This window comes from Rattus rattus, chromosome 11, assembly GCF_011064425.1.
Source record: "Rattus rattus isolate New Zealand chromosome 11, Rrattus_CSIRO_v1, whole genome shotgun sequence".
Classification (NCBI taxonomy): Eukaryota; Metazoa; Chordata; class Mammalia; order Rodentia; family Muridae; genus Rattus; species Rattus rattus.
The window spans coordinates 5196910-5339320 of NC_046164.1; the positions used below are offsets into that span (position 1 = coordinate 5196910).

At 45.4% G+C, this 142411-nt stretch overlaps 5 protein-coding genes, 1 non-coding gene and 1 pseudogene across 7 annotated transcripts in view; 3 read left to right on the forward strand and 4 right to left on the reverse strand.

The window, feature by feature from the left end:
* Positions 1 to 839: 839 nt before the first annotated feature.
* Positions 840 to 3171, reverse strand: Cxcl10 (C-X-C motif chemokine ligand 10). Its single transcript, XM_032916545.1, has 4 exons — positions 3027 to 3171; positions 2406 to 2532; positions 2122 to 2211; positions 840 to 1614 (listed from the first exon to the last, which is right to left on the reverse strand). The coding sequence occupies exons 1-4, from the start codon at positions 3085 to 3087 to the stop codon at positions 1596 to 1598; spliced, it is 297 nt and encodes a 98-aa protein (XP_032772436.1). The 5' UTR covers positions 3088 to 3171; the 3' UTR covers positions 840 to 1595.
* Positions 3172 to 14995: 11824 nt separating this feature from the next.
* On the reverse strand, positions 14996 to 17937 carry Cxcl11 (C-X-C motif chemokine ligand 11). The gene is made up of 4 exons (XM_032916547.1): positions 17610 to 17937; positions 16206 to 16332; positions 16041 to 16113; positions 14996 to 15786 (listed from the first exon to the last, which is right to left on the reverse strand). Exons 1-4 carry the CDS (start codon positions 17668 to 17670, stop codon positions 15745 to 15747), a joined length of 303 nt encoding a protein of 100 aa, XP_032772438.1. The 5' UTR covers positions 17671 to 17937; the 3' UTR covers positions 14996 to 15744.
* Positions 17938 to 18262: 325 nt separating this feature from the next.
* Positions 18263 to 19899, forward strand: LOC116912650 (annotated as a pseudogene).
* Positions 19900 to 43469: 23570 nt separating this feature from the next.
* Art3 (ADP-ribosyltransferase 3) lies at positions 43470 to 69804 on the forward strand. Its single transcript, XM_032916548.1, has 9 exons — positions 43470 to 43543; positions 47690 to 48398; positions 57918 to 57950; positions 59460 to 59492; positions 60823 to 60852; positions 64220 to 64252; positions 66244 to 66297; positions 67617 to 67649; positions 69422 to 69804. Exons 1-9 carry the CDS (start codon positions 43475 to 43477, stop codon positions 69550 to 69552), a joined length of 1125 nt encoding a protein of 374 aa, XP_032772439.1. The 5' UTR covers positions 43470 to 43474; the 3' UTR covers positions 69553 to 69804.
* Positions 69805 to 70795: 991 nt separating this feature from the next.
* On the reverse strand, positions 70796 to 88738 carry Nup54 (nucleoporin 54). 2 transcript variants are annotated; one of them, XM_032916529.1, is made up of 13 exons: positions 88526 to 88738; positions 87763 to 87924; positions 84695 to 84778; positions 84457 to 84606; positions 81944 to 82170; positions 80020 to 80207; positions 78908 to 79104; positions 77998 to 78052; positions 77516 to 77609; positions 74694 to 74801; positions 73005 to 73124; positions 72630 to 72740; positions 70796 to 71567 (listed from the first exon to the last, which is right to left on the reverse strand). In XM_032916529.1, exons 1-13 carry the CDS (start codon positions 88590 to 88592, stop codon positions 71439 to 71441), a joined length of 1692 nt encoding a protein of 563 aa, XP_032772420.1. In that variant the 5' UTR covers positions 88593 to 88738; the 3' UTR covers positions 70796 to 71438. The 2 variants fall into 2 exon arrangements, with proteins under 2 accessions (XP_032772420.1, XP_032772421.1); XM_032916530.1 differs by lacking the exon at positions 87763 to 87924 and having other exon boundaries at positions 88526 to 88735.
* Positions 83671 to 83800, forward strand: LOC116912962. The gene has a single exon (XR_004389529.1).
* Positions 88739 to 93973: 5235 nt separating the features above from the next.
* Positions 93974 to 142411, reverse strand: part of Scarb2 (scavenger receptor class B member 2) — a 54876-nt gene continuing 6438 nt past the window's right edge. The window contains exons 2-12 of the mRNA XM_032915927.1: positions 127457 to 127614; positions 113829 to 113976; positions 111790 to 111978; positions 111051 to 111142; positions 106745 to 106864; positions 105965 to 106134; positions 103617 to 103735; positions 102359 to 102432; positions 100998 to 101049; positions 98436 to 98594; positions 93974 to 96830 (exon numbers count right to left, since the gene is read on the reverse strand). Coding sequence (XP_032771818.1) covers positions 96792 to 96830; positions 98436 to 98594; positions 100998 to 101049; positions 102359 to 102432; positions 103617 to 103735; positions 105965 to 106134; positions 106745 to 106864; positions 111051 to 111142; positions 111790 to 111978; positions 113829 to 113976; positions 127457 to 127614 — 1320 coding nt within the window. The 3' untranslated portion in view covers positions 93974 to 96791. The remainder of the gene's footprint in view (positions 96831 to 98435; positions 98595 to 100997; positions 101050 to 102358; positions 102433 to 103616; positions 103736 to 105964; positions 106135 to 106744; positions 106865 to 111050; positions 111143 to 111789; positions 111979 to 113828; positions 113977 to 127456; positions 127615 to 142411) is intronic.

Below are 142411 nucleotides of genomic sequence, written 5' to 3' on the forward strand. Positions count from 1 at the left end.
AGAGAGGTGAGGAAGAAGTGGTAATGTGGGTTTCTTGTTGGGGAACTGGGTAGGTGATGGTAGGAGCCAAGTCTCTAGAACAGAGGTGAAGACAGGGCGAGGAGGGAAATGAACTGATTGCCTCCTGGGCAATGTTCTGTGCAATATCGTGACGGAGATGCCTTAGAGAAACTTGCATCTGGGAGTCTGTTCTGGTTTCCTTTCTGTTGCTGTGACCAATGCTCTGACTGGAAGCAACTTAAGGGCTTAATTTAAGCTCATGTTTGTAGGTAACAGTCTGTCACCCATGGAAGGAAGCCGGGCAGGAGGCTGGAGCAGAAACCATGGAAGAAGATGTTCAGCTCCATGAGTTAGTATCACACTGATGCTTACACAAGCCATGACTACCTGCTTTCACTGGCTATGGGGGACTTTGCTCGCGGCTCTGTTGCTGTCAGGGTTATCAAGATGAAGTCTTTAGGGTTCATACTGGCACTCTGGGTTGCTTCCCCTGACTCATGTAAGCCGGGACCACCTGCTCAGGGTGGCGCTGCCCTGAGTGGACTGAGCATAGGTCAAGATCACCCACACATGGCCACAGACGAGTCTGATCTGCACAGCGCCCCCTCTTCCCAGGGACTCTCAACTGTGTGGAGTTGACAGTGAAAACTAACCAGACAGGCTCCACACTCAGGCCTTTTCCTCTCTGCCTCAGCAGTCACGGGAAGCCTACATGATGGGTCTTACCAAGGAGCAGTGTGGTAATTCTCCTGACTTATTTGTCTCCTACCCACCCCAACATCTTGTCCAGGCCACCGAGTCTCTAAACCTCTGAAATAATTCTTAGTCACAGGACACTCTTGGCATTTCATGTCAGTTATTATTACTTTATTACCTTTTTGGTCTCATACTACATTCAATACAGTACATTTTATTTTGAAAACTATCCAACACATCTTGTAATATGTAGCATTCAAAGCATTTGCCTATGTAAACTTTTAACTACCCATTGATACATACTTAATGACACAAGTTCTTCCATATACAATGACAATCGTACAAAAATACATCTAGGAGTTCCACTTTGTACAGTCGGTCATTAAATAATATTTAAACATGCATGTCTAGGTTCCTGTGAGTATTCTGAGTTATGAAGTTCCCTTGGGAAGGTGGTGGTAAGTTTGTTCTGACAAACTTGATTTGCCGTCTTACTTGGACTGCATTTGAAATAAAGGAGCTCAGGTGAACTCAGAACTGATGAGCCTAGAGCTAGGGAGGAGGAGGGTGTGGGGAGCAGGCTGGGGCACGGCACATGCTGAAGAGATTAGTACCTCCACATAGCTTACAGAGCAGAGCTAGGAGAGCCGTCATAGCTGCCTGAGGGAAGATGCGGACCAGCTCTTAGAGAATTGGGAAGCCTTGCTGCTGGAGTTACTTTTGTCTCAGGACCAGGCCTTGTCCATCGCCCTGTAGTGGGAGTAGCAGCTGATGGGACCATGGTCAGGAGAAACAGGGAGAGTTAGGACTAGCCGCACACTGGGTAAAGGGAAGTGGTGGAGAGACCGTCTCTCTGCTGTCCATCGGTCTCAGCACTGTGGCGAGTGGCTTCTCTCGAGTTACGGAGCTCTTTTAGACCTGTAGGAAGAGGAAACTGTACTGAGTGGAGTCGACTCTGCCGTCGGTTTGGGAACCCAAAGACCCTGGGGCAAGAGGCCTGGTGCGTTTTCATCTCTACAATCTCTATGGGTCACGGGGGCTGGGGCTTTTGTTTGTTTTTGTTTTTTTAAGTGAGGAAATGGGGGACCATTTGGCAACATTACCCGGACAGTTATAACTGCTTCACTTCTTTTTTTTTTTTTTTTTTTTTTCTTTTTTTTTTTTTTTTTTTTAGAGCTGGGGACCGAACCCAGGGCCTTGCGCTTTCTAGGCAAGCGCTCTACCACTGAGCTAAATCCCCAACCCCAACTGCTTCACTTCTAGACACTAGGAATGTATGGCCTAAGACGACACCTCAGTGTCTGTGTAAATGAAGGGAAAAGGCACATGCTGGTGCCACGAGTTTAAGGCAGACACCCTCGGCAGGGCCCAGGGAGATGCTGCTTCCCCGTCTGCCATTTCCTGAGAAAGCAACAGCAAACCTACCTTCTTTGGCTCACCGCTTTCAATAAGCTCTTGATGGCCTCAGATTCCGGATTCAGACACCTCTTCTCATTGTTCTTTTTCATTGTGGCACTGTGGACATAAGAGTGAGGTCCTCAGATTAACGTCAGGCCAGCAGAGCTGATGGCCCTGCAGGTCCCTGTCAGAATTCAGGCATGGTGCCTTAGACGTAGAGTCCTCAGGGACCCCGGTCATTCCCGATCTCCCTCTTGGATCTACCCTGTGGTTATGGAAGGGGCGTTATCGGCAGGTGGGATTGTACTTACATGATCTCAACATGCGGACAGGACAGACTTGCAGGAATGATTTCAAGTTTTCCTATGGCCCTGGGTCTCAGCGGCTGTTCATGGAAGTCGATGCAGGTGCAGCGCACCGTTCTTGCGAGAGGGATCCCTGCAGGGAGACAAGCGGTAAAGCCACCGTTTCATTTCAGGCACTTAAAACAGGTGAGGCAGTGCTTAGCAGAACCTGCCCCATATTGTCATGCAATCTGTGGAGAGGTGCATCCCGTGGTCTCATAGGCTGAATGGTCAACTATCTGATCATGGTGAGGAGAGATCTGCAGCTTGTCAGTTAGGAAATCCCGCCCTTAGGTAATATGCATAGTATTGGTTAGGCTCAGGTAAGGAGGCATCTATGTCTTACTCGGTCTCTCTCTTCCAGCTCTCTCCTCTCTTCTCCTCCCTCCCCCTTTCCTCTCTGTCCCCTTTCTCTTACTCTGTTTTTCTCTGACTTCAACCAGCATACGATACATTCTGCAGGCTGAAGGGATTTCTTCCTGCTCCCCTCTTTAGAGTACACACTGAAGCTTAGATACGTACTGTGTCTAGAACTGAGCTCAGTCCTCTTTCTGACTCGGATAATTAAATGGCCTTGGTGGCCCTTACCTTGAGTCCCACTCAGACTCAGCAGCACGAGGCAGAGAAGGACAGCAGCACTCGGGTTCATGGTGCTTCTGGAAGGTGGGCTCGGATGTAGCTGGGCTCGGGATGTAGCTGGGATTGGAATGCAGCTCAGCCGAGAGTGAAGCGCTTCATGAAGTGCAGGCCACTGTTCAGTATTTATGTGCACAGAGTTTCCCTCCCTGAGTCCTGATTGGCTGACTTGGGAGATGAGTCAGCAGGACTCCACAACCTTGGAGGGAAGTTCCCTGATGTTAAACCGAGGACACTGCTTGTGTTTATAGTGACCCATGAGCTTGGAATTTCCCTCTTTCCTGCCTGTGCTCCTTTTTGATTTTTTATGAGTGAGTTAGGTTTCACTTTCCAAAGCGTGAGCTTTTTGAGAAAACAGATGCAATGCTTTGTAGAATATGTTTGAAAATGGCTTTGAGGCTCATCTTTCTTCTCTCATAAATAAAACAGAGCTGATATTTAAGTCCGGTCCTAAACATGGTTTTTATATTTGTTGATTTGCATTGTTTATTTTTGCATTATATCTTTGTGAAATTTGTCTGTTTACCCTACACAGTGCATTATAAAATACTTTTTAAATTTTATTCCATTTATAAAAAAATAAGCACACACCAAATTTAGCCAGATCCAAAGTCTATACAATTGAATAAACTTGCACACAGTTAGAATAGGCATTGGGAACAGAAGCTGGGAAGCAGAAATTTTACACCAAGTGCAGGTACCGGCCATGAGTTACAAAAGGGATTGCAAAGTTAATCATTACTCCAGTTCTGATTCTGCGTCATGGATGTTTGGATTGATTTCTTTGTGAGTGGGCAGTAACGGGGTCAAGGATGAAAGTGAACGTGGGCGTCACTCCGCAGAGCAACCAAGGCAGCAGATAGCTGGAACCCAGAAGAGTATGCAAGACCCCTCACGTGCATAGAGGTTACAGTGATGAAGGGGAATTTCCCTCTTTCCTGCCTGTGACTTGCCCTGGGATGGGAATGGGAGCTTCCTATGGCGTGTACTGGTTCAACACTTAGCATCAGAGGCCAAGAATGAAACCTGTGTCCACAAACTGGGACTGTGACACAGAAACCCTGCCACCAGAACAGGGAGGGAGTTGCCGCTTGGGAAAGATGGAAATTTCTAGAGAGCTAAATCCTACATTGATGTAGTCCCAGGACTAGGACAGAGCTAAACTTTCAAGGGAACAAATCATGGGACAGCTGTGGAATCTGGAAGGACAGACAGTTGGAAGGGAATGGGGCAGGGACAGAAGCCATGAGACTTTGATTTTGCGAACTTCTGATGAGGAATGGCTACTGTGAGAGGGTGCCAAGAGCAGTCTCTCTGAACCTGCTTCTGCAGAATAGACTGCAGTGTAGGAACCTCAGAATGTTAGAGTGGGGAGAGGTGCTGGCAGTTTTACATTAAACAAAAAAGATACATGGTGACAGTGTTATTTTTATATTGTACAAGTTCTCAGTCAAGATGTTAAGGAAAACAGATCTGAGAATGTCAAGGAAAAACAGCAAATGGATAAATAGTCCCTTACTAAGGAGAAAATAGTTTAGTAAATATTACGTAGTGTTAAGCTCTGTTGGTCATGAGTTTTTTCTCATTTAACCCCTTTAAGACTCCAGAACCTCCATTTCTGTGGCCCCTGCTCTCTAACACTTGGTCATGCAGTCTCTCCAAAGAGCAAATCCATGGATCGGGCTCCTGATGTCCCTCTGTCTGTCCACTTGGCCAAAGTCATCGTTGAGGTTTCTTTGGCGTTTCTGGAAATAACACCTAGAAGAGGGTTAAATTGGACTTATTTTATACCAAATTCCATTCTAAAATGAAAGTTACTGCAGCATACATGTATTGCACATACGCGTTGCCCAATAAACAGTCACTTGTACTTGAAAGCAGACCTGTTGACTAGCACAGATCATTTTGCATTGAATTCTGACAGATTATAGCAAGTATGGTATACATATCATGGAATTTTTGTGGATGGGAGAAAAATGTGCATTTCTTCCTATATATTCAAATCTGTAAAAAAAAAATAAAAAACAAACCAATTATATAGTTCATGTCAAATGACTGAAGTGTTATCTAATGTGAAAGTTCCTAAGAGCCAGTTCCCTAAAGGCAGAAGAACTTTGATGACCCTGGAAGAACAGTCAACATCAGGCGAGCCTTAAGAGTAATCTCAGCACTTGGGAGGCAGAGGCAGGCAGATCCCTGAGTTTCAGGCCAGCTTGGTCTACGTAGTGAGTTCCAGGATAGCTAGGGCTACATAGAGAGCCATCTCTCTCTCTCTCTCTCTCTCTCTCTCTCTCTCTCTCTCTCTCTCTCTCTCTCTCTCACACACACACACACACACACACACACACACTCAAGAGTGAAGTGTACTTACAGGATGCCTGTGGTAGTACACACCTTTAATCCTAGCACTTGGGAGGTAGAGTGGATCTCTGAGTTCAAGGCTGGACTTGTCTATAGAGAGTTGCAGAGCAACCAGGACTATGTGAGAGCCCATCTCAAAGAAAAAACAAAACAGAAGAGGGGGTGTGCTTAAACAATGACCAGGAGAGGAGTCATATGCAAGTACAGAAGTCAGAAGTCACACACACACACACACACACACACACACACACACACACACACACACACACACACACACACACACACACAGAAAAACCAACCAGCCAGTCCAGAAGCTTGGAGGAGTGTATGAGGTAGTGGTCCCTGGGCAGGATCTGAAGTTGAGTTTTGCAGGTTCAGAACACCCATTGCCATTGTCCCCATTCTTCCCAGTAAGCACGATTTTGGAGATCTGATTATACTAAACAAATCTGATAAAGACCAAAACGAATTATTTTTATTATTATTACTAGTACTATTTCGGTTTTTCAAGATGGTCTTACTATGTAGTCCTGGCTGCCCTGGAACTATGTAGATCAGGCTAGCCTTGAACTCAAAGATCTCCATCCACCTGCCACCTGCCTCCCAGTGCTTACAATTAAAGGCCTGTGTCACCATGACCACCCTAAGATGCAAACTAAAAAGTTTGTTCTTTGCTGGGGTGGGCCTTGCCACAGCTGGGATGAGTGGCTGAGGTGGCTCTCTGCAGGCCCCACTGGTACCCCAGTGCCTGGGAATGTGAAGTGGCAATCTGTGTTCTGCCTGTGTGAACAGAAACAGGTCAAAGATTTCTTCTCTTGCTTTGCATGGGAGCCTGCTCAGGGTATCAACCTCAGGGATAGAACCAGTGTGGGAAACCATCCCAGAACATCTGTAGCAAACCGCTGTTAATGGTCCCGTCACTGCTATCTAAATGGGTAGTTGAATGGAAAAGAAAAAAAACTGATCACCTTTAAAATACAAATTTTCTCCCAGCTCCAAAAAAAAAAAAAAAAAAAAAAAAAAAAGAATAAATACATAAAACATTTTTAAATTGAAAATGAAAAAAAAAGTGAACATAATGCAAGTCAAGGAAAAAGAGAAACATGAATGTTATTTTAAAAAAAAAAAAAAAGCAAATAATTATTTTAAAATGGGAGGGGAATTTGGTGAACAGGGAGGTTTACATCCAGAAAACCAGAAAAAAAAAAAAACAAAAAAAAAAAAAAAAAAAAAAAAGAAAGAAAGAAAAGAAAGAGAGGGAGAGAGAGAGTGTTAAAGAACTTAGTTTCAGTTTCCAGTTCGTAGATTTGGCCTGTGATTACAGCCCCAGACCAGAGAAATAAAACCCAATAAAAACAACCTGTTCTTAAATGCTTGTGAGCACAGATCCCCCTAAAAAAAAAAAGGACTTTCTGAGAAATGAAAGCACTTAGAAGAAGCTCAGAACCAGAGGCTTCAGAAGCTTGTAGACGGGATTCCCCTTGCTGCAGGGTGCCACTCCGTCCCAAGTCCAGTGTCAGCAACTTCCCCTTTGCAGCTCTGACTTGGCAGTGGCTGGGCAGACTGCTCCAGTGCTTCCTGATGACACGAACACTCTTCATTCCCTGGCAGCCTGAGCCCAGGGCAAAGGAGGTGTCAGCAGAGGGGTGGCAGACACAATCATTTTAGGGAAATCTGAGGATGGCAGATGTGTTGCTCATTCCAGTTGTTCTCAACCTGTGAGTTGCAACCCCCACATCAGTTAGTTACACTAAAATTAATAGCAATAGCAAAATCACAGTGGTGATGTAACAATGAAAACAGTTTCATGGCTGGTGGGCAGTGGAACACGAGAAACTGTATTAAAGGGTCATAGCATTAAGAATGCTGAAAAATTTTTGTTATTCTTCCAGACAGGGTTCCTCTGTGTAGCTTTGGCTGTCCCGGACCTCACTCTGTAGACCAGGTTGGCCTTGAACTCACAGACAGCCACTGTTTTAGACCATGCAGTAACTAGTTTCTATTTTGGTGTGGGGGATCTAAACCAGAACCCTAGACATGTTTGGCAGGTGCTGGACCACTCAGCTATGTCTTAGCCCCAGCTTTTGTTTTGTTGCAGTGGTGGAGTCCTTGAAGGAAGGATACAGTTACTGTTGATGTCTGTTCACTTCTCTACAGAGTTCACAGGCTGTAGATAAGTCCGCACTAGAACTGATGACCTCTAGGAGAGGGCTTTGACTGGTCAGTCTGTTTACCTGATGGATAAATAATTGCACAGAGTGGATGCACAAGCAAGGATACCCCTTTCAGTGTGCTGGGGGACCCCGAAGGTTAAAACAAAGGGGGACAGGAAGACAAATTCTTACAGATGATAAAATCGCAAAGAAAACTCTAAAGTAGCACATTTAAAACCAGTTTAGTCAGATATTACTAACAACAAGTGTCCTGGGGGGTAGGGGAGCATCTACACGAGAGGCGAATAATTTTAAGATGTATAAAAATAGTAGCAATGATGCTTAAACTCAACAGCTGCAAGCAAAACGGGTCTTCGCCAAGTGCAGATTCTATCACCTAAATAATAACATGTTTACTAGCTCATGATTACCCCGTGACAGGGTTCAGCAGCCAAAAGCCAGCCAAATGGCATCTTGTCTGGGCATGTGTATTTGTTCGAGTGGCTGCAGGCATAGCATTGTGTGTGTGCTTCCTGGCACTGGGATGCTGGCAAGTTTTATGCTCATGTTCCAGTCCCTGCCAACCTTGTCTGGGGTATTCAAATGGGGGGGGGGGAAGAAGGAAAATGATAACTTAAAATTTTATTATTTTCTTTCAATAATTCTCAAGGCTTTTGTTGCGATTGCTTTGCTAGTATTTGCTGTTCCGGGCTCACTGTGAAAGAAAATCAGAGTTAAAGAACTTAGTTTCAAGTCAGATGTGGTGGCACACACATTTAATCCCAGCAATCTGGAGGCAGAGGTAGGAGGCTCTGTGTGAGTTTGAGGCCAGCCTGGTCTACAAGAGTGAGTTCCAGGACAGCCAGGGTTGTTATACAGAGAAACGCCATCTTGAAAAACCAAGCCAAACCAAACCAAACAGAACAGCTTAGTGGAGTTTCCATTTCTGTTGATTCAGTCTTCCACATTGAGAACCAGAGCCCAGGATGGGGGTTTTGTTGAATTTGGAAGACAGTGTAGCAAAGAGATAGATGGACACAGGATCTTGATTTGGGTGGAGAGTGCCTAACTCCCCATGTTACAAATGCATGCACACACATGGCTTAGGAGTAGAAGTTTAGTGTCACTAAGTAAAGTGACGATCCAGCCTGCACACCAGAGGGCCATAAAAAATAATGCTGGGTGAGTGGCGCATGCTGTAATTGCAGCACTGGGGAGGCTGAGGAAGGTGGACCACTGTGAGTTTGAAGCCAGCCAAGGCATGTAATGAGTTCTAGGTAAGCCTGGGCTTCAGAAAGATGCCCTGTCTCAAAAATCAGCGGATGATGATGATGATGATGATGATGATGATGATGATGATGATAACAATAATTTGCCACAGAGCTCTTAGGGAAACAGCGAGAGCCATGCTTTATTTAGATTCCTGGTTCTTTCTTTGACGAGAACGCCAAGGAAAATGTATCCTAGTCAATCGGTAGTCATTCATACCTCTAATCCCAGAATTCAGACTGCTAAGGCAGGGGGATTGCCACAAGTTTGAGGCCAGTCTGCCATACCTCATGAGTTCCAGGTTCCAAAGTGAGCCACTTTATTTCTATAAAACAAAGCAAGAAGTGTGTGATAGTGGAACTGTGCCAGCATTTCCCTGAGCTACACATCTTAGGTACTAGGAAGCTCCTGACACTACCTTGGGCATTAAGTGGTTGTGATATTTTGAGTCAGTGACGTGACTGAAGGGCCTCCATCACCATGGTATTGAGAGGGCGTCCATGAACTAACAAGGAGACCCAGAACGCCATGACTGACGTGGTACATGAAATAGCAGAAATGGTAGGAGAAAAAGCCAAGGTTAGGCAGAGAGTAGGAGATGGGGCGAACCACTTTTCTCCCTCTTCTGGCTCTCCTGCCCTCTGGCTTTGTTTCTCTGTCTCTCCTCTTCCACCCCTCCTTTCATGTTCTGAAAGGTGCCAACACGGATAATCTCAGTAATGGATGGTTTGAACTGTAGGGTATGAATGGTGGCGGGCTTTCAGATCAGTTACCCATGCAAACTGCTTAGCGTTAGAATTCATTAAAAAATCGTGAAGTTGAATCAACATTTGCTGCATGTTCTCACCTGGGAGAGGCAGTGCTGTTTTATGTACTCGGTTTACTAAAGGCTTGGACTGTTTTGAGCAGCTCAGTAATGTTCCACAGCAGGACTCCAGCCTGAACCCAGGCAGCGTATGTAACTCCAGAGCCTCTCGGGCACACTGCTATGCTGCCTGTCTGTGTTAGCCTTGCTGTCCCTGTCTGTTGGCAAGGAAAATGAACGACGTGGATCTGTAAATCAGGACATTGGTTTTCTCAACTTGAGAAGCGTGAACTGAGGAAGAAGCCATTCTCTTATACTGGTCAAGGTCAGAGGACGCACATAACCCATAGGGGCTTCAGGAAAAGAGAAGATGGATGCAGCCGTGAATCTGAGGAGATAAAGTTTTGTCTTTCAAGGAGAAATCTTTTACTATAAATGTTAAAGTAACAAATTCATGAGCCTTGTTGTGGAAGTCAAGCTGATAATCCATAACTAATTATATTATAAATGAAAAGTGCTCATAAGCAGGTAGCAGCGAACAAAAAAATACCTTGTGCGAGCCGATGGTTGTGTGCTAAATTAGTTGGTATAAATCCGTAACAGAAACGGAGCCTCCTGGCTTCCTGGTCGTGGCTCTTTGGGGCTCTGTGCTCTGCTTCTACTGTGGATTCTCCCACCCAATATTAACTTAGCTCAAGCCCTTTGTATCCCCCCTTTATTAAAAATACTCATTTATTATAAATAAATCCTGATTACAGTTTCCAATCTCCCCTCTACCCCCTTCCTCTCTCTCCTCCCCTCCTCTCTGGATTGACTCCCTTTCTGTGTTTCATTAGAAAAGAACAACTTCTAAGCAGTAACAACCAAACACGTTGCTCTATGTCTTCTCTGCTTCTTTTCCTTTCAGCTTCTTCAGGCAAGCGAGTCACGCCAGGCAGGAAATCTCACGAAAGGCATTTATTGGAGGACCTAGGGTATGGAAGGACAAACCTGTAGATGGCTGTCCTCTGCTCCTGGGAGCGGGCAGCAGGGAACTGGACAAAACGGCACTGCTTATATCGGAGTTCTGAGGGGGCAGAGTTTCTCAGGACAGAGATTTCCAGAGTGAGGATTGGTGGATTTCAAGACCTGAGCTTGAGGGAGCTCAGGGATTGGTGGCTTTTTCTGTTCAGGGTTTTGGCGGTTTTCTGCTCAGGGATTGGTAGCTTCCCCGAGTTAGGGTGGGGAATCCTGGACTGCTGCTGGCTTTTGCTGAGGCGCCATCGCTGTGGGGCCGCTGGGGGTGGGGGAGGCTGGAGAGAAGGTGCTGCCAGGATGGACAGCTCCTGTGGGACAGCTCCTGCGATGGTGTTTCACAAAAGCTGTAGGGTGAGTCAGGAAAGAAGGTGTCATCACAGTGGACAGCTCCTGAGGGGAGCTCAGCTCCCACTGAGACAGGAAAGGTAGAGCACCACCGTGGACAGCTCCCGCGGCTCCTCTGACAGCTGCAGACTGAGATGTGGCACAGTAATTTTTGACAGGAGCTATAATTTTGGACAGCTCCTGCGGGGCATTTTACTGCCATGGGTGGATAGACTGGGAGGGGAAGAAGGGTTGGCTCCACTTTGATGTGTGTGTGTGTGTCTGTCTGTCTGTCTCTGTGTGTGTGTGTGTTGTGCATGTGTGTGTGTGTGTGTGTATGTGTGTGTGTGTGTGTGTGCGTGCGCGCGCGTCTCTGTGGTGTACTGCTTAGAGACTACATTGACCTATTGTTTTGGTAACAGCCTAGGTTGTTTTGGGGTGGGACTCATTTGGCCAACAACTCAATTGGATGTAACCCAGTCCTGGGTCGTTTGGTGACATGAGATAGCCAGTTGTGACTCTGTCTTCCTCATTACTTGGAGCCTCCATTAGGATCACCTTCAGACACTTTAGGAAGTTTCCACTGCACTCCCTTCATTCCTTCCCTTTACCCTGTCTCTCCTGCCTCTCCTCACCTGACCCTCTCCTCCGTTTTGACTCCCCATCCCCCACCCCACCCATAAAATCTATTCCATTTGTCCCTCCCACAGAGATAGATCCATGTGTCCCCTCCTAGTCCCTTCCTCTACACCTGACCCCTCTGGGTCTAAGGGGGTAGCGTGGTCATCATTTACCCAGTGGCTAATATCCACATATAAGTCATCATTTACCCAGTGGCTAATATCCACATATAAGCCATCATTTACCCAATGGCTAATATCCACATATAAGCCATCATTTACCCAGTGGCTAATATCCACATATAAGCCATCATTTACCCAGTGGCTAATATCCACATATAAGCAAATACGTGTCTTTCTGGGTCTGGGTTACCTCACTCAGGATGATTTTTTTCCAACTTCCACCCATTTGCCTGCACATTTCATGATGCCATGTTTTTGTTTTGTCTTGATTTGCTTTTTAAAACATTTATTCATTTCACACGTGCAGGGAAGGTGAGGACAGGTATCCCACAGTGCACCCTGAGGACAGCTGGTGAAAGTCAGCGCTCTTCTTCCACCGTGTATGTTCTGGGGATCAAACTCAGGCTGTCAGGCTTGGCAGCAGCTCTTTGACCCACAAACCCACCCACCAGGCCCTGTGTATGTGGTAATCCTGAAGAACCATCGGTGCGGTCGGGTTCTTTAAATGAGCACCAGGATGTCTCGTTTTAGCAGCCAAGTAATGCTCTACTGTGTAAATGTACCTCACTTTCTCTATCCATTCTGTTGAAGGACATGGAGGTTTTCTCAGTCTTTGGCTATTATAACAGACAGCAGTGGACACAGTTAAGCAAGTGTCCTTCTGGTAGAACAATTCCTGTCTTCCTGAGGAAGATGTCCACATTGGTTGTATGCGTTTGTACTCCCACCAGCAATGGAAGAGCATTCTTGCTCCACGTCCTGGCCAGCATGAGCTATCACTTGTGTTATTGATCTTCTGATAGGGGTAACGTGGAATCTCAGGGTCATTTGGATTTGCATTTCCCTGCTGGCTAAGGGTGTTGATCATTTCTTTAAGTGCTTCTGAACCATTTGAGTTTCCTCTATGGAGAATTCTCTGCTTAGATCTGCACTCCAGTTTTTATGTACCCCTGTTTTTAAATTGGCTTGTTTTTGTCTGTTGGGGTCTAGTTTCTTGGTTTGTGCATCTGTTGGTTTGCAGAGGTCTTGGGGTTTATTTGTGGATCTTCGAATCCTACTTGTGAGGGCTAAGGACCCCATTCTTCTCAGAAGAAAACTGACCACTGCAACAGTGACACCACCAAACCAAGCAAGCTAAGAAACATGCCGGCAACGACTAACGCCAACAAATACATCACCAGTGATCAGAGAAGTAAGACGTGAAGACAGCACGTACTATGACGTTAAATGCTGTTGGAGGGGAAAACACAGAATAGTGAGTGAATGGAATAAAGAGATGGGGAGGGGAGAGAGTGGAAGAAAGAGCGAGGTTATATCAAAGAAAGGAAGGGAAGGCACAGGGGAGAGAAGAGAGCAAGAGACAAGGAAACGTCTGACTGACAAGAAAGATAAATCTCAACAGCAAAATCAGATGGGCATAGGAAGAGGGAGAGAAATTAACAATCTTTAAAAAAATAGAAAATGAAATACTGCCAGGCATAGAGTCCCACACCGCAACAGCATTGGAGCTGACTTTTGGGGTCTTCAAAGATTGGGGTCTGGGGTGGGGGGCGTGAAACTCTCTTTTTAGGACTTAACACAAAACTGGAGTTGGAAATCACATCATGACTCTAGACTTGCCCAGCTCAGTCACCCCTGTCTTGAAAGTACAATTAGTGACTAAGACAAGAAGCACCTACTGTCCCCCTTCTGAAAAGACACCAGTTTTGTATTATTTAGAATCCAAAGAATGTGCTGACCACATCATAAATATTTAAGTTTATTAGATACATTCTCAGTCCTTTAAGAGCAGTTTTTTTTTTCTTTTTTTCGGAGCTGGGGACCGAACCCAAAGAGCAGTTTTTTTTAATCAAAGATCCTAATACAATTCAACTCAGAATACACTAACTTGATACCTTTACATCCTGAGAGCTGACAGTGGAAAATATGAAAAGGTTTTTGTTCTTAATTAAACAATTATATTTCTGTAAGATCAGGAACCTTTGTATGCCCAGTAAAACAAACAAACAAACAAAAAAATCTTTCAGTTTGTTGCATATGCAGTGGTCTCCAGTGTGCTTCAGACGGGGTTTGTAAATGGCATTTCATGTGTCATGGCGTGCACAGTACAATGTACATGCTATGTGCTCAGAACCCAGGTTGTCCCTATGTCCCGTAACACAGCATGGGCAAGCACAGCTACAAACACCTTGGCCTCCTGTTGATTTTTGAATTGAATTTTGGTTGTGGATTTAGAGATCCTGTACTATTGCCAGGTTGTTTTTTTGTTTGTTTGTTTGTTTGTTTGTTTGTTTTGATGACTCCACATTCAGGTGTACCATGTTTCCTCAGCCATGGGCTGACAGTCACCATCGGAGAATGGACACTCCCGTGAGGGAGCTGGGTAGAGAGGACCATCAGAGTCCAGCCAGGTGTCATGGAGCACTGGCAGGAGTAGCACTGCTGTTTCAGGTTTCTCCCTGACAGTGCTGGTGTGTTGTCACTGAGGTTCAAAGTCCAAGTGCACACAGCCCGGCTGGGTCTTTGCTGTGCTTAGCAGGAAATCTCCTTTTGGTTTTCCATTTGGGCTCAACTCAGAAAGTCACAATATGTGATGTTTAACAAAGGTGAAAGGGGTGGGGTGGGGTGACTAGGAAGAATCCCTTTCACTCCTAAGTAAAGGTGAATAGATTTCCCCCCTAACATTTGAGTATTTCTTTTTATTTTATTAGGGTGTTTTTAGATAGGGCTTTTCTGTGAAGCCCTGGCTGTCCTGGAATACTGTCTGTAGACCAGGCTAGTCTTGAACTCAAGATCCTCCTGCCTCTGCCTTTCAAGTTCTGAAACTAAAGGTGTGTGCAGCACACCTAGGTAATTTCTTTTTATTTATTGAATTTTAAACAGTGCCTTTGATATCATATTTTTTCTCATCCCCCAACTCCTCCTCACTGAAGTATACTTCCTTTTTTTAAGTTTTTCGAGACAGGGTTCTCTTTGTGTAGCCCTGGCTGTTCTGAAAGACGCCTGGACCTCACAGAGATCTGCCTGTCTCTGCCTCCCACGTGCTGGGATTAAAAGCATTTCTAAATATATTTCTAAAGAATTCTACCTGATGAAAAGTACCTGTGTGCCTCTAAAAAGAACAAATCTAAAGGCATCTCAATGTCCAGAAAGCATGTAGTTGTTGATGATTTAATGACTTATAGTGGCTTACTAGAGAAACATAATTTTTATTCTTTTCAAGGACAGTGCCAGCCATCCCACCAGTCACAGTACGACAAAGGAAAGGACCAAGTACACATTTACATATTTTTTTCAAAGGCAGAATAACGGAAAACAGACTGAAAGAGATGAATAGACTTTTTTCCAACATTTTCTTTGGTGAGCAAAAGCAATTTATTTTTAAAATCTATCCAGGTTATTGTCACTGATAAAACAGATAAAGCCAGATGTACAGGAAATACATATCTTTAGCCCTTTCGACTGCCTCAGTGGGAAGCCAGTGTAACTAACTCAGGAAACAGTAGTGTTCTCTTACTCGTTTCTACAGCGTAGAAATGTTTGCAGGGCACCTCATGAATGCTAAATCTTTTTTAAATGTACAAGCAAGACGATATGTGGAAACTTCTTCCTAGATGTTCATGTGCCTCGTGATATTTGGGGAAAGGGATGTTATTTCCATGAAAAATTCCTTGAGTAATGTTTTTCTACACTAGATGCTTCTGAATCCAACCAGCGGGTGGGCGGGATTCCAGTAACAATGTGTCCATTGTAACCATAACTCGGAGTGTGCACACACAGAGATACATGACTCTTCGAGATAAATATTTTCATAGCCAAGCAGAATAGTTTAGAGGTATCCGACCTCCTAGCGAGTTCTGCAATCTGGCAAAACGGATGCATATTCCAAGACAGGAGAGGGTCAGCTTCTTGGCACAGAGCTCGCATTTGAGGGCCCGTCACATGTTCTGGCGCCTTAAAAAATTCTTTTTTTGTATTGTCTGTAATGAGAAAATAAAGAGTTTTACTTGCTGGATTGTTTCGTTTCCTCTGTAATTAAGAGCTGACCTGTACGAACAACGTGGCGGGGGCTGGAGGGATGTTGCCAGGTTTAGCCCAGGACCCCTTAACTAGATGGATGCTTCATGCGGGTTCTGTTAGAATGGTAATGGACTCTTCCCTAGGTCGCCTGTTTTCTGTGTTCCAGAGCTCTCATGGGTAAGGCACGTTCCGACCTGGTGGTCTCGAAACCTACCTGCATTATGAGGCGAGCTTGCTTGGATGTGGGGTCCAGGCACCTTTGTCCTTTATGAGCCTTCAGGGTAACACTGGTAAGGGAGACACAAAATAGTCTTAAACTTTGGTGGAGAAACATCCACAAAACAAAAGCACCCACACCATTGTCATCTCCATCACATACATCACTTCAACTTTGTCACAGCTGTTACTCGGGTAAATTACAGAAACTTCCTTGATCGCTGCCATTTTGACCACTTTCGCTCCGCGGTCGATGCAAAGACAGCGCCCCCCTTTGAACATAACGAAGCCTGGAACAGACCACAGCGTTGGTTAGTCAGGGCTGTGAAGTGGACGGCAGACACATTTCTGTTAATCCCATCTGTGCAGACTGAAATTAAGTTTTTGAATCTCCCTATTATGTTTCTCTCTGCATTAGACTAATTTACTGTAGCTTTGATTATTCCGCTCCTTAACTTTTGTTAATTATTTAATTTAGGTTTTCTCTTTGGATCAGGTTTGCCCCCAACTCACCACAAAGCTCAGGATGACCTTGGACTTGAAGCACTCACTACTACATAGCAGGCCCCAGATTTTGGCATTGCCCAATCTCAGCTCAGCTTCCTAAGTGCTGAAATTGTATTACAGTGTGGGCATGCTACTATCGAGGCACTTTATTGCTTTAAATAACACCTACACAGTATACAGCACCCAGAGAACAAAGTGGCTATTCTGTATTTACCTTTGAATTATTTTATGACTGACTGAATGGGCATACAATATAGTTCACAGTCACTGGTGACCTGTTCTTTATGAAATGAGCAAATAGTTAACAGTTCTTTTGATCTTTGTCTTTCCACGTTCAAATTCTAGATTAAGACTAAGTATCCTAAATCGTATCGTCTTCCCCAGTTGAAACTGTCTTTGAGAGCTTCCAGGGAAACCACAAAGATTTGTTATTTCATCAGAGCAGCAAGTGTTCTAAAAATAGCTTGACTTGTCACATTAGCTTCATATCTTAATTAGCCCAGGTCTCTGTGATAATGGCATAAGAACCATCAGATCCCAGGAGGCGCAGTTCCAAGTTCAGTTACGGGAAATGTTAATATGTTTCTATTTAGAAACAATATCTTTGGGGGAGGCTTATGGAGAGTTGTAATATCCACACTACCCTTAAATCACTCTTGCCCTCGAGTGACATATTGATCAAACACCTATGACATTTCTATGACCATTGCCCCAGAGAAAAATTTTCTTTTCTTTATTCTGAAAGTATCAATCATAATAAATTAGCAGTCTCATGGTTAAAACATTAATTTTTCCAGGATACCAACATAATTTCATATAAGATTCTCCAAAGAGACATTAAGGGCTAAAGGCTCTTGCTAGATAATTGTCAGAAAATTAAGAAATCCATAAAACAATCATTTCCTTTAAAGATTTCCAACATTTGCTGCCATTTCTAGAACTTCTAATATGTGAGAAAATATTATTTAAGTACATTTAAAGAACTGTATATTTTAGAGAAAAGACATATGAAAAATAACCTAGGGCACAGAGAGGTTCAGAAGCAAAAGGTCCCATATACCTGGAACCGTTGTGGCCCAGATGATCACAGCCAGGGCTACGGCCATGCCCGTCCTGTTCATCTCAGCAGCAGCTGCAGCTCTCTGCTGTGGCTCTGGTGATCTTTCTTCGCAGAGAGCAGCAGGAAGGCTGAACCTGAGGAGCCTCACTCAGGAGCATTTATAGACCAGCCATCCTCAGAGTCAGGAATTTCCCCTCTTGACTCATGTAGCTTTCTTGCCTCCTGGAGTTTCTGTTTTGTCCCTAAGTCAGTGCTTGTGCCTGTCCCTGTCTGCTGGTGTTAAGAAAGCCACTGGAATTGGAGCTAGAGTACTGTGCACACGGTTGCTCACCACAGGGGAAGCTGCTGCTGTAGGTGACTTTTCCTAGAAATGCCTTTCACTGAGTAGCGATTTTGGGCAGAGGCCCACAGACTCAGGAAGATCTTCCTGGTTCCAGGCAGCTCCTCCCGCTCCCTCTCATAACCTCACAAAAGGATGTTTGGGTAAGGGATATAGTGTACAAACCAAGTGACCTTCATCTAACTTCACTTTTATTTTTTCTTCCAATTTCATGTCTGAAACACTCTCCCACACCCACACATAAAACAGTGTATTTCTCTTTGACTTTTAAGGCTTTTTCTTTCCTTTTTAGAAAAGGCATCTCTTAGTGCATATGCTTATATACATTCTGTTAAAACACAATCATTGGCGTTACAACCTTGAGTGTTCAGTTCATGTTCCTAGCTTGGGGTGGCTGACCCAGCACAGCTTGTCATTGTCCACGGCACAGAAGCCAGTGCATCTCTTGGCTTGTGGAGATGTTGAAGGAAAGTTCGATGCTTTACGAACAGAGTTCAGACAACTGAGAAGAAAAGTGGGAACTTTGGCCTGCTGTCGTGTGGAGGGAATTGTTTTGACTCTACCAGAGATCCAGAGCAGGAGGGGTTTTAAGACTGGCAGCAAGCAGGCTCCAATTCGGATATCCGTGCTTGGTGCTGAGAACCAAGAAACAGTAAATTATCCCTAAGACGCTGATGGGTGTGAATTACGCTCAAAACATCACTTACCTGGGTCAAAAAGGTGTTATCTTCACTGAAGCTCTGGGCTGCAGATTGTATACCCCAGTAGGACAGAGTCCTTAGCTGAACCAGTCCTAGGGTGCCCTTTTAGTCCCAAGGATGTGCCTTCCCTGAGAACAAGGCTGTGTTCCGAATTCCAGTTTAAGGGTTTTGACATCTTGTTCATGTCTCCGTGACCCAAGTATGGGGGGGGGGGCTTTGGGAATTCCTCTGGAGAAGTAGAGACCAAAAAAAAAAAAAAAAAAAAATGAGGCTGTGCTTTGGTCTCCAGCCTTGCCTCAAGCTTCAAACCAAGGGATCATTTTGCTGCTTTGGAAACTTCGTATAATGGGAGACCTCCATCTCGGAAGCCACGTTTTCTACCAGAAGGTGTGCAGCATGCCATCGCTTCGTAGAGCTGGCCAGTATTGGAAATCCAGAAAAGAAAGGATCTTCGTGCATCCAGTACTAGTCCACGGCTGTAGCAGAGCAGGTAAAGAAAGCAGCCTCTGATGTCACTGAGAATCCTGACCGAGAGTCTGGGAAGCAAGCAGCTATAGGAGAACAGCTACCCCCGAGGAAGAACCAGCCCGTCAATTTGTTCGATTTGAGGGAAAAGCAGGTAAGGAAATAGTCATCCACAGGAAGGAATGACAAGCCCCCTCTGTGACTTTGTTGGTTTTGCCTTGCCAGCTCTGAAGTGGAAAAGCATTTGGTGGTCACCACTGGAACATCTTGCTGCCTGGCCCTGGCCAAAGGAGGCTCCTCTGATGACCGTGTACCCAGCCTGCCCATTGGACACTACCAGTGAGTTTCAGAGCTTCCGGCAGAGGTGGAGAAGACGTGGAGCAGTATAGGGTTACGCTGAAACGCTTCTTCAAAAGTCAGGAAATTATAATTGAAAGAAATTAACAGAGCCATCACCTCCAGCTTCTGGTCATTCTTGTGCCTCTCAGCTGCTGTGTGACAGATGACATTAAAGACAGCCTCATCTCCCCCAGGCCCAGGAGCAACAGGTAGAGCTGTTGAAAAGTGCAGACCTCAGACATCAAACACTGCCCAGCCTGGATGGAGCAGAGTAGTTTTCTGCTGAACTTGACATAGGAGAAAATTTTCCACAAAATTAAAAAGAAGCTTCCTTTGCAAATTGGAAGGGAGTACTGGCCAGTGCAGCTACTCCCAGCATTCCTGTCAGACCAGTAGGGACAACGAGGCCCCGGCTTGCAGCTTCCAGAAAGACTTTGAGCTCTGACTTTGGACGACAAGCCAAAGGGAAGGGCACACCACAGGTCAACTGATGGTACAGGAGATTGCCACCGTGTTCTTAAAGTAAAACTACTGTCTCTCATGGGGGCTGCCCCCCACCTCTCTTCAGGCTATTCCCATGGACCGGCCAGCAGCAGGAGGCCTAGAACTGAGCATTTTATAAGATGTCATTCCGGGGCACAGTGATATGTTAAAAGAACGTCCACTGCGTGCCTCTAAGAACGGCTCTGGGTCCCCACCTCCTCGCCAGCTTTTAACTCTTTGAAACTGGGTGCAATAGCTCATGCCTGTAACCCCAGACACTGGGGAGTTATGGCAGGAGGATTGCTGTCAGTTCAAGGCTAGTCTGGACAGCATAGTGAGTTCCAGGACAGTCTGGGCTATGGTGTGAGACCCCTTTCACCTCCCCATCATCGCCTTCCCCAAAATGCAAAAATAATGTTCCCCAAATCTTGTAATTAATAAAAAAAAGGGACACTTTTCTAAGATTGAAAAGAAAATATTGTCTCTTGTTCCTCTTTTCTGAGTCTGTTTTAGGCGTGTCACTTATACAAAACTAGCGATTTCAAAGCCAGGGCATCTTTAAAGGTACTTTAGGCTGCCGCTGGTGGTTGTGTTGGGTGCACCCCTTCAGTCCCAGCACTCGGGAGGTAGAAGCAGGCAGATGGTGAATTGAAGATCAGCTGGTACAAAGCCAGTTCTATATTCGTAGATCATTTAGGAGATTGCAGGAGCAGACGGAGAAGAAAGGTCCTTCTTCCTCTCTGACGGTGACACAGGTGACCTGTAGGGCAGCTGCTGTTACCCCTTGTCAGCCTAGAAGTGGAGGGGCTGTGCCCACCATTTGCACATGGCCTGTCTGCTTTCCCTTAGAGAGAAAGCACGGGTGTGAACGCCAAGGAAGGCGTCTTTTAACCTTCACTTCAGGTTCTCAGACAACAGAGCAGGGGGAGCTGGGGCAGGGGTTGTCACCTTTCTTACCCGACTTGCAGCAGCTAAGGGAGAGCCCAGCCTAGGGGTAGGCAGGTGTTCTCTCTCCCGCTTCCTGCCAGTTATCCACTTTCCTGGAAAACACCACCCTTTTACCTCAGTTCAACAAATGCTCATTAATATTCAAGTGTGTTGACAACCCTGGCGTTCTTACAAATACGGTCACCCGATTCCTTCTCGTGCACTGCAGTCTCCCCAACCTTTGGCCTTGCGCGCATAGGATTTCTGTTTGCTCTGCAGACACGTGACAGGGGAGGGTTCAGGTAGGAGGGTCTTCAGGATTGGTTCTAAGGTGTTTCCAGCCTTGAAGTCTGATGTCACAGGAGAAAGGCTCACCCACACATCCCCCGTTCTCTCTGTAAAATCAGGCGTGTCTGACTGGGAGTGTCCTGTCCATCTCCTGTTTTGAGCCCTTTAAACCACCATATCTTATCTTCATGATTTTTTTTTTTAATTGCTCTCTTGCTATAGAGTTCAGGTTGGACTAACTTGTGACTATCCTCCTGCCTCATCCTTTCAAATGCCGAGAATATAGGCGTGTGCCAGCATGCTAGGCTTTTACTTTTTTAAAATAACATCTTTTCATATTATATAATTATTTCTTCTAATTTAATAGAACTGACTATCCTTGCCTAACTTATCCAGGAATAATGTAAGCCACATCTGTGGTTTTAAATCTGACGGCTCAGCCGCTAAGAGTGCTGACTGCTCTTCCAGAGGTCCTGAGTTCAATTCCCAGCAACCACATGGTGGCTCGCAACCATCTGTAATGGGATCTGACGCCCTCTTCTGGTGTGTCGGAAGACAGCTACACTGTACTCATACAAACAAAAATAAATAAATCTTTAAAAAAGTAAAAGTAACTGAAAATTTAAGCAATATAATTTATGTAGCTCAAAACATAAGAACTATGGCCTAATGAGCATCAAATGAGATCTTATTTATTTTTATTAAGTGTTAAGATTGAACCAATCACATACCAAATACTCAGTGGTCCTATGCCCTTAGTAACTGCCGTACTGGACAGGAGGACCTACTGTGTGCATTCATCGCGTGTTTCGTGGGCCCTGGCTGCTGTGATGCTCACTCTAAAACAGCTCAAAGTGAAGGACAGTGCGGATGCCATGACTTGGCTTCACGGAAACGTCTGTTTCCCTGAGAGTTTCCTGCTCAGCGTGTGCTGCCTCTCTCTGGGTAAAAGCGAAAAAAGCTTTTTATGGTTTGGTTTTGTTTTTAAAGAATTATCACTTCTAATGACACCTTTGCAAGTGTGTCTGCATGGAGCGTGTACATGTGAGTGCAGATGATTTCAGAGGCTGACGGCTTCAGGGCACCAGGAGCTGGAGCCACAGGTCCCGAGCCACCCGTATGAGTGCTGAGAACTGAACTCAGGTCCTCTCTTAACCACTGAGCCATCCCCCCAGCCTTCTAAACTCCATATCCCGTCCTCCCAGTGCTCTCAGCCTCTTTAGTTATTTCTCAAGTCAGACTGTTTCCTGTGTTATATTCCAGGCCCATCTCCTCAAAGTTCCCATGGAATTTAAAGGAATACCTTAGGAAATGAGTCTAATTTCTATCTTTAAAAAAAAAAGTATCATCTGTGTGGTCTGCTGAACTTCTGTTCCTGCAATAAAACACTATGAACCAGAAGCAACCTGGGAGAAAAGGGCCTTATTTCTGCTTATAGGTCACAGTCTGTCATTGAGGAAGGCCAGGGCAGGAACTCAAGCAGGACCTGAAGCAGAGAGCATAGAAGAATGCTGCTGCTCCTGTGCATGGCTTGCTTCTTGCTCACTTTTTCATATATCCCAAGACTACCTGCCTAAGGAATAGTTCTGCCCACAGTGGGCTGAGCCCTCCTCACACGAATCAGTAATCAAGACAGACAAGCTAGTCTGATAGATGCGGTTCTTCAATTGAGGTTCTCTCTTACCAGGCCACACTAGGTAGTGTTAAATTAACAATAAAAAACTAACCACGTGTGTGATACAGTTGAGCTTTTAGTAATGCTTCTAAAGGATTGTTGACTTTAAAATGCTGGGGCTGAGGGTGTAGCTCAGAGGTAGAGTGCTTGCCTAGTGTATCTGTAGGCTCTATGACCGATTGCTAAAATTCCCAGCATAGTTCTCAAAACCAAAGAAATTGATGCAAGTCATCTAAGTATAATGTCAACTCTTCCATACATTTCAGAAATGCACAGGGACTCCCTCCACCTAACCTTGTTCAGCTGTGTGCAGTGGACTAGAAATGGAAACTCTAACATTTCCCTTTATTAGAAATGAGTGTGACGAAACAGGATCATGTTTGAGGTTATGGAAGGCAGATGACTCACTCCTATGGGAAAGATTGCCAGAAGTCCAAATTGGCATGCGCGGACCGAAGACGGTGATAGCCAAACCCAGATCCTTTAACCTGCGTTAGTTCAACACCTGCTGTTCCTTTATACAACAACACAGTGGTTTTAAAGAGCTGGTGCTGAATTTGTTGTTGTTGTTGTTAAGACATTAACACCGTGGTTTCCTTACATTAAAATACTGACCCCGAAGTCAGAGAAACCCTATACACCATGTTCAAAGTGTCTGTCAGACCCTGAGTAAGACCACAATGAAGGAAACAAATAGAAACTAGAAATAAATCATATAAACCCAAAAGTCCACTAAACATGGAGAAAATGGTGCATTTTCTTGTTGCCAAAAAGAGCCCCAGAGTGTGGGTGATTTTTGGAAAAAGCTGTTTCTGAACTTAATCTCCTGGTAATCTGACGTAAAATGTTTTCAGAAAGGGTATTCTGCTTATGCTGTCTGATATCTGAAATAGATCTATCTGTCATGGTCCATTTCAGAATCACCACTTCATGTTTGATATGTGCTGTCCCAGACGTTGCCCCATTGGGCATATGCACAGAAACGAGGGGCAGTTTCAGTAGTCATCACCGTCTGACTGACCACAGCATGCTTGAGAGAACCATTATGAGTCATGGTCTCCAGCCTTGCCAGCATCTCAGAAGGGATGTAGTCCCAATTTCGGCTCAGCTCACACGAACAGTGCCAGAGTCTGTGCCGAGTCTGGCGCTAAAGGGAGGCACTTTAGAGAGACAGCTTTCGGCTTCCAGTGATCGGAGATTTGAAAAGCTGTTTGTGTGCATGCGAGCTCAGATGTCATTGGATGCACATATGTATGCGTACGGAGGCCTGAAGTTGATGTTGAGTGTCTTCCTGGATTGCTCCATTTTATTGGTTGAGGCAGGCTCTCTTGCTGAACCCAGAGCTTGCCAATTCTGGCTTATTACCCAGAGTGCCCTGGGTCTGCCCAGCGGATGCCCCAGCACTGGGACTAGGGGAGCCCTGTCATGTCTGCCTGGCTTTTATGTGGGTTCTGGGATGTGGAATCCAGTCCTCTTCCTTACCAGGCAAATGTTTGATGCATTGAGCCATGACCTCAGCTCCTGATAAACAGTTATTGAGAGTGGATCAGTCCAGTTCGTGCTGGTCTGGCTGTGTTCAATCTACTGTGTATTTTGCTCTGTTAAGCTATGGTTGTTTTTTAAACTGCATGCTTTCATTGCTTTTGGAAATTGAGTTTGAGCAAAGAGAGTTTGAGCTGAATATTTCTCTACCTTATCTTAGAAGAAAAATTATCAGATAAAATAGTAGTCATTGCTTTAAAAACAAAAAACAAACAAAAAACCTGGGGGAAGCACAGTACATCAACATTGTTTTATGCATGATCTGATTCGTTTGTCTTGGGATGTTACTTTATGAAATTCACTACCAAGCTAATCATATTCACACATGATTAACCCATGCCAAAGCCGTTCACTTATTTTATTTTTAAAATGTATTTTTAAGTAATTGTGAAAGAAAGAAGAGGACATAAGTCTAAAGACTAATTGATTTAGAGCTTCAGGTTAGTTCAAAAGACCATGTGCCAAAACTCAGAACCCAGGGCTGGAGTCATGGAGCAGTGGTTAGGAGCACTGGCTTTTCCTACTGAACCAAGAACTCAGGTCTAGTCCCCAGCACCTCCATGGTGACTCAATCATCTCTGACTCTAGACCAGCGCCCTCTTCTGGTCTCTGAGGGCACCCAGCACATACATAGTACACAGACATACATGCAGGCTAACCACCCATACACATGAAACGAAATGGAGAAACAATTCCAAACACAGGGGGCGCCTTTGTGTTCTCTAGCGTTCCTGGTCAGACCGTCCCTCTTTCCTGTGTCCCTCACACTCTGGGAGTCTGCTGTCTTTTGCATGTATTTGAGCCAGGGACAGTATGTAGTACAAAACAACTTCAGTGTCACCATAAGCTTCAGAGAGAGCATTTTCCACCCAACAAAGGCGTCTCTATGCGTGGCCTTCTGGTGGCCACCCAGATCGGAGCATGACTGCAGGGCACTGTCGATGTTCATGTTAATTTTCCAAGCTGGGAAACAGCATGGCTATTGTTAGCACTCGGGAGAGTAGCAGTGAGCAGCATTGCAAACAAGGCGGGCTCAGTTATGGGGCAGCCCTGGGCAGGAGAGAGGGTCGGGGAAGCAGATGTGGGTGATACCACTGCTGGTCTAGTTGGAGGATCTTGCTTCAAGGGACGAGTTCTGCACGTGAATATGAGAAGAGCCATGCGTGCAAGGTATGATACCGCGTTGGACTTCCTGTGTTTTAATAGGCTCTGATTCAAATAACCAGGTATAGGGAACATTCCGGCACGTGTGGTTTGCCAGTCTGAACTGAAAGTTAACTAGACTTCTGTAACCTAAGAGATCTACTCAGAAATGTAACAAAGGAGTTTAGAAGGACATTGTTGTGATTGCGACATTTTATTATATCCAATTTAACTGACTTTTGCATTCAAGACGAGAATAACTTTTTAAATACTTAGAGAAGCTATGCGTTTAGTGTTTTTTTTAATTGAGTATATTTCTTTTTAAATAAAGTAAACAAAAGAGTCCTGTCATCTCCCTGCTTCCTGTACTGCCTTAGACCCACACTGTGTTTTGCCCCCTGTGGCCCTAGCTTCCTAGCTCCTGGTTTTACTGCCTAGAAAAATGAGTAATGAAAGTGTGGCCAGAGAATGCTCTCCTTCAAGCTTTGTTGCCCACCTCTGACCTGGCGTCTGTACCTGTTGGTGGCTGGGTAGCCACATAATGGCTATTGCTTGCTTGCTGTCTCCAGTGTGCTATCAAGTGCACACCGTATCTCAGTAAGAAAAGCACATCTTCTTCTACTTAAAGAAGAGAACAAGGATTCAAGCATGTGTGCAATGCTATCTTAGCCACTGAAAACAACCCAGGAGAGGCAGGGTCAGTAGCAGAGGTGAATGGCGCTGGAGAATTCCTTCCTTCTCTGTTGTAATAGGCAGGAAGGGAGACCTCAAATGCCAAGGCCTCCCTGACAAAGATCAGAGCAGGAAGCTGAGTGTGGTCTCTGTTGGTTTTATCTACCTTCTGTGTCTCCATCTTGACCAGCGGTGACAAGAACATCAGTGCACGTCCTACAAACAAGGAGAAAGGTGACAGAGCTATTGTTGACCCTTGGTTGAAATGGTCAGGAGCTGATGTTTAACTAAGCATGTCAGCTCCTGACTGTAAGAGACCTTCCATAGCCAGTGGGGGAGAAGCAGACGAGGAACTGGCTCCCTCCTAAGTCCACTGTATTTCCCCACTGGCCACTTTCATTTCAAATCCTTTCTTAGAGCCCCGGCCACCCCAGGTATTCTCTCTCCCTTCATCCCAGGGATGTAGGTTAAACACCCATACACATGAAATGAAGTGGAACCTCTAGAACCTTTAGAGTTTATATTAAAAATATAAAATATAAAATGAGAGGATACCCAGGTAGCACACTGAGTCTGTAAGGCTAACCTAGTAGGGATAGATTTTCACTTGTTGCTGTGGGGTTTTCCCCAAATCTATATAACGTGCAGGGTTCCTCAGTGGAGCCTGGAAAGCCACAAGGCCTATAAACAGGTCCTAAACCCAGAGACTCCAAAATAGTTCTTGAGATGGGAATCGGAGGCTGGAGGAAGAGAAAGGAGTCGCAGGCTTCGGGCAAGCGAAGCATCCAGACTAGGAGGTTGCTAATCATCCAAGTTACTGTTCAACAGGAGCAGAAAATCAATTGAGAGTGGAGGGACCAGGGAAGAGACAAAGGTGGTCTTGCTCATCAAGCTGAGGGGACAGCGAATAAATGCAGCTTCACATCTCAGGTTGAGACCTAGAGGATTTTCTCCTTAGAAAAGTAGATCAACAAGACTATACATGGACTGACCCTGGACTCTGACCTCATAGGTAGCAATGAATAGCCTAGTAAGAGCACCAGTGGAAGGGGAAGCCCTGGGTCCTGCTAAGACTGAACCCCCAGTGAACGTGATTGTTGGGGGAGGCAATGGGGAGGATGAGGAGGGAACACCCATAAAGAAGGGGAGGGGGGGGTTAGGGGATGTTGGCCCGAAACCAGGAAAGGAATAACACTCAAATGTAAATAAGAAATACTTAGGGGGGGTGGGGATTTAGCTCAGTGGTAGAGCCCTTGCCTAGGAAGCGCAAGGCCCTGGGTTCGGTCCCCAGCTCCAAAAAAAAAAAAAAAAAAAAAAAAGAAAAAAGAAATACTTAAGTTAATAAAAAAAGAAAAAGAAAAAAAAGAAAAAAGAAAAAAAGAAAAGTAGATCAGCTTTCTAGGCTAGCCGGCCAGAATAGTTACCTCACGGTGATTTGGAAATAAACATTCTAGTGATCATGAGAAAAATTAGTAGAAAAGACAGAGTTTTCAAATGAAACTTGAATTAGGCACCATTGATAAGTGGGAACCACCTGTTAATTAGACTTAGAAGAAAGGCAGCCACACTTTGGTATCTGATCACAGATGGATATTTGTTAGAAATAGAACTCACATGTGGGGAGATAGCTCAGTGTATAGGGGACCTGGCATATCATGACCCCAGTGCTGGAGCAGTACTGATGAGTCAATCCCTGAGCTCATCGGCTGGCCAGTCCAGGTAAATTGATGAGCTGCTGACCAGATTCAGTGGGAACTCTTGTCTCGGAAAGCGAGATGGAGAGTGAGTGAAGACATTAGACATCACACAAGTGCTCACACATCCACACTCGCATTCATCCACCACGGAAACGCCTGCAGCATGCACACAAAAGATAATTTGTACTCTTAAAGAGTAAAAGGAAGAGAAGGAAGGAAGGAAGACAGACAGACAGACAGACAGGGCCATAGAGTTGGCTCAGTGGGTAAAGCAGTTGGCCTGAGTTTGGATCTCAAGAGCACGAAGCCAGAGGAAGTAGTGCTCCTTTGTAACCTGAGTGCTCCCACGTTGAGATTAGAGGCAGAGGGAGGAGAATCCCGAATCTCACAAACCAGCTAGTCTAGACTACACACTGTGAACAGCAAAGACGTCCTGTTCAAACACAGCGGAGAGCAAGGAGCAGCCCTCGGGGCTGTCCTCCATGTGTATGCTGTGGCATATGTGTGCCTACACTGACATGAACAGGCCTGTGCATGTGTTCATTAATACATACACACCAGGTGCATGCAGACTAAAATGTAGAAATGACGCTTCTAAAGAGTATCAAACAGTGTTTTAGAATGTCCTCCCAGAATACGCTTGTTTTTAACAAGAGAATTATGAAATGACGTTTTCTTCTAAATGTTGTATTGAGCGCTGTGACTTTGAATGACTTACTGATAACACTTTGATCACCTTATTAAGTTCATATCTGTCAGGAAGGATTGTTACACCGAGGAGTCCTGGATCAGATCCTAGAACAAGTACACCAGAGGCACGTTTGGTCTGACGTTTGGTTCGTAGTGGCACTGCTGTTCATTCCCTGCTCTGGGGAATTGCATCATGGTTACAAATGATGTTACCGTTAAGGGAGGAAGTGAGAGGAGTTAGCTCAAAAAGTTTCAAAATTAGATAGCATAGTGCTTGTGATGACCACTAGTTGAAACCTGGAAACCATAGCAAGGACTTTATATGGTGCCTAATGATTGAAATCTGTGGAAATGGGGTCAGATATCTCTGAAAGGGTGATCCAAAGACAATGACACTGTGCATGACTTTATAGGGAAGGGGTGCCGAGGTTAAAGGGAATTCTACAAGTTACCTGAAATAAAGACAGTCAGTGCAGAAACGCTCTCCTGACTGGGAGCTGTGGATCACCAAGCTCGTGTGACCGGTTGCTAGAACCATTCCCAGGTGTTAAGCCAGGGTCCTGTGTGGCAGCTGCTCAGCCATGAGCTCTGTGGCTGTTTGTGGCTGGGCATGCCTTGGTGGGCATGCCTTGGTGCCCAGGTCGAAAGTCAGCACCTTTGTGTCATTTTCTTTTCGAAGGTTTTGCTAATTATTTTTTTACGTGTATGAGTATTTTGCCTGCATGTGTGTCTGTGCACCAAGTGCATGTCCTATGCCTAGAGTCCAGGAGCAGGCATACAGACAGTTGTGAGCCGCCATGTTGGTGCTGGGAGTCAAACCAAGGCGCTCTGCGAGAACAGTAGTGCTTTCCACAGCTGGGCCATCTCTCTAGGCCCCCATGTCACTTCCTAATGTCCACATTAAGAGTTCACTTTCAGGGTTGGGGGATTTAGCTCAGTGGTAGAGTGCTTGCCTAGCAAGCGCAAGGCCCTGGTTGGTCCCCAGCCCCAAAAAAAAAAAAAAACAAAAAAAAAAAAAAAAAAAAAAAGTTCACTTTCCCAGGCACAGAGGCCCCCGTCCTGGTCCTCTGATGCCCTTCTCTGCACTTCAGTTTGAAATGTTCCCAAACCACTTTCTTTTAGCCAGACATTTCTTCTCCTCTTCACATTTACTTTGTGCCCAATATATGCTCACCTCTCCCTCTCCCTCTCCCTTCCTCTTCCTCTCTCTCTCTCTCTCTCTCTCTCTCTCTCTCTCTCTCTCTCTCTCTCTCTCTCTCTCTCATCCATAGTACAGTGAGGGGACCCACTGTCCCCACTTGATGTGTGTGTGTACAGGGAGAAAGACCCATGTACAACACCGCACATGGCTAGAAAACAGCTGGGCTGGAATCTGCACTTGGCCATTTTTGTTTTTTGTTTTTTGTTTGTTTCAGTTTAGTGCTCCAGCTGCTTAGTTTTAAAACACACACAGCGAAACAGGGACATAATAGTAAGTCATAGAGTTGATATACTCTTAAACATTTGAAAATACAGTAAAATCAACACTCGCTGTCACTTTTAAGAGAGCTTCGATGTCCCTGAATGCCTTTTGTCACGTGCGTGTGTATGGTCTAGCTGGTGTGTTACTCTAAGAATTAGGTAGATGGAAAGTTGGTAGAATGCATACATTAGCACTTAGAGACTTGATAACCGTCACAATTTTAGGAATCAGTCACTGCGGATTCATGCATAGGCTCAGACATATTCATCTCGATCTTTCTGTTTTCTTGGGGCAAAAATACCCTAATCACTTAGAAGGTGAGAAAAGTAAAAGAGATTTCCCATCTATTTATACGCAGAGCAGAGCGCGGGACAGTCCCGGCCACTGCAGAACCCGCATGTTGCTATAGTTACGGCTTTTTCTCCCTGGGTGCTGAGTTAAATTTTTAAAGAGAAGCGACTCGTGGCTTTGCTTTGTTTTTTGTTGTTTTTGTGTGTTTTTAGTTTGTGGAGAGGGTGGGGTATCATAGCACACACTTGCTTAAGAACTAACAGAGGTCCTGGCTCTTTTAGTTTGATCCTTCCGTCCCCTCCTCCTTTCTCTCTTTTTCTTATCATAGTCCTGACTGTGCCTCATATTCATAATCCTCCTGCCTCAGCCTCCATGGCTGTCCTGGCTTTCACCAGGCTGGCCTCGAACTCACAGTGACTTGCTGAATGTTGGGATTAACATGCAACCCCACTCCTGGTCTGCAGTTGTTGTTGTTTCTTAATACCTACAAATGTTTTTAAGGTTGTTTCTTGGCCTTAACATTAAAAGAGTATCAGCTGAGCCTTTCTTGTATTTTCTAAGTACAAACCTGGAAGTGGCTTTTTGTCTATCTGTTCTCAGTTTGCTTTCCCATGTGCAGAGATCTCAGAAGAAAAAGATGTGCCGTCCTTTGTCTACCACTGAGCTGTCTAACTGTGTGTTCAGGCCGCTCCAGATTGTATGGGCAGCTAAGTCAAAGAACTAAGTGACTTAACGTAGAAAAGGAAATAGCAACGTTGCATAGTTAAGGGTAGAAGTTTAGTTAAGAGAAAACACAGGCGATTGCGTAAGACTCAGCTCTGAAGTTTGCACTTGCTTGACAAAGAAATGAGGCCTACAGAGCTAATTAGATACATCCCACTAGCACAAAAGGGCGGAGGGACTGTGGGTGCAGTCATGTGCAAGAAATCTTAAGATGGGAGTCAGTCCTTAAGGAATTAGAACTTGGTTTCTAGATGCTAAAATGGTGACAGTTCACTTTGTGAGGTCCTTTAAATCAGGAGCCAAGTCTGTTGTCAGTCCTTCCCCCTCATTTCCCCTGTGTGAAATAAAATGGAAAAGGGAGGCAAAGAAGGAGGGGGGAGAGGGAGGGGCAGGGAGAGGGGAAAGGGGGGGCAGGCAAGTATTGGTCCTAAGCCAATGCTCCCAGACCCAGGCTGGTCACCGTCTGCCACCCTCACACACAGGGATTGTCCCTGCCTGCTAGATTTACTTCCTCTCTTCTAAAAGTTAAGGTTTCCTGTTTCAGAAGGGAACACAGTTCTAAAAAGCAGTAAGTTATCTTTAGTTTTCTTTTAAGTTTGGCCGACGTTCCCACAACAGTTACTTCTTGGGGGTTTCCAGCTTCGGGAACAGAGGCAGTAATTGCCCGTTTGATTACCACATTGCTGAAGCTCAGGGAAGAGCTCAGTCTTTCCTTCAGGCTGTGCAATGGTTCACTTCTTTAATAGTGCCTTAAAGAAGACAGGGTGCTGGCCGAAAGGGAAAGCTGCTTTCTTTGCATGGTCAGCTCTTATCTAGGAGGTACCTAGGATAAATTAGGTCCTGCCTCCCCCTGGCTTTGTCCTCGGTCCCTGTCGTTTTCAGACACCTTACAGCTGAACACAAGTTGCCATTTCTTGTTTTCCACCCCATTTTGTACTCTGTGGAGAAAGAAATGTTTTTTCAGATAAAAATGGTAAAAGTGGAACCCGATACTGTCGTTCACTCCTTCAATCCTAGCGCTCTCTGAACTTGAGGCTAGCCTGGTCTAAAGAGCAAGTTCCAGGACAGCCAGGGCTATACAGAAAAACGATGTCTTAAAAATGAACAAACAAAAAGCAAGAAAAAGGCTGAACTGAAGAAGACAGCAGAAGAGACTGTGGGGATCAAAGAGGAAGGAACCGGCCTGCTTCAGTCTGTGGCCCTGATAGCGCAGGCTTGTGGGGAACCTGCCTCCACATTCTTCCAGTTCGTCCTTCCTTGAGGCATGCGTGGTTATAACTCACCTCTTTCCACGAGATATGGAAGTCTTCATGTGCACAGCGAACCCTGTTGTACATCCATCCACATTTTCCTGTGAGAGACCCACTGGAAGAGTGGTTCAGAATTTCTCTGTGAGCTAAGGAAGTGACTTTCCAGCTCTTCATGGTATGCATATTGTAACTTACAGCCACATGCGGTGGATGGACAAGGGCTTACCGACCTGAGGCTTACCTGGAAGATAGTGTCTAGCAGGGAAGCCTGGACTTCCTGTGGCAGGCCACGCCCAGATGGCATTCCAAAAACGCATAAACGACCCAGGAAGCCCTGGCAGGAACAGGCCTCGGCATCTGACACCTCCTGCACTCCACTCACTGCCTGGCCTGCCCACAGCACTGAATAAAAGAACCATAGTATCCTAGGCAAGGTGAAGCAAGAGGAGTTTCAAACAAACAAACAAACAAACAACAAACCCCAAACAGAAAAGAAGCTAGAAAGGAATCTCAGGTGGGGAAGGGCTTGCCTTGCATAAAGGAATCCCTGGGTTTGATCCACAGGACTGCATAAAGCAGGCTCTGTGGCACATGCCTGCAATCCCAACACTGGAGAGGCAGAGGCTGTGGCAGGGGCAGGGGCAGGAGCAGGGGCGAGGGCGGGGGGGGGCAGAGATGCAGAGGAGGTGAGAATGAGAAATTCAAGCTCATCCTGAGCTATAAGACGAATTGGAAATCAGCGTGGGCTACAAGAGACTCTCAAAAAAAAAACAAACAAACAAACAAACAACAACAAAAACATTAGCTACCTGGATATTTTGAAACTTTCTGAGTCAGGTGGTAGCTCACGCCTACAATCCCAGTACTTGAGTTTAGCTGGAGACTGTCCCAAGAGGCCAACCTGATCTACATAGCAAATTTCACACCAGCCAGGACTACAGAGACCCTATCTCAACAAACCAAAGGAAAAAAATCTGTCCCGGAGCCACATTTGAAGGAGGAGGAAAAGGAAGAGGAGAAAGAGGAGGAAAGAAGTGAAATTAATATTACTAATTTTCTTATTTAAACCATTGAATCTAAAGGGCACATACATTCTTACTGTGTTTGAAATCCTTCAAGATTTTATACTGACAGCTCTTAGCATTTGCATACCAAACTTTTTTTCTTCTTCTTCCCCCGGAGCTGGGGACCGAACCCAGGGCCTTGCGCTTGCTAGGCAAGCTCTACCACTGAGCCAAATCCCAACCTCCATACCAAACTTTCATCACAGATAATTGATCTATATTTAGACGTCATGAAATGTCAAGTTCAAAAATAGATGTAGATACTTCCGTTGTCCCAAGCCTCGAGAGCTTCCCAGTAAACCAATCACAGCACTAAAAATTAAATAAAACTAAAGGTCCTGAAACCTTTCAATTTCCTCTTCACCAGGTCCCGTCAGAGTCCTCTCAGTAGGTGTGTGGTGACCGGGAGTTGGAGAGGTAGTTACAGATCTCCTCTGGATGGAAGTAATTTTCCTCCATGAAACCTCAGCTCCCTCTCTCCCTCCCTCCCTGTCTTCCTCCCTCCCTCCCTCCCTCCCTCCCTCCCTCCATTTGCTTAGATCAGGCCCTTTGGGAAACCTCACTTGACCCACTCTATTTAATACAAAATGCCCTCAGTCCCCACACTGCATACTTCTAATCCTGCTCATCCCACAGTGCTTTTTCTTTATCTCCCCGCTAACTCACTATCTGATTGACTGCTTCCCCTTAGCTCCCTGGAGCAATATCTGTTTCATTTACTGCTACCTCAGCATTCGTGGCTCAGGAATTGGGGATCTGGCTTACTGGTGGAGTGTTTGCTGGCCTTGGGTATGTTCTCCAGCACCAAAACACTGTGGGTCAGGCGTACTGGATTAGCCATTATAAAGGCTTGTTAGGGTGTTAGTACGTACATGCTGCACTTGATAAAACCCAGAAAGATCTAAAAACATGGCTGACTGAAATTCTCTCACGTGCAGCTCGAATGTATTCTTTGTAGCTGGTGCTGGTTAAGCGACAAGCAGTGGGCAAAGAAGTTGGAGAAATTATGATTTAGTTAGGAAGACAAGACTCGAAACTTAGAGTAAGGATGTGAAAAAGCTGAATTCAGTTTCAAAAACTAGAAACTGGACCTAAAATTTGTGTCACAGGTGTTCTGTCGAGTGGGGATTTCTACTGAGGATTTCAGTTACACACTTCTGTGTTGGCAACTGTTTGACATAGAGACATGGAGAGAAGAAATAGGAAAGTAATGTACTATAGAACTCGTGCTTAAAAGTGTCTTTGAAACAGCGATGTTAAGAGAGAAAATAAGTTCCACACATAAGATTGACTTAAATTTTGTAGTGATTCATGTATTGTCCAAGTTTTTGCTGGGGCTGGTGCATACACCTTTAATCCCAACACAAGGCAGGCAAATCTCTGAGTTTGAGGCCAGCCTGGTCTACAGAGTGAGGGGATTTCTGAGTTCGAGGTCAGCCTGATCTATAGAGTGGGTTCCAGGACAGCCAAGGCTGTCTTTGAAAAACACTAAAAAAAAAAAAATTCTTTTATTGAAAATTATTTTGGAACTGGAATTATGTAGAAGGCTTTTAAAATTATTATTATTATTATTATTATTATTATTATTAGTAGTAGTAGTAGTAGTAGTAGTAGTAGTAGTAGTAGTAGTAGTAGTAGTTGTGTGTGTGTGTATTCTCGAGAATTAGCACCATGGCTCTGTGGAGGTCAAAGGACACCCTGCAGGAATTGGCGTCCTCATCATGTGAGTCCTTGAAATTAAACTCAAGTTATCAGGCTTAGCAGAACTACTCAGTCGTCTCGCCAGTTGAGACTGTATACAAAATTTTAAGCATGTTCACATTTCAGTACATTAACAAAGCACCCATATCTTAGATATAATAAGGTAGCATCATTACAGTATACACGGTGTTCATACAGTATACAGTATACACAGGGAGTAATAGTAAAATATTTCGAGTGGATACTCTTTCTCTGCCTTGGTGAAAATCAGCTCTGTTTATAACTATAGCTACATTAAGCTTGAAGATTAAATTGCTAGTGGTTTAGACAGGAGAGAAAAGGTAGAAAATACCAGAACAAGGAAGTTCACCAGAGAGAGGAAGAGGGAATAGCTTGTCCAGCGTGGTGCTAAGAATAAGGAGAAGGCTCTAGGGAAGAGAAAAGGGCCTCCTTTCTCTAGATCAGAGAGAGTTGTTGGAATTGTGAGAAGCCGCCTGGTAACCTCAGGAATTCCTTGGCACCTGGAAGTTTCTGTTTTACTTTTGTTTTTTCTTTTGCCTTTGTTTTTGAGGGGAAAGCTAAACAATCCTCAAGGTCTCTTAGAGGGGAGAAACGATGCTTCTAACACGGGAAATCAGCAGAAGCCAAGGGAGGACAAAGGTTCGCTCCAGCTTTTTTCCTTTTATTGAAAATGAGTTTTTAAAACACAATATATTCTGATTACAGGTTCCCATCCATGTTCCTCCCAGTTCCTCCCCACCTCTGCTCCCATCAGGATCCACACCTTTTTTTTGTCTCTCCTTAGAAAAACAGGGATCTAAAGAATAATGATAAAATAAATCAAAGCCAAACAAGTCGGAATGTAACAAAACTACCAAACAAGAAAAGGGGCCAAAGAAAAAGCGCAAGAAGTGCGCAGGCGCAGAGACGCAGACGCTCGCTCCCACTCGGGAATCCCAAACCGGAAGCCCTTACTCTCTACCTAACTTCTGTGGTTCTCTGGACCTTGGCTTCTCAGCGACCTAACAGCTAACACCCATCTAAGTGAATATGTGCTGTGACTGTCTTTCTGGGTCTACCTTACATCACTCACATTTTTTTTTCTAATTCCATTCGTTTACCTGAAATTTTCATTTTTTATGACTGAGCAATATTGTATTGTCTAAATGTACCGTGTTTTTCTTTATCCATTCATCCACCAATGGACATCGAGGTTGTCTTCAGTTCCCACAGGTGTGTGGATGTATTTCTGCCTCTTCAATTCTGTTCCATTGATCTACATCTCTGTTTTGTGCCAGTAAAATAAAAATAAATTTTAAAACATGCCGTGACTATGACTATGGCTCCGTTGTACAGTTTGAAATGGAGATGATGATGCATCCAGCCGCTCTTTTATCATTTAGGATCGTTTAGCTCTTCTCGCTGTGTGTGTGTGTGTGTGTGTGTGTGTGTGTGTGTGTGTGTGTACCTGTGAGTGCATGCTTTCATATGAAGCTGAAAATTGTCTTTACAAGTGTAAGAATCATGTTGGAATTCTGACGGAGATTGCATTTAATCCGTAGATTGCTTTTTGGTGGGATGGCCATTTTTACAATATTAATCCTACCAATTTGTAAGCATGGCAGATCTTGCCATACTCAGAGATCTTCAATTTCTCTTCTCAGCATCTTAGAGTGATGTTTATCATACACATCTGTCACTTGCTGAGTTACCTACCCCAAGATATATTGTTGAGGCCATCATGAAAGATGACGTCTCTCTGATTTCTTTCTCAGTCTGTTTGCCATTTGTGTGTGGGAAGGCTACTGAGTTTTGTGAGTTAATTTTGTATCTAGCCACTTTAGTAAAAGTGTTTATCAGCTGTAGGAGTTTCCTGGTAGAATCTTTAGGGTCATGTATGTATACTATCATATCATCTGCAAATAAAGATACTTTGAGATTAGAGACTCCTTCGAGAAGTGAGATGTTGTTCTAGAAGGTCTGCCGATAAGTTGCTACTTGGAATTTTGCCCTCGAAGCTTTTAATATTCTTTCTTTGTTCTGTAAGTTTAGTGTTTTGATTGTTATGTGCTGAGGGGACTTTATTTTCTGGCCTAGTCTATTTGGTGCTCTGTAAGCTTCTTGTACCTTGATAGAACTCTCTTATTTAGGTCGGGGAAATTTTCTTCTATTATTTTGTTGAAAATATATTCTTATGCCTCTGACCTGGGTTTCTTCTCATTCATTTATTTCTAGTATCTTTGGATTTGGTCTCTTCATACTTTCCCTGATTTCCTAGATGTTTTGTGCCAGCAGTTTTAAATTTTTTAACATTTTCTTTGACTGAAGTATCCTTTTCTTCTGTCTTGTCTTCAATGCCCAAGGTTCTTTCTTCCATCTCTTGTATTCCATTGGTGAAGCTTGCATCTGAGTTTTCTGTTTGAGTTCCTGAGTGTTTCATTTCTAGTTTCCCAGTTTGAGTTTTCTTTATCAATTCTATTTCTGCTTTCAGGTCTTGAACTGTTTTCTTCATTTTGTGACATTGTTTGTGTTTTCATAGGCTTCTTTAAGGGACTTATTCATTTCCTCATTGAGGACCTCTAACATTCATGAAGGTTATTTTGAAGTCCTTGTCTGGTACTCCGACTACATAACATTTCTCAGGCCCTGCTCTTGTAGGGTTGCTGGGCTTTAGTGGAGACATCCTGGGTGGTGGTGTGTCTTTATCTGGGAGTTTAACTAGGCATCTCAGTCTGCAATGATATTCTAGGTGCTGATATCTGGTCTTGTCTTTGTTGAGTGGGTGCTCTGTCCTTGGTTTCTGTTGCCCCCTCTGGGTCTTAGGAGAGAGCAGTGGCTGTGTGCTGCCTGGAAGTCACTGCAAGTGTGGTCATTGGGAGGTTCTAGTTGGAATGTGTTTCTTGGTCCTGGGAGCCTACACTTGTTCCCTTTCAACTTTATTATCGGGTGGCTGGCTGTCCCATAACCTCTACACAAGTGTCCTTCTCTTCCTGGCTGTCTTCTCATAGAAGACTGGAAGCTGGCTCCCCACCACCTTACCCCCCACCCCCACCTCTGTCACCTTTCCTAAGTTCACTCAAACAGAGAACCCACCAACTATGCCGGCCAGGGAAGCAGGCTGACAATCTTCCCTCTCTCTGCAGTCTGGCAATCTCTGTAACAGATTGTTATAGCCCCTCTTTGAGTAAGACTTTCCAGTTTATTTCAACCAAGAGCAGCCTATGAAATGGAGAGAGCGTGTTCTTTTGCTGCCCCCTGGTGGTCACTGGCATATGTACTTGTCATGGCATAGCCACGTTAGTGCTTTCACACACTAATAGGAAATAAAGTAAATACAAGTTATCTTTGTTTTTGTTTTTTAAACAGCTCCCTTTGAGACAGTATTCACACACTACAACATTTTTCCAATTAAAACATGTAGTTCTTATCTGGGAATAGTGGCATATGTCTGAAAACCCAGCCTGTAAACCCAGCATTCGGGATGGAGGCAGCTTGAACTCCCAGTGCATGTGAGACCATCTTTAGAGCTTCTGACACACAGCACGCAGCACGCATGCAATTTCAGAGCATTAGGAATGCTAGGAAGTCAGTCACCAAAGACAGCTCTGATTCCATGATGATAGTTAAGCGACACAGAGAAAGGCACAGCTATGGGGACTGTAGGTGAGTGAGTGACAGGGTCTCTGGTGAGGGAGGAGGTGGGTGCAGAATTCCCAGGAAAATGTCCTCGATGCCTCGTCCATGGCCCTGGAAAGGAACCACACTCATCAGCAGACTTCCTCAGTCCCTCTTACACCTTTGGAGACACCGTCCTTATGCTCTGTTCCTGCAGATACGTCATGCGATGTAAATACATCATTACTTTTTTTTAAAGATTTATTTATTTATTTATTTATTATTTATATGAATACATTGTCACTGTCTACAGACACACCAGAGGGCATCAGATCTCATTACAGGTGGTTGTGAGCCACCATGTGGTTGCTGGGAATTGAACTTGCGACCTCTGGAAGAGCAGTCAGTGCTCTTAACCGCTGAGCCATCTCTCCAACCCCATTACTTCTTATTTTTAACAGTTGAATAATACTCTGTTTATCCACTTATTAGAGGATGGACATTGGAACCAAAATATAGAATTATAAGTGTTATTATAAATAGCTTTGCTTTTATAAGAAGGGGGAATGAGGGTGAATATGAACAAGGTACATTATCTGCACTTGTGAAAGTGTCATGATGAAGCCAGTTATTTTGTATATGGCTACTGAAATATTGTGAACTTTAAAAGCCTATGTAACTTTTACCACCCCCAGGCACCCAAATTTAGACTAAAGCCCAGGTGGTCATTGGAGGTTCTAGTTAGAATGTTTTTCTTGGTCCTGGGAGCCTACACTTGTTCCCTTTCAATTTTATTATCGGGTGGCTGGCTGTCCCATAACCTCTACGCAAGTGTCCTTCTCTTCCTGGCTGTCTTCTCATGAAAAGCCTGGATGGTTTTGTGCGTGTGTGTGTGTGTGTGTGTGTGTGTGTGTGTGTGTGTGTGAGAGAGAGAGAGAGAGAGAGAGAGAGAGAGAGAGAGACCAATTCTTCAAATAAAAAAAGTAAAATGAATGTTATGATTTATATAAATACTTTATGCATTCTGGGAAGGCTTTATCTTAGACATCGAATAAAGTATATTGCTTATTACAACTAGGATAAGTAAACATGAAGTCAGAACTTCAGCTTCTGCTGAAGCTACCCTGCTGATCTCTGACAGAGACTCTAACTCTGTACCACAAAGTGTGTAAGTGCATTGTTGGTTCTTCTTTTGAAATCAAGACCTTAGTCTGTATAGAATAGTACAGGATGAATCGTTCCACTCTGATAACAGCGGGAGCTATTTTAACATTAACCTTACAGAACACATAGAAATCAAACGTGAAGGAATGGGTTTGGTTAAAGAGTTGGCTCATGAGGTCTCCCTGCAAGCCACAACAGAAAGCAGGCACAGGTTGGAGAAGGCTCCTCCTCAGGACCTCAGTCAGCAGCTGCCCAGCTGTGGAATCTGGGCCCCCTTGCTCTCTGCTCCTGCTGCCTTTGCTAAATCTGCTCCTGGGGCGAGCCTCCTCAGTCTCTGGATGTAAGTGCATGTTTTAATCAGAATATCAATCATACCAATAGACAAAAGAGCCACAGACATCACCTTGATGCCACGGATGAGAATGGCAGTTTGTATGTGGTCACAGGTAACAAATCAGATATAAGAAATTAAGGTAGTTGTATGCCTGCACACATATGAATTAATGCACAGGGGAAAAAGCAAACGCCAGATAAATGAATCATGACGTGCAAACTCAGTGTCATTATACGCTCTTCAGTTTCCCCTTATGTGGGACAGAATTAAGTAGAATACCTATGACAGTAATTTAAAGACCTATAAGTAATTTAAAGACCAGCTTCTGTTTTTTGTTTTTGTAATTTTATGTGTATGAATGTCTGTGCACCATATGCCTGCAGTGCCCTTGGAGGTCAAAAGAGGGCACCAGATCCTCCGGGACTTCTGTAACAAATGGTTGTGAGCAGCTGTCATAGCGATATTTTTACTCAGTAACAAAATACCATGACCAAAGCAATGAATAAGTGAAAACATTGATTTGGGGCTCATGGGTCCAGAGAGTTATCCTCTATGCAGGGATCATGGCGGCAGGCAGCCAGGCATGGTGCTGGAACAGTAACTGAGTGCTCACAATTGATCCACAAGCTTGAAGCAGACAGAGACTAGGCCTGGTGTGTGGGCTTTTGAAATCTCAAAGCTCATCCCCAGTGGCACACCCCGTCCAGTGAGGCTACACCTCCTAGTCTTTCCAGTTCCACCAATTCAGGATTAAACATTCAAATATATGTGCCTATTGGAGCTATTCTCATTCAAACCACTATCAGCTGCCATTTGGGTTCTGGGAACCAAACCCGTTTCCTCCGGAAGAGCAGTCAGTATTCTCAATTGGCGAGGCATCGCTCAGGCCCCAAGACAAATTTCTTGTTTAAAGAAAGATGAGAGGGTAGGAGACACAAAGCACTTGCTGTGTGAGCGTGAAGTTCTGAGTTCAGATCCCCAGCCCACAGAGAGATCAGGAGTGCTGCTGTGCACCTATAATAAATAATAATAATGCACCTATAAATCCCAGCGCTGGGGAGGCAGGGACAGGCAGAGACAGGAGGGTCCTTGGAGCCACCAGCCTAGCAAAGTCGTTTTAGGTTCAGCGAGGAACCCGGTCTCAGAAAATGAAATGAAAAACACACCATGACCAAAAGCAACCTGGGGAGGAAGGAGTTTATCTCATCCTGTCCTTGTCCAGATGTCACTAAGGGAGTTTAGAGCGAGAATTCAAGCAGGGCAGGAACCTGGAGGCAGGAACCGATGCAGAGGCCATGGAGTGGTGCTTACCAGTTTGTTCCGCGCAGCTCGCTCAGTCTGCTTTCTTATAGCACCCGGGACTAGGACAACCCACAGTGAGCCGGGTTGATCCCAGCCAATGAATGAAATGTACTAATGTTGGGGGGGGTCTCAATTGGGGTTCTCTCTAGCCAAATGACTCTAGCTGGAGTCAAGGCGACAGAAAACTAGCCAGCCCTGTGTCTTATCCCAAAGCGCTCTAGATGCCGGCCTCACCAGCTCCCTCCCTACCAGCGTTCCCGTTGGACTTCCGAGGTGTTTGTTTATTCTGAGCAGCTGTCACCTGGCTGTGTCCGGGCACACAGTGGTTCACTAGATTGTGAGCGCTCTTCAGTCAGTTCTCTGCTCTGCTTGTTGGTGTATCTCAAACGCCTGGTGCAGTACCTGAAATGCAGTCAGCTGGTTGAGTGGTGATCTCCATCACTGTTGAACAAATGAAACCCCCTTGCCGTGGGTGTCCTCTCATAGTGGACAGCCCAGCCTTCCCTCTGGCATGTGAGTGGCCAAGGCTCAATTGTTGGGAAGTGACCACTGCCCGCCCCACCCCACCCAAGGGAATTCAGGGCTGAGTTCAGATCCGAGCGTGCTCCGTGGCAGGGGCATTGCCGTGGCTTCACAGACCTCTTGGAGATTTAAAGCGTTAACAGTGGTTAGAGAGTGGGGACCGGATATAAATAGCAGGACAGGTCGGGTAATGGGCCAAGCTACCGCAAGGGGTGTTATAAAAAGAAAGGCATTCCCAGGCAGGCAGCTCTCACTGTCAACAACATCCTGTCCTGAAGGGAAGATCACCCCAGCTGAGAGTGGGAATCGGTTTGAGTCGGGGCATCATTTAAACGTCCTGCAAAGGCACAAACGCCAGGTAAACATCTTGATTTCTTTGTACCCAGACTACAGAAAGGAAGACCAGGGAAACCCTGGCCCACAGCTGGCTTGGCACATGCTGCCCATGTGTATTCCTTAGGTTTTTATGAGCGGGAGGTTTGACACAGTGTAGCATCTTAAGATAACTACAGAGATTTTAATAGGGCTACAGAAAAGGACTGCTCTTGAAGAAAGACAGGAACCTGGTACCAGAATGGATTACAGAAAGACTGTCATTCCTTCCCTCCCTCCCCTGTGCTGTTCAGTGCCTCTTTCAGAATCTAGACTGTGATGTTTGGTAACATAGGAGAAAATAAAGGCTTCGTCTGAGTTACAGCAATGTTAGCTTGGTTGGAGCGTATGTATGTGAGAGACCGGGGGTGTCACTTAATTGAGTTGGTTAATGACTCTGGAAGCTTCAGCCAGCGAGGATTCTTGCCCTCCCGTCTATCCCTTACACTGCCACAAATACCGGAGCGGGGCCAGGAGAATGGTAGAATCTTGTTAGAATCACTGCCTTCGAAGGGCTCTGTTCCTAAGTCAGGACATTCCACACTGGCTTAACCTCTGGCTTGTGTTGACTGTGATGAGCTGGAGGACGGAGGTCACCTCAGGCAATCGGCTTTGTGTTGCTGCTGACCTCATGTCTCTGCTCCCACCCAAATGGGCAGGCTCTAACTTGCAAAGCGAACGGAAGAACCGAAGCTTCGCATGGGAAAGTTTCTAGACGGTTCTCAGAAACTGGGAATCAGTGTAAGAGCATGTTGGTTTTAGTTTGTGCTGTTTCCTGTGTGTGCTCAAGGGACATTTAAAGATGGGGAAAAATATCTCTGGGGGGAGAAATCTGTCTAGAGTTATATGGAGGTAGACAGATCAGATCTTGGAAGCACTAAAGTTCTCCGTAGTTTCACATTGTCATCTCTAGAACAAACCGTTAGACATCCAGGTAAAACCGAATGCCTCTTACACAAATGTACTTGATAATCACTTTGACCATCACAGTAGCTGTCCACAATGAAAAAAATATAACACCACGCTATCTTGCTCTGCTCCCCTAAACCCTCTTCCTTAAGTCTACTGAATTAAAGTTTTTCCTTCTAATCTAGAGGAGAAAAATGAAGATGGGACATTTTGAATTGGTCACCACGTTGCTGGCAGCCATGGTTCTAATGGACGTCTTCCAGGTAATGTGGGAATGGGAAACTCGCGCTCACTGGGATGGGAGCCCTGTAACACCGCGTGAGGCATCTCTGAGGACCGAGAGGATCCAGGACCAGCAAAGTAACTTGTTGAAAGCAGCTTTTCCTCCCTTTTGCAGGTTACACATGGTAAGGGTAGAAAGTTAAAAAATTAAGATTGAGCCAAGAAGCGAGAAAAATTCAACCACAAACTCCCTCACTCAGAGGGAGAGACTCCTGGGGGATCGTGTAGATAGCCTACATGGTTAATAATAATTTAATTAAAAATATATCAATCCTGTGGATGGTATTTTAACCTTGCCTATAACTAAGACTGGCCAGCATTTCCATGTCAATAAATATTCTGGACATATCATGTGTTCTCCAAACAATGCCACAGTGTATGAGTCCAGGCTTGTTATTAAACTGTGTAACAACTATCCCCTTGTCTTTTTACTGACAGAGATTTTATCATTGTGTTGTTGTTCAGTATTAAAAGCTGTAACATATTTTATGTGTGGTATGAAGCTGGTATCTCAGTTCCTTCTTTAAGCTACCTCAAACTGAAAACATTGTATCCATGTTTAGAGTTTGACCCACCTTCTAGACTCTAGAAATCACCATGGCGTACTCTGTTGCCTACACCTGGTGTTATCGGTGTTATTGGTTAAGACATATAGGTATATAGTTGAGACACCCGTAAAACAGTTCACAGCACACGCCTCATTGATGTCCAGCAGTGACTGGAGTCGCAAAGCATTTCACAGTGCTCTGAAGAGCCGCTTTGCATACTGGAGGTCAGCCCCAGTTCCCAGCCCAGTTCCCCTCCCTCCACTTTCTGGCAACCATCGAGACGTGTGCACATTTCAGCCGAGTGGAGTCCTGCAGCATACGGTCTTTTGTGCTTGGTGTCTTTGGCTTAGCATGCTGTTTTCAAAGCTCATCCCAGTTGTGGCATGTCGTAGTATCTCATTCTTTTCATTAATGAACACCAGCGACATCCCAGGGCTGCGTGATTCTTGTTTACCAGTCAGCATCTGGGTTGTTCCACTGTATGGTAACCATGAACAGAACTGCCATGAGCATCTGGGCGTGGGCTTCTGTGTGAGTGTTTCCCATTGTCTCCTATACGCCTATGCTCTCTGGGGACAGACAGACACACTCCTGCTAGCTTTATGCAGGACTTACTTGTATACCTAGCACTTAGATGTAGTGACAATGTTGGAATGTTGGTTTCTTTAAAGGACACAAACACTATAGGAACATGTTTTCGTTTTACTCCCAGGGGTGGGGATGCGGGGCTGCTTCAGACTGTCCACGGCAGCTGATTGTGATTCACTTTCTGCCCTAGCACGGGCGTGACTTTGCCAGGGGCGGATAGTTGCTGTGATTGTGTGATGTTGGGACTTCTGGGAACTTTTCTGAGGTATAGAAATGCTAGGGCCCCGAGAGGCGGGGCAGGGGGGTTGGTTGGTTGGTTGCTGTTGGTTGTGTTTGTTCAGTAGTCACAAGCAAAGCAGAAACAGGGAGAAGACATTAGATATCCTGACAGTGAAGAAATTGCCCCCCAAGGAGCTCAACGTCTTCATCATGCTGAAGTTGCTTCCTTTCCCCTCTATCCTTCTCTCTCTCCTCTCCAGTTTAGGGGGTTGAGAGAGAGGAAGAAAGGGGTGGATACGGGAGAAGAACCCACAGAGTAGCAAACGACCGGCTTCACTTACACATGTGGTTGTGCACCTAGTACTACCTACGTAAGTGAACGTGAGTTGGCCAGGGCTGCGCTGCTGTGCATGACAGAATTGCACACTATTGTGAGAGGATGTCTCACTTGCCGTATTTCTAGAGTCTCACTGGGTCATATCATAATTTCAAGTTGAACTCCTTGAGGTACTGCTAAGGTGCCTCCCATAGTGGCTACGCTCCATCCAAGCAGGGCTCAGGGCTCAGCTCAGCTGCCTTTCTCCTCTTTGCTTGTGATTTTCCTGCTTTGCCCTTGGTTTTGTTCTGGTCATTATTCTCATGCCAGTGGGTAGAAAGTGGTGCCTTATGTGGTTTTAATTTGCCTTTTATGTATTGCTTTGCAACACATCCTTTTATCATACTTCTTTTATTAATGCTTTTCCATTTAATTGTTTTCTCTTCTGAAACACCAAGGTCACGTCCACGTATTTGAAATGAATTCTTGGTTAGCTCATAGCTAACTCTCCTTGCTGTGAGCTTTTGCTCCGGTGGCTATGTCAGAGGAAGACACCATCAGCTCATTCACACAACTTTCTGTACCTACTCCTCCTCATTCATTCATTCATTGTCCTCAATGGTGACAGCACCAGGAGCTGTGCCACTGCAAGGCACGCACTGTACAGAACACACACCAGCTGTGGTGTCTGGCCAGAAAGGCTCGCTGTCTAAAATTAGACATGTGAAGACTGCTCTGTGAGGCACAGGGAAAAGACAGGAGCACACTGGCTGGATTCCGATACTCTGTGAGGGATGTGGGAGGTGTTTTCGGGTCCAATGTCTTATGTTGTCTTCGAGATAAATCAAGCCTCGGCACTCAGACTGAACTCCGGTACATTCTGTGCTGGCGAGCAAAGGGCATCTTGTAGCTCCGAGACTGCAGTGGCCTGATCTCCAAAGCTCAAATCCCCATGTCAGGAAACTGACCTACAAACCCGGGAGTGCAGGGGCCTCAGTGAGCCCCAGCTGAAGCTCCCACAGTCAGTCATAGCTTCTGGTGCTGGCCCGCTTAGTTATGGGTAAAGTGTTTCCTTTTGTTTAGCAAAATTAAACTCTTTGAAGAGTGAGACGTATATATCAGTGGTCTTCATCAATGAGACATTCTAATTTTTTAGAAGCAACAGAACATTTTGGTGAAAAAGACAAAACTCTGGAACCAGAGTGTCTGGGGTCAAATACAAATACCATCTCGGTATCTCTAAAGAAAAAGGTGGAAGAGAGGTCTCTGTGTCTTAGTTTCCTTATCTTTAAGGGAAAGGGGCTGGAGAGATGCTGGCTAAGAGCACTTGCTGTTCTCACAGAGGATGTGGGTTCTGTTCCCGGCACCCACATGGCTCACAACCACCCAGAACTCTAGTTACACTGTCTCCTAACTTCCAGGCCTCAGCCACTCACGAGGTGACATACAGACACGCACACGGCACTCATACACATACAATAAAATAATTAAACCTTTAAAATAAAATGAAGTAAAAGACAGTTAAAACAAAGGGCTGTTAGTGATAGTTACCCTTCCCCCTCTGTCACGTGAGGTAATTCTTGTGAAACATTTAGTGCTAGGAAAGAGCATGTGAAGTCTGAGGGTGAGAAATGGGGCCAGGAGGGGAAGTGATAGCCGGAGCTGGAAGTGTTCAAGGAAGACGCCGCAAATAGCTGGATGAACAGGTGGTTGTACTAATGGTTTTGAGCAATGAGTTTAGACATTTGGCCTTCGACACAGATGGTGGGTCTTCCATGGATAAAAACAAAGGGGCCAAGTGGGCAGTTGACAGAAAGGTGTGGCCCTCACAGGGACGTCTTCATCCTTACAGCCTCCTCTCTCTGTCAGAGCAATCCGTTTCTTCACAGCTCTCCTTCCTAAACCTGGCCCCTGGTGGGACTCCAAGAACAGCGGTTGGAATTCCTAATCCACCACGACTAGCCTGAGGCGGACGGTTTTAAAGGAGAGGGTTTCTTTAAGGGGACGGTCTTCTGATTGCTGGACCTAGATCGCCTGCGTTTACCTTGGGCGGAAAGTGCGAAGTCAGTCCTCTCCGTGTTTCATTAAGAGAGGGTGTGTCCTGACAGAAAGGTGACATTTGTCACGATGTATTTTCTACCACATGCAGTATTTTACACTTGATACTTTGCATTATACAAAAGGGCCTTAAGAGTTGGAGGAAATGTAGCCAAGGCACTGTTCCAGGCTGGGCTAGCCTGTCTTCAGTCTCCTCCCCCGACCCAGCTCAGGTGAATGAATTGCACAGCGAATTCCTACCCGCGCCTGTCCACTGACAAGTACTCTTTCCGCTGTCCACGCAGTGGGGTGCAATTCAAACTTAAAAGGGCCTGGGAAAGTGGGCGCACTACTGTGAGAGAAAGTTATATCCAATAAAGGTTTGATCTCAAGAGCGGCCCTTTCCTTTTGCTCTAAAGGTGCAGGCGGAAGTGTTAGACATGGCAGAGAATGTGTTTGACGACGAATATTTGAAGTGCAATAGCAGAATGGAAATGAAGTATATCCCTCGGATGCACGGTGAGGAGTTGGCAAATGACGAGCTCCTGCAGAGCGTGTGGGACAAGGCAGGGATCCAGTGGGAGGCGCGGAAGGCTCAGCTCTCCCTCCCTAAGAACTTCAAGGATGCCTATGGAGTAGCTCTGACAGCTTACGTAACCGAGGCGCAGGACCAGACTGCCTTTTACCACACATTCAACCGTGCTGTGAAGATAGCCGGCCTGTCCCGAAGACGCTACATCTATAACTTTCCGTTCAAAGCGTTTCATTTTTACCTGGTAAGAGCCCTGCAGCTGCTGAGACGACCTTGTGAGGAGAGTTACAAAAACGTGGTGTACAGCACGAGCCCCAACATTTCATTCGCTTTCGGAGAGCAAAACCAAGCCAGGCTGGGCAACTTCACGTTGGCGTATTCAGCCAAACCCCAGACAGCTAACGAGCAACGGGTGCTAACCATCCAGACCTGCTTTGGAGTTGCCGTGGGAAAGCTTCTTAATAAAGAAAACGAGGGAATTGTTCTAATCCCTCTGAGTGAGGTTTTTCAAGTGTCGAGGAAAGAAACTGACGACGACCTCATCCTTCACAGCATAAACAGTACCTGCAGCTACTACGAGTGTTCATTCCTCGGGGGTAAGTGAGCTCTCAAGATCCAGGTTTGTCTGGGAGGAAAGGGGTGGGGCTTCTGGGAGAAAGGGGTGGGGCGCAGGTCCAGGAGAGCTACGGGTGTTTGCAAGGCAGTTTTCAGCCTCGTACTGAATGCTGTTTCTTCATCTACAACTCAGTTATCAGAGAAACACCTGTACTTCATTACTGACGTTAAATGGCAGGGCAAATGTAAAGCAAAGCCCATTTTGCCCCGCAGGGTTTTGTAACCCTCAGAAACATTTTTAGTTGTCACAGCTTAGTAAGAGGTGTGGTCGCTATTGGCCAGGTATGGCTAAACAATGCTTAGGACCCTGTCCTAACAAAGAATTATCTGGTCCAAAATGTCAACAGTGCTGGTGTTGAGAATTCCCACTACGAGTCAGGCAGTAAACACACTCCCTGCCCATTTCCAAGCATCTGGTATCGGTTCTAAATTTAAGACATCTTTACTGTTGCTGGATCAATAGTGCAGGCTTGTGATCCCACCTACTCAGGGGGCCAAGGCAGAAATGTCAAGTTCAAGGCCAGCCTGGACAACTTAAGTGAGACACTGTCCCAGAGAGTGATAGGTTAGTGATGGAGTGTCACTTTGCATCCTAAGGATTATAAAGACTCTTCATGTTTCTCTCAGCTTTAATAGAAAGCCTAGTAGTTCTTATTGACTAGGGCTTGGCTGTTGGGTTCCAGGCTCCTCTGTAGCATTAGTAACCCAGTCTCTCCCTATGTTCCACTGGTCTAAGGATTCATGTTTGCATTGTAATTTGCCGTCAGGCATCGCTCAGCATCCAAGACAGAAACAGGACTGACCATCTGCCTACTTCCAGGGACGGCAAAAGCCCAGCCACAAGTCTTCACTGCACTTCCGGCTCCAGCCCTTTACTGGAAGTGTCCCTTGGTCACACACAGCTACTGGAAGGCTCAGAAAGGAGGATGTCAGCTTTGCAGCAAGAGGGGGAAATGAAAGTAGTCGCTAGGATGCTGTGCACATCTGTGATCCCAGCAGAGATAGGATAAGGACTGTTGGTTCAGGGCTAGCCTGGGATACATAAAGAGATGGTGTCTCAAAAAGAAAAAAGAAAAAGAAAGAAAAGAAAGAGAAGTAGACAGGGTTGGTAGGTCAGTAACTACAAAGTGTCTGATGATTTCTGTCTCTTCCCTAACAGCCTGCTCACTCCACCTTCTTCCCCATGAGTGCTCTTGGTCTAGTAAATTACTGGGTTTTTGTTGTTTTGTTTTTACCTCTGTAATACTTCTTTTGCCACAGTAATTTTATGACTTCATTTAAAAATATCCTTTTAATAGTTCACCCCAGATCTTTTAACAAAAGTAGAAATCTCTCGGTACGTTCCTCTTTCCCACCCTGGATACACCCAGATTCCCATCCTGCTGAGGGCTGAGCCCCTAGGCTCACCAAAGGTCCCCCAGCCTCTCCACACCACCCGGCTAAGGTGTTGCTTCTCCCACACAATCCTGTTTTGGGTTTGTGTGTCTTCCCCAGGTTACTCCCCTTTGTTTGGTGGGGTGAGGCCAACTGTCAAGCAGTTTTCTGAGACATGGTATCTTGAGGCAAATTTTTCAAGACTGAATGTGTGGAGGACCTGCCTTTTAAGCTCTACAGGTTTTGTAGCTTGCCATACCCTTGCGTGGCTGTGGGGACTTGGACCTTGCTAGGAGTTGATGAGGGAATGAAGACAAGACAAGACAGACAGACAGACATGGAGAAACAGCTAGGGCCGAGTGTCTGAACACTCAATAAAGAAACCTCAGAAGCTCGGCGTGCTTATTACACAGGGTTGAACAGAGAGGCGGGGCTATTAATACTGATAAACAGGAGCCAGACTCCATGCATACGGCTGGACAAGGACACAGGTTTAGCTGATCTTGGTAGGATCCTCTCTGAGGGAAGTACTTCAGGCTGTAAATATCTGAGGGGAGGAAGCTATGGTGGGCGTCTTCTGTACTCACTGTTAGCTCTCACACTTGGACCTCCAGGGAAGGCTTTGCCGTCCCTTTTTAAGCCTGAACAGTGACTCAAACATGCACACACACAACACACATGCACAACAGACACACACATACAGACACACACACACAGACACACACACAGACACACACACAGGCACACATACACACACACACACACACACATACAGACACACACACACAGACACACACAGACACACATGCACAGAGACACACACACATGCACACACACACACACACACACACACACACACACACAGAGTGAGGGTCCATGTGCCTATCTAACTGAACCAGAACCCATTGCTGTTGGGTACAACAGTGAAAACTACAGTTGGCCTCAGAAACCGAGACGACCTTAGACCTTGACTCAGTGTGCCCCGTGGACAGTGTGAGGAGACAGCGTGCTCCGCTGGACAGCAGAAGCCGTGAGGCCGTCTCAGTGCCGGGGTGCAGTGTTGCCAGGGCTTACACTTTGACCTCCTGCGCTTCTGTGAAGTTGGGAATGGATGACTCCTTAGTCACTCTGGACACCTCGCCAGCCACACTCCTGATCTGCATTCAAGTTGCATCTGATTTCTGGGCATTCTTCTCGAGGGGATGTCAGCACAGACGAGCAGATTGTGTTAAAGAGCATTCAGCCCTTCACCCTCACATGTTGCCCATGACCCCTAACCAGGCCAGCCAGAGCCAGCTTATACCAGAGTCGAACCCTTGTCTTGTTCCTGCTACATCACAGTGACTTAAAATTGGCCAGGGCTGGGGTTGGGAATTAATCAGTGGTAGAGCTTGCCTAGGAAGCGCAAGGCCCTGGGTTTGGTCCCCAGCTCCGAAAAAAAAAAGAACCAAAAAAAAAAAAAAAAAAATTGGTCAGGGCTGAGTAATTTGCTATTTCTCCCTTATCCATGATGATGGGGTGTTCCAAGACCCCCAGTGGTTGCCTGAGACCACGGGTTATCCACATCCTATTTTTCTATACATCCATACTTACGATAAAGTTTGATTTATAAATTAGGTACACCAAGAGTTTAAAAATAATAATAATAATGATAATAATAATAGAATAATGATAACAGTACGCTCTACTAGAAATTCTGTGAATGCCATCTCTCTCTCCCCTCTCCCTCCCTCCCCCTCCTTCTCTCTCTCTCTCTCAGGAATATTTATCTGTAGCCTTCATTTGACCACTGGGTAACAGTTAAACTGTGTAAAAGAGGGAACGTAGAGATGACCAAAGACTATAAGCCACGGTCTCCTTCCTCCCCACTGAGTGTGTTTAACTTCTCTAGACCACACAGTCAGAAGCCCGGTCGCAGCTGGACTGTAGAAATCATACCTATTTTGGTGCCCCTGATGCATTCAGGCAAATACCATCTATGGAGGTCCTGGTTATATAAAAGCTCTGGCTACCAACCATGTTTCAGTAACTAGTGTCTGGATGATGGGCTGCAGTAGGCAGTGAAACCCACAGATCTCAAATCTGGGAGTGGGACAATGATAAAACAAGGGATACAACGACAGGTGAGCTAGTGATTCTGAGTGAGCCAGGGGCTGGAGACATTCATGGCACATCATAAGCCTGTGTAAAAGGGAAATGAGGAAGAGGGTGGGCTGTGGGGATGGGGTATTTCACAGGCTAATGTTCAGCTCAACCACAAAGGTGTGGGGGCCGGGGGAAGGGGGAGGTGCTGGCTCCCATATACCACATGTTTGTAGAGCACTGTCCAAGGCAGCAGCTGCCGCCCAGCTCAAGGCTTGACCTAAACTGGCGTCCTCTGCTGCCATCTACAGACAATCAATGGGAATGCACAGTCAGAGGCTTCCTAAGGACAGCGGTAGGCATGGCTGAGTGGTAAAACACTTGTAGGGACGGACCCTTGGGGTCAGTCCTCCAGCACTGGAAAACAAACAAACAAAAGCAACAACAACAAACACTACAGTTCTGGAGGGGAAAAGGCAATGTTTCTAAGAGGTATGGACATTTACTAGACTTAGCATGCTAGACATAGTCCTATGATTTCTAACATAAAAACCCAGTGTGGATCTTACAAAAACTGGCTAGCTAAAAGCAAGCCAACAAGAAACCAGTTCCATTTGTTAGAACATGGAGGGACTAATTCCTGGTTAGTCTTGCTACAAGCCCAAGACCATAGAGGGAAAGAGTAAAAGCCTTTTCCTTCCTCTGAAGAGGCTAGAGCAGGTCAACCAACGTAGTTATTTCTCTGGAGAACCTGATAAAGTTGGAATGTCAGCTGTGTAATCAGACGAAACTCCTTATCACTAAAAGTGACCCCGCTGGAGAACTGGATTCAGAGCGCTGTGGATCAGGCATGCATCCCTAAGGGAAGGCTGAGCTGTAGGATGTCTTATGGCCCAGCAGTGCAAATGCAGCAGTCTACAGAGGAAGACTTACAAACAGAAACAGGGTGCGCGCCTGAACCCTACGCCTTAACGAGTAGTCTGGGCGCAGCTGGCTGCTTCAGTCACGATCCTGTCCAGTGGGGCCATCTGAATGATGCTTCCCAGAGTCGGGGAAGCCAGAGATACTAAATGTTCCCTGGTTGAAAGCAGGCCTTGTTAGGCAAGAGGAGCCTCTGCGCTCTGGTAGCTGGTGTAGGCTATTTTTGGACACTGTGGCATGCTGAGCCAGATCCCTGCTAAGCCATTGAAAGGGGAAAAGAGAGTTTATTGAGCTGTCCAGATTTTTTCTTACGCATCCACCCCGAGGCTAAGGATATACAGGCAGAGGGCTTGCCCAGCATCTATAAGGCTCTGTACTCCTTCTGTATTCTGAAAACAAACACGATTCTACCCAGACCAGAGTGGTTATTAAATAGGATTTTCACTGTTTCTAATTGCTACGTGTGAGCATTTCCTGGGAGTATGGAGGCTCCTGTGTTGTTCGAAGCTATCTGAGATCAGTCATCAGTCATGTAGTGAGGAAGGTGGGAAGCGACCCACAGCTCACCGTTATGAGTCCATACCTAGGACAGTTTGGAAGAAGCGACCCCTGTATAACAAGGGTCCTCCCAGACCCTCACCGCCTGTATTTGGTCATCACTGTTGTCTCAGGGTGAAGTGTCAGAGACGAGAGCGAGAAGGGAGTGCACGCTTGGGTGATTGGTATAGGAAATCGGCTTGGCCTGGTAAGGGTGTGGCCAGGCAGGTCGAGCATCTGCACTTTAGGCTGTGGGGCACAGCAGGTGGAGCTCTGAACATGGACTTAAGCTGCTCCTCACAGGTAGAATTTCTTCAGGAAGCCCCAGCTCTCCTCATAGCCCTTGTGTTGATCAAATATGGCTGCACTGGATATATTGGATCTGGTTATATTGGATGGTTTCTTTACTTACAGTAACTGCATAAAGACTTCAGTGTGTCTCTAAAACATGGCCTCATAGCCGTAGGCAGGTGAGTGTTTTATTGAATAGCTGATCTGGGTCCTAGACAAACCGAAGCTTGAACTTACAACCTGTGTGAGCCACCCTTTGTCACATAACAAAATACCCTAAAACGGGCTCTCAACCTCCCTAACTCTGCGATCCTTCAATGCAGTTCTCACGCTGTGGTGACCCCACAACTATAAAATTATTTTTGTTGCTACTTCACAACTATAATTTTGCTACTGTTATGCATCGTAATGTTTTCCGATGATCTTAGGACACCCCTGTGAAACGGTCCGTCTGTCCCCAAGTTGTCACGGCTGAGAACTGCTGCTCTAAAAGGTAGTAGCTTATGACACATATCTAAGCTTGAAGTGCTGTGGGTGGACTGTCCAGGGGCCAGCTTGTCTCTGTTCTTTGAGGAAGCCATCTCTTAGCACTTTTAATCAGGTTTGGCTGGAAGGGATCTGTCTGTTAGCTCACTTGTGTGGCTATGGGTAGGGCACAGTATTGGTTAACTTACAGTCAGTCAACTAAGGCACAGTCGCTTAGCTGCAGGACACCCTCGGTTCCTAGCCACACAGGCCTCTCAGTGCTCATCCTCTGCAGAAAGCTAGGAAGTGCCATCAAGTCAGTGACCTAGTGGTTGAAATGAAGTCTCTGGTTTGCTAGACGCAAGCACTCTTCAGCATACACTCCAAGGGAGTGTGCACAGGGACGACCCCAGCTCTGTGTCAAAGCTGCCACTGTAATCCTAACCTGTTATATTGGCCATCTGCTTTGGGGATAACCCACTTTGTTCTTTGTCCATAACAATGAGTTCTAGCCACAGGGCATCTTGGAGGAGAGAATATTTGTCATAGAACCGTCAGATGTCATTTTTTATGGACAGGCGTTTCTGGTCTGGTTCCTGTGACTCCCAAGGGCGTATGCAATACGTTTTTATTTGCTGAATTAAAAGCAGGTGATGTCTGAGCAGCTACACACGCTAAGCAAATGTGCCCACAACAGCACATTCTTCCTCCAGTTACCCTCACACCCTCTGGCTCCTGACTCCCCAGTGCTCGGGGACTCAGCCAAGGCAGAAATTAGCTTGGATGAATTCAAGTGACAAACAGCCAGAAGACAGCCTTCAGAGCTGAAGAGATATTCTCCGGGAAACTAGTTTCGGTTGGTTTTCTTTTAGTGGCTTTTGTTTCGTGTGTTTGCATTGCTTTGAGATGGTCTCATTGCGTCAGGAGGGAGGAGGCTTTCTCCTTCATGCTGGGGTTACATGTGCGCCCCTCCAGATCCAGCCGGGGGAGGGGGTTGGCTTGTAGGAGTTTTCATTTGGCAGCCCGGTCCTTTTCAGACAATTTCTCTCCTGTGGAAGAGTCACTCACAGATACCAGTGCAAGAGACACAACACGGAAGCTTCCCACGCTGCCCCAGCCTCCAAGCGATTTCTTCAGAGACAGTCATGCACACACACGTTTATATAAAGACCGGGCTCACAAGAGTATCTCACAGGTGTGACGACAGAGAACACTAAAGATGGATTTCTCCTCAGGAATGCACTTCCGAGTGTCTCAGTAGACTGGTGACGTAGCAAAGGGCACATGCATGTTGCCCGTGTCAGTCAGTTTCATGTACCCCGCTCCAGGATCACCATTTGTAGTTGCGCCCAGCACACTCTAGGGCAAAGAACACTTAGCACCCTTCCAGCACATCGATGAGGGTTGTTTTATTCTGGAGACTGGCTGCTTTATCGTTGGGCTGTGTTATTTTTCAGTCATGGAGCTAATTGTTTGGGTGAAGTGGGAGGTAAGGATGTCGCAGACTCTGAGTGACTCTTCATGCCTTAAGTTTATTCACAGGGATCCAAGGCTAAAAAGGAATTCCTGGGAGGTTTTTTCTATTTTAAGCGATATCAGGCAAATCAGATATGCCTAACAGTTGGGGAACTATCTGAAAAGACAATGAAAGATGTGGTTTTGTCTTGAGCATGATTCACGAGGCGTCTTTTTAAAATCATCATTGCATGTGTGTGCGTGACCGGGAGAGGCACGCATGCCACATCTGTGCCACAGAAGTCAGAGGACAGCTTTGCAGAGGTGCCTCCCGTCTTCGATCTTCACATGGGTTCCAGAGATTGAACGTGGGCTTCTCTGCCAAGGACTTTGCCCTAGGAACCGCGAGTCTGGCTCACTAGCTGTCTTGACAGACTTGTTTATGATTGGTTAGTGCCGTTTTTATGGAGGGCATGATCTAGTCAGCTGTATGGAAACCTTCGACTCGGAAACAAAAGACGTAAGTTGAGTCCATGTAGGTGAGGATGAAAGTCTCTCCCCCTCTCCACATCCCTTCAGCCTTTTCCTGTTTTCCTAGTCTGTTTCTCCCTCCTGCCTAGAAAAATCTAGAATAATCTACATTTCCCCTAAACTCCAGGTGAGGTGGGGCCACCACCTCCTGCTTGAGACTGAATTGTGCAGTCAGTAGTCACCAGAACTGTTCTCAGTTCTGTCTTAGGTTCTGTTTTAGCTAAATGAGGGTGCTTTGCATTATAGCATTGCTTAGCTTCCCCTCCCACTGTTGTGGTAAAATACTCTGACATAAGCAATCTGAGTGACAGGGTTTGCTTTAGCTCATAGTTCCAGGCTACAGCCAATTATGGTGGTGAAATCAAGGCAGCAGGTGCTTAACATTGTTTGGTTCCCTTTTCCCGTTTACATAGTCCTAGATGCTGGCCAGGGAATGGTGCCACCCACAGTGGGCGGGTCTTCCCATCTCAAGTGATGCAATTAACATTACCCACTATCGGCAAGAGGCCCACCTCCCAGGTTGTTTTAGGTTCTCTTGAATTGACAACACCATTATGGCCTAACCGACCTGTTATTTCCTGCACATGTGGAAACTAGACCAAGTTACTTGCATTTCTGGTTTAAATTCTAAACATGATAAGGGATTTGAAAGGAGATTACAGAAGAGCAGGGGGGTCATTGTAAGAGTCATTGTGGAGCAGGTCTCTAAGGGGCATGTCCTTGGGTAACCGGACCTCAACATTAAGTCGATGAATGAATCAGACTGATACAGAGAGGAGGCCAAGACACTCAGACTTCCATGGGTACCTGGGTCACCCTCCATGGCTTATACTGACATCTTCATATTTTCTCACTGATCTACTAGTGTTAGGCAGGCCAGCAGAGTCCTCCTCTGTCTTGCCTAGGGACAAGCACTGGAGCATTGGTGACAAATCCCTGGGGCATCGACCGTACAAGTGTCTGGAGTCACCTGAAGCACTGAGTGTTTCATGTGTGTTCCCAGTCTCCCAAGATTGTAGATCGTTTCACGCACGGAAGTGTGTTTGGGACATGCAAACTCTTTTGTGATACGAATAGGAAGAGAGTCTTTGCTCGTATGTTAAAAGTTCTTAAAAATATGACTGAGATCCCCTTTCTCCAAAGGGTGGGGATTGTTGTGTCAAAGACCGGGTAACATGTGTTATCTACAGAGAGAATCAAGTTAGACAAGTACTGTTCTCTTTAATTTTTGTAACAAACCATAGGTATAGACTAGAATGTAAAGTGTTAGCCCTGTTGGGGTCCTCCACAGTCATTATAAGTAATTTCTTAGCAAAACTGAACACCTCAAAAGGTGTATGCTTTGTCTGTCTGTGAAGATAAAACTATGTCCCTGAAATTTCACATCCCACTGAAGTATGGGTCTGAGAAACGAGGCGTTGACAGACTAGATTACTGTGATGGTTTGTATATGCTCGGCCCAGGAAGTGGCTCTATGAGAAAGTGTGACCCTATTCTAGTAGGTGTGGCCTTTTTGACGTAGGCATGGCACTGTGGATGTGGGCTTTAAGACCCTCATCCTAGCTGCTTGGAAGTGAGTACTGTGCTTGCAGACTTCAGATGCAGAACTCTCAGCTCCTCCTGCACCATGCATGACTGCACACTGCCATGCTCCCACCTTGATGATAATGGACAGAACCTCTGAGCCTGTAAGCCAGCCCAGTTAAATGCTGTCTGTTGTAAGACTTGCACTGGTCATGGTGTCTGTTCACAGCAGTAAAACCCAAACTAAGACAATTACCAATAACCAAAGATCATTTGCTATTTAAGTAGGTCATGTCTAAAATTTTATCTTTGTGTTTCAGGTCTAAAAGCTGGTAGTTGTACCACAAACCCAGGTAAGATGGATTTAGATCATCTCTGTCATGAGATCTTATTAGTTTTGATTTGTTTGCTTCCCCTCACAATTATGGGTCAAATTCTGCCTTTGCCACCCCCAAACACATTGTACCATTTTACTGTCATACCATCAGCCACTACCTCTTAAGGCTAAAGTTTGATTTTGTTGGTGGCTCTTAGTCCGTTAGCTCTAAAGCCAACATCGGGAAATTGAGAGTTAGTAGGAAGAGAACCAGGTTACTCAACACCCCAAGAAGAAGGGGAGAGCGGTTGTTTTGGGGCTGGCCCATCTCTGGTATGTGAAGGGGGCTTTAAGAGCAGGTGTGGAGCGGGGTCATGATGAGTCCCACGTGGCTGGACGGTCGTCACATCTCACAGTGTGCTTTCCCCATTTCTTCTGGGATACCCGAGACCTAGACTTTGCATCTCCTAGGCCAGTCCCTCGAACCCTTTGACCAACACACATTTCTCTGCAAAGTAAACACAGCCCCACTTTTGATTAAAGAATTGTACCGTCAAGACCTTGTCCCACATTTTGGTGTTATCTGTAGACCACCAGGTAGTCTAGGTAATGGAAAACTTAGGAAAGCTCCTAGGATGTTCTAGGCAAGTGTCTCTCTGTCTCCTTCTCTTAGCGTAAATAACCCACTCTGGCAGCTAGTGTCTCTCCGTCATGTAAAGGTGGTTTTCAGTGCTGGGTAAAGAGGAGATGCAGAACAACCTTACACAGGGCCCTCTGCAAAGTAAGTTAATCAGGAGCTGCGCGGTTAGGGACGCACCCTCATTTCAATTTTCCTGTAAGAGCTGATCCTGCGTATCCTGATCTTTGCTCGTGGCTGTGCTCTCAAATACTGTTTGTCCCAGGCAGGCAGGGGATACGCCAGTCTCACTTAGTCCCGCCTTACAGGAGCTTTAGGACTGGTGAAGGCCCTCACAGTGTCAGCCATTTCCCCTGTGGCCCCTGTGCAAAAAGCTAGACTCCACTTCCTGTATTTAGGTGTCTCAGGAAGTAAAATCAGGGGGAGTCATGGAAGAGTGGGATGGATGGCTTCAGGCGTGACAGAGCCGTGACGGGGTCCGCTTCAGTTTCCTTGGGGGGAAGCGTAGGGAGATGTAACAAAAGTAATACCTACCAGGAGGTGGTGGGACAGGTGGGATACACAGGAATTCTAAGTGTTATGCAGCATAGTCAAGGGCATCGCATGCTGTCCAAGTACCAAATGATGTTGTCAGGGGATTGTTGGGAAGAGCTGTTTGTTTAAATGTTTGAAAACAAGGGTGCATTCCCAGCTGTCTTCCTGGCTAGCTTTTCTATACGTTATTCTTCAGGTTTAAAAACAAGTCTACATCACCTCATCCTTGAACTGAAATTCCTTGTTTCTTATAACCACACAATCTCTTGAAATTAGGATGACCCGGATGCTTCTGTAGCAAGCACTTAAAAATAGACTGAACCTGGCATTGCATCCGGGCACAGTAACATGGATGAAAATGTGTTTGTATTTCAGAAAATCCTGACCCTGGATATCTCAACAACCCCGGTGAGTATGCACTCCTGCAAACAGTCCAGGAGGATGCTTAGTCGATCTTTCCTGTGTAGCAAATGCACCTCCTGCCTGAATGAAGGCGGTAACTTGGCCCAAAAGAGGGGGGGGGGAAATAATGTGATCAGGAAGTGCCCTCCTCCTCTGCATGTGCCCTATGGCCCTCTGAGCAGTAAGTGTTCTGGGGGAGTAAAGAAGGGGTACCTGCAGAGCTGCTCTCTAAAAAGACTGTCTGTGGGGCGTGTGGAGAGGTCCATATTCCACTGTTGGTATAGGTGCAGGCAACACCAATATTCAACGGTAAATTAAAATTCCCATGCACTCAGAGAAGGGGATGGGGAAAGGATTGGGGGATTGTGGGTGGCCAGGAGGGGGGCAGTGAGCAGGATGTAAAGTGAATAAGAAAAAATATTAAATTCAAAAATCTCCCCGACATACGTGCCACCCCCAAGCAGCCAGATTTCTGGTGTATCCGCAGAGCGAAATCAACTTACTTGAGAGCACAGTAAATTACACTTATTTTGAGCTAATCAGGATTACTCTATGGGAAGATGCGGTTCCAAGCCTTCTTGAGAGCGTGCTAAGAGATTTCATAACATGGCAGCTTGGCTCTAAGCTCTAAGGCCCGTTAGTGAGGAATTGGGATCAGCGTTGGTCACAGTTAAGCTATTCAGCCTCACTCTCTGGGTGCTGTGGGAGAGGGGGTCTGCTGGGCAAATGGTCAGAAGAGGCCATGGAAGCCATGTGTGAAGCCCATCTGGATCCGATTAGCAGTGGCCTCCGCACACCATGCAGTGCCCAAAGAACGCTTCTCTGTCCACTCCTAACATTGCCCTGGATCGTTGGACTAAACTAATGGGGCGATTGATAAGATTTTTCTAAGTCTCCACATATGGAGACTCGGGCAAACCATCTGTATTTGAGTTCTTGGTTTTACATTAAGATTATTTCTTTATTGAAGAGGGAGGAAAAAAACCCTTGCCTTTAAGTGTGCCAGCTCTTCTTTGTTGGGAAAGATGCCTACTGTCCCCACAAAGGCAGCGCCGCTGACACCCTGAGGGCTCGCCTGGAGCCCTTCTCGCTGGCTCACGGCCTTCACAGATTCTGAGCATTGCGCAGGACCTAAGGCTCTCCTGACACTCACGGGCTTTGTGGTGGTTCATTTCCGTGGAGTCACCAGAGAGGCCTGGAGCCCACTACCCAACACACACAGTCTAGGTGCCATTCACAGTCAATAGCGGCAGACACTGGAGGCCGCCTGGTTCTTTACGGTCAGGTCCTCCCATCTCGTGTGAAAACTGATGCATTTTGCTTGTTTGTCACTTAGATCTGGACAGTCAGAAGCTCGAAGACTCTGGTAAGACATTCTCATAAACTCTGGGACTTTATGTTTTGCAAGCTATGAGTGGGTGGTAAGAAAGTGAGGAGAAGCTAGAGCCCATCTTAGCTTACTAGTTTGATTTATCAGACTGAATTCTTAAAAAAAAGAAAAAAAGCTACATCCCCAGTGCCTGTTGTCTGGCAGTCCTTAGGTCATTCCAGAAACCAGAGAACACTGCGACTAACGATTCTGCAAACTTGTGTGCCTCAGTGTTGTTGATAAAACAAATAGCATTTATTTTTCCTAAATTAAAATCATTCTTTGTATGTGTATGTGAGCAGCATGTGTACCCATGTCCATTTGATGAGTATATTCCAAAGAATAACTTACTCCAAAGTTTTTAATTAAAAAAAAAAATGGGGCTGGAGAGATGGCTTGCTGCTCTTTTAAAGGACCCAGCCATCAAGTGGTGCAAAACGGTCTGTAATTCCAGTTTGGCAGATCCGATGCCTTCTGGCCTCACCAGACACCTGCACACAGGGGGAACACATATATTCACTCAGGCATACACACACGCACACGCATGCACACATGAACATGCACGCACACACACACACATACGTGTACGTAAATAAATGCTTTTCTGTGTGAGCGTACATATGTGTGCATGTATGCTTGTTTGCATGTGTGCAGGCACGCTGTGTATGTGAGTGCTTGCATGCGTGTGCACATGCCTGTGTGGGCCAGAGTCTGGTACCCGGTGTCTTCCAAGCTCACTATGTGTACTGAGGAGGGATCTCTCACAGTGAACCCAAAGCTTTCTGATTCTCTTAGTCTAGCAAGCTAGCAGGTTTGGGGATCCGGTCTCCACCTCCCACGCACAGGGCTTATAGGCTAACATGACACCCACGTGGCTCTTCTGTGGGCTCTGGGACTTAGGCTTGTGTGGTAACCACTACCCATTCAGCCTTCCCCCTCCTCCACTCCAGCTTCAAAGTTCTTTTTTTTTTTTTTTTTTTAAAGATTTATTTATTTTGTGTATATGAGTACACTGTCACTGTCTTCAGACACACCAGAAAAGGGCATCAGATCCCACTGCAGATGGTTGTGAGCCACCATGTGGTTGCTGGGAATTGAACTCATGACCTCTGGAAGAGCGGCCAGTGCTCTTAACCCCTGAGCCATCTCTCCAGCCCCAAAGTTCTTGTCTTGTAGTGCTAGGGTAGAAAAGTTCTCAAGTTGCGAGAGAGATTATTGGAACACTTCTGTATTTTCTTTTCTTTTCATGGTGCCTGGAATCAAACCCTGGGCCCCCTGCATGATAGGTAAGCACCTTACTGCCGAGGTACACCCCCAGCCTCGAGACAAACTGAATAACGCTTGACCTACGAGTGTGTGTCACTAACCTTACAAATGATCAGACCTTCAACCCAGTTACGGCTTGGCAACTAGGACAACATAGGGACCAAGCCCTAAGCTGCTGCCCCCAGAAGCGGCTCAGACGCGGTCCCGCGGTCCCAGAAAGGACAGCACCAGTAGCAGGAGGTGTACTTTTCAGGACAAAGACTGTAGCCAGACTTCACACTCGTTAGGCAATTGCCAGACTACTGAGCTATACTCCCAGCCCTCTTTTTATTTTTTAACTTAATTTTTTAATTTTAATTTTAAATTTAAGAGTCTGAGCTGGGCAGAGACAGGCAGGCATCAGGAGTTCAAAGACAGCCTGGTCTATATAGTGAGCCATCAGTATAAATTACAAAAAAAAAGTGTGGTGGTACAACTTAGAGTCCTAGCATTTGGGAAGTTGAGGCAGGAGGATGACAAGTTTGAAGGAGCCTGGGATACAGAGAAAGACCCTGTCTCAAAATTAAAAACAAAAAGTAACCCCCAAACCTGGGTTTGATCCCTAGAACCACAATTTTTTTAAAAAAGATATAACACAAAGGATCTACAACTATTAAAATGCATATATAATGCATAAATATGCAAAAAGATGAAAAAAGTCAAAATGTTAAAGTACCTGAGATCAAAGCTTTTTAATTCATTTTAATCCTCAATAATTTCCCATATTTTTGTTTCTACAATCATCATGTATTACTTATATGACCAGAAAAGATATAAATGTGTTATATGCACACACACACACACGTTTGTGTCAGAGATTTGAATAGATTTTTCCTATTGCTCTTTTACTCTTTCTTTCTCTCTCTCCCTTTCTCTTTCTCTCTTCCTTTGTGTATTACAGAGGAACCCCCGTGTTGTAGTGCAATGTGGAGGTCAGCGGATAACTTGAACAAGTTGGTTCTTTCCTTTTACTGTACGGGTTCCAGAGATAAGACTCAGGTCGGCAGGCTGGGTGGCAAGCATCTTCATCTCCTGAGCTGTCTTGCTGTCCCTGGATTGATTTAACTTTAATGAGGAATCGTCTGCCTGACTGAAGAGCTATCCTGAGTGACTGACTAACTGCAGTTCTCACCATATATAACACTCCAGCCGGTTAAAGACGCTCCCCTTCTCTTGTCATTGTCCCCACTGCTTTGCAAACGTTTCTGACCTTTTCACTATAAAGAGCCCAATATATACCTAAGTGAATTTGGGAGCCGAGTACTTCCTCTTGCATTGTAACTGGGTCTCACGTAGCTGAGGCTGGCGGCTAACTTCCTGATCTTCCTGCCTCTGCCTCTCTAAGTGGGTGGAGCAGAAGCTTCCTTGCAGGATGGAATGCTTCACCTTCTCTCTCTCTCTCTTTTTTTTTTTACCTGGGCACCCCTGGGCACACACACAAGAAAGTTCTTATTCTTAGTCTTAGAAATAAAAAGCCAGGGGCTAACCTGGTAAATGAATTCTCTTTTTCTTACTCTGTCAGATCAGCTAGCAGGTTAGGAAGGAAACACAAGAACTAGGACTAAGAAAGTTCTGGGGATGAATGAAGCCATGAATGTAGGTCTGAGGGATGTCATTTTTGAGAAGTGGTTTTTGTTGTTGTTTTTGTTTTCTTTTTGTTTTTTTTTTTATGTTCTACGCAGTGAATCAAGCATTTGATCCAACGTTTCCAATAGTTCTCACTCCTTACAACTTACACACTATTTCTTTTGTATAAGCAAAGGCTCCCAGTGAGAGCCGGGACCTACAGAGCCAGTGGTGGGAAACCAGGCAGGCTTCAGCCCAGTGCTATTTCATTTAAAAATGGATGCACTGTGTTAGGAAGCCAAACCTGGGGCCAGAAGAACTAAATCATAGACGTTTGCTCCTGGAGTCTGGCTTAACAGATTGGAATTCCATATTGTTGTTACTGTTACATTTATGATCAATCTATTGAAAGCTTAGAGGTGGGTGACAACGGGGGAGTGTTGGCAATGCCACTAAATGATGAGTACCAACCAGCATTTATTTCTGCCTTTAGGTAGGAAAAGCCTTGACTCCGTGAAAATGCCAGGTAAGGCCATTTTCTCTTTACCCCGAGAGCCGGTCTTAGCATAGCAGAGAATGTTAACATGGTATGATACTCAAAGGTTTCTCTTAGCAGTGTGCCAGTCACATGGGCTTTTCCTGGAGAGGATCATCGAAGCTGTGCCCAGCCAGCCTTCCCAGGCTGCTGGGGCGCTGGCTCTGGGCAGGACAGCTCACTGTCTGAAACATGCTCAGGGCTCGCTTGCTGGAACCTGGTTGCAGGCCTTCCTGAAGCTAATGTTGCTCTTGTAGAAACCGCACAGCTGTTATCTGGGACCTTTGAGTAACAAAGCACAGCTCCGTGAGGTGCTACTCACTCTGGTTTGGTGTGGGCATGAGCTGTGTGGGCTCCTGGAGCCAGAACTGTGCCACCACAAGCCCAAAGCCGCCGTGCAGCCAAGAGCCAAGAGCGCATGACACAGAGCAACCAGAGCTCACAGAAGCTCTTTTCTTACTTAGAAAATGAAATTCCAGGACTTTTTCCTACTTCCTGATAAGCAATGGTTGACACACTAGAAGGCAAAAAATGCCAACATGGGGTCAGAGACAACACACTCCCAAGGTCTAAGAACCTTGCACACAATCATGTGACTGTTGAACTTGGTCTTTTCCTATTTCTTCCCCAATGCTCTCATTTCTTCAGTGTTTTCCACAGTAGTTACCATGGCAGATGCTTCCTGCTTTTCAGAGCAAACCAGGAAAGTGTGTATTCTTAAAAACGTCTAAGGGGGTTGGGGATTTAGCTCAGTGGTAGGCGCTTGCCTAGGAAGCACAAGGCCCTGGGTTCGGTCCCCAGCTCAAAAAAAAAACCAAAAAAAAAAAAAAAAAAAAAAAAAAAAAAAAAAAAAACGTCTAAGGGGTGCTGGGCAGTTAGTTGGTGGCTCAAGCCTTTAGTCCTAGCACTCGGGAGGCAGAGGCAGGCGGATCTCTGTGAATTTGAGGCCAGCCTGGTCTACCAAGTGAGTTCCATGACAGCCAGGGCTACACAGAGAAACCCTGTCTTGAAAAAGGAGAAAGAGAATTATGAGAGGGTGGCTGAGAGCAAGCACTGAGGGCTGAGGTACTGCGGTCAGAGAGGAGGGGCTGTGACTCCGCCGAGGCCCCTCAGAGCTCCTCAGCACTTATGCTGCTGGGGTGGTGGAATACAAGAGGGCACACTTTATCAGACAGTGCTCCACAGTCACGACGCCTCCGTGCCTCAGGACTGCCGTCTTTCGAATGTGACTGCCCTTGTCAAAGTAACCTCACAGGAGTATAAAACCACAACCCAGTGTTTCGTATCCTCCCCTTGGGATCATAGAGTGACCTAAAAGATATTTTTCTGTAGATTTTGTTAATTATGGCCATGGTCATCGGTTAATATACTTACTTATTCATTTAATTATTTGATGGACTGAGCCCAGGCTAAGCACGCAAGGTCGGGCTCTACGGTTGAATTCCATTCCCAGTGAACTTAGCATGTGCCAAATTACATTCATCGTTCTGACCTTGGCCAAACACTGCTGTCTATTTAAACAGTAGGCCATGCAGAAGCAGTACAGTCAGCGTTACCTCAGAACACAGACACAGAGAGCAGGTCCAGCAATGCTTTCGTACTGGTCCAGGCTAGCACCAATAATAGAGTGGGTACACCTTGCTCCCCTACATCACTTCCTGCCTTTGTGCACTGCCCTCTTTGGGGTCTTCATAGTCTGAGTCTGAAGGTTGTCTGTAAAGCAGCCTCTAAACTGAGTGTGGGAACAAAGGTGAGCTCTGTAGACAGCCTGGTGTTAGCAGTCCCCCTCTGCTGCCTGCCTGTGGTAACTGTGTCAATTACTTAACTTTCCTAGACCCTCCAATCCTAAAGTACAGATGTTTCCACCTTTTAGAACCTAGGAGACTCTGATGACACAAACTATCGATTGCAGCACACAGTAGTAAAAGAGTAAAAGTTGTCATTTTTATTAATTAAAAATCTCTTTTTGTTTTCCTGTATAGAAATTAAAGTGCTACAAGGAGAGGAAAATCCCCTCCTGCCAGATGAAAAGCCTGGTAATTTTCCACTGGGAATGGAGACTATGGGATTCTAAGTTCTTTACCGTCGTCACTCAGATAGCTCAGGGACGGGAGTGGGGGAGGACATCTGGCCTGCGCGCGCACACACACATGCACATACACACACACATACACACACACACACATGCACGTACACACACACATGCACACACACACACACACACACACACACACACACACATATCACACACACACACACACATACTTTATAGCACACACATGCATGCATGTACACACATACATACACACATACACACACATGCATGCACATACACACACACATACACACATGCATGCATGTACACACATACATACACACATGCATGCATGTACACACATACATACACACATACACACACATGCATGCACATACACACACACATACACACATGCATGCACGTACACACACACATGCATGCACGTACACACACACACACACATGCACACACACGTGCTGAGAACTCATTTCTGTGTGAGCAGGCTGCTACAGCCTAGAAAAGGGTTGGTGGACAGGAGCATCCAGTTGTACTTCCGGAACAAGTCAGAAATTGTAGGGTGTCTGTAGACACAAGAATATACTATTGAGGGTGGGAATGAGAACCTTCCGGCATGTAGGACCAGTCCTGTGTCAGCATGCCCTCCCTTCCTCAACAGGCCGGGGACAATGCCCTCTACCCCTCCTGGAAAGGTTTTAGAGGCTGGCGTCTTATAGCCCAGCACCGTAGAGATCGTTCTTGCCAAGCTCGGATGAGGCAGGACTCAACTAGAATCAGTGAATGAAGCTGTGGAAAGTCAGTTTCCCAAGGCTAGACACCTGGTGGTGGTAAAGCACAGCAGCTGGGATCACATGGATCCGCTCCCCCTGCTCCCTGCCCCCCCACCCCGATCCTCCTCACCCCAGATGGCAGGAGCGGCCCCCTTGAAGTGTCAGCTCTGTCCGATGATAGGACTATGGGAAGACAACACAGGGCTGTCGTGATGTGCTGCGTGTGGCACTCTGTAAGCAGAAGATGGGTCCTTGGCACCTATGCTCGGCAATCTGAGCTCAATACACAGAAAAAAAGCTCTTTTCAGTAAACAAACTTCACATTCAACAAAAACACACACATTCATGGGGACAGTTTTTCAGAGAGCAGATGGGTAAAATTAAACCCTTCCCTATCTTCACACGTGTCTCTGGACCAGTTTCCCTTGGCTTTACACCCTCTCCCAAGGGGAGAACAAGTTTGCTTCATCTTTATGAGATCTTTCTTGTCTGGATAAACTCAGTAACTCAGTATCTCTTTGTGTTGTAGAAGACAGAAATCGAGGAAAGGCCAACGTTCCTAGTAAGAGATACCTTCTTTTCTTTGATTACTTCTCTGAATATGAAAACGTCAAGCTAACTTTCTTCTCACTAAAAGGCGACATTGCATGCATTTGAGGCACCTTAACAATGTGCTAACACCCAGATACGTGTGTGGATGTAGTCGGGGCACCTGTTTACTTTAAAGCTTTAATTATGTCTTCAAGCACACCAGAAAGGGGAATCAGATTCTATTACAGATGGTTGTGAACTGCTGGGAATTGAACTCAGAACCTCTGGAAGAGCAAGTGTTCTTAACCACTGAGCCATTTCTCCAGCCCCATCTGTTTCCTTTAAATGACTATGAACTGTCTAGAGACTGCATTTAGAACATTTCCAGTTCTCTCAAGCTATCCTTCTCCAACAGTGTTTCATTAAGCCTTTATAGCAGCCTGAAAAGGATTCCCAGTAAGATGGACCTGTAAAGGAATCAGCATAGTTCAGTTGTATGTCTCAATGCACAAAGCTTAAATTAATAAACAGAGTCAATATGAAAATCTGGGTTAAGGGCATACATGAAGCTAGCCCATTATAAGATCAAAGCGAAGAAGCAGCAGACAGATAAAAACTGTCTAGTGTTAATTAAAACTTTCAGAATATACTTAGTTTATATGGCAAACTGCTCCAGGTTGTATGAACACTGAAAGCGGTTTTTTTTTTTTTAAGTATGTCTGGTGGCACACTTGAGATCTGCAGAGGATAAGTCAATGCTGCACTGTATAAGGCTACCCCAAGCATTTCAGATCTAGCGCCTAACAGGAAAGAAAGAAAGAAAGAGAGAGAGAAGAAAGAAGAGAGAGAGAGAGAGAGAGAGAAAGAAGGAAGGAAGGAAGGCAGGCAGGCAGGCAGGCAGGCAACGAAACAAAGAAATATTCCTTAAGTGTTGGCCTTAGCTCATGTAGGGCCGGAGTTCAATCACTGGAATCCATTGTTGGTGCCTGGACCCACCCTGGACAACGTCAGGACTGCTTCTCAGTGCAGACCCCCCCACACGTGCACTACCGTCTGCAGCAGCGTCCCGATGACCTGCCTTTTCACCTCTAGCCACAGGACAGCATGTTAGCTACTCTGGCATGCAAACCGACATGAAAATCTAGAAAACTCACTGCTGCTTCTCTTGGCTTCCTGCACGAATCCTGACTGGTTATTCCGGTCAGAAGAACCCCCAGAGAACTCTCCCTTCCCCATGCATTCTGCTTAAACAAGGTGTAAGTTACCTGAGTCCAATAAAACAAGCCGATGGCCCTGCTAGCCCAGAGGAAAGGGACCCAGCTTCCTCCAAAGCCTGTACACACACACACACACACACACACACACACACACACACACACACACACACACACACATGCACTGTCTCCTTTGAAACAAGACATGCAAATGGAGGGCTGTCTCAGCTTTGAAACAAGACCCTTGAGCCCCATCGATTTAAAAAAAAAAAAAAAAACCAAAAAAAAAAAAAAAAAAGCAAATGGAACGAATTTCAAAGAAATTCTGGTGTGCCTGAATGAGAAATAATTATCTTGGCTGCCTGTATAGATTAAAAAAACCCATGAATTCTGAGTTAAAAAAAAAAAAAAGGCCAGACAGTGAGCCCTGATGGGACATCTGGAAGGGCAGCCTGACACCATGAGGCTGCATGTGTATGCCCAAGTCCGGCTGAGCTTTCTCATTGGGCCTAGTGTGCTGCCTGCCACAGGCGGTGGATGCCCGGCACGGACCACAGTGACGTGTCCCTGACTGTGTTCTTTTTAACAGCTCCAGGTCTGGTTCCGGTTCCAGGTCCGAAGTCCCATCCTTCGGCATCCTCTGGCCATCGGCTCCTTCCGTCAGTCACAGCATCCACCATTTTACTCATCGCTGCTGCTGTGGACTTCATTGCTCTATAGCTTGGAACTCTACCTTACTCTCTATCTGAAAGATGCTACGGGGATCCCACAGGAGGTCCAGAGAAAAAGTTTTCCTTTGGACAGACTCACTGTGTAAAAGAACTGTATATTTGTGCCTTGTTCTGCATTTAAAAAGCTGGTCCAGACAGTGTCATAGAATTAACTTTTCATTTCTGTATTAATTTTAGGACTGTAAAAATCCCAAAGCTGTATACTTTGATTGGATTCAATAAAAAGTTTAAGTTTACTAAATATTTTCCTGTAGAACTTCCAAATATTAAAAATCTATTACTAATGTTAGTGATTAACATGAATTTAGTGCCAGGATGAAGAATCAGACTTCAAATAACTGGGTGGACAGGGAAAGTAACAGCAAGCTGCCACGGGCAGCCTCTTGTTGCCAGGAAACAGAGTTGGGAGAGAACTGCAGTCGGAGGAGGCCACTCTGGGATCCCTTGGTCCCACTTGCTTCAGGAAAGTGGTTACTTTCTTCTGTGCATCTGGCCCACCCATACCTCCACTATACTAGCACTCTCCAAACGTGCTACAGGGGAGATGAGCTCCCTCAGCACCATCCGCCCTGGGTAAGGGCTCAGCTGTCTACGGGAGGTGTGCAGAGCACCGGAAACCCCTCTCTGCCCTAGGCTCCAAAGATGAGAACAGGCCTATCTTCTGAGCCAAAGATAACAAGCTCATGCAAAGAGAAAAAGCCGCCGGAATTGCAACAAGCAGGGAAGTGAGACTGAAAACAAAAACAAAAGCACACACTGGGGGGAGAGTGCTGCTATGTCTGCAAGGCACAAACACAGCAACTACAAACCCTAGCTGTCAACTGGAGAGTGGTTTAGTCTCTACAATATAACCAATTCCGCTTCAGCAGGGCTCTACACACACCGCACTGCCCCACTGCCCCCATGTTAATATGTCAAGAGTCAGGGTGCTCTCCCCTGACACCCCTCAGTGTAACACCCCTCACACGCACGCACGCACACACACACGCGCGCGCGCGCACATAGGGTTTGGATAGGTGCCGACAGGCCGAAGCCCAGGTCTGTTCAGGCAGTAGCTGTATGTAAAGCTGGCAGACTGTGGGAGAATCACACGCTGTTGGACTCAGCCACGGTTTTCAGATCTTAAGAAATGGGGAATTCTTCACCCTAGATGATGGCTTTCATTTCTTAACCCCTAGTCAAAATATGTCAGCACTGACAAGTCCTTAAATAAAACACCAGACAGAATTACATAAAATTACAATTTAACAATTTATTTTAAGGATTTCATTTTTAGAAATAAAAATTAAAAAAAAAAAGCTTGCAAAAGTGGTGATTTTGTTATATCCTAACTGGTTAGGTATTTTCTGTAAGTTCTAAATAAGTAAAATAATATAAAAATATATTTTCAAGTCTTCATAGAACAAAAGGAAAACCACACAAATCATTAAATACTTTGGGATTTTCTTTGCTCCCGCAGCTGATTTCACAGCTAGAAGCTGAGACGCATTTATATTCTGAACAGACTCTGAACAGGCAGGGGATCGGCTTGTCGTGTTACGTAGGAAGCAGCTCGGCCTCATCCTGTGCTATGGGAAGAGTGGAGAACGACCACCAAGCCCATGACCACACTTAACGCTGTTATAAAATGAACAACAGTGTTTATGCTCTGGGTAATACTTTTCAAAAAATAAATACAGCTTTTAGACAAAAACTTTTCAAAGACTCTCTTTGAAGAGCTTTGTGGTGACCATTTCAGATTTAATGTACAGTAATTTCTGAGGAGCCTCAAACATCCCAGTGAGGAAAAGAACCCTTTTCCTGTCCATGTGGTCATCGTAAAGAAGGCCTGATGTAGCAAGCAGACAGCTTTATGAACCTCCAGACCCGCAACGGTCAGCTAAAGACCCCGCCTCTGCTGTGGATGGTCTCATTCAGTCCATGCTCTACCAGCTTGATATCTTCCAGGTCGTCTTTTATGATGCTAATCAGGTGGCTAAGGCCTTCCTGCTGCTGTTTCAAATGCTAGAATGAATTAAGGAAAATAAAACATGAGTGCACTGTTCTGTTAAACTGCAAACCACTCACAATATAAGACTTAGTAAAACATGCACAGTGAGACAGCTCTGTCCAGCCATACAAGACACCCTGAAACCAGGTAAAACCAAACAAGTATGGATCAACAACATCACTCAAACATGGTCTCTGTATTTTTAGACAGGGCCTTGAACTCCTGTCCTGCTGCTTCCCGGAGGCTGAATTATGGGTGCACACTACCTCTGTTAATGTGGTGCTGGGGCTTGAATCCGGGGCTCCATAACTACCAGGCAAGCTTTCTACCTACTGAGCCACATCCCAAATCCCAGCTTCTCAATTTAATATACATACATCATTCTGGATCGTGAGAAATGCAACTGAGGATCTGGGGAAGCCTGGGATTTACCTTTACTGCAGCCGCCTACATTCTGACACTTCCACAGCTAGACATCCCGGGGGATGCTTGGCTCCTTACTGTCGGAACACTATGTGGACACTTTTAGTACAGGGATGTTGTGTGCTTTCCCATCACTGGCCATCTGTCACTCTGAGTCACAGGAGGGGGAATCATACAACACTTGTCCTTGTATGACCGCAGATTTCAGCCCATGTTGCTGCATGTGTCAGAATTTTCTCCTCTTTAGGAGGAACACTCCACTTTTGTGTATGTACACAGGTGTATAAATGTCTGTCAGATACTTGCTGTCAACTACCTGGAGAGCATATATCTAGAAGCAGAACTGGGTGGACATGGTGGCACATACACTGAATCTCAGCACTTCATCAGCAGAGGCAGACTGATCTCTGTGCGTTCAAGACCAACCTAGTCTTCAGAGTATGTTCTAAGCCAACCAGGGCTTCATAGTGAGACCTTGTCTCTCAAAAATAAGTAGAATTGCCAGATGACATGGGGATTCTACTTTTAATTTTTTGAGGAAGCAACGTTTTTATATTTTGTTACTTAAGGTGCCTGAAGGTTACAATTCCTCTACATTCTAATGAGTGAGTATTTCTGCTGTGACAGATACAGAGTTGTAAACCGACACGTACCTGCTTGATCTCTCGTAATAGGTCTGCATCTATGTAATACTTTTCTTCAGATTTCACAGCTCCAAAGTGATTCTGCATCCTGATCTGGGACATCAGTTCATTCAGTCGACCCTAAAAGTGAGTCAGAGACAAATGCTAACAATCACAGCTAAAGACAATCACAGCCACTCCCAAAGACAATGGCTGCAGAACCATCTGTTCAAACTCCTAGGTCTTTGATTTGAAGCATTAATGAAGCATGACTGCGAACTTAGGGAGTTGTAATTAATGTAAACAAATGCCTAAGAACACAACTCAATACAGACTTCCTGTGATGGGACAACTGTGACAGACCCACCTTAAACAGCCTGGCTGGGCAGACTTAGACGTGCTTACCTTGAACTGAGTGGGTGCATTCAGCTCCCCCTGAATCGTATCCAGCTGAACCCGCAACTGTTCTTCCTCAGCCTGGATGGCATAGCCACTCTTCCTCTGGATTTCCTGCTTGATTAGGACCTATAAAAGACAGACACCAGTACCATCTAGTAGAACATTTAAAAAATCCATTATGACTTGCTGTTAAAAACTGGCTGGAAACTAATTCAGGGTGCTTTGAAATCCTAGCACTTGGGAGGCTAAGGTAGGAGGACCACAAATCTGAGGCTAGCCTGAGGAACAAGGAGAGTTCCAGGCTAGCCCATGCTGCATAGCTGAGACCCCGCCTCAAACAAACAATAAAAACCCAAAACATTAAAAAAACAAAAAAAGCAAGTGCTTATGCTTACTACTTAATAAAGCGCTTTACATGTATGCCTACATTCCAGTTAATTTTCATGTCATAGAAAATATCTTTGTATAAAACATACAGAAACACAACTAAAAATGCTGTCTGTAAATTTACCTTTTTTGAACTCAAATACTGAAAAAAGGTAAACAAAAATCATTTGTTATGATCTCAAGTAGCCCAGGGTGACCTCAAGCCTGATTTGCAGATGACCCTCAACTCCTGATCCTCCCGCCCATCTCAGAAGTGCTAAGATTATATGCATGTCCCACAACATCCAGACGTAGTCACTCCCGATGTCAAGTTTCTAGCTTTCTAGTCACGTGAGTTCCTCTCCTGTTAAATATGCAGCCAAGCACTGGTAGAAGGTTGCCCACAGATGTGGGCTAAACAGGTGAGTGGCTCCTGAGAGGCCTGGGGATTCTCTGTAGGATAATAACATCCTAACGGATCAGACTCATGGATGATAACAACCTTTAAGTGGGCTAAATATATGGTATGTAAATTATATCTCGATGAAAATTTTCAAAGAGGGAAAAAAAGGAAGCCATCAACATTTTTCCTCAGAAAGATTAAAGTAACAAGAATTAGCCTTTTATTAGAATTCAACAACGGAATGAGGTGCTCTTGGGGTTCTTTCTCATCGTGGTCTTTAGCAGCTCTCCCTGCTGCTCCCTTTGGTCATTCTTATGTTCTCTCCTAGGTCCCAAATCTGAAAGTGCATAGCACACCATCTTTATTACTCAGGCCCCCGTGTATTTAGGTCAAGGCTTGTCACTGATGTGGCCATCTCTCCCTGCCCACTGTCACTCTGAAGCCGTCACTCCCTGGCTCCCGCCCTCTGCCTCAAGCTTGCCCTTGTCTCTATTTGGCACTGTTTGGCTTTCGCGTGCATCCCTTCAAAGCTGATGTGAGGCGCTTGCTCTCATGACAATTCATGATCCCAGGTTTTGCTGTTATTTCCTTCCTTCTGTCTGTTAAACTGGTAACTGGTTTTAATCATTAGTACACGGTCACATGCCCTTTCCTGGCAATCGAAAATGTTCTCTACTTTCTGAACCAGGAATGGGTGATTTTCTACCTTTTCTTGTACCTTCCCTATTGATGAGAAGTGAACTTTAGAATATTTTTCTGTCACCTCCCACCTGTATGATTTTTTTTTTCTGGGGGGGGTGGAGTGGGGTCTTTTCCTTCTTAAAAAAACAAAACAAAACAAAACAAAACAAAACAAACAAAACCTCCTTATTTGGCCTATATTTCATATCAAACATCTTAAAAACATTGGGGATTTCAATTGTAACCTGTAAGGTTCTGTGTGAGAGATCCATCAGTTTCCTCTTGTATTGTGCTATTTTGGCCATAGTTGTAGTTTGATTCTTTTGCAGTTCACTAATATCTTCAGATATGATCTGTTGAAAGAAATGTTTTTGAGGATAAATCAAGTAGGACACAACAGCTGTTTAACAGGCACATCCACCTGTCCACACCCAATCTGACAGCCTTGCGATCCATCTCTCGACACGTAACTGTCTTTAATTCTGCATTTTATTATTTTTTAAATTCTTTTTCTTTGTACGTGTGTACGTGTGCATTAGCGTCCAGAGAGTATACTGGCTCCCAGAGGCAGTAGTAAGCTGCCTCCTCCGTGGCAGTACGTGCTCTTAACTGCTGAGTCTTTACCTTGCCCCATAATTCTGTACGTTAGGTTTCTTTCTCTTACATACCCCTCCCCACCAAAAAAAAGTATTATTCAAAGATTTCTTTAGACATTTAGTGATGAGACAGCATACTGTAAAGACAACGACACTTCAGAAATAAGGGTCTTGGGGGCTGGGGATTTAGCTCAGCGGTAGAGCGCTTGCCTAGCAAGCACAAGGCCCTGGGTTCGGTCCCCAGTTCCGGAAGAAAAAAAAAAAAAAAAAAGAAATAAGGGTCTCTGAGTACTATTTAGGAACAGAACCAATAGCCAGGTCTGAAGGGGAAATGTTCAGGTCTGTGAGGCGATGCGGGTGTGGGCTTAGCTTCATGGGCAGCCAGTCTGAAGCTGTCAGGGCTGGGAGCCAGTATAGCTCACACACTGGCATAGAATGCCCAGAGTGGGCAATCAGAGTGGGGACAAAAGGGAATGGTAAGAATCCTACAAGTGAATCATTTTCTTGTCCTTGGTCAGTGATGTTTTCTGTCTGTCCTCACTTTGCCCTACGCTAACTTTTCTTTTTTTTACGAGTATGAGTAATTTTTTAAAAAAGATTTATTTATTGAATATGAATACAATGTAGCTGTCTTCAGACACAACAGAAGAGGCATCAGATCCCATTACAGATGGTTGTGAGCCACCATGTGGTTGGTGGGATTTGAACTCAGGACCTCTGGAAGAGCAGTCAGTGCTCTAACCACTGAGCCAACCCTCCAGCCCTGTCCGATGCCATCTTACTCTTAACAGGGTAGGTTTAATTTGTGTGTACTCACACGTTTTCTTTGAGTACAATGCACATGTTTGTGCAGAAGCCAGGGTACAACCTCAGGTGTGGTGTGTTTTATTTTTGAGATGAAGAACTCTCACAGGTCTGGCTGAAGTGGGCTTCAGAGGTTTACCTACCTCTGCCTCCCTAGCACGGAGATTACAGCACCGTCATGCCTGGTTTTCACCTGGGTTCTGGGGACGGAAATCAGGTCATAATGCTCAGCACTGTCACAACAGCCCTGCAGGTTACACTCTATGGAGCATTCTGATCGGGTTTAATCCTGCACCTGTCCCTATCATAATTCAGTTCTACACCACGGGAGTGTTAAAAGGCAGAACAAAGAAGCTGGACTATCTCAGTACGCCCCCTCTGGAGATGGGGACACTGGGGAACTGAATGAACCTAAGGGAACTTAAACCCTCAGCCCATTATGGCCTTGAACTTGGAATCCTCCTGCCTAAGCCTTCCAAGTAGTTGGGATTACAGGCCTGTAGCACCGGGTTTGGGTTTATTACTCTTTAATGAAACACCAGGACATTATGACATAACAAATGACGGAATTAGGTTGCTGTGTTCTTCATCCACGTTTATTAACAATCTGGGAATCAGCCAAAAAAGGAATGTACAAGATTTTTAAAAGGAATATCTTAAAACTAATTTAAAGGGCACAGACAGCCTCAGTGTTATTCAAGGATGAGATGAGTTAATATTAAAAGTCAAGTCTAGCTAGGTGTAGTGACGTACAATCCCAGCACTTCAAAGGTGGAGGCAGGGGAATTAGAAGTTCATGGCCATTCTTGGCTACATAGAGTTGGAAGGGAACAGTTCACACTAAAGGTGACACTCATGAATTTAGTGTGTGTGGCCTAACATAATGAAGTATCTGGAAAGTGTGCCACAAGAGAAAACGCACTGGGATTTTGGGATAAAGAAATGCTGAGAAGAAAGAATAATTAAGTGTAAACATTTGTAGGAAGCACAGTGGCTACACAAATCAGTGTATCACAGGATCAGTGGAAAAGGAGAAGTGCATTCACAGAACTGCCTGACAGACAGATTGCTTCATACACAGTAAGCTTGCTCCTGTCTTATGAAATCGGAACTGCATGTAAAGAATATGGAAGCGAGCCCACAGTCAGAACGCCCGCAGTGCACTAGGTCTTGTGTGACTTTAGAAGTTAATCAAGGTTGGATCTACTAAGAAGCTGGATTAAAAAAAAAAACCAAAGGTGACCTTGAATAAATCTAGGCTATAAATCTAAACTCATAAAATATGTCAATCAAATCAAATGTATGGGGCTGGAGAGTTAGTTCGATGTTAAGAGCACTAGCTGTCCTTCCAAAGAACTAAGGTCCAATCTCACACTTGCACCCAGATTCAATTCCAGTCCCAGGTGGCTGCACAATGTGGTGTACGGACTTCTATGTAGGTAAAGTCACACGAATTCAATTTTTATAAAGGTCTGTATATGGGTGGGAGGGAATCTACTGCCATAAGGAAGGCAGATGCACAGAGCCGTGGTCTGCAGTGGACTAGTTCCCTGCACATGGTCAAGGTCTAACTTGCTTTCCTTCCCTAGAGAGAGAGAGAGAGAGAGAGAGAGAGAGAGAGAGAGAGAGAGAGAGAGAGAGCGAGAGAGAGTAAAGTAAGCTCTTACATCTAATCTGGTCTGGTGCTGCTTAGTCATCTGGTCTTGAACCTTCAGTCTTCGAAGCAATTCTTTGAAACCCACCATTGGAACAGGAATTAATCTGAAATGCAAGGTCACTTTTCAGAATGCACTGCTAAAACCAACAAGATGTATTTCATAATAGACTTCAGGCAATTTTACGATGAATTCCAAACCCACAGCACTAAGATCAATAGTTACCACATTATTTTATTCAGCCTCCCTATTTTATGAATAAGGAAATACAGTTTGGTCAAAAGCTTGCATCATAAGTGCAAGCAGGTGACTAGAATCAGATTTCCCCACCCCTACCAAGTTTCACCTCAGCATGCTGCTCACCATGGCAGAACTGTTTTAGAAAGAATGAAAATAACTCTCTTCAATGCAAGAGCACAAACAACTGCCCACCTTTGCATGCATCCGTTCTGGTAAGGATCAGTTTGTACAGAAAATAATGGCGACACACTTACTTTTCAGAATCCGGGTTATCCACCTTGGCCTGTTCCCAAATAATGGGATCAACACCTACCACAGACAAAAATATTCTTTTAGAACATATAATTTTCTGAGTCTATGTTTGTATGGGAAATGTTTTCCCATTAGACACAGTTCAGAAGTCACATGAGAAATTACTTAAAAAAATTCATTGCAAAAATTTTATAAATACTGAGAGGAAGTATCTGTGACAGACAATGTAATGCTCTGGAACCCACACACACAGAGCCCACAAGTCACACAGGAAAGGAGCGAAGGGCAGAAAAAGGCTATTCACAAGCAAGTGTGAAAAGACATTCAACCTGGTCACCAGGAAAATATTAATTATTTAACTGCTGGTTGCTACCAGGGACAAAGAGGAATTTAAAGACATATACACATGAATACTGTATAGGGTTTACAATAAAATCCATCTTCATGTACTAACAGGAAAAATACTAAGAGCATCTGTAAGTAACAAGGCAGGCGGCAGCAATGGACAGTGCAGAGCCTTTTCTGTTACATGTACACACGCTTACACACGCTCACATGTAAAATCACAGGCCCGGGTCAGCCCAGCCCAGTGCTTCTGGAGGAAGGGAGCTGGCGAGAATTGTCAGTCTACTTAGGATGTCTAAACTCTTTTCTTAAGTGCAAACACATTCAAGTTTTACTTCAGTGCTCAGTTAAAACAGAGATTAAAGAACCTAAAACATTTCAAGTGATTTACCTATAGGTAGAGGGATTATTATTTTTATCCTTCTCTAAAATTTCTAATAAACATATTAGCTATATAATTTAAAAGTACAGCTGACTAAGACATAAATATTCAAGAACACATTCTAAACGAGCAGACATGGATGCTGGAACTAGCAACCGACCAGCCTGGCTCCATCCAGCGCATACCAGCAGGAGGGTTCTGTAGGAGCTGCTTGATCTGAGCGGGAGACAGCTCTGTTCTGGTCATAGAAAGGGTCACGCCAAGCTGCTGCAGCTGTGTTTTAATGTTGGCTTGCTCAAAGTGGGCATACAGTGTTGTCGCTGGAACTCTTCTCGAGGTGCCATTTGGAGAGCGCTCAACAATGTAAATGACAACTTCTGTCCTGGAAGAAAACAACAGATTTATGATACACCAACTACATAATCCATGGCCACACATACCAACACGGCCTATTGTCTTAAAGAACTGCTGGTTGAAATTGGAAATGGATTGTATAAGTCTTTTTTTTTTTTTTAAATCTTGAAAGTGAACCTTACGAGTGTTGGGCACACTTGTAAATCAACTTACATGACAAAAGCCAACATGAGGCAGGTAAATAACAAGTGTTTTTTGAAAAGATTTGCTAAATATCAAATCCTTATTATGTTCTGCCTCACCCCCACCCCTGAACTGCTTACTCCCATAGACTGCCAGCAGCTTACGGCTGCCTGCTGCAGCTAAGACCCAGGAAGTAACCTGAGTCAGTCGCTGGGTATTATTAGCAACATTAACGACATATATTGTTTAACCGTAATTATCCAAAAGAAAGCCAGCATATTGCAACCAGGAATAACATGGCAGGAGGGCCTGGAAAATGGAGCAAATCACACGGTCCATGAATGAGCAGAGTAATCAAGCCAGACCTGGTTACACTTCTTCCCCAGCACGGAAGAGAAAGGCAGGAGGAGCACTGCAAGTATTGGGCTAACCTGGGCTACAGAGTGCATTTCTAGAGAGCAAGCACCAAACAGCAAGACTGTCTCAAATCCACCAAAACCAACAGCAACAAAAACTAAACCAAAAAACCGGAGTTGGTTTTGAAAAGGCTCCAGTCACACCTTACTCCAGTCCTCTGTAGGCAGCCACAGAGCTCCCTGCTGCTCCTGGGTAAACATCAGCAATCAACATAAAGGGTAAAAAACCCCTAAACAGTTCTATAAATATGCAAAAATCACCACCTAAAGAAACGTTCTGCTGAGATTTGTGTCACAGCAGCAACAGAACCACAACGGCACAACCCAGACGTCTGTGTACTTACTGATCGTCCGGCAGCGTCTTAATGCCCTCCACATTGACAGTAAGGGTCTGGTTTCCTCCCAAAACTTTATGCAATGATTCTACCAACTGCTGTTGTTGGCTTCTAATATCTGTTTCTTTTTTGTTGAAAATTAGAACTACTAGTCCATCTTCATCTTTGTTATTGGGCATACAACTGTAACCGACAGCCTGTGGAGCAAACGACATAGAAGTGTACACAAGTGTTATCACTAGACAGCTTAGCGTCTGCTAAACTGATTTGTGTGGTAACGAGGGGACCGTTATCTCCCACTGCTCCTTGACTGAGGATATCCCATCTACAGTCAAAAACTGCATTTCCAAAGAGTACATAAAGAGAATGAAATTAAAATTTCTTCTTCAACTAAAGAATTTTCTCTGAAAAAAATTCTTGTATTTTGGGGGGTTTCTCATACCCTGAAACAACTCTGTCATAAATATAACTGCAGAAGTGACAGACCGAGCGTACTTACTAAGATCTGATGCATGAGTCTTGAGCTAAATTTAAAAAACAATTTATGAATAGTACATGTTTAATGTACAATGACATTGTCAAGTTATAATGATATAAAGAATGTTATGATTTCATGTAATAAGACTTGATGAAACAAGTTATTAGTGTAATATTAAATGAGTATGAAACTACATAGTATTTAATATGAGGAATTACACACTGCTAAGATAAGAATAGCTTATATAAAGGAGCCTTTTGTCCTTTGTACTGTATATATGCAACTTTTACAGAAGTATTTAAGTTCATTCATTCATACATTTTACTGTGTATGTTATAGAGCAACCTTTAAGAAAAGATGAAACATTTAAACGGATACTTCAACCTACATCTACTACTATATATCTTATTGCTAAACAATGTAAAAGTTTGATTCCCAAGTACCCCCTACAAATAAAAAAGCAGTGTGAATATCAACTTGATCATAATGTATTGATTTGCTATGGCAAATGTACTGCCGGCTGATTGGTGGTGTAGCCCTACAACCAATCCCAACACTCAGAGGTTGAAGTAGGATGATCATGAGTTTGAGGATAGCCTTGCTACATAGTGAATTCAAGGTCAGCTTGGAGCTAATATAGCAAGGTCCTCTTTGGAAAAAAAAAAGGAAAGAAAGAGAAATAAACGGTCAAGTACAGAGTCAAGTACAAGCGTAGCTGACACTTCCACCATCTGAAAGCAGACTACCTGAAATGTCAGTAAGGTGGCTGTGCACAATGGGAGGCAGGACAAAGAAAGCGGCCTTTATTGTTCTAACAACAGTGACGGGCTTTACACGCCAAGGAGAAGCCCATGCCTGGGTTTGGAGGTACCCCCCCCCATGTTAATGAACACCACCCAAGTCTAGTGACCTTTACAGTGGGTGACAAGCACAACAGGACCCCTCTCTCTTGCTTTTTGTTTTCATATTTACTTAAGGGGCGTGCCATGGCCCACACACGGAGGTCAGGGGACACTTTCAGGAACCAGTCTCCTCCTACCTGGTGGTTTGGGGGCGGGGAGCGGGGTCAGGCCACCAGGCTTGCTTGCATGCACACTCACCCAGAGTCACTTTTCGGGCCCTGGGTTTTTTGAGACAGGGTCTACTGTAGCTCTGGCTGGCTTCTTACTTGCTCTGTAGCTGAACAGCACTGACTTCTGCCCTATGCCCAGCCCTGAGAGCTGAGATTCAGGTGTGTACACAGATCCAGCTCACCATGACAACACTCACAATCATACACAATACTTTTCGAAAGCCACTTTAACTTTATAAATGTTTGTAATTTTCAAATAAAAAGTAGAATCACACCATTCTCAAGAAATGCTAAAAAACCAAGCAATCACTTTTTAATGTCATTTTAATTTAAAAGTACCATATATTCACTCTTTAAATGAAGATCAAAGACACAGCTGATACCTTAAATCGGCAAAAGGGGTTTTCCTGTGTAAACTCCACTGGAGGAATGTTATTATTGAAATATCCTTTTCCTGTTCCCCAGAAGGCCTGCAACTGGTTCCACTTTGCCAAGATGGCATCTCTCTCATCCCCCAATAGCGTTGGAGCAGAAAGAGCGCTGGCAGTGTTGATGAGTTGGTTGGACTGCGCAGGGGCCTGTGCAGGCTGACTGAAGAGACCGCCTAAAGCTAAAGCAGTAAAAACAAACAAACAAGCCCAGAAAACTTAGACCCAAGGTATGGTAGCAAAATAACATCCCCTCCCAGCTGTCCAACTTATGGAATCGGTTTCTATGTTATCTTACATATGGGTGAGAGTACAGCCAGGACAGGACAGGACAGGACAGGACAGGACAGGACAGGACAGGACAGGAGGACAGCAACAAGTACTGTCTGTCCAGAAAGCCTCTGAGGAAGTCAGAGGCCCAGACTGGAAATGGCTGAACGGCAGGTGAAAGGGGTGACAGCTTGTGGATGTTCTCAGGTGCAATGGCCCCTCAGGAGTACGGGGGCTGAGGTCGGGGCTGGGGGTGTGGCTGATACAGTGCTACAGTCACCCACACTTGAAGCATAGTTACGGAGAAGGTCAGGCTGATGAAACGTGGTCAGAGCCAGCAGACACAGAGACCAGATGCCTCAGAGACAGTGCAGCGGACAGCATCTCAGACAAGCAGGGCTTTAAAACAAAACAGTGCTGGAATCCAATTTCCTCTTTAAATAGTATCTGAGAGGGTTAAACTGAAAATAGCATGTTCAACCATGTGTGTACCTCACACTTGTAATGCTAGCTAGGACTTGAAATAGGTAGAATGACTGCCAGAGTTTATGGCCAGCCTGGGCTACACAGTGATTCCAGGCCAATCTAGGCTACAGAGTAAGACCCTGTCTCAAGAAAGAAAAGAGCCAACAGATAACACTATGTCCAGGGAATAACCAGATGTCACCTAAGACAAAAGCCAAGAGTGTTTGGTGAAGAGCCAAGAGGCAGAGGCACTTCCTAACTCTTACTGGACAGATTAGGAGAATTAGGCAACAATCAATCAGCTACCAAACATCAGCCAACCCCGCAAATGGAGAAACTAGTCTGTAACTCTCAACGAGGATCACAAATGTCAAGGCAGAGTCTTCGTGCCTTCAGTTAGGATGCACACAGGCCGAGGAGGATGGCTCAGTGGATAAGGTGGCTGCTATAGACTCGAGCAGGTGCAGCAGCACACCCTGGGGCCCCTGAAGACTGGGAACCCCAGGAACTAGCTGACCATTGGTCTAACCAATTCACCATGTTGCAGCTCCAGTGACTTGCTCTCAAAAAATAAGGTAGAGAATGGTTAAGGAAGGAGGACCGCCACGTGTGTACGTGTTCACTCGCTCACACACATAGAGTTTGACAAGTGAGATTCCGTGACATTAAGAGGCTTCTGTACAGCAAAAATAATTACAAGATGACGATAACATAGAATGTAAGAAAATTTTTGGTAGCAATTGATCCAATAAAATATTGACATCCAAAATATGTATTAAAAACTCAACATTAAAATAAAAATCAAGCACATAATCCAATCAAAACTGAGCGAATGAACTAAAACAGCTCCCAGCAGCTAAGAATGCTTGCAGAGGCCCATGCTTGACTCGCAGTGAGCCAAGGCGCATAGTAAACGAAGTTCAAATGCCTGACAGCCTAACTTCAAAAACAGAAGACCCAGAGGCCTGAGTCTGATGAGGCAAGGTTTTGCTGATACACTCCTAGCAACAAAGGGTTGGAGAGACAAGCCCTTATTTGGGGGCGGGATCACAGGACTGACTGTATTACCCAACATTAAAAAACAAACAAACAAACAAACAAACAAACAACCATACAGGTGAGGGAAAGGTCTTTACAGATGAATTCAACAAATGAAAGAGTCTAGATGAACAACCCTACTTCTTAATCTGTAATAAATTAACTCATCTAAGTAACAATTAGCATTATTACAAAACCACATATTTAGATACTGTACATCGCATGAGAAAGGATATCCTATGATTCAGACTTACAAATAAAACACTGAACTGTACATAAATGCGCCCCTAGAGCCCCAACAACTAGGAGATACAGTGACAAAGACTATGTGAAAGCTGGCCCAGCAGCTCGCAGCTCGCCCCAGGGAGCAGTGCTGTGCAGGAGGTGTGAGGTCTGCTCAGGATCTGCCTCCACACGGCCAGGGTGTGCCCCGTACATAATCACACGGCTGGGCTGTGCCTGTGCACATAACCTAATAACCTATCCCTACACAGAAATTACTAGTTTTCATGGCCTGACTTCGGTCCTAATCATGCCAGTGAGTGTTTTTCCTAATTCCTAGCATGCATAAATACGGGATTTGGCTTTTGGAACTCTCTGGAACACACTTACAGTCCTTAAAACTAAGACCATCTGTATTTGAAGCATCGCCGTTGCTGCCACCGTTTTACGGCTGAAGCTACAATCCCACTTACAAGTCTGCTGCTGCTGCTGCTGCTGGGTGTTAAATCCTCCGAATCCAAGTCCGGTTCCCAAGCCAGTGCCTAAACCAGTGCCAGTTCCCGTCGATGTGCCAAAACCAGTACCAAAGCCAAAACCTTTGTTCTGAGTGCCGCCGAGAAGGCCTTTCAATGAGAAACCAGAAGGGGATTAGCTAAAGACATTAACCTCCAGCACATACTCATCTCTAGGTGACCTACGATAGCCTCTTACCTGTACTGCCTGTGTTTGTTGGGGCAGAAAAGCTGAATGCAGAGCCTGCCGTTGTAGTTGTTGTTCCAAATCCGCCAAACCCGCCTAATTAAAAAAGGGTAAAACATAAGGGTTCGTTTGTGCACACAGGATTGCATCCTCAGATTGTTTTCTAAGTATTTGCTAAATATAAAGGACAGGTTGATCCAAATTTTTATCAGTTTTCAACATCAGTAAAAAAATCCTACATTACTAATCAGAAGGTCAATGCATCTCAAGAAATAAATAACCAGGTGTTTTACATAGAAATAATATAATGCAATACATATTCCGTTAACTAAATGGGCAACATAATTGAAAAAAACTGTGTCATAAGTCAAAAATGATATATATCTATTTTTAGCTAGCCATTACAAATTCAAGTGTCCATACGATTTAGACTAATAAAATTAATGAGACTGTTTACTGACAGTGGAGCTGTTTAAAGGGAATTCCTTCACATAGAGCAGCCTCGAGATTCCAGAAGGCTACTGTAGAGGTGTGTGAGAGCGTCACCACTCCTGTCTTCCCTTCCCCAGCAAAAATAGGAAATCTAGATCCTCTGCATAAAACCTGTGGGCGGTGGCAGCGGTGGGGAGAGAATGAAGGGCTAGGTAAGTTCCCCACCACAACTGCGTCTATAGCCCACCCGGTCTTTTCAAAACTCCTAGTTCAACTTGGTTGTTTTACGATGGGTTCAGTTGTTTAAGGAGTCGAACTGTAGGACGGCAGCAGATGGCTCTGCCAGCTCTGGTCTTCATCTTCCTGAATTACATCACGTCAGCTTACATTCCTCCGTCTGTGTGGAACAACTATCCGAAGAAAACATACCAATATGTTTGCCTCTATAAAACAAGAACGTCTTTCTGAAGGGAGGGAAAAAACGAGAGGAAGGGCAAAGCAGGTAGCCTTGCTACCATGGGCCTGCATCACACTGAGGCAAGCTCACAGGTTCTATTTTGAATTAAATCTATAAACAATCGGTCTCAGAGTATCTAAAATATATGACTAGAATGACATGCCAAACTAATTTAAAACAAAGTATCGGCAGCAGTTACCTGGGTACAGATATGCTGTCAAAGACTCTCACAGCACACATCTGAACCCGAAGTGCTGAGTTCCACTCCAGGCTTTCTGAGATTCTAACCTGAACCTCATCTATTTCTTGTAATAAGAGAGCCTCTTCAAGATTGCAACGAAGATGGGTATGGTACTATACGCTTGCAATCCCGTAAAGAGAGATACTAAATCAGGAGGAATACACCTTTTAAATGACCCTGAGATGCCATTCTAGAGAGAAGAATTTAAATTAGTTTTAATCAATGTGGTGCTGTTTTAAATCCAGGACCTTGCACACTCGAGGCAGGCAAGTGGTCCACCACTACCCTGTACTCTTGAACTCTTAAACAATACAGTTCAGATTTTAAAAATTATTGAATAGGCAATTGCACACATGTAACTTATAGATTCCACTGAATATTGCCAGCTAAACATTTATGAAACATCTAAAATAACTACTGCCTTTGGAGCCCTTTTAACTTCCTGCTTTCAAAGAATAACTATGTTATTCAAGTTGGCTACACAATAAAAATGCTAGTCACGGGGTTGGGGATTTAGCTCAGTGGTAGAGCGCTTGCCTAGCAAGCACAAAGCCCGGGGTTTGGTCCCCAGCTCCAAAAAAAAAAAAAAAAAAAAAAAGAAAGAAAAAAAATGCTAGTCACTATCTTATCATGTTTCAAGTGATCAAAAATACTCTATTAGTAATATTATCTGTATGCTGTATGGATACAAAAATGTAATTTTTAAAGCTCTTTCCTGAAGGCTAAGTTAATTAACCTATTTGAAAACAATGGAAACACACTTATATTTGTACAACTGAAAAATAACAGTGACAACTTCAAATGGACATGAAATCAAGCAAATACAAACAGGTTTATTTATTGCTGTTAAGCTATAAGGTTTGCTTTATTCTGAAAACATGAATTTCAAAATAAGGTTTGTTTTGCCCAGTGCCAATTTTAAGCAAACTAGGAAATGTAAACACGGGGTGGTGATATGTAACACTTCCAATATTTCTCAGTGAGTCACTTTATCTTTGGAATTCCCAAGTATTTTCCACATTATTTCCAACTGAGGGGATAAAGTGACATAAACAATGCAAAACCAAGTGAATGGACAAAAATACCTGACTTTCCAAGTAAGTTTAGAGGTAATGTTTACCAAATGCATATAATTGGCAAGGGCAGGAGTGGCTTAACGGAACATAAACTAATGGACAATAAATTCATATACGAGCAGCTGAGGATCAAGATTTTTCTAAGGGTCATATGTTGAGCTCACATAAGCCTAACTTAAATTGGGATATACACATCCACTATATTTATGTTCTGAAAAAATTTAGTGATCTTCAAACAACCCACAGATTAAAAAAAAAGAAAAAAAAAACACTTCATTATCTTCTTTTTGAATGTAAAGATGTCAACCTTACTTTTTAGAACTCAATGTCATCTGGTAAATTAAACTACCCATGGAGAATTTCCCAAAAATCCAGCCAAGAATCCATGATTCTTTCTACAATTATGTATCTTGAGGACTACATTCGAATGTGTTGAGTTGATGTTAGAAAAACAAGACATGTCACTGCTGTTCGTATAAGACTTGTTTCTCTTGGAAACACAAGGACAATAAGATGAAATCCCGATGAAATATGTATAAAAAATGAAAAATGACTGCAGGAGTCCAAGAATCCCGGGGAAACGCAGAGCTTATGCTAGAGCTAATGATTCAAAAGGCATTCCGTTCCAAATGAATTCCATCCCAAAGTTATCATTTTGAAGCTGCACTCTGTATGATTAAATGCAAATCCAACAAAGAAGTATTCTAAGTGTTTCCAAAAACCACATCTTTTAAGGCAGTCAAAACTTGAAATATACTTGATTCGATCTTCCTTATTAGACACGTGCCATTTCTTCCCCCAAACTCTAGAAACAACGGAACATTCTTGGACTCCAGCCCCCATACTCATTACACACATGACCCGCGGTATCTACCTGCACTCGCCAGACTGTTACCAAAATTGAACGGAGTCGCCGAGGTGGTAGAAACACCGAAATTCCCAATATTAAAGTTCACTGCAGGGTTAGCGGTTAATCCGAAACCCCCAAAATTAAACCCACTGGCGGTGGAGTTGGCAGTCTCAAGCCCACCAAATCCTGATAGTCGTGGAGGCAGAGAAACAAAAAATTGAAAAGGTGAGAGGAGGGGAAGAGAAAAGGAAAAGAAAGCAAGATAAGAATTACAAGAATCAGCAAGAGGCTTCACAGAGTGAGCAAACCTGACCTGCACCGGATCAGGGGAAGAAAGTCGAGGTGGGGACAGACAGAAGGAGTGAAGGACACCAGGGGCGGGGGTCCAGCACCCCCCCGGGTTGGGGAGGGGACAGAGGGAACTGCGGGCAGCCTGGCTCCAGCCTTACCGGTCTGGGCCGGAAGGAGAGGCGGACGAGGGGACACGGGGTCCCGGGAAGGGAGAGGGGCGTAGCCTCCGGCCTCTCCCGGGCGAACACCCCAATGGCGGGAAGCAACGCGGCGGCCGGGCCACGCGGGATAAGCGTGCCAAGCGATCCCCAGGCCAAGCCTGAGCAGCCCGAGACCCACCCACCACCGCCGCCGCCGCCCGCCCTTTCCAAATGTCCCCAAGGTGTCCGGAGTGCCGGGGCAACCCCGGGACCCCCAGCCGGACCGATCGGATCGAGGGGGCGGGCCCTAGGCTTCGGTTCCTTGGAGGAAGAAGGTAGGACCAGGGCTGACTCACCCGCCGGTGCCGCGGTGGCTGTAGAGGTGCCCGAAGTGCCCGAGGGAGCCCCAAAATTGAAAGCCATGTCGCGGGAGCAGCACTTAAGTGGTCCCCGGCTCCGGTGGCGCGACGCCCAGTGCTCTCCGCTCTTTCCTCCGGCTGGGAAACGTCGGGCCGGTACCTTTAGTTCCGCCTCCTTCCTGGCCTAAGCGGAGGAGGCAGGAACCAAGCGAGGATGGAGTGGGTGGAGGGTAGAACCGGAACGCCTCCACCCGATCATTTCCGGGGGTGTGTTGTGGCTTCACGTGGTGTGGGACGTCACAGGAAAGGGGAGATGAGGGCAAGTTGGACGTGGGGTGTTGACTGCCGGCTCTCTGATGCCACTTTAGAGAAGTGACAGGGTGCGGAGACCGCGTGAAGGTGCTGCTGCCCTTACCACTGAGGAGCGGTCCTTCCCGGAGGAAATGAGGTTTGAGTAGATGAAGCAGTTGGGAAAGAGGCATTCAAGAGTGATGGAAAGATAATGGCAGTGGTGGTAACACGTGTATTAACTATGTGGCATGCACTGTAGTAATCGTTTTTGCATAATTCTCTTAATCCCCAGCTGTGTTTCAGTTTACCACTATTCTTATTGAACGAGAAAGGGGCGAGGGGGTGGCTGAACCGAATGAAGCAAAGGAGCCCTCTCACTGGTAAAATCTGTACCCTGTATCGCACTTCTGGGGAACATTTAACACTCAATCCCACAGAGAAGATTCTGTCCTTGACTAATTTGCACAGACAAGAAAGTTGCTAAGCAGCCATCTCCAAAGTCATTTCGCTGGTACATCCTGGAGTCTACCTTCACACGAGGTTTTTCTCTACTTCGCCCAAGTTATTTTAAAAATATTTATTGTACATGGCACTGTGTTACATTAGAACATTTTGATACAAGTATATGTTGTATTTTGAACATATATCCCCACTCCTAAATTTTCTTTCTTCTCCCCCTCCCTCCCATTAGTTCCCTAGCAGTTTTATTTCATTTACCATGCCATATATATGAGTTTATGTATTTAATTAAACCTAAGAATCATAAATGAAAAGTTTTTTTCCTTCTGTGACTGTCTTAATTCACTTATCCCCAGTCATATTCATTCTGTGCAAACGACATAACTTGATTCTTAGGGTTGAAAATTCTTTTGAGTATATATACCACCTTTTCTGATCCATCCCTCTGTTGCTAGGCAGCTAGGTTTGCTGGTGATGGTGACTGGTGCTTCAGTTGACATTGATGTACATCTGTCTCTGTGATAGGCTAACTTGGAGTCCTTATAGACCTAGCTGGGTCATGTGGTAAATATGGTTTTAGTTTTCTCAGGACCCTTTGTGCCTCTGTGTGTGTGTGTGTGAGAGAGAGAGAGAGAGAGAGAGAGAGAGAGCGCGCGAGCGCACATGAGAGGGCACACATGCATGTATGTGCACATGGGCCTGGAGGCCAGAGATTGACATGGGTGTCCTCCTAGTTTACTCTTATTTTTTGATACAAGGTCTCTCTCTAAATCTAGAGCTCATCAATTTGGCAAGACTAGCCAGCCAGCAAGCCCCAGGGGACTCTTGATTCTGCCTGCCCAGTGTTAATGGTTACAGGTGAATGCCACTGTGCCCAGTGTTTGTTTGATTTTAAATATAGATGATGACGATTAAACTCACATCCTCAAACTTGCACAGCAAGCTCTGTACTGACTGAGCTGTCTCTCCAGCCCCATTTAAAAAAAAAATTACCATTACTTTTTGGATTTCATACATTCTTGATAGCAATAAGAAAATCTTTGAAGAAGTCGTAGACCAAAGAATGTCCTGGTCAGAGTTTAATTGTTCAGAGCAAGCGTGCACGTTTGGGCATGTCCCGTAATCTCAGCTTCCAGGAGGCATAGAGCAGGAGTAAGTGTGAGGCCAGCCTAGGATACACAGTGGAGGCATCTCAAAAAATTGTGTGTGCGAATGCGTCGTGTGAATGTGTGTACCTTTGTGTACAGGTGTGCATGCTTGTGCATGTGTGTGGAGGCCGCACACCTCAGTCCTTTGATACAGCAGCTCCCACTGAACCCAGAGCTGTGGCTTTACCATCAGTAGGTCTCAGGGATCTTCCAGCCGGTGTCCCAGCCAGCGCAGCTGTTAGACACGCATGGCTGAACCTAGCCTCTTAGGCTTGTGCCGCAAGCATTCCTTCTTACAAAACTCTCTCAGCCCCCCAAGATGATTTTAAGATACTTAGATTCATTTCATTCTCACATGCGCCCATGTGCGGGTATGCACCGGTGTGAGTGGGGATGGTCTCAGAAGCCAAAGAACTGGGTATTGGGTCATTGGGGCTGCTACAGGACATTGTGAGTCCCATGGTGTGGGTGATGGGAACTGAACTTGGGTCCTCTGCAAGTCCTTATTCTTAATTTCTGAGCTACCTCTCCAGCGAATCCTGTCAGTCAGGCTCTGTTTTCCTGCCTCAGCCTGAGGCAGTGTGAAGGACCCACAATAACAACTGGTGGATTCTGTGGGGGATTGGCGGCGAGGGGGGTGGGCGGGCAGGAACAACCAAGGCATGGAGACCTCAAGCAGCACATGAGCATGGGAACGGATTCTCAGAAGACAGCTTCAGTGAAACAGGAAGTTTAGTGGGGAGAGGGGGAAACAAAGGGTATTTAACCTTTGATGGGTGAGTAGGGTCTAATCATGGTGAGTGCACATCATTGTGGGGAGGGGGCCAGGGACCTGGAGATGCCCCATTTGCATAAGGAGGAATTCCAGGTGCTTGTGGATATGACCTTATAAGGGGAGTGGAAGTCTAACCTGGCCACCAGTGAGTGGGGCAGAGGAGGGAGCACAGGTGTATATACACTGGGACACACAGGCCAGGGGCAGGGGTGGAGAGAGTGATCCTGCTCCTGCCAACCTCAGAACAAGATTTCTAGGGTTTGGACCCCACTCTTGTTCCAGGCCTGTTCCTCACTGTGCCACCCGCCCAACACCTGCATAAATAAATGTCCATGAGTTCCTTCTGATTACCATGGGGAAATTGAAAGGGACCTGCGTATCTGTGGGAAGCAGAGCTTTCAAGGGTATTGAAGAATTCCATCATGAAGAGATGATAAAGGCTTGACTGTCACTCTGGTAAGTGACGTTAGGAGAACAAATTTCAGAGATAATAGATGGGTGAATGGTGGGCCGCTGTCTACTCCCTGTGTGTTAAAGATGCCCAGTGCCTACTACGCCACTGTTTCTCTGTTTTTAGAAAAAGTGCTATAAGTTTAAAAATGTTGTGGGAAATGAAACACCCCATAGAAGAGTTGGCATATGAATGCTTAAGAACTCACCGAGTAAAAACTTGGGAAAGCAGTCGGTGCTCTTAACCACTGAGCCATCTCTCCAGCCCAGCAAGGGTCTTCCTAACAAGCATGCTGTCCACCCACGTTCCCAGACATGTCTACTGAAAGACCTCCAATAATTCCGACTGATTTTGATATAAAACAAAACACCCTGACCAAAGCAGTTTACATAAGAAAGCATTTAATAAAGAAGCCCTCACTGTTTCTGAGGGTTAGTCTATTATGACCGTGGCAGGCAGGCAGTTTGCTTCTGATCCCTAGGCAGCAAGCAGAGGGGGTGGGGGTGGGGGAGCGTGTAGAGACAGAGCACAGGGAGAGAGACGGGCTGGGCCTGGTGTGGGTTTTTGAAACCTCCCAACCTACCCACCTCTAACATACCTATTCCAACAAGGCCACACCCCCCAGTTCTTCTTAAACAGTCCACTAACTGGGAACCAAACATCCAAACAGGAGCCTGTAAGGTCATTCTCGTTCAAACCCCCTCATGTAGTAAACCTGTTCTCTCCTGCTTCTGACTCATCCTACTCCCTCTGTCCCAAGGCCAACTCCCAGTCACAGCCTCAGAGCTGTGCCTCCTCACCGTAAGCGATGGCTGATTTCCCCGTACCTGTATGACCGCGCAGTCGCTCCTTTCCCCACTAGACTCTCATCTCCACGTTCCTCGTTTATGTGTATAGCGTGTGGCATCAAGTAGGTACTTTTCACATAAACACATTGTTAGGAGCATAAGGGTACAACACAGAGTCGGCCCAGTGTGGTATCACACACGGTACGATTTGTGTTTATTTATAGGAAGCGACTGAGAAAGGCAAGCCCCTCACACGGAATGTGTGATCAGGAGTTACCAGGGCTAATGGTGGGAAGGGGGCATGTCTATAAGCTAGCATAGATTTCACCGAGATGGTGAAAATGTACAATTCGGTTTACTAACCATTGCACTGTGCACGCCAAATGAGTCGTTTACTGTGCGTACAGTATACCTGAAAGGTGTTTAAAATCTTTTTTATAGCTGGTCTGCGGAGGAACGAAGTCATGACTAGAAATGAGACTTTTATCTTCTGATAAATCTATGTGCATGTTTCTACCCTCTGTATTTTGTGGCTCTTCTTCTAGATTATATACATTAAATATTGTTCCTAGGCATGTGTTTTCATGTCCTATTGGGTTTTTGAATATATTTTCTGGATTCTTATAACCCCAGATTTGAAACATTTGGGATGGGTATGGTACACAGGCTAATGTGTCTCTGTAGAGCTTTGGGTCAGAAGGAGTCAGCATGAGAGCTCCCCTTGTGACACAAGCAGCTGAGATTGGGTTTGGGGTCCCCAGAAAGGACATACACTAGGGCCCAAGTCCCTTCACACGTAAGAGCACCCGTAACACTGACAGGAAACCTTGTGACGGCTCTTGCTCTATCTACTCTGATTTCAGGAGTAAGGTCTGGGGAATTTTAAAGGTAATCGGAATTTTAGGACTAATAGCTTCAATCTGAATGTCCCCAGGATCAAAAGCCCCTGGCCCCTAGTAGTGTCTGATGTCCTAGCACCCTGTCTTGGTGGACTGACATTTCAGCTGATGTGGTTAGAGGCTGCCCAAGGTAAAGATGTCAGTGGAGAGATCTGATAGGACTCGGGGGAAAAAGCACTGAGGGGCTAGCTGGAAAGACAGGGAGTGAAAGAAGTCTTGTGGAGAGCACTTCTCAGCTGGAGAAGGAGGCAGAGAGAGAGGGAGGAAGGGAGGAGGGAAAGAGAGGGAGGAGGGAGAGAAAGGGAGGAGGGGGTGAAAGGAGGAGGGGAAGAGGAGGAGAGATCCTCTTAACTCCTCCTAGAGACCAGTTCTAGTCCACGGAGCCTGCTCTGACCCTGAGGCTGAGCAGATAATCAGAGAACAGCTGTCCCCTTAGTTTAGGGTTGCTTTGGTGTTCGTTATTAATGCTCCTTCTACTATCAAAGGTTTCCAAGTCTCTGAGGAAACCCGATGGGGGGCCTGCTTGGGTTGGCCCGTCTTTACAGCTGAGCAGAAATATCATGGGGCCCAAAGAGTGTGACTTAGGGCCGTGTCAGCGAGGCAGATTTCTCAAATGAGAGACAGTTCACAGTGAAACTTTATAGAAACGTTCTTTAATTAGTGAAACAGTTCATTGTATTATGGGTAGAAATAAAACCAGGTCAGGAAGCACAGCAAACGAACCAACGCTGTAAGCTACATGAAGAACATTCTGGTCAGCCTTTTTAAAGCCAGGCACAAGCGATTCACACCAGTAACAATGAACGCTCAGAGGGCCTTTCGAAGAATTCACACGGCAAACAACAAGTTAAAAAATTATCCCCCTTAAGCAAAAACCCCAATAGGGGTTAGTTGTGTAGTGCTTGTCCCATTTGACCATTAGTGATCTTTGTAGAACACAAGGATGTAAAGCTTCCCGAGCCTAGAGCCTATGTGGAAATGCCCATCCCCCACCCTGTGCTCTCCCAGTCCCCTGCTACCCTGTGGTGTGACCACAGCCTTTGGGACCTGTCCAGGGTAATGCCCTCAAAAGAGTGAACACAGAGAACAGCTTTTCAGCCACACGCCGAATGGATACATTTATTGTTAATCAACCTATAATTCTGACTGTGCCTTGTGGGTTCGCCGCGGACCCTTTAGAAAGAAAATACCAAATGAACCACTGCAATTAAGAACCATGGCACTAATAAAGGGTTAATCTGGTTTTGTTCTCCTTCTCTATGTGCGATTCAGTCTATGTGCATCATTAACTACCACAACTTCTGTGTTTAAAGATCTCCGCAGAGATGGTTACATCCTGGAAATGATTAATCCTCGATGTATTAGTGTGGATAAGTAGTTGCACAGAGACGGGCAGGTGTAGTGCATGCCTGTAATCTCAGCACTTGGGAGGCTGAGACAGACTCACCATAGACTCAAGGTCAACCTATCCTACACAGTGAGTTCCAGAGCGAGACCCTGTCACGAGGCACGAAGACTGAGATATGCCAACCACCTACTTAAATATTGATACGGTCTAAAGATATCTGTCATCACTAAAGGTCAGATATTCTCAATTTAGTTTCACATTTTGGTGCCTTGGGGTCTCTAATATTTCTACTTTGATTAGCAGGAAAGGTGAAAATTTAACAAATTGTCTCTTCTAGAAGGGAAACATCAGCCAAACATGGTGGCTCGCAGATCCCAGCACTCATGACACAGAGGCAGGCAGATCTCTGAGAGTTCAAGGACAGCCTAGTTTACATAGTGAGTTCCAGAACAGTCAGGGCATAAAAAAATGTCCTGTTTCAAAAATATCAATTATTTTTTTTAAAGGGAAACACTGTTTATTGCTTCTGGGTAAAGAGAGGGAAACTTGGGCCTGTATATTAAAGCAATGTTTCACTTCCAATATGTACGTGACATCTCAGGTTTTACATTTTTAAAAATACACTGAAATTCAGTTTTCAGGAAATTCTATAAGCAGCTAGTCAGATGATGTATAGGGTTTCTTGGGGGGAAAAAAATCAGTGATGTAAGCCTTTAATCCCAGCACTCAAGAGGCAGAGGCAGGCAGACCTCTGTGAGTTCGAGGCCAGCCTGGTCTACAGAGCAAGTTCTAGGACACCCAGGGCTACACAGAGAAACCGTGTCTCAAAAACCAAACCAAACCAAAACAACCAAACCAGTAAACTCTGAGAATCATGGACACTGCCCTCCAGGATAGCTGAGGTTTGACAGTTGTGACACTGATGTCCTTAGCCCTACACCAGAAGCCAGTGCCTTCCAAAGAGAAGCAGCTTGGCGTCATCTCACGACTCCTCATCTGAAGTGCCTTCTGTCTAGCAGTCTAACACGTTCAGCTCTGTCAGAAAAAATGATTGTCACAGGAAGCAGAGGGCACTTAGTGATAGGGAGCCACAAATACTGGCTGGGTCCAGAAGAAATGCCTCTCTGACCTGTGCAGACTTCCTGGATCTGTCTGTAATGTAAGCTATGGGCAGACAGACTTCCACTGTTCATCATTTTACAAATAACCCCTCAATATTTGCAATCACTGTCACTCCATGTCACTGTCCTATGTAGCAGAAACGCCTGGGGGTAGAAGTCATTGATTCTGTTCTCTCAGCAGCATAGTCTGCATTCAGACATCTTTGACTACAGTTAGCCTACAGATGCGATAACTAACACTGAGCTCTGTTCTAGATGAGACATCTGTCTTACCCTCACCAACATTCCTGGTGCAACCTCTTGCTTCACAAAAGCACAAGTAAAAGTCCTCAGGAGCTCAACGCTATCTACTTACAGACCCCACCCCACCCTGCCCTTCCCACACTTGATTCCTACACACTATAAAATGGTCAGAAGACTTGAGTTATTTTCCTGAAGACTTGAGCAAGATGCAAAATGTAATGTTTTGGAGAAGGAAATCAAACCCATTTGCTTGGTACACTGTATGGAGCTATCACTCTACCCTGGGTAACCACATCTTTCTTCGTAAGGAGGTGAACGGAGAACAACAACAGAAACGCATACATATTTTAAACACAAAGTTTGGAGAGTGAGGCATACTGAATCGGGTCAGGCCAAGTTAACATTAACAAGTGACTCAGACACTGTATCTACAACAGGGGTTACAAAATCCCCACAGCTCCCAGAGCCCAATCACAAAAGGTTTCTACACAATTTATTAAATACTCCCTAAGACACATTGACACAGTTTCAGAGACATGATTTTATAAAGCGTAATTGCCAGCCATGTCACCTGCTCGGTCCCCTCTGTCCAGGAGGGTCTTCTCGCGTGCCAGTGCTGCGGCTTCACTCCCTTCTTGACAGGTCAGGAGCCCGTGAGGATGCAGGCTTTTCCCTGTCCTGGTCCAGGTCAGGTCAGTTCTCACATTCTCTCACCAAGCTCAGGCAACAGGTAAGTCCCATTAGGTCCGTATGAGGGGTGCCCTTTCATCTGCAGTTCCCTGAGACAGACAGAAGACGCAAGGGTTAACCCTTTATATCGGGAGCTTCTGTCCTGATGTGAAAGGTAGAGGTAGAAAGAGAACCTGATGGGAAAGCAGCTCCCTCCACTTTTCTCTTCCTCTTGGCTGTCTTTGCTCTTTAAGACTCTAACCTGACCTCGTTAGGGGACAGATTCTCCTCTCCAGCCCCCAACACCAAACCTGCATTGCAAGCTCCACTCTGTGTATGGTTGGGACTATAAAACCCTTAGCATCCTGGACCAAAAGAGCCTCCCTTCCTAGTTTGTAACCTCCCAGGGAGCAGTGTCTCTAGACGCTCACCAACACTTTCGGTAGACATGAAGAGAGTTGATTATGGGGTGCTAATTAGCATTCCTAAGTGGTCTGCTTTTGCCTAGGAAAATTACACTGGTGACACAGACCGTCCTATCTATAGACGGCAAGCAGGTTGGTTGCCTCGTCTCTAATTCTGTCTGAAATAACTGAGCGAAAGTCACACAACAGGGTTTTCCAAGTCACGGTTACCCATATGGTTTCCACCAGCTTCATCTCCTGCTTCATGTTGCTCGGATGACTTGGCGGGATAACTGAAGGGAAGGAGTGTGCAGTAAAAGCAAACACTGCCAAGCACCTAAGGGTGTCTGTGCCAGGCCTGGTGGTTCAGGTCTATAATCCATCACCAAGAAGGCTGAAGCATGAGGATTAGAAGTTCAAAGCCTGGCTAGACCACAGAGCAAGTTCAAGGTCGGCCTAGGCAGCTCAGAGAGACCTCATCTCAAAACACATTTGTTTTTAAACATTAGGCATACGTCTCAGTGGGAGCGTGCTTGCCTGGTTTGTGTCAGACCCTTGCCTCAACCTCAAGTTCCACAGGAAAAGAAGGGCTTCCTCAGGAGCCATGAGACTCCTAGTCACTTGAAAGGCCAATCTGAGTTGGTTTATCCCACTCCTCCTAGAAATTAATGATTCTTTTGCAACCACCTTTTACCATTGTTACGAGATCTTAAGCATTTAACACCTCCAGATATACAAGGGAGTTTTAACGAGTGGTCTCTGGCCCCTTTGCTCTACAACATTGGAAGTGTTTTTATTATATATAATAACCAAGCTTACTGAGAAACACTGAGTAACTATGCTTTCTACGTCATCTGATCCTCTCCAGAAACTCACAAGGGAGACTCTATTATCACTCCTTTTACAGATGACGAAATGGAGGCCATTTCGAGGGTCATGCAGATGTTTAACGTTCGAACTAGGATTTGAACCCAAGCAGTCCAGCACTGAAGCTTAGGGGATTAAAGGGTCTATATTCTCATTTCACAATATTGTTTTCAAAGATGTGAAGTTACCTCCTATGGGATATATCCAAATCCACCAAGAGACCCTCAAACACCAAACGGCACCATTCCATCACCCTGCCTTTCTCAATGCACACCAGCCCTGCTATCACTCAGTCCATCTGCAACTGTAAAAATCAGTGTTCCCCTCCCTCAAAGCCACCCAAATCTATCCAAAGGAGCCAGCTGACAGCCAGTCAATAGATCATTGAGGAATCCCTCAGGTAGACATATCAACAAGAGAGGAATTCCTACACCCAGTACTTACCTCATCTGTAGACCCCTGTCCTCGACACGCCAGCCACGTGAAAATCAAGCCAAAGAACACGCCCAGTGCCATGATGATGTAGGGTATGTTGGTGACAATCAAAGTTGTGTTAATCACAGACTTCAGTTGACTTGCAGTCTCTTTGTCAATGAGAACACTCTGGAAGGAGGAGAAATAGTATTATCTTGAGGACTACATCTCTCTCTCTCTCTCTCTCTCTCTCTCTCTCTCTCTCTCTCTCTCTCTCTCTCTGTGTGTGTGTGTGTGTGTGTGTACCCACTTCAAACAAAATACAATTTTATTATGCCTTATTATGAGTAAACCAAATAAATGGAAAATTCATTTAGAATAACCAAAAAAAGCATTTACTCCATCTATTTTTGAAGACAAGTACAACTCAACATAGAATGAAAATAGAGAAAGATGTTAAGAAATGGTGAGAAAAGATATGGTTAGAGTCTGAAATGTCTCCACAGGCTCATGATTCAAATTTGACTACCATCTTGTAGGACTGGTTTTGTTTGCTTGCTTGTTTGTTTGGGTTTTATATTGAGATAGGCTCTCATTCTATACCCCGGCTAGCCTGGATCTCCTAATGTAGACCAGGGTAGCCTCAGACTTGTAGCACTGCCTCTGGAGTGCTGGGTTATAGGTGCCACCATGCTGCATTGCTTCAGAAGACCATGGAGACTTTAGGAGAGGGAGACCTGGCTGGAGAAGTAGCTTCCCGATCCACTGAGATGTGAAGAATCCAGCCACGTGCCCCTGCCGCCAACCACGCCCATCAACATGGCCTCCTGGCCACGTCAGACTGAAGTCCTGAAATCGTGAGGCATAATAAGCCTTTCTCCTTTGAGTTGCTTCTGTCACTTTGACACAGAAATAAGTGGTGTGGTAGCCTTTGCCTGGCATCGGATGGGTTACTCCAAGTTCATCTCAGCATTTCTTCGTTCTAGAAGTGTCTCTGGCTACCTCAGGCCTGATAGAAGAGCTTTTGTTGCTGTCCTAGGACCTCACTTATTGTCCTTGAAACCAGCATAGCAGTTTACCTGTTCATGTTCAGGAACTGTGAGTTCCTTGAACAGCAAGACAACTCAGCCTCCTCCACACCTGGGAGAGCACCCAGTACACAGTAGGTGCCTAATTAATACCAGTCAAGTAAACGAATGGATGAAACACTACAAAAAACGGCATCCAGATGGTATCATTTCTCTCCTGAGTCCCCAAGATGGCCACTAGTAGCAACAAAAATTGCTCGATTGAGTTGTGGCGCCAAGGGTTGGAGAGGCTTTCTAATCAAGGAAACGGTCTAGAACAGCATCAGTAAGAGAACAGAGGCTTCCTCACTTGGTGAAATGGGTCGGCATCAAAGGAGCGCACATCTATAGGAATGAAGAACAATCCTGCTTAGTTTGCACTGACTGGGCTGGGGCTGGGGGGGTTGTCTGGCTCTGTGGAAGATTTTCCAGTACCTGTCCCAGGCTTGTCAGAGTCGGGCAGTAGACCCCAGTGTCACTTCCAGGCCTAGTGTTTTCTTCTTTCTTTCCTTCCTTTACTCCTTCTTAAGACGAGATCTCATTAAGTAGCCCAGGTTGGCCTTAAACTCAGAGATCCACCTGCCGCTGCCTCTCTAGTACTGAGGTTAAAGGCATGTGTCACTCACTAGTCCTGACCTCGATGGGTAATTTTCTTTTTTTTCTTTTTTTCAGAGCTGGGGACCAAACTCAGGGCCTTGTGCTTGCTAGGCAAGTGCTCTACCACTGAGCTAAATCCCCAACCCCTTCGATGGGTAATTTTAAAAGCATCTTATTTACCTGTCTGCTTGTTGTTATTGTTGGGTGGAGTTGGTGGGTGCATGTGTGTGTGCTTGATGGAATTAAGACAAATTTCAGGGTTGATGCTCCCCACCCTCCCTGTGGGTTCTGGAGACCAAACTCAAGATCTCAAGATTGGCAGCAAGCACCTTTATCTGCCGACACATCTCATTTGCCCCTGACATGTGACTTTTACAGACCGTGTCTTAAGCTGTCTGGGCTTCATCGGACAAAGGCTTTATGGGACAGCTTGGCAGTGCTTCTCCTGCTGCACTCTGCTCCTTTCCCATAAGCAGCTCCCCGAGGAGGGAGTTTTCACTCAGCTGGTGTTCTTGGGAAGGAAAACGTCCAAATCAGCTCCCAGGCACAGGCCCCTTCCATAAGTATGAAAGAAAGGGTTTCTGAGGGCAGCTTGTATTTCAGAACATCATCTTCGAGCCTGGAGAGACGGCTCGGCAGTTAAGGGCACCCATCACTGCTCTTGCAGAGTACTGAGTTCCGAGAAGCCACGCAGGGAAGCTCACAGACCCCTGTAACTCAGTGCCCTCTTCTGGACTCTCTGGGTACCAGCATTTACACTCACACATGCACACGCGAACGCACACAATTACAAATCTTTGTTTTAGAAAGGCCACTTTTTCCTCCCTTAAAGGGTACGACGTCACTATATCAGCAGACATCATAACGGAAGTGTGCCGAGCTTGGACAAGTAACATATCCTGTGGCTTCTTTCTCTATCAGGACTTACCTCATTGAGATACATCACTGGGAAAACCATAGTCCTAATGTTTCCCGTTTCACTACAAAGACAAAGGATAGTGTTATTTCACGGACATCCTCATGAAAACGGCTCTTGCCTGGAGAGACAAGTTCAAACAAGGATTACAGTACACTTCATTCACTCCGTCCCTGGGAAGTGACCACAGACTTCTTAGTTATCTCCGCAGACGTACACATCCGAAATCAAGACCACCACGCTGTCAGCGAGCGAGGCAAACCTGTACACCTATGTGGCATTTTAACAAAACATAAGCTACAGGTGCAGACCCATCAAAGGGACGCAGTTGAGGGCAGACGGCAGAAGTGTCACTCCAGAAGCTTCTAGGCCACCATACTGTCTCTGCGACAAGGGCCCACTTGAGCACTGTTTGACCACCTGCTCAGTGTTTTATTCAGCTCTTAGAACAGTCACATGTTACAGTCCTCATTACGTACAGGGTGCAAAGAGGGGAAAAACTACTAATAAAAATGAAGTAATGTGCCCAAGATCCTGGTGTCCAGGCAGCGAGACCAGGATTATAGTTAAATCTGGAGAGTTCAGTGGGGAAACACATCAAGGTTTATAGATAAGTGGGTGGGATGGATGGATGGATGGATGGATGGATGGATGGATGGATGGATGGATGGTTGGTTGGGTGGGTGGTTGGTTGGATAGACAGATGGACCAGACAAATGGACACACAGATAGACACATGTGGTTTTATATCCTGTCTTTCATTAAATATTTGATAGGTATTTCCTCATATCTAAGAAAGACCCCACTGACATATGTGGTCAGGAAGCTATCTATACTTGGGAATTCACTTTTCGGTGGGGAGGGGAGGGAAATTCCTACTAAGGAGTTGCTTCTGGTTGGAATGTGGAGAGAAAGGTTGGATTCTAGAGCCTGCTGCTAGTGACCAAGTGAGAGCTTGTGGTGGCTGAGCCTAAGCAGAGGCAGAAGGAGTACAAAGGAAAGAGACAGGGACCAGTGTCGAGGGGTGGAGGCCATTGCTAGGTGACTGTATGAAAGCCATTGCAGATGCACACAGCCTTCAGGACTGTGAGCCCCAGCAAATCACTTAAGTTTCGTGTCTTGTTCTCTAGAGTAGGAAAGGGACAATGTAAAGTCATAGGCTGGTACATGTAAAGTGCCAATGGCAGCCGTGATCCACGGGCAGCACCTTATAAAAGCCAAGGCTGAGACACCATGCAAACTGAGACCATATCCCACTGGGGACAGACAAGTCGAGTGGTTAGAAGTAGGCTCTACTCCCCCTGACACTAGGCCTTCCCGAAAGTCACAAGGCAAACCCAGCATCTGCCTCTGTAGGAAGAGGGGACACTTACACAAAGTCATCCAGTTTCTTAACGTAAGTGTTGATCTGGAATCTCTTGGCCCCTCTTAAAATAATTCCAGTCAACTGCAAACAGAAAGAGAGAGAGAGAGAGAAAATAATCAGGATTTATCCAGCCGTATTTTCAACAGAGTATAACTAACTGTGGGCTCTGACCCATGAGAACCCACTTCCTCCTCTGGCAGAGTGTACAAGGGGGAAACTGGTGTCCACAGCAGGACCACAAGTACTGATTGTGCTGGGGGTGGGGATGTGAATCCCTGGGAATATGGTAATTCTGCATGCAGATTCTGATTGGCAGATCATGGTGGAACACAGAAACAAGGCATTTCTATTAAGTTTCCAGGATATTGCCACTCGGTAGGGCAAACCCTGGAAGCACTCTGCCAGAAGCCACCAATTCCATGTCAGTTGTGACATCCGGGCAGTTTTCCAGAGCTGAGAGGCTGATGGGTAGTCCCTGACAGAGAATGACTTCCAAGGCCAGGGCCCCACATACCAGAATACAGGGGGTGTGAGATAGCAAGTGCATATGTGCCCTGACGGCATCCCAAGGTGACAATCCCTGGGGAAAGGGAGCTACCTGAGGGCTAATGGAAAAGGAATATAGTCACACCTCAGGGCTGGGGCTGCAGCCAGCTGGTGCAGTGTTTGCCTAGCATGCATGAAGCATGCTCTAGCCCACGCTGGCCTTGAACTTGTGATCTTCCTGCCTCAACCTCCCGGGTATCTGGGATCACGGGTCTGTGCTGCCAGGCTCAGTGAGCGCTTTGAGCTTTTCACTTTAGCTTCTACAAGAACTCTTACATTGAAAGGATCCCAAGAGAGACTCTTACATTGAAGGGATCCACTACCACCTTATTCAGTTTTTTTTTTTTTTTTTGAACTCAAGAGTAAAGAATATACATATCCGATACCATCTACATGAATAATATATAAGAAACTTGCCAAAGTACCTATAGAAGGTTTGCCAAAAGTGAATGAAGCTAAGATTTATGCTTAGGTCTGCAAATTCCAAGCAGAGGATACGCAATCGATCTGTAATTCTGAAGGTGAAATCCAACTCTGTCCGACAGCAGATGGTCACACATCCGGGTATAGGCTACGGACCACAATGCGCAACTGATCCCCTTCCACCCCCTTGAATAGCTACGGAAGGAGGTACGTCCCTTAAGAATGCTTCAGAGCAAATTGAACCCGCGTCCACACAGTAAGAAACGCTCTTGTACTGAGAAGAACCGTGTACTCACAGGATTAATGTCCACAAATGACTCATGTTCTTCCTTATTTGGACGCATGCCTTTTATGGCCGAAACGAACTTCTCGTCGGCTTGGTAAAAGTGTGGGAAAGACATGATAATGGGCGCACCTGCGGTGGGTGATTGACACAGACGTGAGTGGTGCTGTTTTAAGTCTGAGGAGAATACACCGGTCCTGACTGCAAAATTGGTTCACAAAGGAAAAGCCGTATCCAAGTAAACTTGGCCAAGTGCAGGTCAACATCTACACTGTGTTTCCTGCCACTTGCTGTATCCCCCTGTATCTTACTGCACCCCTTATACCAACGTCCTGGCCACATCTATACTGACATAGCCACTGAACTACACGTAGACTCTTTATCTATGTATCTATGTTAAATAATATCCCAGGACACTATAAAACTAAAAACCTTAGCCTCAATTGGAAGAAGCTGAAGTTCCCAACACCATGAGAATTCCCAGGTACTCATAGTTCTCAGGCTTCGGAGGAAATGATCCACCTTAGCGAGAAGGTCTCACCTCAGAGTACTGTGGCATGGCAGTTCTCTCTCAATGAATGATGTTTTCACTGTTAATTGTTTTGTTCGGGGTTTTGCTGTTTAAGACACGGGGGGGGGGGGGTCTTATTCTGCAGCTCAGGCTGGCCCGGAAGGTACTCACTCCATAGACCAGGCTGGCCCAAAACTCACAGAATTCCTCCCGCTCTGCCTTTTCAAGAGCTAGGATTACAGGGTTCTCCCCATACATATATTTAGTATCTTTAAAAAACTGACGTAAGGCTTGTGGGCTGCTGGGAAAAGGACAGGGAGGGGGTACTGCTGTCTCAGGCTTATCCAAAGAAGATTTTAATGCCAACCAGACAGGAGAACCAAGCTACTGCATTACTTTGTTTTTGAGACAGAAGCACCATCATTCAGTGACCATATAGCTCTCCAAAGGAGCCTTAAAGAGGACCAGGGGTGGTAATCCCAGCATTGAGCTGAGTGAGGCAGGAGGATCACTGTGAGTTTACAGATATTCTGGGCTACACAATGAGTGAGTTTGAGGCCATCCTCAAAGTATATAATGAAAACATCTCAAACAACAACCATCCCACAGTGTTTAAAGAGGAATCCTACTCCAAGTAGGGATGTAGCACAAATACTAGAAATGCTAGGGTTAGCCTGGTCTACATAGTGAGTCACAAGACAGCCAGAGCTACATAGTAAGAGCATGTCTCCAAAGAAACAAAACAAGTGCTAGCAAAGAAATCCTTAGAGAAGTTTCATAAAAAACACACCCCTTCTCTTTGCTCTGTTCCCATGGTGATAAGATGGGGATATTAAGCCATGTACATCATCCCAGGACCCAGGAGGCTAAGACTCCAGGGATGGAAAGTTTGATGCCAGCCTGGGCTACACCACGAGACCTTTCCTCAAAGCAAACAAATCCAAGGGTAAAAACCAGAAGTGAAGGAGGGCACTGTCCACCTATCAAGCGAGGCCACTGTGAGCAATTCTGCCGTGACACCTGACTGTTGAAACTCACCTTCAGGATGGAAAGGATACCTTTTATCACCTGCCGTGGTGACGATTCGCTCTCATTCAGGGAAAGGAACTGAGAGGGAGAGCAAGATGCTCAGAGGGTGAGCACCCGAGCCTGAAGAGCCGAGGTAGCGCTCAGGATCCCGCATCAAGGTGGGAGAAAAGACCTGAATGCACTGAGGGTTCTCTCATTGTCCCACGTGGGCCATGCCGTGCGTGCTCACCCGTTATACACCATCAATGACAAATTCAAATTAAAGAAAAAAGGAACAGGCTGGAGAGATGGCTCAGTGGTTAAGAGCACTGACTGCTCTTCCAGAGGTCATGAGTTCAAATCCCAGCAACCACATAGTGGCTCACAATCATTTGTAAGGGGTCCGATGCCCTCTTCTAGTGTGTCTGATACACAGTAGTTTGTACTCATATACATTAAATAAAGAAATAATTAAAAAAAAAAAGACCCAGCAAACTCACGAAAAGAGTTTGATATGACTAAATCTGCTTCAAAAATCATTGAGAATCTTAGCCAAAGCATGTGCTACCAAAACTAGTAATATTCAAATTGTTTGCTATACATGTAACAAAACAGTAGCAGCAGCATTTGACACAGGGGATAGCTATGTAGCCCAGGCTGGCCCGGAACTCTTCCTGCTGCTGCCATCAGGGTGCTGGGATTGCAGGCGGATGCCAAACATTAATCTTGAAAGGTTGGAGTTGCACTCACTACATGTTAGGCCGGTGACAAACCTAGTTTCACACCTCGGATCTGTCTGCATTCTAGACACCTGTAACCATAACCTCCCTAGAAGTTCTTACCATTCTTGCAAATGCTGACGTTCAGCACTCCCGCGTCCATGCAGTTTCCCTCGGGTATACAGAAGCCAGCGTTTTCGGAGGAATTGGCTAGTATTTCTGCAGGCACCTTATACCGAAAAGCAGGCAGTCCTTCTACGTTCTCAAAGCTACTGAAAGTTATGTAGACCGACCTGAGAGGAAGGAAGGATACAAAGTCAGTGTAGGAATGTGGCTTAGCTGGTAGCCTGCTTGCGAAGGCCTAGGTTCAGATCCCAGCCCTGTAAAAGCAGGGTGTGGCAGCTCACGTCTGTAACTGTAGCACCAGGGAGGTAGGAGAATGAGAAGTTCAAGGTCGTTCTTAGTTGTATCAGGTTCAGGCAAGCTTGAAGCCAGAGACACATGAGTCCCCTGTCTCTCTCTCTCTCTCTCTCTCTCTCTCTCTCTCTCTCTCTCTCTCTCTCTCTCTCTCTCACCCACACACACACACACACTCTCGAAATAGAAGCGGGTGAGGAATGAAGGAGGGAAGAGATGAGGGGGACAGAGAGAGTTAGACAGAAAGGCAAGCAGGGTAGACTGGTTAAATAACTTGCCCAAGGCCACACAGCTGCAAGGAGCGTTAAGATCCAAACCAACAGAGCTACCTTCTGGTGTCTGTGCCGTGAGCCATTACGCAGCATCATCTCTCCATGTGCCCCCAGCACCCGTACCAGCATGTGTAAATCCCCCTGCACTGTGAGTACGTCCGCTTATATCCCTCACTCTGTCTCGAAGTCCCAGAGCTGTGTTAAAAGTTGGTACCTGCAGAAGTCAGATGGGAAGATGTACAGAGCCTCATCCTTGCTTATTAATGGGTGAAAAGAATCTCCGTCTGTCCCGTTGATCATATTGCACGTGTCCGTGGTCCACCAGTCCAGCGACCTATGGTACAGGAGAGAATACGGATGAACCAGCCGGATTTTAGGATCGCCAACTGGTCAATACCTCCCAGGTATAATTGGGGCTGGCTACAGCAGCACGCCATCCGTACATAGGCACGGACGTGGTAGGAACTGCCATGGAGAAGGAAAAAATAGGCTCCAAACCAAAATTGCTTTTGATAACAGCCACAAATTCCTGTTTCCTTCTTCCAGAAGAATGCACCCTGCACAGGTGTTTAGGAATAGTGTTGTAAGGGCCAGCGAGACGGCACAACAGCTAGGTAAGACTCACAGCCCAAGTTCAGTCTCTGGACCCTAAGCAAAGGTGCAGGAGAAAAACCAAGGCTACAGCACTACCCTTTGACCTCTACATGCACAGTGTGACACAGTTTTCCCCACGTCGTACATCATAGGCAAACACAGCAGCAACGACAACACGGCTAGAAATACTGATTTACTTAAAGCAGTAACCCAGGTAGACGTTAATGGCAGCCTTGCTCATAGCCAGACTGGGGACAGATGGGACGTGGAATAGATATATTCCATTCCTTAATATTCATGGAAGACCATTAACTGCTTTCTGACTAGTTCTCCCTCCAAAAATAACAGACTTGCCCAGGACAACAGGAGATGCTAATACTGTGTTGCTGCCACTGAGAGCAACGTTGAGATTGCGTGCTTTAACAATCATACGTGTTGTGGACCAGACAGGAATGATACCTCCGGGTCTTTGTATTGAAATCCTGCCTGTCAGGTGGTCAGGTCATGAAGGGGTGCTCTGACATAAGACGAGTGACCTTAGAGGAGACCCTAGGGACTGGCGCAGCCCTTCCACCATCGTGTGTGAAGTTAAAGCAAGAAGGCGGCATCTGTACGGAACCATATCCCTCCCAGCATCAGAGACTGCTCAGTACACAGAACTATGAAGAATACATTGCTGCTTTTCGTAAGTCATGCAGCTATAACTTGTTATAACATTTGGAACGGATGAAAACAGTACAGATGTAAAAGGAAGGAGAAGGCAAAAAACAAACAGAAATTCCCCCAATTTCAGGTGTGGATGGCACTCTAACTTCCTGCACTGAGTGAAAACAGGAAGTCAAGGCTGATAAAACATGAAAGGAAGACATTCAGACAGTCCGAACCACATTCAAAGCACAAACGAGCATTGGGGCATCTGCCTAGACAAAACGTTGGTACTTATGCAGTGGTAAGCAGAGCTGAAATGATGCATTCTACCTGCCGGAGGCAGGGGAGAGAGCCGGAGTTCAGTTCCCAAGTTAGTAAAGGTAGAGAAGGTTCCACTCGGGGTTGAATCAGAGTCCAAGGAGCAGAGATTCCCTGCTCATCCAAAGAGGCCAAAGAAAGCAGCTTCTACCGTGATGTGTATTTTTGGTGTTGTCCAAAGCTGGTGGCTCAGAGATAGCCTCACAGTGGAACCTGAGCTAAGCTGACCGTGGGTTTCCCCTGGTGGCATGGTGGGAGGCCCACTTTGGGCATTGAAAGGGATGAGGGGAGAGACAGACAGACAGACATAACACACACACACACACACACACACACACACACACACACACACACACACACACACACACGAGACAAGCTTTCCGATGGAAACAATTGTGAAAATCATTGTTTAATTGAAACCTATAGTAAAGTACAGAAAATAAAGTCATCAAGGAAGTTAATTCACTTTAGAAGAAACTAGAACAATAGAGCAAGTTAATTCCATAAACTCGTGTGCTTAGTATTGCAGAGTGAAACAGCAGCTTTCTTAACAATAATGCGGGCCAGGCCAGAGAGATGACTCCAAGGTCAGGACCACTTGCTGCTCCTGCAGAGAATCAAGCGGGTTAGGGTCCCAGCATCCGCCATGTTGGCTCACAACCCCCTGTACCTCCCATTCCAGAGGTCCATTGCCTTGTGTTCTCCTGGGCACCAGCGTAGCAGTGCAGTGCACAGGCACACATGCAGAGACAAGATAGTCAGAATACAAACTAAAACAAATAAACCCCTTTTTACATAGAAAGTAATGGAGCCTGATAAGATAATGAAGCTTGGTGTACAGTCCTCAGCTGACATGCGTGAGGTTCTGACCTCTAGTACCATCTTCAAAACACAAAACAAAACTGGAGGTGGGTGGTGTGGATGAAATTTAAAAAAATAGAAAACTTGGATGTAAAAAAAAATGTTTTAGGGAAAAAAATCAACAGGAATAAAGAACGTAGCTGAAGAGAAAACTCACGAGTCAGAAGATAGTCGGAGGGAATTTACATACGCACAAGGTCAGAAAATGAAAAGTTAATCAAGACACAGGCTAGGTGAAGAGGCTCCAATAAACGTTTAGAGGAACTCGGGGGCCCGGAGTGGGGAGATGAGACTGAGGTGGACAAGCACGTGCACAGGCGTAGCATCCTGGACACGGCGTGGCCACACCCAACTCTTCTCCATTCAATGCACGAAGCGACCTGTGAGCATCCTAGGGCCCCTCCTTGCACCAGGCTGCACTGTCTTACACCTATGAGCTGGGCTTGCACATCACTACAATCAGATTCATTCTGGATGGGACCTGAGAGACGAAAGGAAGTCACGCAACAACCTGTCAATCAAGATAAAAACCCACATACACTCTACTCTGATCCTTGGTAGTCATACTTCTCTTGGACACCGAAAGAGAAAGTCCCAGACAATAATCCGAGCTTTTGAGGGCCCCCATGCACATGGCCTGTTGAGTTTCTGGAGAACATCATTTCATTCTGATCTGCACCACCATTTTGCTTTGAAGATTGTCTCTGTACTATTGTGCAAATCTCCACGTGTTTATTTCAATGCTTTGAATAAGACACCAAGAACCTGGAGTCGCTCAGCCTAAACCCCAACCACCTGTCGCCAGACCCAGGTAAATGCCAGTGAAGTAAATAGTTGCTGAAAGTTTCCCCAGATCTCAGACTGGAAGCTTTAGATTAGAAGGGTGTCCCAGGGCCAAACAGAATCATGACATAAATCCTAATCTCCATGTAGACGATCAAAGGAAAAGCAAATGCTAAAGGTCAGAGGATAGCGGCTGTGGTGGCTCACAGCTGCAATTCCAGTGTCTGTGGGGCCAGGCAGGGAGAGCCAGGGCTACAGGCCAAACTGGAATCCAAAGTGAGGGCTTGACTCATCCCAAAACAGAAGGGGCTGTGGATGTACCTCAGAGGTAGAGGCTTTAGTATATACAAGGACTGGGTTTAAAGACCAGTGCTGAGAGAGAGAGAGAGAGAGAGAGAGAGAGAGACAGAGAGAGAGAGAGAGAGAGAGAGAGAGAGAGAGAGAGGAGGAGGAGAGGAGAGAGAGAGACAGAGAGAGAGACAGAAGAGAAGAAGAAGGAAGGAAGAAGAAGAAGAAGGAAGGAAGAAAGAAGAAGAAGAAGAAGAAGAAGAAGAAAAGAAGAAGAAAAGAAAATCAAACAGAAAAATCCTGGTAGCACATTTGTGTGGTAACCCCAGCACTCAGGAGGCAGAGGGATGTGGATCTCTGTGATCTGTGATCATCTTGATTGAGACAAAGATGTGAGTGTGAAGAAACAGGTAAAATTATTGTCCTATTTGGAAGGAAAAACCCAAAAGCAGGAACCATAAAAATCTAAGCATAGAAAAGAATCTAAGTTCAAACATGTTAAATAATATATCACACATTTACCCATAATTCATTGTGAATACAAAAGACTAAGGTATCTTATTATTAAAAGGCTAGAAGTGTTTGCATATAAAACAAAAATTGGGTAATAAAAGTTTTTAATTTTTAATATTATAATACTGAACGCAAATGAACTTCATCTTTAGGAAGAATAGCATGAAGAAGCCACACCCTTGAAGTGAACAGAGAGATGGTGCCGCCATATTTCCCTCCCACCAAACAAACACTGGTTTGTTTGAACGGTCCCCAACTCTGAAAAAAAAAAAAAAAAAAAAATTCAAATAAAAAAATCACTGTCTTCAGAGAATGCTGATCAGTTTTTATACAAAAGCCAAATGCTAACTTATTTTCCATGGCTGGGATCAAATCCAGAGTGTTGTGTATGGTAGGCAGGCGCTCTGCCAGTAAGCAACAGCCCAAGTATTAAATTAGGAAGGAAAAAAAAGAGGCACATTTTGTTTAAATGAAAACTCGAAAAACCTTATGCTAGGAACTCTTACAGGACTTACGTTTTTCCATTCCACTCCACAATTTTTGTAAAGTTCAGGTAATTGTCCTCTCCAGTCAGAAAAACATACTCCCCATCATTAGTTCCATTTCTCTGGAAAGAAGCGAGCATCACAATTTAAAAAATGACAAAAAAAAAAAAAATAAAAAATGCTGTGCTACTTTAAATTAACTTTCCCGTTAAGCCAGCTAAGCTGGGCCCCCCAAATCCGTCCCCACCCCCCCCCCCCCCATGAGCCAAGACATTCTAAGGACCATGCATTCAGGCTGCTCTCCTAGAATGAAACAATGTTGGCAAGACTCAACTTTCAGGACCCATTCTCTCACAGAAGTAACAAACATTTAAAACTTGTTTATAATTGTGTCTGAACAACCTCTTAAATTTTGTAAACCCTTAAGGCCTGCCCTGGGCCAGAGAGGAAGTAAGATGCTATGGCATCATGCGGGAGACCTCGAACAGGCACAGGCCAGACTATGAGCATATTTCCTCACCCTACCTCAGTGTTTCACTCACTCCTGAGGTTAGTTTTATCCGTCACCAGCTAGTTATTTTATGACAGTTTCTTTCCCTCCCCCTCCAAAGCCTTATTTTTTTTCACAGACTTTGTAAAATATTTAGAACTCCAGGCAAGTTTGGTCTTCGCCTGAAAGAAAGCCAGACTTAAGATGCACTCTGGCTTGTGTGCCCTCTTCCCCGTGTGGCCCAGTGTGCTAAAGATAGGTTCTAGGAAGGAAACTTACCTCATAGAACAGGCCAAAGTTAGGGGAGACGTCAGGTCTGAAAATATGGACGAGCGACAAGACCTCATCTTTGTAGCCCCAGAGCAGTTCATGTACAGTGTGAGTGACAAACAGCGTCTGCTGATAAGCTTTCAGCATGGCCTCGATGATCTCCCTGAGGAAGGGCTGCTGGGCCATTTCCACAACAGTCTGCAGAGTAGAGGCAGGTTAACCAGTGTCCGTCGTCCCCCCCCCCCCCTGCCAAAAAAAAAAAAAAAAAAAAACCAAAAAACACCCACTTGGCTCTCTTCCTGCCCCTCAGTAGAAGAGACCAGAAGCTGAGCTGTAAATGTTTAAGACTAAACAATAAATTCAACCAGTGACCTTCCAGTCTTTATGTGGAATAAAAGTTCATACTGCCCTTGCTCAAATTCTCAAATTACTCTCTCTCTCTCTCTCTCTCTCTCTCTCTCTCTCTCTCTCTCTCTGTGTGTGTGTGTGTGTGTCTGTCTGTCTGTCTAGACTTTGTGGCCTTATACATAATAGACAAATACTACCACTGATCTCTATCCTAAGCCCCAGGACACATTTTATAAATTTTGAGACACTAAGTCTCACTAAGTTGCCCAGGCTAACCTTGAACTCACTTGGGAGCCCAGTCTGAAATTTTTTCTTTTTTTTTTTAAAGATTTATTTATTGATTCTATTTGAGTACACTGTAGTAGCTATCTTCAGACACACCAGAAGAGGGCATCAGATCTCATTACCGATGGTTGTGAGCCACACGGTTGCCGGGAATTGAACTCGGGACCTCTGGGAAGAGCAGTCAGTGCTCTAACCACTGAGCCATCTCCATCCCCCAATCTGTTTTGATCAAGAGATGGGATCTTATAGGGCAGACTATGGCCACAATTGTAGATGGCTCCCCTTTCCCCCTGGATGGTGCCAATGTCAAAGATGGACCATGGCCACAAGGTGGCCCATTTAAAAGTCTTTTAAACTCTTAAGGCAAGGCAAGGCAAGGCAAGATTCAGATTCAGATTGGAAGGTCCTGGGTCCTCCATCAGTGTTAAGCAGCAGTCACTTTAGAGTGGAAACCTCAGAAGAGGCTGGCATGGGTGATAAAGTTCCTGGCAGGGCTAGGGATTCAGCTCAGCGGGTAAAGCAGCCCCATCCTCCGATGCTACCATGCAGGAAGCTCTGAATTTGATCCCTATCACCACATTAAACAACACACAAAGGTGGCAGTCTAACCTGGGCTACAAGAGGTCCAGTTTCAAGAAAGAATGCCCGTGGGTCTCAGTATGACGTAGGTATAACACAGGTGTTATAAGGTGGAATTGTCATCATAATTGGGAGACCAAAGAAAAACACAGTACACTCCAATCAAAGGTCTGAATTGGGGAGGGAAGTATCAATCATGTGTCTTAAAATTTTTGAACTTAAAATAAAAATCTAAGAAGTGACATGAAAATTCTAGTAGGTTTCTAGGACAAAACGAAGGAATGAATATGTTTGAAATTTCTAGATACTTAAAAAAAGTCATTCCTTATTTGCATAAATGCTAATCCTGATCACAAAGGGGAAAAAAAAAATCCCAGTCTTTGATGACTTTTGAAATGACCTTATTCTACAGACCTCAGAAAAAAGTCTCTATCTATCTACTTAGACAGGGAAGGCATACACTTAGGAAAAGTACATACACTTCTCCTACTACAGCATGGCTCTGATTCAAGCATTAAGCAGATGAAGAAGAATCAATGCCAAGCTGGAGGCCAGGAGGGACACACACACACACACACACACACACACACACACACACACACCAACGTCTTTGTGCATCTGTATTTTGTGTTTGCTTTCTGATGGTACAGGGATTAAATTCAGGGATCCCCCCTGCAAGATGAACCCCCCTCCCCCAATAATATCTATATTTTATCATAAAACAGCTCTTAAATTGTATAGCTCTTATTTTATTATCATAAAATAATAGCCCTTAAATCTGTCAGACTCGCCGTTTTCCTTCCACACCCAATAATGCTAATGACAATGAGACTTACCAACAGAGGAATATTTATTGTTCTAATCAAGTCAACGGTAGGGTCTCCAACAGACTGGTTTCGTTCAAAAATATATGCCTTATTGGTGACGGCAGATATGGTTGTTCCATTTTCTCCAAACTGAACGTTTGCCTTGTTCCTGAGCTCCCTAAACAAACAGACAAACGTATTTGAAAACAGATAGCAGTTTAACAAACAAAGCCATGCCCTCCGCTCAGTACAAAAGTTACGTTTTTTCAATGTAACACTTCTAATAAAGTGATTATTTACATAGGCGCTGATGCTCAGCCGCAAAAAAACAACAACTTAGAGCCAAGATGATGAAGGGGATGAGACCCAGGAAAACATCAAAATCTATAACTTCCAGTTTTTTTCTTCCAGTATCAGGAAGGCACAGTAGTCAAATAGACAAATAGACAGACAAATGAGCTGTTTCCTCAATTATAACTTGGTCCTGAAATGTATTCAATTCAGTTCACAGGTTCGATTTGGTTTCAATCCGCATGCTGGTGCCCTCTGATTCCAACTGCAATTCAGTTATAAATTTATTTTAAAAACTGAGGCCGGGACTGGAGAGATGGCTCAGCGGTTAAGAGCACTGACTGCTCTTTCTGAGGCCCTGAGTTCAATTCCCAGCAACCACATGGTGGCTCACAACCATCTGTAATGGGATTTGAAGCCCTCTTCTGGTGTGTCTGAAGACAGCTACAGTGTACTCATATGAATAAAATAAATCTTTAAAAAAAAAAAATTGAGGCCACACATAGGTATATTGGCAGGGGTCTGTAATCCCAGCACCAAGAGGCTGAGGCAGGAGGATCACTGACAAGTCCAAGTGGGTGGTGAGTTCCAGGCTACAGCGTGAGACTTTGTTTTTAAAAGGGGGGGGAGTGGGCGGGGCTCAGTATGCAGGAAGGACTCTTTGAAGATGAGAAACCCAAGATGTATCAAAACACTCAGTCGGGGGTTGGGGATTTAGCTCAGTGGTAGAGCGCTTGCCTAGGCAAGGCCCTGGGTTCGGTCCCCAGCTCCGGAAAAAAAAATCAAAAAAAAAAAAAAAAAAAAAAAAAACACTCAGTCGGGGGATTTGGCTCAGTGGAAGAGCGCTTGCTAGGCAAGTGCAAGGCCTTGGGTTCGGTCCCCAGCTCCAGAAAAAAACAAAACAAAAAAACAAAAAGAAAAACCAACAACAACAACAACAAAAAACCACTCAGTCATCAAGATAAAATAATATTTTTAAAGGTGTATTTATTTATTTATTTTATGTACGTGAGTACACTGTAGATGTCTTCAGACACACCAGAAGAGGGCATCAGATCCCATTACAGATGGTTGTGAGCCACCATGTGGTTGGTGGGAATTGAACTCAGGACCTCTGGAAGAGCAGTCGGTGCTCTTAACCTGCTGAGCCATCTCTCCAGCAATAAAATAATATTTGAGTGCGGTACTTTTTTTTCCCTAAATTTGGGGTAGCTTTTTGTTTTGTTTGGTTTGAGATAGGATTTGACTCGGTAGCCCACGCTAGCCCACGCTAGCCCTCAACTGGGAGCAATGCTCCTGTCTCCGCCTCCCAAGTGTTAAGATTTCAGGCATGGACCATCACTTCTATCAGAAAGTCTTTTGTTAGATATGTGGTTAACAAAATGTCGTCTAAGAGTCTGAAGACGCATACAGGTTAGAAGGCCCCAGGCAGCTGGGCCACAACCTTGTCCCCCATAGGCCCTTTTGACCTGGGGATTCTGGGGGCTGTTGTTGTTGTTGTTGTGTTGTTTTCACACATCTCTGGAGTTTGCTAACTGCACTTGCTTTAGGCACTCAGTTCTAAACCTCTGAGTGAAATCCTTCAGACTGTGAAGGAATTACCATGCGGCCTCTGAGAAGACGGCAAACAAGCTGAGAGCAGAAGCCGGACTATTCTGTCATAACTCCTCTTAAATTCTCTCTAGTTTGGGGTTGGTTTTGTCTTTGTTTTTGAACAGGGTCCTGGTAGGTAGTTCTGGCTGGCCTAGAACTCACTATATAGACCAGACTGACCTCAAACTTGAAGTGACTCTCCTGCCTCTGCCTTCTGAGAACTGGGATTACAGCTGTGAGCCCCCTGTGTCTCATACTTTCTTATTTAAAATAAGACTAGAAAAGAACAAGAATTAGCAATGTCACGTGTGATAAGCAGAGGTCTTTGAGTGTTCTATAGTGCTAAGCACTGGGCTATATTACCCACGAAGATCTGACCTTTGCTTCCCCTGGGTCAGACCTCCTAAAAGGTTACTAACAACGTCAGTGGGATGTAACTAATGAGCGCCTATTAGTGCAGGCCAGATTTAAATAACTGTGACAAAGAAAACAATCACGTCTTCTAGGAATATACAATGTACCAGGTGCAGATGGCTGTGTTCAAAAATATCCAGAGGTTTTCAGTGACTCCTGTTGTTGTTTGATTTCCGGCCCCTTTCTTCTGGTGGCAGCCCGATTTCCTTTCCTCTCTGTCCTGGACCACTCACTCCTCAGGGTGCTGGGGGCCTGAGTGTAACAGTTCCTAGGACTTCTCAATCTGGACCCCATGGAGGTCCAGCATCCTCCTGGTGCAGCTCATAGGATCTGATGAAGCACACATTCCTATGACTTAGATCTTTTTTAAAAATATTTATTTATTTATTTTATGTGTAAGTACACTATAGCTGCCTTCAGACACACCAGAAGAGGGCATCAGATCTCACTACAGATGGTTGTGAGCCACCATGTGGTTGCTGGGATTTGAACTCAGGACCTCGGGAAGAGCAGTCAGTGCTCTTAACCTCTGAGCCATCTCTCCAGCCCCTATGACTTAGATCTTTAGTTTGATTTTCAGGTTTGTTTGACTTTCTGTTTTGAAGCAGGGGGGGCTCACTACATAGGCCAGGCTGTCCTTGAACTAGCAGTCTTGCCTCAGCCTTCTAAGTACTGGAATTCCAGATTTGCCCCAGTGGCCTGGCTCGTAGTGTGGAGCTTTAAACCTGCCCTGCCTGCTGAGCTTCCCCTTTTGTCTCCATTAAACTACTTCACAGCCTGCAAACAGGCTCTCCTGATTCCCTCTGAGCATAGGTGCTTTCCCTTGCTTGAGATCAAACCTTCCTCCTCTAGAAATTATAACCTAGTCGTTGTGAAGGAGAAAACAATTTGGGGACCGGACAGGTTTAAAGCCTCGGTCACCTGACCTCGGAAGTTAGTTCAAAGTGATTATTAGAAGAAGACGGAGGAGAGGAAATTTCCGAGCCAAACACTTGCTCAGCCAAAACTGGCATCTCCACTGAAGGGTCCTCTCCTGGAGCCACCGCACTGAGACCGAGGAAAGACCGTCTGCAGGAGCTGGGATCTGCAGGGGCTGGGGTCTGCAGGGGCTGGGGTCTGCAGGGGCTGGGGTCTGCAGGGGCTGGTGATAAGGGTGACTGAGTCCCCACGGTGACCGACATCCCACTGAGGAATGAGCACAGGTGACCCAGGTGAGCACCAATTTGAATCCAAAGGTCCAGGGGGCAGCACCTGTCACCCAGGTAAGTCCAGGGGCCAACTCGGTCACATGTCCCAAGGTCAAAATCAGGGCCTTTGCTCAGCATCTGTTGCTTGTTTCCTTCCCCTGAGTCTTAGTCGTGAACTAAAGGCCAACCACTGCCGAGCCCAGGACTATTTTCACTCACGCTTCCGTATATAATACGGACCGAGGAGACGATTTTTAAGAAGTTCCTCACGATGGGGGAATCTAAGGGTAAACTGAGGACATAGATGCCAATCAACTTAGGCCCGTAACCTGACTTGGTTTCTTAATAAAGCCCAGCAGTCAAAGCCAAGGTTTTCCAGTATTACCCTGTGGGACGCTGACTCTGACACTCTACCCTCAGCTAACCTTGTGACTTCCCTCAGCTACTTGCAGTTCCCTGCCGACTCCTGGCCTTTACAAAGTGCTGTACGTGGGGGGAAACAAAACCTAGTAAGACATGGCTTCCTACTCTGCTGAGGGAGAGAGGGAGAGAAAGAGAAGAGGTGGGAAACTTTCTCTTAAAGCAGCATGATCAGCCAAAAAAAAAAAAAAAATGTCCCCCCTCTGGCAATGCTCAGATAGATAAGGGGAGGGACTTTGATGACAATACCAGCAAACCAGGTTAGCAACACACACATGTTCATGTACACACACACACACACACACACGAATGCATGCCAGCTACCAACTGATCAACAAGAGTCAACCTGATACAGTGAAGTTGCTTGAGAAACAAGACAGATATCAAGAAGTGATCAGATTACTGTCAACCATATTAGAGGAGGCCTAAGGACTATTTAGAAACACAGACAACTGCTTAAAACAGAAACAAAAGCCATCTTGGGCCTAGACAAGGAATCAAGGAGGGAGAGAGGAGGAGGAGGGAGGAAAGAGAGTTGAACGAAAATTCTGGTATGGTGGGATTACATGTAATCTCAGCACGGGAGAGGCTGAAGCAGGAGGATTACTTGAATCTAAGAATCCAGAAGTTTCAGACCGACTTGGGCCACACAGCTTACATATACCAAGGCTCTGTTTAAAAAACAACATCAAAAACAAAAATAAAATAAGAAGGAAATGAAAGAAAGAAGCCTGGCACGGTGACTTCCCCCTGCAGCCTCTGGCTTTGGGAAGCTGAGGTAAGAGCGCTGTAACTTTGAGGTCAGTCTAGAATACACAGTGAATTCCAGGTCAGCCTGGGCTGCAGAGCGAGACTGTCTCTAAAGCAAACAAAAGAAGGAAATGTTTGAGTTACACCCCGTGAACTACTGAATCACATAGGAAGAAGAAACACTCGGAATGAAAAAAAAAAACAAACCAGTTTTAATTCCCTGGAGAAATCAACAGCTGTGCTTCCCACTCCCTAGAGACGCTGGATAAATTGGTTCTTACAACGGGATGGGTCACATCTCAGGGCTGTAAGAGCACTTTCCCAGCATGCACTGGGCTCAGTCGTCAACACCAAAGGAAAACAAGCAATGCAATGCCCTGACCTTTAGTCATTACATTCATCTCAAATGGGGTTAGCCCTTTGGGCTCACCCACAGCTCTCTATGGAAAATCACTGTGGCCCTATCCCGGTGGTGGCTGGCGTCAGCCACTAAGCTCACTGGAGAGAGGTGTAGGGTGAGCTCTGACTTGGGCTTTTTGCTCAGTCCTATCTACACTAATACTTGGCTATGGGACAGACTAAATAAAAAGTCACTCGTGGTTTCTTCGGTTTTATCTTTTTCCTTTTTTTTGATATTCAAGGCAGGTTTATTGGGAAGCTGATCTTGGGTGGGCGCTTTCACTGGCTACAAGGACCAAGACGCGGGAAGTCGCCTGGGGTAAATAGGGGGTGGAGGGAAGGAAGAAAGAAAGAAAGAAAGAAAGAAAGAAAGGAGGGAAGAAAGAAAGAAAGAAAGAAAGAAAGAAAGAAAAAAAAGAAAGAAAGAAAGAAAGAAAGAAAGAAAGAAAGAAAGAAAGAAAGAAAGAAAGAAAGAAAGAAAGAAAGAAAGGTGTACCTTCAGGGGTGGGGCAGACAGACAGAGAGGAAGAGGAGGAGGAGCAGGAGAAAGAGAGAGGGAAATTTTATCTTTTTTTTTTCAGATAACGCCTTACAAACTCTGAAACATTCAGCCATCCCTCTGCCTCAGCCACTCTAGTGCGGATTGCAGTGTGAGCCTGCTTCCCATGACTTCTGTCTTTGCTTTTTTACTGGTAAAGTGGTGCCCACAGTGTGCCTGTCCCACAGAGAAATAAATCCTAGGACTGTAACCTCAGCTGAAGCACCCTGCAGACCGGACATTCTGTCATGACCATGCGGCATGACCACCTGTGCCGGGTTCTGGAGACAGGGGATGCTACGTCCTGATTCCTGTCTTCAAGGAATCCACACTGAGGCACGGGAGAGGCCTGAAGCACTGAGGCACGGGAGACCGCCATTTAAATACCAGACAGGATCCCGTGAACAGTCCTAAGGTAACCGTGTAAGTGCCCACACCTCTTCAACCGGTCAGTCTCACTTTCCTTTGGCTGGATACCCAGTGATGAATCACACGGAAGCTCTATTTTTAGTTTTCTAAAAGAACTCCCATATGTTTTCCATCATGGCATTAATTTACATTCCCCAAAACAGTAGGAAAGTGGGAGTGAGTTTTTTTTTTTCCTTAGCTAAAATATGGTAGAAGAGGGGCTGCAGAGAAGCCTCAGTTGTGGACCTAGTTTGGCCCCCACATCCATGTCACGTGACCCACCTGTGTCTCTAACACCAGGGGATTTGATGCCCTCTTCCAGCTTCTACCTGCACACACACACACACACACACACACACACACACACACGCACACGCACACGCACACGCACACACACACACACATGCACACGTACACCCACAAACACGCACACACACACACACGCACACACACCCCAAAATAAATCTTAATCTAGGAGGGCTGGGGAGACCGCTCAGTCAGAAAAATGCTTGCCTTGCATGAAGACCGTAGTTCAATCTCCTGAACCCACATAAACAGGCGGGTAGGTCACGGTGGCACCCGTTTGTAACCCCGGTGCCGGAACACTCTGGGCTCACTGACTAGGGAGCCTTGCTTAATGAGTGGGTTCTACCTAGGCTAAGCGAGAGAGCCGCTCTCAAAGAGAAACGAACCCACTTAAGATTTAGCACACACACTTGTCTTACTTCTGTCGAAGCAGTCATACATGGAAAGCAGCAATATGAAGGAAAATCTACGGAACACAAAACCCAAGGCTTATTAAGAGGATGCTGTGGATTTAACAAGCACTTAACGAAAGTATGGAGGTCAACTGAGCAGGCCTAGACAAATTAGTTTTGATTCCTGACATAGTGAGTAATAGAAAAAAATTGATCAAGACAGTAATCCTGCCAGAGGCTGAGAAAGCCACAGGCTATTACAAAGCTATAGATGTCCCAGTCAAAGGCTTCACTGAGCAGAAGGCTCCTGGGGCAAGTTAGTTCTGGCCACGCAACCTTGGGCTTCAGAAAACTCAAGATGCGGCAGCACTGCATTCTGTAAACTGGACAGACTGGTTCTTCGTACACCCACCTGCCTGTCTCCCAGGAGCATCCAAACTCTGTATGCAACATGCTAACTCTTGGGGCAACGAACCCACTGCAAACTGTCCCATGAGCCAGGCCTTGGCAGCCCAGAGGCCTTCCTTCCTCTGAGAGCTCCTCCTCTATTCCCTCCACATCGAACAATGAGAGCATCACCATGTCCTCTCTCCCTGTGCCCCAGGCCTCCTGGCACACCCTGGCTAAGAGTCAGCTGACCTGGCTGGGAGTCCCAGTTCATGCCTTTAATCCTAGCACTTGGGAGACAGAAGCAGACATATATCTGCGTGTTAGAGGCCAGCCTGGTCTACACAATGAGCAGTAGGAGCTCACTGAACTGTCAAAATGATGCTACAGGAGCTCAGGTATGCTTAGTCTGTCAGCCCCCCAAAAATAGCACAATCAAGTCACAAGCGGCATCGGATCCACTTGAAGACTGCAGAAAGCAAAGACAGGCACAGCAGGCTCCACCAAGAAGTCCGATGGCTCCCTGCAAAGCTATGTTTATCTACAGACCCAGATCTCAGGGCGCTCAGCTAACCTGCATTTGTGGCGTCCTCATAACAGCCATTCATTCTCAGGGCCTGGTCCTTCTCCAATCTATCCTTGACTTTCCCTGACTGAGTCCTGCCATTCCAGCTGAGCTACTTATTAATCAGTTCCTCCACTTGGATCCTACGGGTTCTAAACCACAGTTGGGACCATGTCACTCACTCCTTCTCTTTGTGCTAATAGATGCTGGGTGCTCAAGATGAATGGACCTCCCCATACATCCCACCCACCCCACTGCTCCTGTTCCGCACTGGCCTTCCAGTATATCAAGAAGTTAGATATGTATAGCCACATATTTCTCTGTGTGTGTGTTTTCACATATGTGTGGTATATTTTCACATGTGCTTATAGCATGTTTTTCTGTGTACTTGTGGTGTGTTTTCACACGTTTGTAGTATGTTTTCATGTGTGCATGTGCATGTATGTCTTCATATGTGTGGTGTGTTTTCACATGTTTGTAATATGTTTCACATGTTTGTACCATTTTCACACACGTATGTGTGTATGTGTGTAGTATGTTTTCACATGTGTTTGTAGTATGTGATTTCGAGAGTGTATTTGTGTGTGTATGTATGTATCTGTCTATATGTGTATATGTCTGTGTGCATGTGTGTGCATATGTGTGGGCATGTGTGTATGTGTGTGTGTGTGTATGTTTGTGTGTATATGTGTGTGTATGTACATGTGTTCCTAGAGCCCAGAGGTTGATGTTGGGCAACCTCCTCAACTACTCTTCCCCTTATGTATTAAGGCAGGGTCTCTCACTTGAACCCCAAAGCTTGCCAGACTAGTCAGTCAGCTCTTTCCAGAGAATCCCTGCTTTCATCTCCCAGCACTAGTATAACGAACAGGCTGCTAATGCTTGCCCTGTGTTTGAGTGGGTGGTGAGGATCTGAATGCTGGTCTTCATACCGTGTGGCAAGTGCTTTACTCACTGGACCAGTGACACGGGTACTCATTATCCCACTTCTCAGATGGCTCTCAGATTGCCAAGGTCCACCTCAAACTCTCTATGGACTTCAGGATGATCCCGATCCTCCTGCCTGCAGTTCCTAGTGCTAGGATGACAGCTAGGCACCACATCCTGGCTCTATTCAACACTGCGGTCTGAAGCAAGGCAAGGACCCATTGCCTGAGCTACATCACCAGCCCTCGAAGCCGTTATTAAAATGCTTTTTGTGACTGTTGCAATGGGCGCACCTCCATCAGGAGAGCATTTCATGTCAGGACAAGTCTCAGGAGGAAGGGACAGACTTGTACCCATTCTCAACAGAGGCGCTGCAGAATGCCAGCACGGCAGTGTTTGAGGAGCTCACACACAACTAAAGTGCGACCAGAACTGAGCTGTGATCTGCCAGAGTTGTTTTACTTGAAGACCTAGAAGATCACTTCCGTCCTTGAGTGGGGTGGCCTGAGGCTACCTAGAGAGCCCCTTCTCAAACAAAGAACCAAACAGAAACCAGAGGACAGGTAAAGGGAGCTTTTGTTTTAGTCCTCTAAAAATTATTTTCAAAGATTGATTTCTTTTTATTTTATGTGCACGAGTGTTTTGTCTGCATGCACGTGTGTGCACCAGGTGCCTACAGTGCCTGCAGGGGTCAGAAGAGGATGTTGGACCCACTAGGACTCGTTACAGATGCTTGCAAGCCACCCTCTGGGTACTGGGAGCAACTTGGGTCCTCTGCAAGAGCAGCACCCACTCTGAACCACTGAGCATCTCCAGCATCTGTTCTGAGAATGGCGGTCGATATGTATCCCTGACTGACTTGAACTCAAAACAGTCCTCCTGTCTCAGCTTTCCAAGTGCTGAGAGATCACAAGCGTGAACAACCACATCCAGACTGAGGGAGAGTCCCATGAATATGACTGAGTATGAGGGAAAGGTAGCACGCTTTGCAAAGGGGATGAATGGGGGCGGGGGCTGGGAAGCGACTCCAGAAAGAACAGCTACCTTGTGTTATAATCTTGAGTCTGTCCCTGAAACTTTAATAGGCAGGGGCATAACAGCTGTATTTTGCACTAGACAACACGAGCCTTGGGTATGAGAATTACACTATATCGACCAGGCCTACTAGCCAAAGAAACAAACGTGTTTCATTGCTGTTAGCTATAATTCTGCAGTCAGTTAGGTGCGGGCCAAGACGCACACAGGTATTTATCATAGAAGACAGCTAACTGACCGTACCATCCCGACTTTCGCTTTTAGCTTTTGATAGCTCTGGGCTAGAAGAAGAGGAAATGTATTGTTTAGCATTTGTTAGCTTTGGGCCAAGGAGATAGGGCGTTTATCTTTCATCTTTTGTTAGCTTGCCCGTAGGAAGTTAATCGTATTTAGTGGTGTTAACCCCTTAGCTCTGTGGCCTGGTCTAAGGCCTGCCGAGGCTCTTCCGGTTCGTTTGAACTGAGCGGTGTCAAGCAGGCTGAGAATTACATTCTGACTTGTTGGTGAGACAAAGTTTTAGGCAGTCTCTTCTGAGATTTTTCCCTGGTTGTCAGTCTTAACAGCAAACACTCAAAAAAAGTGGCTAGAGAGGGTAAGTAAGGGTGGGCCCCAAGGGTAAAGCATTTGCCCAGCCTGCAGAAATCCAAGTGCCAGCCGGGTGGGGGTAGTGACTAGGAGCCAATCCAGGACACACTGCTTAGAATAAAATAAAAACATTTAGGAGTTATAGCTCAGTGGTAGGGTGCTTACATAGCACGCACGAAGTACTGCGTTCAAGCCCTACCCCCTCCACACACACACCCTGACACCCCTAGAAAGAAATAAATGATGTAAATAGAAAAAAACGTACGTGGGACTTGAAAGATAGAGTATAAATAAGGAAGACAGGAAATAAATAATTCTGAATTCTGACATCGTGCTGAAATATATTTGGGGGTCTTATGTCAAATAAAATATGAACATTAGTGTTATCTTTTTTTTTTAACTTCAGTGGATGTGGATACTAGCAAAAGTGTAAGTCACTTGTGTGTCTCATATTAAATTTCTATTGAAAGCTCTAGTTGGAGAATAAGATCCGCCCCCCACTCTTTGAGACAGGATCTCGCTCTGTAATCCAGGCCAGTAACGGCAAGTCTCCTGCCTCAGCCTCCCTAACGATGGGACTGCTGGCATGTGCCAAAATACCTGGCTTAGAGTATAAAGTCCCAAGCCAAGAGCCAGCTATGATTTGGTTAAATGTCCCCCAGAGGCCCATTAAGGCTCATTCTGCATAGTGGCACTACTGGAGGGAGAGTAAAGGCTTTAAGCTGGAAGGTGTATATGTGGGGCTGGACCTGCCTTTGAGGAGAACATGAGACCCGAGCCCCTCCCTCTTGGGCTATGTCATTAACACCCAGCAGCCACTGGGGCTAAGCAGTCCTTTCCAAAACCTCCCAAAGTGTGAGTGGAAAGAAACTTTGTTTCTTTACAGCGTTTGTTACAAAGATGGAAGGACACAAGTGTCTAAAACAAAAATAAGTGCTCCAGGGCATAACAAAGACCACAGTTCATAGCAGCCTTATTTATAGTAGCCAGAAGCTGGAGAGAACCCAGATGCCCTTCAACAGCGGAATGGATACAGAAAACGTGATACAATTACCCAATGGAGTACTACTCAGCTATTAAAAACAATGACTTCATGAAATTCTTAGGCAAATGAATGGAACTAGAAAAAATCCCGAGTGAGGTAACACAATCACAAAAGAACACACATGGTAAGTACTCACTGATAAGTAGATATGAGCCCCCAAGTTTGATACGCAAGATACAATCCACATGAAGCTCAAGAAGAAGAACGACGAAAGTGCAGATGATCCAGTCCTTCTTAGAAGGGGGAATAAAAATATTCATAGGGAGAAATAAGGAGATATTTGGAGGAGAGACTGAAGGAAAGGCCATCCAGAGACTGCCCTACCTGGTGATACAGCCCATACACATACAGTCACCAAACTCGGGCACTATTGCTGATGCCAAGAAGTGCATGCTGACAGGAGCCTGATATAGCTGTCTCCTGAGAGGCTCTGCCAGAGCATGACAAACACAGAGGCAGATGCTCGCAGCCAATCATTGGACTGAGAACAAGGTCCCCATTGGAGGAGTTAGAGAAAGGACCGAAGGAGCTGAAGGGGCTTCCAATCCCATAAGAACAACAATACCAACCAACCAGAGCTCCCAGGGACTAAACCACCATCCAAAGAGTACACATGGACAGACCCATGGCTCCAGCTGCATATGTAGCAGAAGATGGCCTTGTGGGGTACCAATGGGAGGAGAAGCCCTTGGTCCTGCCAAGGTTGAACCCCACCAGTATAGGGGAATGTCAGAGCAGAGAGGTAGGTAAGGGTGGGTAGATGGATGGGTGAGGGAACACCCTCATAGAAGAAGGGGGAGGGGGAGGGAATAGGGGGCTTATGGACAGGAAACTGGGAAAGGGAATAACATTTGAAATATAAATAAAAGAATATCCAATAAGAGAAAAAGAAAATAATTCACGGTATGATATGCCACATCGCCGTTACTTGTTTAATATTCATGTAAAGGGTCAAGAGCATTGTTTGTACCTCTAGCATATGTCCTAATCATGGGAGTATCTGGAGGGATGGTGGGGGGAAGGGTGTGGCATAGGGAGCGACGCAATTAGGTAACACTCATCGAAGAGGTATTGATAATTCCAAACTCCTTTCTGGGCATTCTTTTTAGCTTGGGTATTGTTTTGCTTTTGCTTTTATGAGACAGAGTCTCAGTGTAGCCCACGCTGACCTAGAACTCATGATACAGCCCATGCTGGGCAACTGATTACCACAACTTTGAGACCAGCTGGCAGACCAGAAGAACGAACTGACTGTCTGCTTCTTTACTGAAGTCTTTGTTTGTTTAATGTTGGCAAAGAAAGCCTTTCCTGGCGTGGTTCCTGCAGGGGAAGGAGGAACTACTGGACTATGGCAACACAGAAACTCTCTGGGCTCTAAGACCCAAGTCATCTCCCTCAGTCTGCTCACCTTTGAACATTTATGGCCCAGGAGAATGGCTCAACAGGCAAAGGTGTTTGCTGCCAAGCCTGAGGACTTGGGATCCACCCAGGGAAAGAAAAGAACTGACGCCTGCAAGTTGACCTCTGACACATATGCCACAGTGCATTCTCGTGAGCAGGCACACGAAAAACACACACACACACACACACACACACACACACACACAATGTAATGAAAACTGATCAATACCATTCTTCAATCTTCTTAGCCTTTGAAACTGGCAGTTACTGCCCCAAGCCCAGTCACCACCTGCTACTCCTTACACACGGTGGGTGGAGCTTAAAAAGGAATGAATGACCTGAGTGTGGTGTACTATGTTTGAAATCCTAGAACTTGGGAGGCTGAGGCAGGAGGATAGCCACGAGCTCAAGTTCAAGGCCAATTTAGGCTACAGAATAAATTTCAGGGCAGTAAAACTCTAGAGAAGTGCTGGGGACACAGGTAAGTTGGTAAAACGCATGTAAGCCCTGGGTTCACACCCAACATGAAATAGAAGCTATCCAGTAAGCACTTGTTCCAACAATCCCAGTTGAGGAGGCAGGAGAATCAAGAAGTTGAAGGTCATCCTTCTATACATAGCCATCCTGAGCTACAAGAAAACCAGTCTCATTAGAAAAAAAAAAAGAACGAGAATCAGAAAACATCTCAGATCAACCGTGAATTCTAGAAACTGGTTTAAAACTGTATGTGAGGAAGGGAGTTGGAGGGAGCCCTAAAAGTCGCCAAAGTCTGAGGGGGGGGGGGCTTAAAAGAGGTGGAGAGCAGCTATGGAGGACAGGAAGGGGCAGCCTTCTTAAGTGTGACAGGCAGGGACGAAGCCCCGCCCACAGAGCTCAGTCGAAGAATCTCCCCAGACAACAGCAATGCCTCAGGCTACACAGACAACGCAGTGTGTCCACCGGTCCAATCCTAGCGCAGTTTTGCTGGTACGGCCCACGGATCCCACCGCGTTTCAACAGTGGAGGAGGGACTCACCTGTAGGTGTACGGCCCCACTTCTTCTAGCAGGGGGATTTCTCCTTGGAGGATCTCCTCTGGATTGGTGACATTGAAGAAATAAAACTGGATGTACACAGGTAGAGGGGGCTTCTCCCAGGAATCAAAGACCTTGGTACCATTTTGTAATACCATATTCTGAGGAGGGGGAAAAAAAAGACAAAAACAAACAGGTTTACGAAATGGTAAGGCTTCTGAACGTGGGACAGAAAGAAGGGCATTTCCTATCCTGTAACGGCAGTTTGGGGGCAGAAGCCCAGCTTCCAGAAACCACAAGAGGCTTGTGATGGCAGCCCGAATTAGAGAGACGAGTAACTGTAAAAGGCAGAGAAAGACATAACCCATGTGTTGAGAAGAGAAACATTTAAAGGTGTCCTATGACTCTGAGCTCATCACCGGGGTCTTCACAGAGCTTTAGAAGTTTGAGGTTTGCTTGGTTTTAACACAGTGCTTCACTCTGAAGTCTAGGCTGGCCTGAAGCTCGCTGGGTAGTCCTGGCTGGCCCTCTGAGGCAGTGCTTTTCTCTCAGCCCCTGAGTGATGGCATGCCTGGTGAACTTTAAGTTTAAACAGAGGAAGAACCAGAGTGGCTCTGCCCATCTTTGTCCCATATCTGACCCTGCCAGGTGCTGTCGGTAAATTAATTGCAGTATCAAGCTGTTCCTCCCAAATGATCCACTCTGAGCTATAGCCACTCCATCATACACATTGGTTCTCATCTTCCAGCAGGTGAGTCCTGAAGGGGCTGAGCTAGGTCGGGCAGAGAGACACTCCTCAGGAATGATCATGTCTGTCCTGTGCAGAGTCAGCAAGAATCAGACCTGAAGAAACACAGGCATGGAAGGAGGGCAGAGCGGCCAGGCTCTCATCCTGCTTGTACTCATCTCATGGCCCCAAATCAGGAGTCCACCCTCCATGCCAAAAGCAGATTCCAGTGCCTGTCACGGTCTGCCCTCCTTGCCTGCGGATTTTAATTCTCTCTTGGGCAATCACTTGTGGTCTCTTGAGAACGGGGTCCTATTTTACATTAACAGGCCTCACTGTCACTAAGCCTAAGAATCAGTCAGACGCGTTAACGCCGGCTTTGGTCTTCCATTTCACACGGACCCATGCCCACCCAGAAACCCCACCATCAGGTACATGCATCTATAGCCAACCCCTGACACATCTATAAGGTAGAAATGGCTGCCTCTGGCTCAAACACAAACCGAGTTTCATGACTATTGTAGACATTTTCCCCCACAATCTTTCCTTTACTTCCTACTTATGTCATGGGCTAATATCCCCATATCTTAAATTCATATCTTTTTAAGCTCTAACTCCAAATACCTCAGCATGTGAGCATATTTGAAGACTGGATTTTTTCCTTTTTTCTTTTTTTCGGAGCTGGGGAGACTGGATTTTTTTAGAGAGGTGACTGAGGTTAGATGAGGTAGTGAACGTGGGACCCAATATGACTGGTTTCCCTATAAGAACAGAAACATAGGAATAAAACGCTCCCAGAAACCATAGGCTATTAAATGAAAATCTAGTAGGCTACCTCCCTATGAGTGGCCGTTGGGGAGACCTCCAAGGCTCCCAGAACAATCCAAGCAACTGCCATGCTCTTGGTTGCCTAACAGGACTTAATGAGAACATATGCTTTGGTCCCAGGATGGGGAAATCAAGGTGGAATTGATCTGGAGGCTTCCTCACTGCTAGCCAGGCCCAATATGGCCAGAGTGCAATGCAGACTTGAGAGGAAGAACTACTGTCAACGGTCTTACTCAGATGTGGCCCCCGAATATTACTGACTAGCCAGGCGAAATCCGCTTATTGAGGCAATGGTGGCCAGCTTGTTATGGGAGTAACCAACCGCTTTCTGACTAGTCGTGAGGCCTGCTCCACAAGACAGAATTCATAGTCGACACTGCAAACCTGACAAAACTCCATGCCTGGGAGGCACAGGCCCTATTGCCAAAGCTCCCGGTGTTTCTTCAGCTAGTCGACATGATGTACTTGTCCAGTCGCTTTCTACGTAATTATGCCTATGCCCAGAAAATAATGCTGCTCTAAGCATTATTTACCCAGAGAAGCTTTTTCTTCAGGTGGGCGGAGCTACCTCCAGAGACATCTCACCGGTCACAGTAAGGTGAACAGGTGACTCTGGTTACTCAGGCCTACATGGGGAATCCGTGTCACCTCCTCTAAGGCACAGAGAATGTTAGGAAAGGGTGTCCAGCCATCATGTCTGTCCAACACCTTGCTAAGTCAGTGAGTTGAGCTGTGACTGATGGAACAGAAACAGTTAAAAAAAAAAAAAATAAAAATCTATGCAACACCTTGACTCCTCCAACCTCTGAGGTCCTGCTCAAGTGCCTGCTTGGCAAGTGTCACCTACCCTCAGGCCAGAGGTATTTGTCCACAGTAGAAGTGGATATTTGAAAGCTTTTTTGATTTTTTTTTTTCTTACCCATGAAGTATTGGGAATTGAATTTAGGGTCCCGTGGATGCTTGGTAAGCACTCTACGACTGACCTACATCTCCAGCCCTTAAAAAAAAGTTTAATTATTATTGTTATTTTGAAACACTAAGCTACCCAGGTTAGCCTTGAGTCAAGCCCAGGCTGGCTTTACTTTCCCAAATCCTGGGATTACAGGGCCTGGCTAAGATCTGTCTTTATCTCATTTCCTAACCTCAAGCCTAAACCAGCAGAGGGCAGAGGGGCGGGCAGTGAACTGAAGACACCAGACTGGGTGGACGCACACAGTTGAAGGGCCCACGCTTTTCACATCTGTGTCACAGCTGGATTCGGACTCAGCAGCTTTTCACCACGCATCCATCTCAACTCAGCATACACTGGAATTACAAACAAGAACGTCTCTCCCTATACATCTCTCGTATATGTTGGTTTTTGGCAGTCAATCACCACGATGGATCCCATGCCTAGAAACTGTACCAGGAACTTAAGTCAATTATGAGACTGGAGAGTCTGTAAATAATAATTACTTCATTTTCCAGAGCATCTCAAAGACCAGTAAGGATCACTTTTTCTTGTGCAAAACTTTGTAGAAAAAGGCAGGGTGATCATTTTCTTTCTTCTCCACAAACTCCCTGAGGAAACCTGTATTGGAAGAACCCAGCACTTTCCATTGAACTCCATGACACAGCACGGAGGCATCGAGGCTTAAGAATGGAGTGGTCAGCGCAGAAAACACCTAATCAGGGAGATCATTAGGGAGCAACAAGAAGCGGATGAAACCAGAAACCAAAGCGGAAAATTCAGCCTTCCCGCACGTAACCAACTGGGCTGGCTGCTGGCTTCTCAAAAGGGAGTAGCATTTACCTCGCTTAGCATGTGGAAGGCTCTAAATTCAATCCCTGGAGGCTGGCGGGTAGGAGGAATTGGGAGTGGATAACCCAAATCTGACTGGGGTCAGAGTGGTTCCCTGAAAGCGTTCCCGTAAGGAGAGACGGGACCGTTGCCAACAGCAAAAGCTGATAGTGATGTTTGTAGGGGTCTCAAAGGTTAGGCGAAAAGTTTCCTTTCCTGGGAGAAGTGGACAAGTCTTGAGAACAGTGTCGGGAAAAGTGGGGTGCCTAGAAGTGGCAGCATCAGCCAGTGAGCAGAGGGCCTCACCTGGAGGGCAGCTATGGCCCAGCACGGGGCGAGGGTGGGGTGGGGTGGGGTGGGGGGTGGTACAGAGAAGAAAGGACTTGTTAAAGAAGATCATCTACAAATTACAAGACCCCAGAGACTCCTCAAGCAAGAGCTGAAGTCATCAGTGAGCAGCTGAGTTCAACTCACTTGGTTTTAGCCAGCTCAGGCAGCCCAAGGTATAAAAGAAAGTGGGGGAGCGTCCAGAAAGAAAGAAGGCAGAACTCCTTCTGGAAAGGGTGGAAGCCAGCCTACTTGGGCATCTATAAACTTGTCTCTCTGAGGTTTAGGGTAAAAATAAACCTTTAGAAACCTGGTCTCCTTAAACAGAGCAAATGGAAACACTCCTGGCTAACACTGAAACAGTCCTTGACAGCTCGCCTGTCCTTGACAGCTCGCCTGCGTCACAGTTGGTAGCAGACTGTGGCACATCCTGGCGTTCTCCCTGTGGTCAGCTTGACCCCATGGCAGTCTCTGCCCTGACTACTGAGCAGAGCCAACGCCATCTGAACACACTGTCCTGTGCTTTTATTGCCTTCAAACCTCCCCCAGTTTCTGTTCAGTTCCTGTGTGTTTGCTCTGTCTCACATAGCTGCAGGCTAGTCTAGGAGGCCTCTGTAAATCCCAGAGGAGACCGGGGGCCTCGTGTGTGTGTGTGTGTGTGTGTGTGTGTGTGTGTGTGTGTGTGTGTGTGTCCATCTGTGTGTCTGTATCTGTGTCTGTGCATCTGCATCTGTATGTCTGTGTGTTTGTATGTCTGTGTGTCTGTATCTGTGTATGTGTATCTGTGTGTATGTGTATCTGTGTGTCTGTATCTGTGTATGTGTATCTGTGTGCCTGTCTGTCTGTCCATCTGTGTGTCTGAATCTGTGTCTGTGTATCTGTATGTCTGTGTGTCTGTGCCTGTGTATGTGTATCTGTATCTGTGTATGTGTATCTGCATCTGTATGTCTGTGTGTCTGAATCTGTGTCTGTGTATCTGTATGTCTGTGTGTCTGTGCCTGTGTATGTGTATCTGTATCTGTGTATGTCTGCATCTCTGTGTGTCTGATCTGTGTCTGTGTATCTGTATCTGTGTGTCTGTGCCTGTGTATGTGTATCTGTGTGCCTGTCTGTCTGTCTGTCTGTGTGTCTGAATCTGTGTCTGTGTATCTGTATGTCTGTGTGTCTGTACCTATGTATGTGTGTCTGTATCTGTGTGTATGTCTGTCTGTCTGTGTGTCTGTATCTGTGTCTGTGTATATGTATCTGTATGTCTGTGTGTCTGTATCTGTGTGTGTGTGTGTGTGAATGTGTGTGTGTGTGTGTGTGTAATATCCATGAGTTCTGTGTGTATGACCAAAGGAGGACAAGAGAGCACAGGGAAGCTGTATATGCAACCGCTAACATTTCTAAAAGCAGCCACACCTTTATCTTTATCCTTTGCTGCTGTGTTCAGCTCACAGAACTGTCACACTGCCAGCACAGCCAGCTGCCTACTGTGTACCCGCCTGACTCTGGGGCTGTGCGAGAGGCCTCACTGCTTCTGAGCCTTAGTGTAGGTCCTGCAAGCATAAATTTCCAGTTTTTCAGTTTGTATCCAAGTCAGGCACCACAAGAGCAAGGAGAAGACACTCCAATTCCGCAGATAAGGAAACAATGGCTCAGGCTTCCTCAAGTTACAAAGCCAGTATGTTAGATCAAGTCTGGACCAGCCCTGGTCGGCAGCGTAGCAAAGCCCTGTGTGCTTACCTCACAGCCTGGTGCAGCGACCAGATTTAGCAAATTCAAACAAGTTTCACGGAAACAACAATTTCTTAACTATAATTATGTCTTCGATATTACACGAGCTACCTAGAAAATGATTTAACCTTTTAAATATATATATGTGTATATATATATATTAGTCTCTAAAAATTATATTTGTATTGGTGTTTTGCCTACATGTATATCTGCCATACTACATGTGTGCCTGATACCCAAGAAGGTCAGAAGAGGGTACTGGATTCCCTGGAGCTCGAGTTAGATGACTGGGAGCTCCCATGTGGATGCTGGGAATCAAACCCAGATCCTCTGAGCTATTTCTCCAGCCCAGAAAATGATTTAGTCTTTATAGAGGCATCTGAAGGATTTGGGGACAAAGTGCTGTGATAGCTGCAAATATCGAAATAATTACAAAAAAAAAGATAAATAAAAAAAAAATAGGGGTGTGTATGTCAGAGAGCTATGGCCAGACAATAACAACTGATAGCTGGAAGTGAATGGTAACATCATACGCACTAAACACTAAAATAAGTAATTTGCTGTTTATCTGGGATGTAAATTAAACTGGGTTTTATATCTAGCAACCCTACCCTAAGGGGCCATAAAAACGTCATAGAAACCGTGATGCACTCTGGACTGTGAGCTTCCCAGTCAGTCACCTTGAGTTCTTAAGGAAAGCAAGGGAGACTGTGGGAGGTCATAGTAAACTCCATCCACTGGCATCCAAGGACCTAAGGAGAGAAGAGCTGAAGCCCAGAGCTGAAAGCTGCTCAGCCCTGCTATGCTAATGTATCCAGAGGAAGCACAGGAACATTGTACTACAAGATGGGCCAGAAGGCAGATCCCAGTGGATGGAACCTTCTAGTTTTATGCACTGGGTATACACTGCAAAGAGCTTGCTCTGCAAAAGTGGTGTTAACAGACTAATAAGTAAGGACCTTTAAATTCAAGCCCCAAGGATGCCTAACACAGGAAGTCTTTCATTCTCCACATACCCGGAACCAGCATCACAGCCACAGGTGCTCTGTGACATTCTTAACAGGAAGCCACAGCTGGGGAGACTACTGCCCATCCCCCAGGCTCTGCTGTGACAGCCCCAGATAAACACGCAAAAGGTGAGCTGTCTTCGTCAGACCAAATTAAAAACCAGCATGAGATCCTACATCAGTTTCACAAATGACTTTGGATTGTGCTTATTAATTTTAGCCACGTAGAACGGGACAGGTTTTCCTAAGCCCAATACTGTGGATCATCACTAAAATAAAGATCGGGACAGATCCCTTGTTGAATTCCCTTGATGAATTTAAAGCAAAAGCTAAACTAACAAGGCAGAAAAACATACTTTTCTGTTCATCAGCCCAAAGGTACAACGTCCTTCCTGTGACAGGAAGGAGCCCCACTCTTAAGACAAAAGTTAGTAACACGAATGTCTTATAGAATTGTAAGTGAGGGGTTGGGGATTTGGCTCAGTGGTAGAGTGCTTGCCTAGCAAGCGCAAGGCCCTGGGTTCGGTCCCCAGCTCCAGAAAAAAAGAAAAGAAAAAAAAAAAAAAGAATTGTAAGTGAGTCTCTCTCTTGCCTAGGGTAAAATGATCAGTCTACAGAAGTGTGTCTAGTAATATCACATTTAAAAGAGACATTTGACACAGTAAATTTAAAACAAAGTTACAAGTGTGCAGGGAGAAATCATGTGAGCTTCCAACCTCAGCTTCTAAATGACTTGCTGTCACCTGAAATCAGGAAAATGGTGCTCTGTCCTGTATCCTCCCAGGACATCGTGCTGGCCTTAGAAAAGCTTTTATTAGCAAAGTCATTTGTTTGTTTTTCAAGACAAGGTTTCTCTGTGTAACAGCCCAGGTTGTCCTGGAACTTACTTTGTAGACCAGGCTAGCCTCGAAGTCACAGAGATTTTGCCTGCCTCTGGCTCCTGAGTGCTGGGAATGAAGGCATACACCACCACGCTTGGCTGCAAAATCTTTTTTTTTTTTTTTTTTTTTCCGACTTGGCTGCCACTGAGCTAAATCCTCAACCCCTGCAAAAAATTTTTTATAATAAAGTTTGATTTAAAAAAACCAATTCTTGGGGGCTGAGAGATGGCAGGGTTAAGAGCCACTAGTTATTCCAGAGTCCTGAGCCTATACAAAACACATGGTGCCTCACAACCATCTGTAAAGAGATCTGATGCTTTCTGGGATATCTGAAGACAGCTACAGTGTACTTATATATAATAAATGAAGGAATCTTTTAAAAAAAAAAAAAAAAAAAAAAAAAAACTAACAGGAAGCCACTAGTTCCTAAGAAGGATCATGCAGAGGCAGAAGGATCAGGAGTTCAAGGTCAGCCTGGGCTACATAGCAAGGACCACGGAGCTAGCTTAGTGAGTAAAAGTGTTAGATGGCCGGGTCTGCTGACCTGAGTTCAATTCCTGGAACCCATGAACAAAGTCGGATGCCGTCAGAAGGACAATAGGAAGAAGAGAAACAATGTCTGAAAAACAGTGTGGAAAGAGAGGACCATCTCCTGAGGAATTCTCCTCCAAGCTACATAAGAGTAACGTGTCACATGTGTGCCTCATAGCACACGCACGCGTGAACACACACATACACAAATAAACAAGAGAAACAAAAAGAGCGTCAGGAAGGAAAAGATAATACCCTTACAGTCCATGCTAAATTAAAGCAATTGTTTTTATTTTATATGTATGTATGTTTTACCTGTGTATGTGCACAAGAGTGACTGGTGACCACAGAGCCAGAGGAACACACGGGATTCCCTGGAACTTGAGTTACAGGTGGCTGCGAGCTACTACGTGGGTACTGGGAACAGAGTCAAGTTCCTGTAAGAGCATCGATTACTCCTAACGGCTGAGGTATCTTTTTAGCCCCTCCTTCTGATATTTTAAAATCTACACATATACATGTGCATTTTGAAAGAAAATACATTGTCATTTAGTTTCAGAAGCAATATGTGTCTGTGTACTTATCTGTTGTGTAGTGACCAATCGACTTTACCTAATCATTCTCTTTTCGACAGGTATTTATCTCTGTCTTTCAGAGAATGTTCTGAAATGTCTCCATCTAAGTTATCGGTTGATTACTTTTTAATTAGTTATGCATTACTGTGCGTCTGGGCATGGTTGGGAAGGAGGTTGCATGTGTCAGAGTGAGGACATGGAGGTCAGAAAACAACTTTGTGGACTCGTTTCTCTCCATCCACCTTTATATAGCTTCTAGGAGCCAACTCGGGTGGCAGATTGCGAGGCACGGGCCTTACCCACGGAGCCATGACAGAAGCCCTATTAATTTCTTCAAATCGACTGCTGGCATTTGAACTATTTGATAAGGGTTTTCATGAACTCATGCTGTCAGGTGCTTCCAGAGACATCACCAGTGAGCATCTCCCTCAGTACAACCCTCCGCTTCTCTAGCTTTAAGAGTTTTTGACATTTTGTTTATTTGACAGTAGAAAAATAACATCTTAAGTTACAAAGAAGTATCTTCTTTCCTTCTTTCCTTCCTCCTTTCTTTTGTTCTTTCTTTCTTTCTTTCTTTCTTTCTTTCTTTCTTCCTTTCTTTCTGTTGATAGAATTCACAAACAGCATGATCTTGAGTCAGTGAAAAGCTGGTCAGAAGAAGGAGTGAGAACAGCAACCCTGTTCTGAACCTGGGGACAGACAGCCATTGACTAGGCCAGGCCTGAGGTAGGTCAGATATAGCTGCATTAACTTCTCTACTGAGCACTGTGAGACAGCCTTGGGGGAAAAGAAACAGCTGTGAAGTCACTGAACCAGCCGTTCCGGGGCAAGCCATTTCCAAACGATAAAAATCAACACTCGGGGAATTGCGTCAGGTTTGAAAGGAATCAGAAATACTTTTAAGGAAACCATCAGGCCTCAAGAGCACTAGCAAGCACTCTGCAAGGGCAACAGAATGCTCAGGAGAAAATGAATACAACTCAAGCGTCCATGTTGCCATTCACCCACATTTAATGCAACCAGCTTCGAGAAGCTGACCAAAGAATATGTGTGGCTTCCCTTGGATTTCAGATTAAGAAAACTCACCAAATACCAAAACACCAGTTGCTTTTGTGTTTTGAAAAAGTGCTCCCATTTATTAAGCAAAGGAAAGACAGGTTGTTGTAATTGAAATAATTTTCACTTCCACCATCTAGTCTCTGTTGCACTAAAAATTTCTGCCATGAATGTTTTCCCCTTGACTTCAAACTTTACATTGGAAACAGATATTCTGGCCTTGGGCACTTTTTGTACTGTCAGTTAACTCACGCTGCTGCGATTGCAACTGTCACAGGTTTAGCTAATGAAAGCTGACAGCTGTTTCAAATGCTAGCTCACTGGCAAGCTGCTACTCTGTCTTATAAATTACACAAGTTTGGTGTTTTGTTTTTGTTTTTGTTTTTAATGGTGGAATAGCTACACTGAAGCAAACTCCTGCTAGGAAACACCAGCTGAAGCATTTCAAGGGTCCAGGGTGATCAGAAACAGCAGCCAAGGTTGAGACCAGCAGGTCTAAAGGGGAAAGGGTACCTACCAGAAGGAAATCCAAAAGTAGTAAGGGAGGTTTCAACACAGAACTTTGGATAAGACGTGAGCATCAGACCACAGTAACCTTCGTTTCTCACGGTGAAAGTAGGGAACACAAGTGTGCAGGGAGGGTGGGCAGGGAGCCAGGGAGTGGTGAGAAAAACGATTTTAAGACAGGGCTAAATAAAACGCAGCCGTGGAATCAAAGCGTGCTCTGTGTGTAACCTGTACAGCCTGACTCATGACTTCAAACCTGTTTGGTTATGATTATATCTTACGTGTGAGCCTTGTGATGCGATTCCCACTTGTTTATCTGTCTCCTCTCTCATGCCTGGTAATCAGCAGACAGACAGTGTTCCTCTGAATGGGCCTTCGACATGGAGGGTAAGGAGTTATGTTGTCAAAATGTGAATTTCAACCAGCTAAGAATGAGTTGAAGAGACCTACCATCCCATCAGAGTGACTATAGTTAACAACAACACACTTGAAAACAGCTGAGTAGATTTTAAAACTGTTCTCATCCAACCACGACCCCCCATCCCCCACTGCAAATAAGTACATCACATGGCATGTGTCAAATAGCTTGATTTACCCATTCTAGGCTGTTCTCATTTAAAAAAAAAAAAAACCCAACAACTTCATATTGCCACCATAAATAAATATAATATGAATTGTCTATTAGATGGTGACATTACTGTAGTGAAGGCGCCCATTGTCTCTGGAAGAGGTGTAAAGCTCAGTGCCAAGGGAGCAATGGGGGTGTTAGTGAGAGAAGCAGGCTGTGGATCTGCACGGGTGTTTGTCACAGTGCAGAGTGGTCACTTCTACAGGAACAAGCCTTTGCTTGTTAAACATGCTACCTTTCATTCTCTGCTTTTGGAAAAGAGGGTGAGGCACAGGGAGAGACAACAGAGCAAGCCAGAGGTCGAGGGACATTGGCTAGACATTAGGAGCTGTGAGAATCCTCAAGCCCAAGGCAAGGGTGACAGGAAGTGAGGCCACAAGCGACTGTCACGAGAACAAAGTCCTTAAGCGTAGGATTAATCTTCACTATCATGGTGGAGTTAAATCACCTAGGAAAAGCATCACTGGGTGTGTCCGTAAGTTCTGTTCCCAGAAGCTAAGTGAGAGGGGATGGCCCACCCTGAATGTGATTGACAGGATCCTAGGGGCTAAAGTTCCAGGAGGATAGAAAGGAGGAGGGAGACTGTGAGTCCTGAGGTCATCTCTCTCTACACCCAGGCTGTGGCTGCAGTGTGACCAGTCACCACCCTCAGGCTGTAGCGCACAGCTGTTCTTCCTCCCAGGCCCTCTCTGCCCTGATAAACTGTACCCTCAATCCACCACCACCCCCACCACACCCACCAAATAAGCCAATGTTTCTTTACCAGGTGCTGGATCTGTCAGGGCCTTGACTCTCTCTCCCAACCCTCAGAACTGTGAGAAATGTATTTCTGTTCTTCAGAAGCCTGGTGGTGTTAAGAAAGCGGCTCAAATGGGCTAAGACAGCAGGGCTGGCCCTAGGGCTAACACCGCAGGGCTAGCCCCAGGTCTGCTCTGTTGGCTGCTGCTACACAGGATTGGTGGGGCTCACACCAAGAAAGGACCGGAAACCCGTGTCACTAGACAGCACATCCAAAGTTTACTGTATTTGTTTGTTTGTTGTGCATTTGTATGATGAGGCGGGGGTATGCCCTAGGGTGTGCCTGCGGAGGTCAAAGGACACCTTTGTACAGTTGGTTCTCATTCCTACCCCCATGGTTCTGGGTGTTGAACTCGGGTCATCCGGCTTGCAAAACAAACACCTCAACCCTCTTAATCATCTTTCCAGCCCAGGTTTCCAGATTTTAAAGGGAGGAACCATCCCAGGGGTAAATTTGTGACGACTTGTCCTACAGGGTGGGCTCAAATGTAAAGCCACACAACAAGCAGACAAGAATCTTCCAAAGGCATCCAACTTTCCATCCGTCCGAAAGCTTTCATTAAACATCTCATCCGTTCCTCTCTTCCTCTCTTCCTCCCTCCCTCCCATTTTTTCTTCCTCCTCCTCTTCCCTCTCTTTTATGGTGCTAGGGACTAAATCCAGGGCCTCATGAGTGCTAGGTAAGTGCCCTTCCACTGAGCTATCCTGGCCCAACCATGCTGCTTTGTAGATGTTATTGAATTTGGCAGTAGGAGATGATTCCAAACTAAGTATAACAGGACCCTTACCTTTGAAAAAGACTTGGAAGCTGGCTTAAAATACTAAGCTGTGTGCTACAAATGGAAAACTCTGTGGGGCTGATGCCAGAGAAGGGCATCTCTGAGTTATGGAGAGACCAATATTCTAGAATTATAGAACACATTAGAAGACAGGAGATTCTCAGAGCTTGCATCGTCAATGGTCCCAAACCTGGGGCTTTTGATTGGTTTGGCTCTTTCTCCAACCTCCCCTATTAAGACAGAGGACCATTTTGCCCAGGCTAGCCTGCAACGTACTCTGTAGCCTGTGCTGGCCTCAATTCTCCTGCCTTAGCTCTCTAAGTCCTGAGATTTCAAGGCATTCACCACCTCACCCATCTGAAAACTCAGTTTCAACACTGAACTCATGGGCACGCAAGAAAGACACAGTGAGTGAACAGCGCACTAAACAAACTCTGGCTGCTTTGAAATTTATTAGTAATAGTTTCCAAGTGGGTCTTACAGAATAATAATCATGGGTATAGATTATAATTATACATTATACATGTTATAATAAGAAAATGCATGTTATATATATTATTACAACGTGTATAATGTGATTAATATTAATAATCTACGTAAATAATAAGATGTATAGGCATTCCCAGAAAGTTGGCATTATTAATTAAAACTGGATGAACATCGTCTCTTGACCCCTAGAAGTCCCCGAGACCCTCTCAGGCACTCCACAAAATCAAAAGTAATTTTAGTAACAATAGTTACTCCTTTCCTCCTTTCTCTCTCTGGCTTTGTGACTAAGTAGAGTTTTCTTGACCCATGAAGATGTCCCTGCTCTGTTGAAGAAGTACGTATGTGTTGGTGTATTCTCTAATTGTTAAAATTTTATTTTTGTGTGTGAATATATATATTTTTGTGTGTACAGGAACATGGGTCAATACATGGCTCTGGTGACAGCCCCTGCCTTCTACCTAGTTTGAGACAGGGTCCCTTCATTGTTTGCTTTCAGGCTGCACTTGCCAAGCTACCCTGCTGTGGCTTCTCCATGGGTTCTCCTGTGCCCACCACTCATCTTGCTGGAGGAACACTGGGATTATAGATCCCGTTAAGCACTACACTACCACGCCTAGCTTTTACCTCAATCCTGGGGATTTGAACTTGGGTCCTCAAGACTCATCTCCAGCTTTGGTTTTAATTCTATGCCTGTAAGCATCAGTACATACAACCCACAGAAACAAAAGTTCTCTGGAGTCCTTAACAAAAGTCTCTGGAGTTTTAAGAGTATAAAAAAGGCCTGAAGAAGTTTGACTTTGATTAGTTTTCTAAGGACAGGGAATTCTCCACCACAGCCCTGCCCACCCCCGACCCTCCACCCCCCACCTGTCTTGTTTACTGTCATACTTGTAGCTCTCTGCCTGCACTTTGCCTTGCAAGCAGTACACTTTCTTGTAACACTCACTAAACAAACAATGAAGGACAAAGTGTATCCCCCAAAGCACTTTTAGAAAGAGAAAGCAAACTGCTGGGTGTGACCAGCACTTGAGACAAAGAGGCAGGAAGACTGGGTAGGATTTGAGGTCATTCTCTCCAACAGAGAGTTCAAGGCCAACTGGTCTACCTGAGATTCTGTCTCAAAGTATATGAGAACCCAGGACAGAGCTTATTTTTCTTTGGTTGTTTCTGACTGTTAGTTACTAGTTTTGATTAAAAACAGCTCCCCTCTTAGTCCTATGAGTGTGTGATCTATTTAACAATATGGATCGGACCTGTCTCCTCCTTTGGCCAGCATCACACCTTTTCATTAAGGAGCTTATTCCCACCGGCTGACTCTTTTCTGTGAAGCAAGCAAATGTCTAGCAGACCAGATGGCCCTTTGGCTGTGGCCTGAAAGAAGGACTTTACACTTTACCAAACAGTAGCTGCCACAGCTAAGAACCTTCCTATGCCACTATTTCTGTCTTTTCCTGTAAATGTGCGGGATAACGGTGGTATTAGTAATAATGTCCTCAGCTAGAATTCCCATATCAAGGAAGGAAGATGGGCTAAAACCATCACTATCCCCAGCTCCTTAACCTGGCACTGTTCCTAATGAGTCTGCCATCTTCACACCTCCATAAGAGCTAAATCCCCCTAGAGCAGTAGTTCTCAACCTGTGGGTCTGAACCCTTTTGGGGATCACGGGTCAGATATCCTGCATATCACACATTTACATTTCAATTCATAACAGTAGCAAAATTATAGTTATGAAGTAGCAACAAAAATAATTGTATGGTCTGAGAATCACCATAATGTGAGGAACTGTACTAAGGGGTCTGCAGCATTACAAAGGTTGAGAATCACTGCCCCAGAGTTTCGGGACAACGCTGACAACTACTGGTCTATTCCACTGTCCTAACAGGTAATTATGAGGACACTTTCCATCAGCTTGGACTAAAGGTTGAAGGAAGCATATGGGAGTGTCCTGTGATAAGACCGGGTTTTGAATAGACTGAAGAGAAGGCTGTTTAGGAGTCCTTCCTTTAAGGAAGTTATCCACATTCCTGTTTATAGCTCTCTGAGTCCTACCTGGGTGGAGATCCAACCACATCACTGTTATCAACTTGCAAAGGAGAAACTGAGAAGTGAACATTTCCTGAGAGGATCAGCAGCTGGAGCCACATGGCAGTGGGGAAGCCCCAGATCAGTAAACAGCCAGGGCTGAATGTGTAAGCAAAGGAAGCTGGATCCCTGCTGACCACCTAGTTTCTATCATCTTCTCAGGAGGCCTGACAGGGCTTCTTCTAACTCAAGAGCTTCCTCTTCAAGCTTTATAGAAAGAAAAAGAGTCCTCCTGCATGAA

Excerpts from the sequence above, each read along its gene's own strand:
- Nup54 (XM_032916529.1), bottom strand. The coding sequence starts at position 88,592 with ATGGCTTTCAATTTTGGGGCTCCCTCGGGCACTTCGGGCACCTCTACA. Across the intron at positions 84,779-87,762 it reads TAACAGTCTGGCGAGTGCAG|GCGGGTTTGGCGGATTTGGA; the intron begins GTAGATACCGCG and ends TTTTTTAATTAG. Across the intron at positions 82,171-84,456 it reads GCAGCAGCAGCAGCAGACTT|CTTTAGGCGGTCTCTTCAGT; the intron begins GTAAGTGGGATT and ends TTACTGCTTTAG.
- Cxcl11 (XM_032916547.1), bottom strand. The coding sequence starts at position 17,670 with ATGAACAGGACGGGCATGGCCGTAGCCCTGGCTGTGATCATCTGGGCC. Across the intron at positions 16,114-16,205 it reads TGTGACAAAGTTGAAGTGAT|TGTTACCCTGAAGGCTCATA; the intron begins GTATGTGATGGA and ends CTCCCTTACCAG. Across the intron at positions 15,787-16,040 it reads AAGCTCGCCTCATAATGCAG|ACAATACAAAAAAAGAATTT; the intron begins GTAGGTTTCGAG and ends TTCTCATTACAG.
- Art3 (XM_032916548.1), top strand. The coding sequence starts at position 43,475 with ATGAAGATGGGACATTTTGAATTGGTCACCACGTTGCTGGCAGCCATG. Across the intron at positions 60,853-64,219 it reads TCAGAAGCTCGAAGACTCTG|GTAGGAAAAGCCTTGACTCC; the intron begins GTAAGACATTCT and ends TTCTGCCTTTAG. Across the intron at positions 67,650-69,421 it reads AGGAAAGGCCAACGTTCCTA|CTCCAGGTCTGGTTCCGGTT; the intron begins GTAAGAGATACC and ends TCTTTTTAACAG.
- Cxcl10 (XM_032916545.1), bottom strand. The coding sequence starts at position 3,087 with ATGAACCCGAGTGCTGCTGTCCTTCTCTGCCTCGTGCTGCTGAGTCTG. Across the intron at positions 2,533-3,026 it reads GAGTCTGAGTGGGACTCAAG|GGATCCCTCTCGCAAGAACG; the intron begins GTAAGGGCCACC and ends GTCTCCCTGCAG. Across the intron at positions 2,212-2,405 it reads TGTCCGCATGTTGAGATCAT|TGCCACAATGAAAAAGAACA; the intron begins GTAAGTACAATC and ends TTATGTCCACAG.